This window comes from Podarcis muralis, chromosome 2, assembly GCF_964188315.1.
Source record: "Podarcis muralis chromosome 2, rPodMur119.hap1.1, whole genome shotgun sequence".
Classification (NCBI taxonomy): Eukaryota; Metazoa; Chordata; class Lepidosauria; order Squamata; family Lacertidae; genus Podarcis; species Podarcis muralis.
The window spans coordinates 66,005,418-66,149,596 of NC_135656.1; the positions used below are offsets into that span (position 1 = coordinate 66,005,418).

Below are 144,179 nucleotides of genomic sequence, written 5' to 3' on the forward strand. Positions count from 1 at the left end.
AGGAAAAGAAAAGGCCTTAAACTTTTTTTGCTAGTCCCTCCAAAATTATTCCTGCTGTACTCATTACTACTGTCCGCTAGATGGCAATAGTTTAAAGAGAATTTGTGTTCTGCTCAGCTGGCAAAAATGACATCAGCCTCTTTCACTACAGTCTATACAGAAGGCTGGCAAAGTAGAGGGAAGAGCATTAGGTGCATATGTTTGTTTCAGCCAAGAGCCCAATTTAAAGTAGAAAGAGAATCTTGGAGGAGTTTTGGATGAAAGAGCTGCTTTTCCTGCTTGATTTGACACAGGTAATTTTAAAATAAAGTAATATAGTTTAATTAGCTTTGAACACACACACACCAATGTGTGCCCTTTAGTTTTATATCTTAAGAAGCAAATGTTTCCATCAGAATCTCTTTGAACAGAGCCCAGGCGGGTGCATATCAGCTCTAAGCCATTATGCAAATTGCTAACTAGAATAGCCTTTTGCAAACATTTCAGCCACAACTTTGGATTTTTCAAGTTAAGGGGGCACTTTGGATACCCTATTCTATTCCCACTCATTGCATCAGACTGATTTATTATTATTATTATTATTTATTCGATTTATATACCTTGAGAAGCACACGAGCAGTTCCTTGAAATGTTTCACCAGAATCATGCAGAAACAGCCTTCGTCTTGCTTCTGTGGCGCAATATATTTTATGGCATATATGTATGGCGCACATCTGCCACAAATAGGAATGTCACTCTGATACACCTTGCAGTACTACCTACAGAGCTATCTGTGCCTTGGAATGGTTTGTTGAGGGCAAAACCAGATGCAATGTGAGAGACATGTGATCAGATAACCTGACATATTTTAATTTGCTTAGAAGTCGCTTTGCAGGAACAGAGGCAGCTGGTTTGGATGGGGCTCATGACACTTTGGGGAAAGGGGGTAACACTTTCCTTCCACACACAAAAATATCCCCCTTCCTCAAGCTGCAGAGGGTTAGAAGCTGAGAACAATATAGGATATTTGGATAGGACCTGTATGTGTGATTGCAACACAGAATTGTGTGTATTCCTTTCCCTAATTTTCCTGGGGTTTTCTATCCTCTCCACTGAAGCCCAAATGCAACGTGACATTTCTCTCGCAACATATTTTTATTCAATGTGGCTGCAAAATTGGGGGTATGTTCTCCTGATACCACCACAAACTCCAATCCAATGAGGACCAGTTAGACATCACAGAAACTTCCCCTTGTCAGTAAAATGAAGCACACATAGTTGCCTTGAAACCAGTTGGTGCTACTGCAAGCCCATCTCTTGGAAATGAATTTTCCTTGTTTTGAAAAAGGCAGAGGCTGTGAATACTGTCCATGCAATCCAATAGTGTTATGGAAGTGGCAGTGAGTTCAATGGGACTTACTCCAAGGTAAGTGAATATAGGATTGCTGCCTGAGTTATATGGAAACTGACAGCTTTGAATACTAATTTTGCCTGATATTATGAGCTCTTAGCCAATTCATGTGTGCGGATTTTTGTCTGAACTCCTTGCCCAATGATTTCCTTACGCAATGAAACAGTGGGAATTAATTTGTTTCAAAAACGGCATAGAGCTTGTCAGCCTTCATTGGAGTGAAGATGCTCAGAGTTTGCCTCTTCCATTAGAACGCTATTTAATTAAAATTTCAACTCCTTAAAACAGGTCTTCAAGTGCCTCATTGCATTGAATTGTAGTGGGTAGCAGAGTGTGAATCATTCTCTAGGAACCAGTTTCACTCTCAGCTCTGCCTTTATCACCTACCATCAGCCAACAAACAAAGCTCCAGTTTTTGTTACAAAAGCTAGTGTACGGGTTTTCAGTCAGCAGTTTCTCAAAGAGAGAATTCAACAGGTTGCCGCACTTGGCCTCAATAAAGACTTCAAAAGGACGTGCATCTATTGAGAAAACAAAACAAAACCACCATCCCATAGTGGGTTGATAATATAATTGCATGCAAATGTCAATAAAATATTAAGGCAATCAACTGCTGAGTTGGTGGAAATGGCATCTTTGTTTCGCACAGAGCTCTGCTGGATGATACCGAGATTGGTTCTTCAATCAGTATAATTTATTTTATTTATTATTGAACAAAATGATCATAATAAAACCTCTAAGCAGCTTACAAGAAATATTAAAATCATTGGTGAAAACATTTAAAAACAATTAAAAACATTTTAAAAATAATTAATTTTAACCGTAAAGACTTATCAACATTTATGTGTCTGGATAGGCTTGCCTATCATAAAGGTCATACTGGCTAACAAAAACAACTTTACTGCTAAAGTATAGACAGAGGCGTCTATGCAACTCTGAGACAACCTAGAGGTGCACTGCTTCACTCTGCCATTAACGATAAACATGTGTTAAGCCTCCTCAGATGTTTTGGACAACAGCACCCATCAGCCCTGACCATTGACTATTTTGTTAGCTGACATTAGCTCATTAAGGAAAGGAACAACAACAACAGTATCCCACCCATCTTGCCTCAGCCACTCAGCATCTTCCAACACATATGAAAACATAAAAGATTACACATTAAAAACTTCCCTATATAGGGCTGCCTGTCTTCAGATGTCTTCTAAAAGTTGTATAGTTGTTTATTTCCTTCACATCTGATGGGAGGGCGTTCCACACGGTGGGTGCTACTATTGAGAAGCCCTCTGGCTGGTTCCCTGTAATTTCACTTCTTGCAGTGAGGGAACCGCCACAAGGCCCTTAGAACTAGATCTAATTTCCTAAATGCTTTTAGTAAATAAGTCATGGTTACTGGTGGAGCAGACATGCTAACTTTGCCTAGATTGCTGTTTTCTATTGTTTTCTTTGTGAATCAAAGTTAAGGTTGATACTCCAATTTAAGTGAAAAGCAGGTAGTATAATGTTCTGGAGTATGTTCTGCGAGACCATCTTGTGATGTAGAAGGAGCTGGCAGGAAACAATGGTTGCTGGAAGTCAGCCTCTTAACTCGGGGATTTCATAAGCTGTAATTGCGTTAAGGGCAATAAGAACTCCAGCTAAATAAAGTGGCATGAAAAGAAGTAGTCAGCACACAGCAAATGGCACTGATTGCTCTTCACCCACTGCAAGCTTTAGAGTGTCGTCTCGGGAAATCCAACCACACATCCTAAGTGAAGAAAGTTAAGTCAGGTTTCGACTGGCCCTGCTCAAAGCAGAAATGGAAATCCCCCCCCCCCCGCCCACTCCTCCTTGCTATTAGCTGTGGTGGTGAAGAATATCACTGTCAAGACTGCTCAGAGAACAATAGGCAACCCTGGAGTAGCTGGAGCTGTTTCATTCAGGCACAGAAAAGAAGCTAAAGTTCATTTGCCCCTGAAAAGCTCCCCCCATCTCGGGCTATGTGTTGAAACCAGAAATTAGTATACACCCAGACACATGAGGTTTTTGGTAACCCACCCTGCCATCACCAACATTTTGTAGAAAAGACTAATTGCCAAGTACCATATGCATGTGGGACCATTAGTAATTCCGTAGCTATGCAAATTAAAACAGTGATGTATGATTTATAGCTTTAATAATGTTCTGAAGGCTCTTAAATTTTAATCACTTGCAACATCCTTTTTAATATTCAATTACTTTATTAACTAATTAGGTCACTTGCTGAAAAAGCACATAAGGTTGGTGCTATTTTAATATCAGCTGAGCCTCACAAAATACCTTTGAAATGGCGTCAATGGTTTATTTATTTTAAACAGATCATTAAGATGCTATCATTAATAAACCATTTATAGGGAGGAAAGCCCCCCCCCCCAAAAAAAAACCATAACCCCAAATTGCAACTGCTGTGTCCAGAGGCTTCACCACTGGATAGGAATAGTCACTCAGGTGCGAGACTCAGAGGCTCCTGGATGAAGAGGAAGATTGGCTCAAGTCATAAGAGTAATCTAGGGTTCCTGGTAAATGGAACCATAGGGCTAGTGATCAGTTTGCAAATGTTCTTGGAAAGCACACACAGTGCTAGCAACCAGAAGCACTTTCTAGCTTTCAAAAATGATTTGCCATCTCTGCCTTCCTTCCTCTTGGGAGAACATGGACTTGGGAACTATCATTCATGCCATGGTGACCTCAAGGATTGATTACTGCAATGCGTTGCATGTGGGATTGCTCAAGATGGTTGGGAGGCTATATGATGTGAAATGCCTGGGTGGTAGTCCACCAGGACCATGCATGAATCTGTTCTTTGCCATCACAGGGGTGGGCAGCCTTGTTGGGTTGCTTAGTTTTTTACTAGAACTATTTGAACCACTCTGCTTTTGCTGCTGTTTTATCTTTGACGACTTTGGTGATTCTAGCATTTTACTGGGTTTTACCATTTTGAATATTGTCACTAGTTACTGCTACTTATTCATTTTACCGCTGCTTATTTCTGGTTTTAAAATGTATTGTGTTGTGATGTTAGGGGAAGCTGCCTTGGGAGGATTTTGACCCTAAAAGATGGCTTGTAAATATTTAAAACAGAAAGCCAATGAGAGCCAGGTGCAAAATAGATACGATTAGCATGAAAGAGCAGGGTACCGCTGGGCAGAATCTGAGACTAGGAGTTTGTTTTCCCATACCAGAAGTGCACTGAGCTCACTGTCCCTTCAAGCACAAGTCTTTCTTCATTTCATCAGCCTAATTTTGGCAGGAAAAGTCATTTTGTTGCTACTGTTAGTGAACTATTGAGAGTGAGAAGCCCTTTATAATCTATTGCAGAACAGCCAGAGAGACCAGTAGTTTCTAATATCCCCTCATACCTTATTGGTTCAAATAAAAGTTTTGTCTAGGCAGGCATCCTGCTTCTAACAGCGGCCAGCCAGCAGTCATAGAAGAGCCTATGAGCAGATATGAGGACAAACATAATTTCAGTTGAGAGATACATTTCCTCTCAACATGGAGGTTCCATTTGGCTACTGTTAAGCTGTGGGCGAACATATCAGACGACACAGCGATTCTTCAAAGAGCTCTTGTTTATTCAAAGGTCAGAACTGAACTGAACTGAGGAGCTCAGTCAACCTGCTTATATAGAGCTCCAGAACAACGTAACTGTTGCAACTTTCTAAAACTATCCAATCACTGAACGTCACTTTCAATCCTTCATTTGCATAACTATCTACAGTATCCCCCTGCTGGCCCAGGGTGAGAACTTCAGTACATAACAGCTACCATGGCTAAAAACTGCAGTTTCCCTGTAACCACCTATGTTGCTTGGGGACATCATTTCTTAAAGGGCACCTTTCTCCATAATAATTTCTTTTCATCTATGGAAACGGATTTGCTCAGGGTTCCACCTGTCTATGAAGTACTGAAATCTGCTAGGGTATCTAGAGTGAGGTTGCCTGACACATCAGACACCCCCCCTTTAAAAAACCATCAAATCTTTTTATTCTTCTTCTGAAGGTAACAAGGTCTACGCAGAGAATTTTATTGCAGCAGACTCTACCCTCTGTCCTCAAATGAACTAATTGCTGGTCCTCATCCAGATAATCCTTAATCAGGATTAGAAAAATCACAGTTTATTCATTACTTCTCCAACATGTATGGCTTCCTTTTGCTATAAAGAACTCAAAGTTTTCACCACAAGTGAAGGTAGTTTCAAATGCTGCGTATACCAATAACGTCTTAGAAAAGGGGATTCCTTTTCCTAAGTATTACTTAATCCTCAACATTTCCTGGTAAGCAGCCCTTAGTAAACCAAGGGTAGAACACAATTTTAAACCTATGCAGGACATATTGGGACCATACCTTTTTCCAACACTTGTTTCCTTTTTAGAAAATGTACATATTGTCAAACTAAAGTAAGCACTGTACTATTTTCTGTGCATATGTAATAGGTTTTCTGCTGCATAATTTTGTTTTTCTCTCACTTTTCTTCAACACGTCTGATGCTGGAATCTTAGACATGGCCTTTGAACAAAGCTACTTTGGGGAAATAGGAGACTTTTTAAAAACACAGAAATGAAGTCAGTGTCTTGTTCTGTGTGTTATTCATGTAGCGTTTTGTTAGGGCTGCCATAAGTCCGGATTTTCTGGGATACTACTGGAATTTCAAAGGTGGAATTGATATCTGGGGGGAATTTCCAAAAGGGGACACTTTGTCCTCGATCTTAGGCAAGTCCTGGACCTTAGGCAATTCAGACCTCAGGTCTGAATGCCACCTGTCCCATAATACATTCATTACATGGCCTTGGGGGGTGCATCTTGCACAATTCCCCCCCCCCCCACCAAGAGGAAATACACTTCAGCAGGCCAATATTCAGATGCCATTACATCTGAACCAGCAAACCACGGTTTACAATTCTGATTAGGAGGAGGAAAGCAAACCACAGGTTGCCCATTTGAATGTAACAGCAGATGGTGTGTCGTGAGAGAGGGGGGATGGCAGTGAACAGAAACTCTTTATCTAAGCCTCAACTGCCCTGCTTTCATCTATATTAGGATAATATTGGGTTGTATCTAATGGTGTCACTCAGCTGACTCAGTAAGACTTCCATCAGCAGAACAAGATGGAAGCCATTTTTAGCAATCTTCCCATCACCCTGCAGCCCCCAAATCTGATCTGGAGGGTTCCTCGGCTGAAAGATGCCTGACCACCAGCTGAATGACAGCATTGGACACAGCCCACTGTCACAGCTTTCCTGACAGTTGTAAGGATTGTGACGTTATGTGAAGCACTTTGAGCATTTCAGAGCATTGTATATAAATTATATAACTGTTGTTTTCTATCCTTCTTTAATTGTTTGCTAGAGTGCCATCTAGCTTCAGCTGATTGATTAAATGGGATCTGAACTGATAATCAGAATGTTGCCCTCACCCATTTCTGATGACATTGGGTTGTATCCAACGTTAGTGATACTCATAATACATCTACTGAAATTACTAGCATGACTAACTTAAGCCTCTAAACTCCAATGAGTCTATTTTGACTAGGACTAACATACAAACAACCCATTGTTTTGCCCATTACAGAGACTAAAGGTTGATATGTTTGCTGTGTCCAAAAGTTAATTCAAATAAGATGAGTTCTGTGGCAACTGCAAAATACAGCATATTTCTATTGTGGGGTTTCAAAGATTTTAGTCCATTTGTTTGGAAAAACCGGGCAAATTCTTTTCAAGTTATAATAAGCAATACATGGGGGGGGGGGGGTTAAAGCTTTACAATTTTCAAGAAACACTGCCAAAAGCACAGCTTTTCTTTGATTTAACATAACATATTTACTTATGTATGATAATAGCTTTGTGACACTGTGCGGATTTCAGCAAAAATCAGAAACAAGCAGGAACACATGCAGCCTCAGGGCTTGTACAAGTATTCATAGTGCACTACATAATACCTGCAGTTTTGAAACCAGGGGGCATTGTACCCCCCAGAGTTAGGCTGACTTAGAGGCATCCATACTTTTCACATCACTAGCACATTATTTCAATTCCTAGTCCAATTCTTTCACCTAAGGCTTGGGGCACATTAAAATATCATATTGGTTTACTACTTGTCAAATGGGATTTCTTAACCACATTTCAGGACATAAACCTCCGAAGACAATTCACAAGCATTTTTTCATTAAAAAAAAATAATAATAATAAGGTGCTATTATTTGTATTAAATACAAATTGCTGAAGTTCAATACCATTCCCTAGACATCATACAACAAACCTCATATAATGAGAAATACAATCTGTGGCAGAAAGGGCCAGTGTGTCTGGCTGTTCACCAGAAGGCTGGTGGTTTGAGCCCACTCAGGGATGGCTGTGGGCAGGATTCCTGCATCGCAAACGGTTGGACTAGATGACCCTTGGGGTCCCTTCAAACTCTGTGATTCTATGATTCTAATAATGCAAAAGATTAATAAAAGCAACATAAAATGTCCCCTAAGAGACAGAACATAAGGAAGTACAACTTAGCCTATGCTACAAGAGCATAAGGGTTATTTAGAACCACAGTAAAACAATGAGAGCCTAGGCTTTGTTTTATAGGACAGTTTTAATAGGTGTGGGTGAACAAAATGCTCTTCATCTGCACTGAAAAGACCATTCCCTCTTCCCTCCCTGACCATTTTTCCTTGCGTGCCATATTTCTTTAGATTGTAAGCCTACAGGCAGGGGACTGCCTTAATTAATTGTATGTAAGTCACTCTGGAGCCTTTTGGTCTGGAGAGAGGAGTACAAATGCTCTAAATAAATAAATAAGGTGCCAGGAAACTCTTCTTCAACTACTGGGGTGCTACCACAGAGAAAGCCCTTTTTTTCTAGCAGCCGCCTGCCTCGCCTCGCCTCATTTGGTGGTGGCTCATAGAGCAAAGCCTTTGAAGAGGATCATAAGGTTTGGGTAAGTATATGCAAGGAGGCAATCTTTCAGTAAAATTACAGCAACCTCCTGATTTATAGGCAGCAAGAAGAAAAGTTAAAAGAACAGCACTATGCGATTGAAATAGGAAAGTTTTCGAGGATCTTTTAAAAGCCATTAAAGATGGGCCCATGCATATTTCCTTGGGAACATTACAACAAAGAGGAAAACATCAAATCAATTATCTACTAAAATGCCAGGCTGTTAGCAGCCAAAATTTGGCAACTAAGCTAAACCAAGATTTTTTAAAACGCCACAGCAGCTTTGCATCACTTGGGCCTAATGCAAATTTGTATCTGGCCAAATATATTACAACCTTCTCTGTAATGGAAGCCCAATGAAGCAACAGGAGAGGTTCCCCAGCCAACCATCCCACCTCCATACCCCTCCCCCTACACTGTTTCCCCCTCCAGGCATAGTTCCAAATCTGTATTTCTAATGGAAGGGAATAAAAATGGGCCAAGGAAGGCCCCAGGGATGGGGAGGCATATCATAGAATCATTGAATTTTAGAGTTTGAAGGGACCCTGAGGGTCATCTAGTCCAAGTCTCCATGGCAGACGGCCATCCAACCTTTGTTTAAAAATATCCAAGGCAAAGGACTGTACTATCACCATGGAAAACTATCTGGGGTTGCATTCCAGTCAGTGACACACAATCACCAAACACTTGACACAAACAGAAAGCTATAAAGGTAAAGGTACCCCTGCCCGTAAGGGCCAGTCTTGACAGACTCTAGGGTTGTGCGCCCATCTCACTTAAGAGGCCGGGGGCCAGCGCTGTCCGGAGACACTTCCGGGTCACGTGGCCAGCGTGACGAAGCTGCATCTGGCGAGCCAGCACAGCACACGGAAACGCCGTTTACCTTCCTGCCAGTAAGCGGTCCCTATTTATCTACTTGCACTTTGGCGTGCTTTCGAACTGCTAGGTTGGCAGGCGCTGGGACCGAGCAATGGGAGCGCACTCCGCCGCGGGGATTCGAACCGCCGACCTTTCGATCGGCAAGCCCTAGGCGCTGAGGCTTTTACCCACAGCGCCACCCGCATCCCCTAACACAAAGCTATTTCCCCATTAAAACACATGCAGGCATTTAATTCTTAGTAACTCCAGTCAAGTTTCACCTTCCATTTTCCCAAAACGCTTTGGGTGGAATTAAAGAAAGATCTAAACACTTTATCTGTTCTGTATTTGCAAAAAGTAAAAAAAAAAAAATCTCACTAATTATGGAAGACAGATGCAAATAACATCAGCTCACAGCTGAACTGCAAGCCTTGCCTTACCTAAACACCCTTAGATCATCTTTGGAAGACCTCCTCAAGATCCCCTCTTTGAGGGAGGCTGGTGTCAAGGGTGAGAGCCTTTTCAATTGTGGCTTCCCATCTGTGGAATGCTCTCCCACCTAGCATCTTCTTTAGCATGTTCACACAAAAACCTGATTCTCCACTGCTCATTGTCTTCATTTCAGCATCCAAAGCAAGATTGGGGGGCGGGTGTGTGTGTTGCTGCCGCTAAACAATTTGTTAAACCATTCTAAATATGAAAGCCCGGCCAATCTACCGCTAACCACCAGCAGATCCTAGTTTTATCTTTTGGCCACCCCCCAATGCATAGCACCACTTTTTGAAAACAGTAGCACAGTCTCCCCTAGCCTGGTGGCCTTCCAGATGTTTTTGGGACTACAACTCCCATACTTCCTGACTAGTGGTGATGCTGAATGGCTCTGATGGGAGCTATAGTCCAACAACATCTGCAGGGACACAGATGGAGAAAGTTGCAGTACTGGATAACAGGTTTCATCTGAAATCTTACTAGCTTGGAATCTGGAAAGAAAGCAGAAATATATGTATTGCATCCAGCACACTCTTATCATGGTAGATTAATATGCATTATGCTGGCTTCAGCAATCAGACTTTGCTGTGTAGCTGTTGAATCGCATTGTTTTATACCACAATAGGAATTAAATGCATTTCTTTGCCCCTGTGAACATTTCCAGGAAGGGCTTTAAATGAGAAATCTGTTCTCTTTCACATCAGCATGTTTTATTGCAACCACTACCTGTCTACCAGTTTATTTATTTGTGTGGTGGAATACTAGGCTCTTTTTTTGCTAATTTGCATTGTTAAAATAAGCTGGTTTTGTAGAATGTAGAGAGCACTCTTTTAGTGGTGCAAAGGAACGGGGAGATGCCAACTTAAAAGGATACTGGCGCCCAGCATGCAGCTGGGCACCAGAAAACGAAAAGGGAACAAAACGAAACAAATACTCTTGCCAGCGCTGCCTATGCTTCACAATGGAAGGAAAATGGGAGTTCTGTTTGCAGAGACAAAGGCACGGGTACCAAACAGTTGACTGTTAACCTCACCAGCCCAATTCAATGTGACAGTGACACTTCACAGCACATTGCATCCAATCTCTTTTGAAGCTGACGAAGATTGTTTCTGTTTTATATCTATTGGTTTATTAATGGACCACAGCCTCTTAAACAGATGCATATTCATTAGGTAGCCAGCTGTTCGGAGGTTCCCAGATGTCGAATGTAGCTTTGTCTTAGAATGTGTGTGTGCTTTTCTTTCTTTCTTTTTTTTTTAAAAAAGCCCCTTATCATGAAACAAAGTAATTCAGGCCTATTAAAAGAGCTAGTTAATTACTAAACTGGTACCTTATGGCACCCAGTCATTCTTTTGCCCCTTTTTATGATTTGAGTCATAAAAACCCTGGGGACTTATTTAAGAAAGCCATCCAATACTTTAAAATGAAACACTACAGAATTTTAGACTCCTTTGTGTAATTGTATCTACTAGAAGAACTCACCTAAATTGGCAGCTGAGTTGTACATTATGGGCCGAGGTCAGAGATAGCACAGATTCACAAAACTATTGGGGTGGAAGCCTTACCCGCAATAGCCTAGAGAAACAAAAGTAGGCAATTTGCATTCAATCTCTGCTGTTGCCATTGAATATTGGACTTGAAGATTGGGGGGAAATGCAAAGAGAAATTCTAGCATGCCTATGGGAGGTTATGGTACATGCAGGAGCAATATACATGGTACAGGTCTGTGCTGTAACTGGGTGAGAGGTATTCATGGCTCCTTTGTAATTATTTGTTTCATACAGTGAATTTCCCACACATTTGAGCAGTGCGAAGTCCCTTTTCAACAACAACCAAACCTTCAACTTGAATGGGGAAGTAGAAATCCAAGAACTTTGCAGATACAATAGCTGCCATCAGAGGAATTGCTTCCTGCAGCTACAGCTTTGCCCTTCCCCATTCATGGTTTTTATTTCCCCCACCCAAGCAGGCAACAAATCACTGGTTTGGAGCCAAGATGGCTCTGTTGAAGTGGGGATGTAAAAGCTCTAAAGGATAGAAGGGCCCCAATACCTAGTGACCAGAAAATCATGGGACTGAAATGCATGAACATGGTTACGTAGCTGGATTCTGTTGCATAAGTAAAACCTTATCACACAGATATACAACCAATCATGAGATTCTCTTTTTAAGAATTACTTGTAATCACAATTTCTTACCTTACGTGGTTGTTTTGCTCCAGCTTTACACAAGCACTGGCTAAGGGCAGCTTTAACTGGGAATTTTCATTTTCCAGAGCCATTTTTCTGCATTGGTGTTTCCAGACATAGCACTCCGTTCCATGCATTATTGTCACATAAAGCCTTGTCAGAACTTGTCATAAAGTGACACATAAAATGGCCATGTTTGATACAGACACCAGTGTTTGCTCAGTACAGGTCAGGCTGAACTTCCCTTGTTGGTTTTCTTGCTGGAATAGCAGTTCATGGCTCTTGTTCCTTTGGCCAATGGGTGGGGTCAGAAGGATTACAAAATTGTTTGTGAATGGGAGTAATGAGGGAGGAGTTTCTTCCTGGCAGCTGCCCTCCTCTTCCGTGGAAGGTCCCTCCCACCCACTTGAGAAAAAAAGAATATTCCTGATGCTCATCAGAGTTTAGTTAGTGAAAAAGTAAAGGAAACACATTTGAACGCTTTTGCATTCCCCCTTCCTTTCCTAAGTGTCAAGAGTATCATAGTCTTACGTTTGACAGCTGAAAATTCATTGCCCAGTTGAATGCCAATTGAGCCCTAAGTCAGTCGTCTAAGTGGGTTTAGTGGAACTTATTCCCAGGCAAACAGGCACAAGATTGCAACCATAATAACTATTGGAATACAAATTAAAATGAGAGAAGAAAAATTGCCTTCCAAAGTAATTTGTAACTAAAAAACGCCAATTTGAGCACATTCCAAATCAGAGCTTTTATTACATTTCATATTCTACCTACATACACACACACACCTCAATCTGTGTTCCACTGCGTGCAGAATTTCAACTTGCTACTGTGGATAGAAAGTGGGTTTCACTTTTGGGAAAGTAAGATGCAGCTTTGGAGTGACAACCCAAGAGGCTAGTACACAAGCTATTTCAGGGAAGTGTGACACAACCAGGTGGCTTATATTGGAACGTTGCAGAAAGGTGAAAGGACTATTGCTTTTCCAAATGTTGTTGGGGATCAAATGCAAGTCAAACTTTCTTTAAAACCTCCTCAGATATTTTGTAAATTCCAGAAATAAGCTATAATATTAAGCATAGCCAAGAAGCAGCCTAGTATGGACTTGCAAGTGAACCTGCTACAAAGTAGTGCATTGTGGCAAGGTCCTTTTGACAGTTTTAGCCACCCAGCAACACTATTTTCCAAGATACTTCATTCCATTGCACCTCCCTCTGGTCCCTATTCAAGCATTTTGTGACCAATGAACATGTTAAATCCTCATTAAGCGATTTTTTTTGTTCCCCAACGCCCCTTTTAAAGTTTTTGTTTAACAAACAAAAAAACCTACTCCTGCAAACATTGAGATCCTTCCATGCCTGCTAATGTTTGGATGGTGCTGTTTGGGCTACATAAGGATCTAGACTCAGAGCGTGAGTCCACTATAGCAGTAGTTTTCAATCAGTGTGCCGTGGCCCCCTGGGATGCCTTGAATGATGGTCAGGGGTGCAGTGGGCAACACTGGCCTCTGTCCCTCTTTTCTTCCTTCCCTCCTCTGCTGCCCTCTTGTGTCTCTGCCTCCAAAAGGCTTGCACAGCTGCAGCCCTGGCTATAAGCTCTGCAGGCAAATGGTGCCTCTAGATGGCACCTCTCTTTGGGGTGGGGGCAGCTCAGAAACCAGGGACAGCAGCAGCTACCTGGAGGACTCCCAAGGAGAGAAGAGGCTGAGGGAACACTCCACAAGGGAGGGTGTTCAAAAAAGGGCGAGAGGTCGCAGGCAAGGGGCAACATAACTGGGCTCCTGAGCCCCTCAGCGTGATGCAGGAAGATGGTAGTTGGTCAAAGGAGCGATGGACTCAAAAAGATTGAAAACCTCTGCACTGTAGGATGACGGTTGCTGCACTGAATACCTAGGTAAGATAAAGTGTCCTGGAATACACATCTCTGGAAACCCGAGACCTGGGAGAATATAAATGGTTTTAAGCGCTGGTTACATTTATTGTTGATATCACCTTGAGTGCAGGATGCCTGCTTACATTATGCAAAAACTTCATTGATAAATCCCTCCTGCCCTCCTCCTCTCCACCAGAAGTGTCAAGCTCCTCTTGGCTGATGGATCGAGATGAAACAGATGCTGCCATAAATACTCTTGTTTAGTGGTTTCAGATGCAGTTTCTGTTTTGTAGAACACACTGAGTGCTCAGGTTATCAGCAAGCGTGCACCTGTGCCGTTTATGCCTTTGCTAGGTCCTAGTGTTCTGCGATGGCACGGTAAATGCATTCCGAAGGACAGCCTTACAAAAAGACCCAAGCATAATGCTTAAGTTGCATACAACACGCTCATCTATTTTGGGTGGAAACTTTAAATCTGAAACATACCAAGTACCTGATGAATGTGGGCCCTGTTGCCTTCTTTGTACAATCTTTTCTTATTTTTTACCTGCAAGTCCCATGACATCCCAATGTGAGCCTGTAAGACTGCCAAGCCTCTGCAGGTTGCTTTGCGTCTATCTGCCATTTCTTTTTCCTCTGAGCAATTGTTTACTTTGGGGCAATTTGTGAGATCTGCACACCAAGGTGAATACTCTTGATACTACCATCCATGGTGGTTGATTGAACTTAACACGATTATGTAGAGAAGCAAGCTTCGGGAGTATCCACTTTTATGGCTGTCCCTTTTCTTGAAAGTTTGACAATACATTTTTCACAAGCAAACACAAGCTACCGTATGCCCTAGCACTTTGTGGCCAGGTTTAAGAGGCACAGGTTTTCAATGTTTTTTATGCCTGCTTTGAATGTGTCACTGTTACTGCCTGGACCCCTTTGGAAAGCAATAGGATTCAATCTCAGCGCAGAACTACTACCAAAATACTTGAAGAGTTTCATAACATTTCCTAAAGAAGTAAATCTAGTCCAGTTTCAACACTACTTTATTCCAACTTGCTTTTTGAAGCATTAAAGCCTGAAGAGGCACATCCCAGCCTTTCATTGTATTGTATTGAGAATACATTATTGGACTTTGGTGCCTTGACATCATAACAGTAGAACGAGGTTTTTAAAAACAGGTTTGACAACTTCTCCGTTCCCCCCAAAAACCGGTTTGCTCCCACCTCCTGCAGTTTTGTAGGTTCATTTTTATTTTATTTTTACTTCTTTTTTTTTTTTTTTTTTTTGCTTCTCAACATCTGTCGCAAGACAAACTTATGAAGACAATTCCCACAAAAAGTTCAAGGGTTTCAAAACTGGAGCTGAAGAGAAGGCGATCTGTCCCGCACAGCCAGTAAAGCTTGTCTTGATTACTTTGATGTAACAACACTTGAAAGCTCTATTCTTTGAAACTAATTTAAACACATTGAATTGTTGAAAGATTAAAAACCGCAGTCAGCTAATTACACTCACTCTCATCTCTTATTCAGCAAATGAATCACTTTTCATTACCACTTAGCTGAAGTACATGAATTTCTGCCTAATTAGAAATGTTGTAGATGGAGCATTAGCAAGGCTGGAGTGGGTCAAGATATCTGCGCTGCTTCATTTTTAATTCCTAACAGTAGAGTCAGATAGGGAAGGCGGGAGATAAAAAGTCATTAAACAATTTTAAATTATTTATAAAAATTACTTTGCCCAAATTATAATTATTTCTCCCCCCCAACTGCTCTCATGAAATGTCAAATGGAATGAAAGGAGAAGCAGCCCCAACATTGTTTTTAATGAACACTTTAATGTTATGTATAACAGAACATTATGAATACAATGGAAATAAAGTTTTATCAATTTAATAATAATAAAAAATATCCAACATAAGAAAGGGGAGCCAATAAAGTTTCATACCTAGAATATAATGCTCAGTAGCAGCCCTGGCTCTGTGAATATAAACTGAACCTTTGCATCCCAGACTAAAAATCATGATCTGTGTTTGAACCTAAATGCAGAATCATAGCAGGAAAAGAAAAAGCCTTTAATTTATTCTTTCATTTCCTTTATTTTCATTAATTCATAAAATCTGACTGCTACAGGTTTCCTTTAATAATAATAATAATAATCTATATATTTATTCATTTATATATATTTATTTAATCCCTTTCTATTGGATTCCGCAATTGCTAAGGCCATATTTACATAAAACAAGTGAAGTCACCAAATGTATAAAATTTAGAATCCAATGCTGTTGGATTAACAAAAAGTTTAGAGGTGTTCTTTCTTAATTTAAAGATGCTGTTTCTCTTTTTTTGTGTTGCAAGAAAAAAAAAACTCTTGCATTTTGACTGTCAGTGATGTAAACAGTGACCCCAGAGACCCCAAGGGGGGCTGCCACTTCTCACTGGAGTATGGCTGCAGAAAAACCACCCAAACCAAAACCCAACCATATATATATATATTCTCTAGAGTTCTCTGAAAGGAAACCATACAGCAGTCTGAATGAAGTTTCTACCAGTTCTGCATTGCGTATTAAAGCAGAAAGAGGTAGGAAAACCCCACCCGTCCCACCCTATTCATCAGCAAATTGCTTAAAGAGGTCTATAATAAAAATTTGGATAGTATAGCAGTGTTGCTGGAAGAGTAGCAAAAGTATATATACATTCCAGGTCCCTTTGAATTAGCCATAATCACATATGTAAGTCATTTTTTTTTTTTGGACAAAAATATATATATATTCTTATAAAAAATTGATCAGCATACTTTGACTTCAAATTTGACTCAGTGGTAGGAAAAGGAACGGATCCAATTATGATAAATAGATTCCAGGAGGGGAAAAAAGAAATCAAGTATAAAATTAGATTCACACAGATATACCCAGCCCCCAAATTCCAGAGTTTCCACAAGTTTCAAAGTTAAAACTGGTTCTGCCATCTAAGAAAGGCTTTTAATTCTCTTGTTAAAAAACAAGGCCTAGTGATTGCAATATCAACCATATCACTCGGTGGAGGACGTTTTCTTCACCAAAACTTGAACAAAAGTAGGTTGGGAGTTTACAAAATGACCTTTGGGTTCTTTAGATGGGCTCCTTTAAAGTAAGCAATAAAAGAAAAAGAGAAAGCATTTGATCAGCATTTTCAACCCTTATCCCAGCTTTATTTGTGCAGCTAAAATCCTTCATTCAATCTGATTGGTTTACAATCTTTATTTGCTAAAATTTGCAAAATTTGCAAAGGCATCTTGCTTAGGTTGCACAGTTCCGGGAGTCATGGAGGATGCCACAGCTATATTAGTAATGCCCATGCCCGACAAACCCATTCCAGAAGTTGGCATTGCCATGTTCACATTCATTCCCATCATGCCCTGGTTCATCATAGGTGTGCCTCCCATGGAAGCCATCCCGATTGTGCCAGTCATCACAGTGGGCATTCCCATTCCCACAGGAACAGGCCCGCCCATCAATGGGTTTGCAGGAGGTCGAGCAGGCATCATGCTGGGTGGTGAGTTGAGGCTCATGGTTGCAAAATTCTGAGACATCACATTCATCGGTTGTTGCATATCTGTAGGGCAGAAATGAAGTTTTAAATGTTAAGGTGATTTTTTAATGATATTTCTATCATTCAAAGGAAATGCAAGTATATTCCCACCCCACCCTTATTTAACGTATTGGCTGTATATTAAAAACAAAGCTGATCCTTAAAGGCATCATCCAACATATTTCTATATGCCTGAGAACTGAAGTCCAGCACAAATCCTAGTTGTCATAGTTCCCCTTCCTCCAATTCTCTTCTTTCTCCATGGCCAAACCATGCTTTGTCTAGATATCCACTTATTTATTATGCTCAGGGATCCACAAATATGGTGTATTCCCTCTACATTAATCTTTTTAAGCACAACTTTGCTAGTACCTTGTTCAGAAACTGGGGGAAAGGGAGAAGGAAATGAAAATTCCGTTGAACAGGAATCCCCTTTCACTGCTTGGGGGCTGACAGTTCCAAGAGTTTGGGAGGAGACACCACAAAAAGCTTTTAAAGGATGCACTATATCATTAGATCAGGGTGAGGAACATTCAAAGCACAAGCGGGCCAATATAGTTTGTGATCCATCAAGCTGAAAATGGTTGGGCTCACCAGCCACATGCTCTCTGGGATCGCAAAAACAAAAGGCAGAACTCAATGAATCAAAAGTTGTGCATACTCAATCAAGAGAGTTTTTAAATAGTAGAAGGCTACGAAGTTGCAGATAATATACTCTGGTCACAAAAAAAAAGAGAATTTATAGGTGCTGAGGAAGTCTAGCGTTCTGGGTTTTTTTAAGACCCACCCACCCACACTTTGATCAAGAATATGTTGTGAAGAGTGACCTCATTGAAATACATGCACAGCAAGAATTGTATTACTTACTTTGTTGCTGAATCATTGTGTTGAGTGATGGTTGCTGGGGCTTGGAAGGCTGCATACCAGGAACTAAATTGTCCAAACTGATATTTACACTAGGGTCTGACCAAGTGGATGGCAGGGTTTTGCCTACATTTTTGGGGACCATCTCTGTGCCCATATTATAAAGTGGATTAGGCTTCTGTATCATTGGGTTAACACCGTGCAAAGGCTAGAAGCATTAAAGAAAGAAAAAAAGAGATCTTTAGAGTTATGCTACGAATTGCCAACACAGTATTTTACAGCTATAATTTATCAGAGAGAGGAGTTCATCCAGTCTTCATAAAGAGAAACAGATGGACATTTATGTTCTCCTAAGAGAACTGAAGAAAGTTGAAGTTCATGCTCATAAAATTCTCAAGAGCATCTCTTTAAGTACTTTACCTATCATCTGGTAGTCTTCTGGAACTGTGCCAAGAGTGGTAATTCAGAAGTGCCTTGCCCCCCCCTTACCTAAAAATACTTTCTCTGAACCACCCTTCTATTTTAGATGCTTTGGAAAATTAAAACTAGTTGCTAAGTTTTCCAAGTCCAAAGACTTGTTTTCAATAGTCAACTACACTTAAACTGGGTAAAACTATACGTGAGCCAGTTTGTCAGAAACAGGTGGCACTGCCCACCCTCACCCCCCTTGGTACAATCAAAGTGTCGCAAGTTTGAAGTCTTCCTTATGTTCTACAACTCTTAGATTGCTTTAGACGTTTCCTCTCTCAATTTACTTGAATCTTGAAGAAAAGAGGGGCCAGTGAAGCAAAAAGACAAGAAAACACTTTCAGAGCTACAGAAAAGATGCTTTAAGTTAAGCGTGTGTCAAAACTATCCGTTGAGGAAACAGTAGTCAAGGGACTGCAGAACAGCACCATACCTGTGACCTTGACATAGGTAGATTGATGCTGACAGTGCTGGAACCCATCATAGATAAATTCATGCTTTGGGAAGAGGTCATGGTGGCTTGGGAGGTACCCATCAAATCAAAGAGGTCAGAAGGATTTGAAGCAGCTGGAGGCTGGCCAAGGCTCTGCTGAGCAGAGCCACCAAAGAGCTCAACAGCTGGCTGAGCAGAGCCACCAAAGAGCTCTCCAGCTGAAGCAGCAGGGCTTGGAGAGGTTTGGTTGAAGGCACTCCAGTCGCCAAACTCTCCATTCCCACTTGCAGTTGTACCTGGGGAGGGAAAAGAAAGGTAAGAGTCTTTATGAAAAGCACAGAGCAAATGCCACATTCCATGAAGTGAAACAAATGAGAGCCGATGTATGTCCATCCAGATTAACATCTGCAGGTAGGATCTCCATCTGGACATTACTCTCCCTCATGAATATTCCAACAATTTTAACAGGATAGCAAAGGGGGGGGGGGACATAAGAATGAAACAACCACACCAGTGCTAAAGTATGGCTGGTTATGTGCCACCTGTGGAATCCACATGAGTGGGACATAGATTTCCTAACAGGCAAATCTGCAGGATCCACTTTCAACACATAAGAATGTGGCAGGCATAAGAGACACCTGAAGCATAGCAGAAGTTCAGTATCTAAATTGCCAGTAGCTCAAAATTGGGAGCCTTAAGCAAAGCTGCAAACATTAACTCATTGATGTTTTGAATCAATCACTGTGAACAAGGCTGGTCTCACAGTCGTAAGAAGTCATAAAAACAGCAATTTGTTCAAACTCATCTGATTACATATACATTACTTGCTGTATACAGTTATTAAACCGGTACAGCTAAGTGGGATACCAATAAAATAATGGGCTTTCAAATTCAGTTGCCTCAGGGTGTTTATCTCACCTCTGTTGTGCTTGTTAACAGCATTGTGTAGTATTTATTTAGCGCTCTATGGGAGCTTTGATAAATATGCATTCAAAGCTCACACATGCTCTCAAATCTTTGTACAGCATGTGCATAGAGAGCTGCAAGACATTTAGTTCTTTTAACAGCAGTCTGCCTGTCCTTACCTATTTTAAAAAATACACATTTTACTGGAATAAACTTGTGAGTGAAGCTCCAAGATGTAAAGATCACGAGGAAATAGATGTTTGGCTTTTAAAGCGAATGAGCCTTTCGTATGATTATCAATTGCTAGCCACTGATGAGTATTTCAGTTTTGAAGCACAACAGTTACGTAGATCTTACTATTGTAGCCTGATGCACAGACAAAGGCACATAGGGGCACACATGCTAGCACTGGTTTTCACACAGTTGAACAACTTGCAATTTACATTTAACTGTTAGGCCTCATCAGTGCAGACGGAAAAGAAAGCATTCACAATTTTAAATCAATGTTCACCTGACAGGTCTGAGAGATGAGAGACCCTGCTGATTTCAGAATAATCTGGTCTGTACAGCCAGCTAGGAATTAGTGATCTACAAACCTGCCTATTACTTAGAATCTAACTCACCTAATCTTAAAAAGGTTGCAATAATTTACATTTCATGTCAATAATTCGTAATAGTACCTGTTCGCCTGGGTATAAAACCCTTGTTTTAATTAATTTCTCCTCCACAGGTGGATTAAAATTTAAGTAAGGAAGGGCAGGGAGGGAAAAGTACATCCATCGCTTATCTGTGCACTACAATCCACTTTAACGCAAGTGCTGGGCTAGAATTCATTAGCTTGGGGCCACAATGAAACATTTTGCTTTGATCTCCCTTACAAAAGGGACTTTATTGGGAATATTTCAATTAGTACTGCCTATTAAAAATTTAAGCACACTTAAAAGTATTCCTGATGGATAAGTAAATGCTGATTCTCCAGTTACGGGATGCTCATATCCAAACACAAATAAAGGAAAGGGGGAGAAGACAGAGGCATTTGATGCCACTCTTCGGGGAACTTTACCAAAGATGATTAATCAACAAAAGATTTCTGGGGGGGCTTTATTGCTCAAGAATGATTAATCATTGCTGGCTGCTTGCATAAAGGTGATTGGTGGAGATTAATCATATTAACACTGATAAAGGAGTATTATCAAGCTTAGACTGCATTATTAGCATAATAGGATTTGAGCACCACAAACCTAAATTTTCAATAACCTGTAAAATCAAGGCAGAACATTATTAAAGCTTAAAGTATTTAAGGGCACAGTTCTCAAGTCAAATCCTATCCCTCAATACAATGCATTTTATTACTGATGGCTGCAAAAAACATCACACCTTCTTCTATGCAATATGCTTTGTGGTAGAACAATTGTTTCAGCTACTGCTTGGTTCAAAACTCTTTGAACAATCCCAGCTCTGTTGACCAGCTATCTTAATTCACATTAATTCATTGGGTCTTTTAAAAAGTAATTTGGGTAACAGCAATTATTATAGCAGTGTGGAAGAATACAACAAAAGGCAGTAATTTAGGGCCAATCATAACATTTGTATAAGCTTCCTCACCCCTACAAGGGGCTCTTACTGTGAAGTTTTTTTTCCTCCCCAGTGGACAATTTTTAGTTTGTGTGGAACTTAAATAAATCAGTACACACAAATTAACAGTCCCCTCCCTGGACATGTAGCAATCCTGCCTTATGCACAGCATCTATTGTCGAATTCTAAATGTTTCTTGGGTCAATTCTAGCCTTCTTCCAAGAGAGTACTTTAATATAAAATGCGGAATAGAATTCTTAAGAGGCTTATTGCAGATTACATAAAAGGTTACCATTACAGGCGAAAGGGGATGGAGTACACAACATACTATACTATAGCAATAGCTACTACTCAGTATTAATTGGAATTCATTCTTGGGACCTGTGAAAATCATTCCAGCCCAGTATTTCAGTTAGCTTCAATTAATGTTAAAGGTGTTTGTGAGGGGAGACAAAGTAATGATCATTACTGCTGCATTAATTCATTTAAATTCATTTTGGTGCTTGTAAAAATCATTCCAGAGCAATTATTTCATTTGTGTGTGTGCGCATCCTCTCTACTGGGGGTGTGCATATGTATGCTGCTCATCCCCCTCCTTCACCTGGGTGGATTTTGCAAGTGTGTGTGTCCAAGGGCACATGATCTATGCAATCCTCAAAGCTGTGGCCCTTGAGCTGGAAAAGGTAAGCCACCCCTGGGTGAAGGGTCAAAGGAAAAGCTCATTCCCCAAATAATTAATCCCTCTGCCCCGAATAGAGAATAAGTCATAATAAAATGAAACTATATCACAATACAAAGCGGCAGAATCTAGCACCTTTAAAATGAGAACTTGACATGGAATTTAATCTATTCTGGAAGAGAAGACACTTTCAAGTAGCAAGAGACCAAAATTTGAGAGGTCAGCTTTCTGTTCCACTCCCTTGGCACTGTACCTTGTGATGGGGGGCAGCCTGCTGAGGCAGAGGCGGCGGCAGCAGAGCTAAAGTCCGCAAACCCTCCGAAGGGGTCAGTGGCTCCACCTACAACCAATCAAAGGATTTGTTGTAAATTAGTGAAAACAGCCCCACTCCAGTAGCAGTTCACATCAAATATTAAATTTTATATTTAAATATATTGTACGTGGAGTCAAGATATACAGTTCTGGGAAACGGTTCAATCCATCAAGCGTATTGAAGCTCAAAGTACTTAAGGGCACAGTTCTCAAGTCAAATTCTATCCCTCAATACAAGATATTTTACCACTGATGGCTGTTGGCATGGTACAAAAACTGAAATATGTGGAAATCCTGCAAACCGGGCTGCAGGAACAAAACCTGGTTGTGTATGCAATCGTACTCTTGTGCTTTCCTTTGACTAGTTTGTGGGGAGTTTCCACCCTCAGTTTTTTCACTATTCTGGCATGCACAAGCATGGAAGAGAGCACCACGAACGATCATGTGTTAAATGAAGATTGATTCAGAAGGGTGATAGTCCAATCAAAACAAAATGTCACAAGGCATATACATGGCTGAAGTCTTTCTTTCCTTCTTTTTTGTACACAAACAAACCTGTCAAATCGAATTATGCCTGCTTTTATGGTTCAGTTATATCCCACCACTTGTACATCAATGCAAGTGGTCTATATTCAACTTCGTAATTTCAGTAATAATTTACCAAGGTTGCATGGAACGCAAAACTGGTGAAGAACCAGTGTAGGCTTGGAAGAAATATCACACAGTAAAGATTAATGCAATTCTAACTCAGGTACTAGATATAAGAAACAGAACAAGTCTTTTATTGGGGAAAAGCCTTTGTTTGCTTATTATGCTGCATAGAATGAAAAATTTAAAAAGGCCTCCTTACATGTTAAATCTTGTGAGACTGAAAGCAGGAATGACTTGCACAGGATTTCAGATTCAAGGTTTTAATGCATAAAACCTGCACTGGTATTCATTTTTTAATAAGTTTGCTTTCTTTTCAGAATAAGAACATTGAAAGTCCCAGTTGCAGATACTAATGATTTATTTACTACAAAATATAGTATCCTTACTATTCTTTCCTACACATTTTTTATCAAAATAGTAAAGATTCACAGCCTCTGCACTGGTCATTGTTCTGTACATCTCCTTATGTCAAGTTTGAGGGCCAAACTAAATAGGATGATTGCCACAGGTGGGGATTTCTGAGCAGGAATGGGAATGCTGTACACAAGGAGGGCTTCATTTAATCAGAAATGCTACAGTTCCTCCCAAGCTATTATCCCTAAAAGGAAAGCCCCCATTCAAATTTTTAAAATTGTGGACATTAATTGGCCCTCTGAGAGAAATACAAAAAATAGGCACTTTCTGCAGATATATATTTTTTCTGTGAAGGAAAATGTTTGGGTGAAGCAACTCTCTGCCACCATATCTTTAATAAAGGGCTTTAGGCTTCTAGTTGACAGTTTCCTCCTCTGAAAGTACCGAAAAAGTGATGGCCTTAGCTGTTGCCGTTTGTCCTTAAAAGATTTCACCTCTGAGCAGTCACACCCTTCCAAGGAGTACCAGCAGCTCAATTATTCTGCTTTTAGTGTTTGCGTACATTATATGGGTTACATCACAGCTGCTTAGCCTGCAGTGCTTAGAAACTAGCCAGGTGGGACTGTAACATCTGTGTTGCACTCAAACACCACCAGGGACAGCTTCCAACATCTGGTGCCATTTCTGAATTGTCTTATCGCTGCAAGACATTCTGCTCCATCTGCTGCTCTCAACTCGGTTAATTAAACTAGAACCATCGCCTTTTTAATAAATGGCTGGCAGTAATAAAAGGAACAATTCCCTTTCTAATACATGTGTACTTGTATTTCTTTTTAATGCTATTTTATTTTAGCCAATTATTAGGAAGTCATACTTCATTTTCAGATAGGAGCATCTCCCTTCAGAATGTACACAGATATGTTATCAAATAGGAGATATGTAGTAACAAGACCCTCCTAAAGTCTTATAATAGGTGAATTATGTTGTAGAGCATATCCAAAAGACAGACAGATTGGGCATTTACCAGTATTAAATCATTATGGGAAACTGTGATAGAGTTTTATACAAAGATAAGCATCACTTTTATCTAAGCAGCTTGAGGATGTACAATACATTTGCGCTATCCAGAAGACGGAAACAAGCAGTATTTACATAGCATTGCATGGCATATGCAACCACGTGCACATCTCTTGTACGTAAACACTAGCATACTTAAATGATTATAAATTTCAAGACCATGGTTATTTGAACTAGCAGTGCTAATTTAGACAATACAGGTAAATGATACCAAATAGTCAATTTAAAAGTAACAATAGTATGGCAAATGCTTAAGCCAGTTAAAAATCAGGTGAAATCATTTGGGAATTAATCTGCTTCTGCACATATTTTGGTGGTCCCATGCTCTATCTAGTTGCTTCCTCAGAAAACACAGAACGTTTCTTCAAAGCTAACAGCAAGTCTATGAAGATGGTTACTTAGGATGCAGTGCCAGGACAGCCACCTGGTGTTGATAGTCGTGCAACAGGGTGAGCTAATAACTACCATTTCCATATGAAGCACTGCACAAAGTTGTTTCATTTTCTTTTTCTATCCTCTATTAAATGATGGAGATTTGTATTAGGCATTGCTCAAAGTACCTTATTTAGCCCCCTTCTTGGGGGGGGGGGGAATGCTTCCCACTGTCTTGGTGTGGACTAGTTGCTTGGCAAGCACCTCCACAAAACCATGAGATTTCCATGCCCCTATCTTTACAAAAGAGATCAATGCCTATTGCGGCCTCTTTGCTATTTTGTGCGTGGCACAAGCTAATGGAGCCATGCTCTTTTCAGCATGTAGCACACGGGTTAGGGAAAGTGACCTCCTTAGGAAGGACAGTGCTAATCTTCACAACATCATTAGCTAGCCTCAAAGACTCCCAAATGAGAGCTGTCGTTATAAATTAACTCCTTCCATCTGTCTCCTTAGGGCAGCAGAAGATGCTATTTGTGGTGGCCAGCTGGTAATGTGTCTCATCTCTAGGACATCTTCTAAATGCTGATGTGGAAAGAGCGGGTAAGCTTAACTTCCACTAAAGGAGTGAAAGCAGAATAATTGTCAGTCAAATGGCAAATCCAGAAAAGATTTCTCAAAAGAAAGATGAGCATGTTCTGTTCTCACAACAACAGTCTGTAAGATGAGGGTTTTTCCAGATAGAGATTTAAATTAATAGTTGAGCACTCCTTCAAATTTGGGATACCGGCTGCGGCTGAGATCCAAAGAGCTCCATACACAACGGGAAAACTGCTTGAGGGTGGGGGCATATTCAAGTCACACTGAATCCTACCCCATAAATCCTTTGACTTTCAGGAGATACTTTTTAGGAAGTTGTAAGGGAGTGCAATAAAAACAGGAGCTTGAAAACCCCAACCTATTTGCCTCTTGGGATTCTCAATCTGTTTAAGTTGTTGCATTGGAGAACAAGGGGAATATCAACATTATTTATAATAGATGATCTACCTGTAGATAACTGGAATGAGAGTAGAACATTTTATTATATCCAGACATGTTTCAAGTGTTGTAAGAAATGCTCCTCTCTCTGTATTTATTTGTAAGACCAATATATGTGTACACCTGCTGTTGTCGATATTATGAGGAGGACTGAACAATCTGCCCATTAACACTCCATTTACGTATGAGGCGGTGCGAAAGGCAGGTAATACAGCATCAATGCAAGCAAGATCAAATACAATGCTGAGCTGCATAGGAGCCACTCAGATTAAAGTGTTTCCCACACAGCTGCAGATGTGTCTAGAATCCTAACCCTAACCCATTGTGTGTGGTCTAGAACCCTAACCCTAACCCATGCTTTTCTTTAGCCACAGGGATGGCTCTGTGCCTATAAGGTTAGCAGGACTTCAGTGAGTGCTTCAAATCAGTGGGAGCCCATGGTAGTAGAGAGGTATGGGTCATGTATGCAATGGCTCTTGCTACGAAGCTTAACAGAAACACACAGTTTCAGTGAACCATAAAGGAAAAATATTGTACTCCAAATATTCTATCACTGTAGAATACTCCATATGCCAAAAAAGAAGCAATGTCTGTCTACATTGTGTTATGATCAGGTTTTAAAGGGAACTATGAAACCAGATGGTAGAGAAAAACAGAATTAAAGCTAAAAGTAGAATGTTTCTAAGATTGAGTTCAAGAACTTAAAGAAGTTGACACCATTCCTGCATGAAAACACAACTTTAGGAAAGTGGAGGGATTGAGCACTGTTCATGTATGTTAAAAACCCGGTAAAAAAATTACGGTAGACAAATTGAAGAGATATTTGCTGGGGAAGGAATCTCAATGCCTAGTAACAAAGACCCAGCAAAGAGACTCCTTAAGTTTCTATACAATCACCAGAAACTTTTATTGCCCTAGCCCAAGGCCATGGCCTCATCCAAAAAACAGTACAGATATATGTATTTCTTAATATGGGCAGCTTCCAGTCACATTTGCTGCCATTTAAAATACACCTACTCACAAGAATTCAGAATCCAAAATCATACTAAGTACAAGGATATAATGCTGACTCTCATTCTCCAGTATACTGACAGGAGAATAATTCCTGTGCCTCTGCAAAGTTTTCAATGTGCTGCTTGCATTTTCTAAGGAACCCTTCAAAAGCAGGGACTGGCAGGGGGCAAAAGAATAAAGCTTAAGAGCTGTGGCCTAAAGTCCTGCTTATGAGGAGATAATTTCATTTTATTATCACTATGTAATTAGTATACACAGGACAAAATAATAATAAAATAATAGTAATCCTGGGGGCAAAAAAATGGTTGCAACTGTTTGAAATGTTGCTTGGGTTTAATACATAGTAGAAGTTCCAGATTTAGCCAATCATTAGCCAATCATGTATATACTTGCTGCACCCAGAGAAGCATTCACACTAAGATGTTTGTGCAAGGCTCACGAAAGGTCGCCGAAACGCCAGCTGTATGTGGGTCATGGGACCTGTTTGCACAAGGTGCTTCAATTTTATTTAATTCCCCCCCCCTTATTATCCCACACTGTTCCAGAGCACCCCCTGTCCCCTGGAGAATCTTTTTAGTGGATGCAGGGGGCTACTGTTGGAAGAATATGGCAGGAAAGTCTCCTTGCGGGAGCACTTCTATGGAACCAGCCCCATGTTGAAAATTTGTATAGGAGTAACAAATTCTGGCAGAATCATGACAGTTCACAAAGCCCAAAAGTACAGCCACACCTTTTCAGAAGCTCATGGTATTGTAAATGGGGGATGAAAAGGGGTGGAAAATAATCTTTCCACTAACAACGTTAATGCTGCGTGCTGAATCTGTTGAGGAATTCTTCCTTCAAGAGAAAGCATTGTTTCAGTTACACAGCTCTTAATCCTCTTCTTAATTCGCTCACAGGTAATGTGGATTATAAAACTGCAGCTATCAACATCCAGCCCCCTAATATAAGATTGATGATTCTACAATCATGCCAGCAGCAGTGAAGATATGTAAATAGAACCATCTTAATATTTCATGCCAGCCAGAGACAATCTTCCTTACTTTGTCCTGATATGGCTATTCATTGTTATTGTTTTTTTTAAATATACCAAACATGCACTCCATTATGGAGAGTAACATTTACTTTACTGAAGCCTCAGTTGCACTAGTCGCCTACAATGGAGTGAATGAATTGAACAGTTTTGAAGTGACCAAGAAACATAGTTATTTCTGAGGTCACCCAGGAGTCAATGGACAGGAAACAAAAAAGAAGAAGTAATAAGGTCACTTTTGCTGTACACATTAGATGTGACTTGTAAGTCAGCTACTCTCACCACTGCCTCTCTCTCCATGTGTAACACGAGAAGTGTTGAAATCTGACTGGATTACATGCTTTTAAAATTAATTATGAATAACATTGCATTTCAGCCACCAGAGTTCCTGACAAACTGACTTAGCTGTGAATCTTTCTAAGGTGCTATGGTTATTATTAATCTATACAATATGGTAATTTGCATGTGGTTCTATGAATAAATATGCAGCTCTACATTTAACTGACTGATACAGTTTCCCTTAGCTTCCTAATGCATACGTTTGATTTCAGCAGAATTAAAATGCACTAGACTCACAAGCTACAGCTACTGCTCAAACAGAACACAGAAATACATTTTACCTGTTGGGACTGATTGATCAGTACCATCGAACAAAAGATCGACCAGGTCACCGGATGACTTGCTGCCAGGAACCTAAGGACAAGCACAATTGAACTGTTTTAAGGAATATGGTTATGAATATGCAAAGGTGTGTGTGTGTGTGTGTGTGTGTGTGTGTGTTTTAGGGCAACTGAACGAGGACTGTTTGTGGCAAGAAATTGGAAAACTGGAGTAACACAGAGAAAAATAGATCTGTGTAGCATCAAACATTGGTTGTTACTGGAAATCAACTTATATTAAGAGAATTACAAAACTGAAGAATATAAAGGAAGTTATTATTGTGCAACTTGATAACAAGGATTCTAAGCTGTTACCTCCCATCAGACAATGTAAGGAGAGGTGCAAAAATATTTTTTAGAAAACACACCCATTCCATATAACTATTAAACATAGCAATGGCTGAACCATTTCTTAAAATATTTCCCACCTTTATAGTTTTGCTAACATGCCTTAAAATTTCATTTTGAGATATTCAAAATACTAGAAACATCATTTGGTCAATTGTAAGCTGCCTAGAATTTTAAAGCTTGATATCTTTCTGCTTATAACTAAATTTGTATAGCCTTCTTTGTGCTTTACAATAGTTTTTAATCCTCTGGTTATTACTGCCCTACCTCTGGGATTATTCCAATTAAAATGAAAGGCTGATATTAGGAGTGTGATGTCTAAAGGCACCAAAGAAATTCAGAGTTGACTTTGAGATTTGAACTCAGCATCCCAAACATGAATATATTTAATTGGAAGTAACTTCTTCATTTCCTGAAGTAATTACTTCCAAGCAACTATGGTTAAAAACAGCACCCCACCCCAAGTAGGCCCATCTTCTTTTTGGGGGGAAATTGGAATAAAGTGACTGTTATACCAAAGGTGGAAGGTATATTTTAGGTTCTGCTTCTTTGATAAAATTAGCAAAATGCTAGATACCAGAAAAGCATAATTTAAGAAATTTCTGTCACAAAGTAGAGGTAGTGTGGTTTCTTCTTCTGCTACAAGGAAGGAAATGTATTTACCAACAAAATCCATGCATTAAAAATCACAATATTATCTTGCTGCATGGGTGCACTTTGTCATTTATGACTAAATCCTAGATTTTTGTACACATTCACAAAGGAAGGCAATGGATGAAAAGTTGCTTTTCCTGGAGCACCATGTAAATTTAATAGACTATAAACCTTGGCACAAAGACAAGTACATCTATGGTAAACTCTATGCACCTGGGGGTTTCTAGAAAACTTTCTCATTACAACATTAGCGATTATGTAGACACAGGACTCACTTTAATTTGCTTTTAAGAAGTTCCCTCCAGTACACTTGTTGAAGACTCCCACCCTTGGGCGGATGGGGAAAATAATTGGAAGCAAAAAAAAAAGTCCAGGATAACAAGAGGGGAAGGATGCAATATCAAACTTAAGGTTGCAATCCAATACACACCTGCCTAGGAAATAGCAACCATTGAAAATAGCAAGGCTTCCTTCTCAGCCAACATGTATAGGACTGCACTGTAAATGCACTTGTGGATTTAATGAAGTCTGGGTGCACTGGAGAACAAGATTTGTCCCATCTAAGCAGCAAGCATGTGCAGCAGATTCTGAACTTGGGGCGCAACTGAAACATGACACTTGGAGAAGGTGAACTTACCTATGCCGCAGTGCACCAGCATCTCTTTGATCCTGGGCCCCCAGCCACTACACATGCAATAACTAGAACACAGGCACAATGTCTGCCCAGGCTAAAGACATGAGGCATACAAACAGTGCACAAACAGGCAAAGAGATCCAGTTTAAAGCACAACCTCTAGACATGTGCAACCCTACATAGTTAAGTTCTTCTTCCTTGCCCTATGCCAGGGGTCTGCAACCCGCGGCTCCGGAGCCGCATGTGGCTCTTTTACACCTTTGCTGCGGCTCCGGGGCGGATACTAGCGAGGGGAGGAGGCGCATTGTGCGCCCCGACACTCCCCACTGTGGCAGGCGCTGTACTGGCTGTGACGTCGCATGGGGGCGGTGCGTGCGTTAGTCACGCACCGTCCCGACGTCACCTTCCCGCCCGCTGTCAGATCGCGGCTCCGGAGATATATTTGTTTTAAATGTCGCAATGGTTTTGCGGCTCCCAGTTTTTTTTTCTTCGGAAACGGGTCCAAGTGGCTCTTTTTGTCTTAAAGGTTGCAGACCCCTGCCCTATGCCAAATATAAATTGGTAGCAAAGTACATGGTATGGCCTTAAAGGACAGGGCAGACCCAGAATTCAACATTTCAGAATATAGTAATACAGTGGGCTGGCCACGCATGCAAGGGTTCAGTTTTGGAGGTCCTCCCGCAAAGGCAAAATTGCATAAAGTCAGGAACCCCCAGAGCCCCAACCCCTGCAATCACTCCTACCTCTCCAAAACAGACCTTGCTTACTGGGCTCTGAGAAGGTCATTAAAGGGCCCCGACATGCTCCCAGAGCCCTCATGCCTCCTTTCCAAAGCCCAATAAGCAAGGCAGAGGGCTTAAAAAATTCTGTTTATTTAAAACATTTGTACCCCCACAGTTGCTTCCAACAGAACAAAATACAAATAAAAAAATCAACTACACAAATTAAATAGAACTTTCATTTCTAGATCACATATTTTTCATGCCTTTTTGTTCGAATGTTTAAGCTTTCTCTCTTCTTAAAGTGAAATTCTTATACAAAGATCCTTGCCTTTTCTGAGGGCATCTTCAAAATAAGTTATTGAACAGAGATACTTTGGGCACACTAGATGCATACATTAACTGCACAATTTAGATGTAAAGGATCTGCTTGCTGGTGGATCAGTGTACTGCCATATGGTCTTTAATTTAGGGAATACTTAAAATTTGTACCATCTGATTATAGCTTCACTAAGTTTAACCATCAGAGCTGTCAAACTGCTGTTTTTACAATTGGGCTAATTTAAATAGTTACAGTGGAAAGGGAACACTATAGCTTTTCTTCATTGTTTCCTGACTTCCTTCCTAAGTGGCATCACTTTTAGTACATACTTGGCAGTGCCAGAAAAGTAATATGCATCCTCTTTCCCTCCATCTATGTGGGCAAGAAAAAACCACCACTGCATTACGGCAGAAGTAAAACATGCTTTCACATTATGGTCTTAGTGTACTTACCTATGTAATATAGATACAATCTCTAGTATTCTAGCTTCCCTGAGGCTGACATGGGAGTTTTTAAAACTGCCCATCTGTTCACTTCATGTCTTCAATCTCCCTGCAATTTTGAGCTTGACAGATTCCATCAAACAATGACTTCTGATTCCCCTGGTCTTCAGACATTAAGTGATCCTTCCACTTCCTGAGAATGCTTGCAAAGGTGTGGCAACAGATTTTATCTCATTTCTCTACTTTATAACAAATAAAAACTTCCAACTGAACTGAAGAGGTGGAATGCTCAACCTGGATTACATTCAGTGTACATTATACTTCTATTATATACAGACTTGTGTTGGATTACAACCTGGATTACAATACAAAATGGAAGTAACCCTAACACAGGCGTCCACAATTTTAGCCTGGCTAGGTTCCAGCCCCAGGCAAGCTTGGTGATACTTGGTCCAAGCAGCAGCCAAGGAAGCCTCCACTTCTCTTTCCTGCTATGGAGGAGGAAAGGATGAAAGTAGGAAAGGATGACGAGAGGCTAAGCTACTCTTTCAGAAAGTTGGGAAGAAGGATGCTCACAGTACACAAAGCAAGCGAAAAACGCCAAATCCTGGACTGGTACGTAATCACAGTGCTCCATCGTAGGTGGGTCCTTCCTGTGACAGATGATTCAGTAGTTTCCCTGTCTTCTGAAGTTAGAAACCTAATGGAATGCCTAGGTCCCTCTGCCTTTACTCCTGGTTAAATAGGTGCCAGAAGCAAGGTGATTCTTCTGCTTCTGGAGAGGGGACATCGAGTCATGCTGATCATGCTTTTGCAACTTCCAGGATCACTTACAGACAGCAACTATTTTAGGCACATCTGATATGTGTGCGCGGCCACACGCACATGGCACTGAACCTGGAAGTGAACCAAAAACGTCCCAAAAGGGGGCGGGGCAGATTGCGGCATCTGCAGGCCTTTTCAATGGCATTTCAAATATATGTGATTTCAATTAAACGTGTGGTGCCTTGGAATGTAACCCCCACATAAATTGGGAGTTGCCTGTACAGGTAAACAAGCTCTACATGGAGCTTCCCTTGAGACTGACTAAGAAGTTCCAACTAGTGCTGAATGCTTATTTCTGCGTGTTGGAAGCTGTTAGAAGGCCAAACATACTTAAACCTATTCTACAGCAACCTGCCCTAGTTACCAGATAGTTTCTTACCTTTGAAGCCCTTCACAGCTTGGGATTCAAACACCCTGGAGACTGTCAAAACCAGTATCAACCTAGGTGCTGCGTCATTCTTTGGTCTGAGCTTGTTCTATATGCCTAAATCACATGAGACGAGGAGCAAGTGCTTAACCCAAATGCAGTTCCAGTGCTTTCAGTGAATTACTCCCTATGGCACACTTGGAAGACTCCAGATTTATTACCTTTAATGAAAACAGTACTTGATTAGGAAAAATGCAAATTCAAAGGTACAGTTCTTTCCCCTCCTACCTTTGCTGTAGATTGCTGAGTGTAAGCATTCTGGTCTGGACTTCCTTTGTCCCCTGTGTAATGTGCAGCTGCTCCCAGGTCAATGGTTTTGGAAGGGTTTGCTGTGCGCTTGTGTCTGGTGGTGGTGGTCTCTGTGGCTTGTGTAATATGGATGTGTTTTGTGGTCACTGTCTCCTCCTCATCTTTGAATTCTCCTTTAGGCGATTTAGCTTTTCTAGCTCTCTTTTCCTCATCGCTATCACTATGAAGGGAGGAAACAACAAAAACCATATTACAGACCAAAAGGGGGACAAAAGAACTTGAAAAGGTAGCTAGCAAAGCTATCTTGTCATCAACATCTTTTAGAGGGAATTTCCGTCAAGAAAATATTTAAGCAGAGATTTTCGAAACAAGCAAGGCTGTGGTAGGCAAAAGTGGGTGGAGCAATGGTGGTGGTTCTTATCTTTATACAGAAGACTAGAATCCAGCCTGGCTCAAATAAGATATTTCTACTCATAGCCCATGTATAGGATCCACCCCAATTTCTCCATCCACTATCTAGGAAAGCAAAAGGCATTATTGCTGTTCAATGATACACTCCAGTCAGGCAAAAGTATTTCAGGGGTATATGGGGCAGGGATGGTGAGGGGGGATAACTCAGAGAGGGAGTATGGGCTGGGGAAGAAGGTATGGCTGGGGAGAAACAGGGGTAGTGGTGAAGACTGTATTCAGTCCCTGAGCCAGAAGTTCCCCATTCCAGTTATAAAAGATGTTGTTTCAAGGTTTCCCAAGCCATTTTGTGACTGCTTTGGACTTTGCACCATTACTAGCCAAGCTTGCTTTCTCAATTAGAGAATTATGAGGGGGGGAGTGCTCATTAAGCTTCACCACACAATATTACACTATAAATGCTACTTCTTCACTGAGATGGCAAAGACTTTGTTTGGATCATTGGGCCACACTGCCAATTCCCCACACTCCAACTGGAAAGGCTGATCAACTGATATCAGCTGAAGCATTGCGCAAAAACAGTCTCTACCAATTGTATCTGGTGAGAAGTCTCATTCTCTTTTGGACAATGACACAGTAAATATGTATGTCCTCATAATCATGGGACTCTACAATTACATATCCTTTGTGCAGCTATCCTATACCTGCTGTGTATACTGCACAAAATCTGCTTGGAAGTCATACCCTGCTTTAGAATTTCCTTTCCACAAACTTTTAAAGCCCAACCTTTTCTTTGGAAGCAGCATAAGATCCTAGTAAATTGGGGATCAGGAAGGGGAAATTTCAAAAGTCCGTATTATATTAATATAGACTAAATCTTGCCCTGAATAGGGTGAACAATAAAGAAGCTTGAGGGGCTGTCTTCATCCAGCCCCCACTGTGGCATCTCCCTGCCCACCTCCCAAATCTGTCACCAACAGATCCAGCTTGCCCCATGAGAGTGGGTCCCCCCCCCCCCACAAACAAGTTGTCTTATCCATTCTGTCGTTACATTTTTTAAAAAGCAATGCTTATTGGTGTAACATTCTTATGTTTGTGAGGTCTGCACAGAATTTATAAATATTGTAAATAAATAAATAAATGTGTAGATTTATCTATTTACAATATTCATAAAGTTTGTGCAGACCTCACAAAGTCTGCCTCCATACAGCTGACGCAGATAGCAGCTTCTTGCAAAACCATGGCCTGCAACCTTCCAGTGCAATTCCTTTTCCTTTCTGTCATCAGCCTTCATCATGATTTAGCAATACATTTACACCAACAGCAACTAATTTTAAGGCTAATGCCAGCTTAAGCAGGGTTTGCAAATGCACTTGAAACCATGGTTAGGATAGGAGGGAACCCAGGCTAGTATTGGCAGAGATACTATGGTTGAGGCCAACAAAGAAATGGAATTTGGAAATTCATACCAGAGGCAGTTTTCTGATTTGTATATCATAGTTTTCAAGGAACGAGCCTTAAAACTGCATTCGGCCTACGTATATGCAACTTTATAAATTGTTTGGAAAAGTCATTACTTGACCAGTGTTTTCGGCGAGGGGCAGGTTAAGTCTCCAGCAAAATTAAGTTACCCACAGCTGTACTTTTATTTGGAAGGTAAACAGTTTTTACATTGTATGATGTTTTTCATTATTAAGGCATGCAATTGGTACAGGGCAAGATGCACTGTTGAATAACACATGCAAATGTAACTTGAAATATAACTGTGAAAGGTTTCTCTGTTTCAATAAGCAATAGAGCACTGAGTCACCTAATTTAAGAAAGGCTGTCTTGTTGTCAGCATGGAGGTAACACAAACTGCAGTATGCTCTGTGGGGTAGCCTTTGTTCTCCACTAACAATGGCTCAGGCTTTGCCCATTATTATTATTACTTAGTTATGCCTCCCACTGCATCTCAGCATATTATCTGCTTGCCAGCAAAGGTCATTTAATTCATTAAGATCAGTGAACATAAATACCCAGCATTTCATTTTCTATTCCAACAGAGATTACAGATGCAAAGTAATAAGGGGGCCTAACAGCCCCAACCAAGTGTAGAGGGAATAAATTCGCCAAGCACTGCTGCAGAGCACACTCTCTTCCTTTCAAGAGGGTTTGCGCAGAAACGCAAGCTCCAATGAGGTGAAGAAATAACGGAACAAGTGTTTCTGGGTTTGCTGCCCCCCCACAAAGTAAGACACTGCCAGATTCCATGTAATGGTTTTACTTATTCATTCCTGTCCCATCTGTAAATTCAGAAATCTTTCCCAAGGCAGAGTATGAAGTCATATGAAAGGAAATTAATGACATAATCAAATCATTACCAAATACAACCAATGCAATACTGATATGAAAAGAGAAGCAAATTAAAATCAGATAGCCCCCAAACCCCTAAAATTGGCATTCATTAAAATATCATGCTAATAAAACAGTCTTGACCTGCACCTAGATCAACAGTGAGCAACTGAGGATATTTCAATGCTAGGATGCCATCACTGAAAAGGCCCTGCTCTCGTGTCATCAATAGCCCAACTTCCAAAGCCAGAGCTGGGACCACTGAGAGATGGGTACAGTGGGTACCGATGTACCAGTCCCAGAGCCAGCTCTGAGTTGCCATTACAAAAAAATAAAATCTCTAGAAAGAAAATTGTGAAGGATGCTTCTAAGTTATTTCTGTGAGAAGAGCCAGCCTGGTTGTTCCCACCTTTCAATGTTTTTAGCCAATGAATGAAGTCAGAGCTATGACTGATGAGTTGTTTGAACACCAAGCAGTCATAATCCTAGGAATTTTGAAGAGCTGCTGTTGTTCGCTCCTCTTTAGTGCACTCCCCCACCTTCTGTCTCATTTTCCAGTGCTTAGAATCTCTCTAGTCTGCCCTGTTTTTTCCTAGCAAACTGTGTGGTGGGTTGTTAGCCTGAGATTAGGTACTCCCTAGAAGTTATTCCTACAATACTGCTAAAGAGTAAGTTTATACACTCATATTTTTCTTCATTCTTAAATTCTTTAGAAAAACCAATTGTGTGCTCTTTCAAAACTTGATTTTCTTTTATAATTTGTTCTTTTTTTTAAAACAAAAAGCACAATGCTTACAAAACATAGTTAAAATTTTCTCAGATTATGTTGAATAAATGTTCAACTGAATGAAGTTCAATTTTTCTGTGGGTGGAGAGGGAGGGAAGTGAAGACAAGAGGAGTTATTTCCACTCCCACACTTTGTACTATACCCTGCTATAGTAAATAAAAGCTAAAAACATCCATCATGTGAGAATATATTCCTAAAATTTCCATGTAAAATGAAAATACACTGTCTCTTATATTTTGTTAGAGAAACAAAAATATAGCCATGGAAACAGGAAAAAGGGCCCATATAATAGTGTGTGTTGCCATTTAAAAATCTCCACACATCATATAAAGATTCAGAACAGAGTGGAATATATTGTAGATTTAGTCTGATTTGATACATCTGGTTTAACATTTAATACACTGCTAAATTCCCCTCTCAAGATCAATTCACCTTTCAAAAGAAAAAGGAAAAAAACCACTGGAAAGAAGTACAACTTTAGCACCTTAATGAATTTTTTATTCTTCCAACATGCTGTTGTGAAAAATATTAAATATATGAAAGCTCCTACTGCTTTAATCTCATCCAGATGAGATTTGTGTAAAGGCTTCCACAGCAGTATCAGAAACTATTAAGTATCAGTTTGATCTACTGACGATAAAGTTCAATCCACTTGTTGAACAGATCAACTATTGGAGTTTGCACAGCAGGCAAAACCTCCAAAATGTTTTCCTTTTAATGTAGAGGGCATTAAATGATCTCATAAACAAGTGTCCACTGTACTTTATGAAAAGGTTAGCTGAAAAGTAAGCAGCCATTTCTTTAGGCTAAGAGAAAGTAGCAAAATGTTCTATCTTTCAACTTTTATGACTTGGACACAATCAAAACAAAAAAGGTAGCTATTTTCCTCCGTACACTCTTAATAATCTAAAAAACCCAAGATACTCCTTCACTCCATTTCACTGCTAGCGACAAAATTAGGCCCCTACTACAGTTGAGACAAATGAAAGCATTGGCTCTTTCTGGGTTAGAACATACAGCTTCTCTACGGAGAACTTCACCAGAGTTTTTGCCATTTTTCTAAACGCAACAATCTGAAAGTGATTTTTTTTTAAAATGAAAGCCAAGATGATTGGAATTTTAATAAACTATTCAATAGGGACCTGATTAGCTTTACAATTGTAGGATAGCAAACTCCTTCAACAATTTTTACAGAAGGCAGTTAGAATTGTTGTGGGCTACATAGATTTGGGATGTCTCATGATATGTGTTGTCCACTTCAAATTGTTCTATATTGCCTGCTTTATGTTTAGCTGCCCGCCTGCAAGGAATGGTCACACCCCATATTACTGAAATAATGGTGCCAACTGCAGAGGTATGCACATGTAAAAGAGATAGAAGGACAACAGAATCCAAACTAAAGCCTATTTCTCGTGATTTATAGGGTCTCTTGGACATCTTAAAAACTTGGATTACCAGGGAGGCTGCAGATCTTCTAGCTGACTCAGAGAGCCAGATTTTCATTGCTTTCAGCACAATTTCTTCTTGGTACTTTGGCCACTGAAAGACTAGATTTTCCCAACAAATTACCTACAAGAAGGAAATCTTAAATTCTGTGCTACAACACCTACAAGGCTATGAACAGAAAAATTCACACACAAAATTACAACCATGTGCTTAACTATTATTCTCATTGGCTAAAATAAGTGTTCTAGGACACAAAGGGGTGGGATCTACAAAATTCATGGAATGTACTCATGGAATGCTCACACTGACGGAAGGAGGGAATATTATTTTTTGCTGATTTCCTTCTTACTCCTCCTAATGTATAGTAGATGGTTGGGGGACCCTCTCTAATTACATGGGAGGAGGTGCAGGGACTTGTAGGGATAAACAGGCAAATCTTGTCTTGCTCCATTCCCTTGTAAGTTTCCACTAGGTCAATGGGCAGAAGGAACCTTTCGTTTAGATAACGGTCTACCAATTTCCAAGCTATGAGTGCGCTTAAATTTAATTTATACAACAGCATGGGGCCCTGAAGAAGAGATGGCCCAATGCTATGTGAAGAAATTACAGCCTGATTCACGATGGTACCCATTCCTTTTCTAGATGCTTAAACCACATGGGGAAGCCAGCCCATATGTTTTCAGCTTATTCTTCCATAGCTATAAGGACTGTAATGCTTAAAAGATGAAAACCAACATTTTCAGGATTTCAAACTTATCCCACAATTACAGGAAAGAAACTGGCAAAAGCTAAAAAGAGGTTATGAAAAGGACAATCAATACAGCAACAATGTAAAACAATGTAAAAATAAGTAAGTACCTGCATCTTTCTGGAGAATCCTCTCTGTCTTTCCTCCGGAACTTGCTGATGGTGTCATCAATTGTGCTCCCGATTTTATCACTCAGCTCACCTAACTTATCACTGAATGGAAATCCGCCTTTGTTTTTATCCCATTCTTCATCCCACTTGGACTTCGGCTCAGTATCATATCTTTCATCTAAATAATATAGGTAGACAGTAAAATTTTTAAAAAGGGTGAGGGGAGATTTAACCAAAAATGCCACTAATTCTTGTCAACAGACCTTTAACAGTTTTCAAAGCAAACAGAAACTTTCATGATGCTGCAGCAATATTACTACCAAGAGTAAGCATGTTATGCCAACAGTTAATTGGTCCAAAATGTACTCAAAAGATGTTGACGAATTGTAAGGCAAGGCATCAAACTCCAGAATAAGACCAGACATTGTAAGAGCAGGCTAAAAGGCTTCCCTCATCTAAAGAAATGAACCCTGGCTTTATGAGCAACTTGTGAGAAATGAACCTGATTTGTTTTCTAGCCAGCCTGCCGTAGAAAACTGGAAACCTTTCAGAGACTATATATGTTTCAAAACCTCATGAATACAGAAGGTTGTACCAAACCCTGCAAGACAAGTGTGAAAACAGCTGGCAATATGTCTAGCCTCAATCACCAATTTTAAAGGCTCTTTAAACCTATTAAGGAAAATGAAGCATCTTATCCCCTTATGCGTTACTAGGGACTCTTTAATTTCTCAACATTGTATCGCCACCAAAAAATTACCACCTAAACAAAATTTGCTTCACAATGCCGAGAACCAAGTATCCCCAACTAGCTGCTAACTAAGAGTATGAGACGGCAGCATTGCTCAATTGTCTTTAAACAGTGTCTCAATTGGTGCAGCAATAAAACTGCTAGCACATTTGCAAAGCTTAGCATGATTCCTGCACCACAGAGAGCTGGACTAGATGACCCTAGGGACCCTTTCCAACTCTAAAATTCTATCATTCTATGAATTCCATAACGAATTTTCATCTTCCATTTATCTTCTGTGTGCACATTTTATTAAAAAGTACCATAAGAGCCAATATATTGAAGCTTTAAAACTATCTCATTACAAAGCCTCCAGCATTAATCGAATTCCTAAATAAAACTGAGGCTTAGCCTACCAAATATTCTAAAGGAATATTACAGACATGTACCGTATTTTTCGCTCTATAGGACGCACTTTCCCCCCTTCAAAAATGAAGGGGAAATGTGTGTGCGTCCTATGGAGCGAAGATGCCATAGCCCCGCGACCCTCTCCCGGCTGGAGAGGTGACGCGCGGCTATGGCAGGAGCCTCTCCGCTGCTCCCTGACCTGCTCTTTGGGGCTGGTGGTGGGCTTCCCCCCGCCAGCCCCAAAGAGCAGGTTGAAAGGAACCTGAAGCCTGGAGAGCGAGAGGAGTCGGTGCACACCGCCCCCTCTCGCTCTCCAGGCTTCCAAGGTAGCTGCCTGAACGCACCTTAAACGGCACCTTGTTTTAGAGTGGGAAAACAAGAGGGGGGAAATTCTCCCCCTCTCTGCACAGCGCCTCCTGCCGCTTCGCTGAAGGGGCGCTGGGCAGAGAGGGGGAGAATTTTTTTTTCTTGTTCTCCCCCCTCTAAAACAAGGTGCATCCTATGGTGCGAAAAATACGGTAAATACAGATTGGGCATCTTAGTGAGATAGCTCAGTCAGTAGAGAATGAGACTCTTAACCTTAGGGCTGTGTGTTTGAACCCCACACCGGACAAAAAGATTCCTGCATTGCAGGGGTTGGACGAGATGACTCTTGCGGTCCTTTCCAACTCTATGATTCTCTGTTTCACCTTCTGTGTTAATGCTCCCATTATCTGAGCCAATTTGATTCATGACATCCACCTACCTAACTTCTTAGGAGGACTATCCTGCACAGTGTGACCCACTCAAATCAGGAGTATCGTACTCCTAACCGTGATGGTGCATACAGTGAGTTCACCCTGATAACACATACGCAAACCCCACTCTAGTTTATATACATGAGCAAGCCACAACCCAGCTGCTTCAAAGCACATTAGGAATCCCAGGTGCAAGGCTATGCCATTCATATAAGTGGGAAACCTCTTTATGCATGGTAGAATATAAGAGGTTCCTGGAGCAAGCCAGTGGCCCATCTAGTCTGTCATCCTCTTCTCACAGTGGCCAACCAGATGCCCAAGGAAAGCCCAACAGCAGGACATCCCCAAGCTATGTTCCCTTTATAGAAGAATGATATTATGCATGTACAAAAGAGAGGGATGCTTCTGAGGTGGCACGTCAAGTCTCAGTTCCCCTCTGTATACTTTATAGTTCCAGTTTAAGACGTTTTATTTGCCCAGCTATTTGAAATTATTGTATTTTCAACTAGCTGAACAGCCTTACTCTGCTCAAATTTATCCCAGGTGCAAGGCCTCAGTCCTGTCTACCTGAAGGAGCATCTCCATCCCATCATCCAGCCCAGACACTGAGGTCCAGCGCTGAGGACCTTCTGGCGGTTCCCTCACTGCGATAAGTGAGGTTACAGGGAACTAGGCAGAGGGCCTTCTTGGTAGTGGCGCCTGCCCTGTGGAACGCCCTCCCAGCAGATGTCAAGGCAATAAACAACTATTTTACTTTTAAAAGACAACTGAAGGCAGCTCTGTTTAGGGAAGTTTTTAAAGTCTGACGCTGTATTGTTTTTAATATTCGGTTGGAAGCCGCCCAGAGTGGCTGGGGAAACCTAGCCAGATGGGCGGGGTATAAATAATAATTTATTATTTATTATTATTATCGTTTTGGGTTTCCTGTTGTTTAAACATTCCATTGTAGATTTTAAATTTCTATGCATTTCTAAAATTTCTATGCATTTTCCCCCACTGTACCATGGCATCAGAGTCCTATAGAGAAATGGATTGCAATATGTGTTGCATAACCCAGAATATGCATAAGCAAGCTTCTACAGGTCAGCTACCTTGAAAGGACCGAGTTGTTCTGTAAGAGATGGAGTTCACTGCAGCGAGGAGATCCCCACAACTTCTGGCTAGCAGACAGACAGACACCTGTAACTCAAATACTCTACAACACACTGGACAACCCCCCCCCCCCTTGCTGGCCTATTCAAATATCCTATATTGGGTTTTTACAAGATAAGGAAGGATTCCAATGGGTTCTTCTTCCCACAGCCAAAGGCCAAAGACTTTCAACATAATCTGTCACTCTTGTTTATTGTGGTTGGAGCATGAGCTTTTTGGGGATGGAACTGGCCCACACAGAGGCAGCTCCCATGCTGCAATGGTAAATATAAAAATCAGGCCTCAGGGGAAACTAGTTCAAAAGTGTTGCCTTATAATGTTAGACGAAGATTATCTGCAGTTTCGAGATCAATATTGTTCCACACACAACGCTGAATAATTCTAGACCTTTTTACACTCCCCCCTCACTTTGCCCTGAAAAAAATATTCCCCCTGGTGCAACCCCATGTGCTACAAAGTATTGTGTATGTGCATATGTGTCACAACAACAAATAGGAAAGATCCACATGGCCAGCTTGCCTACGTAATTGTCTTATTCGCAGAGACATCTGAGCCACATAGGAGAGCATAATGGAGAAGTGGTCCCTTGAGTAGAGTGGGGTGGGAGAAGACAGCTTTGTTTGCAGTCCAAAACACTTGACAGCAGTAGCAACTGTTAGGAGAGTCCGGAAGCTAATCACTGTTTGGATACAAACAATCTGCGTTGCCAGAGAATCCAATAAGCTTATCCTTATCTAGCCAACTGTAGGGATTTTGAAAGGAATCTTAATGCAAACCTCTTCCAGTATATACTGTATTTTTCTGTGTATAAGACGATTTTTTTCTTCCATTTTTTGACTCAAAAATGGGGGGGTTGCCTCATACACGGTTTTTGGCAGGGTGATCAACAACCTTGAGTGCTATTGCCCCCCAAAAGCTGAACAACTTTGGCAACCTAAAAATATTGATTGAATTTTGGGTTCAAAAAAATTGGAAGTCGTCTTATACATAGGGGTGTCTTGTACATGGAAAAATTGGTACTTACCGTCTCCTCTATGTTATGAACTAAGGTTACTTCTCTCTGTGTGTAACTTTTTTACTTCCCTCCTCACTGAAAAAGCTTTCAGAGCAATAAAAGCAAGACAGCCCCTGCCCTTGGGCTGATAATCCAAAAAGACACAACACAAAAAGAATCAGATTGGGCGAGAGAAGGAAAAGCATAAACTCAGGCACTGCTTCTTAACGTTACTAAGTTCCAATAAGGACCCATTTTGGTGGAAACAGTTCATAGAGAGGAGCTAGAAGGAGCTAGTTTCTCAGCAAAGCTGATAGGACAGTCCTGCTTCCCCTTTTCTCCATCTTCTACAATCTGAAGGAAAGGCTGTTAATTTAATTTGCTAATCTCCCCTCGCTGTTCAGTCATATGAAGGTCTACTTCCTTCAGATAATGACACCTATGTAGATTGGTGACGGCACTCATATATTTTTTAAAGAACATATATTTATTATAGCATATCCACAAAACCAAGCTAACATTGCAATATGCCAACTACTGATTACAGTGCTGTACTCACTGTATCTGAATCCTCCAACACTGTCTGAAGAAACCCCAATGTATTTATCTTTGTTTTTCTTTGCCTTTTTCCTCTCTTCACGAAGTCTATCATCATCCTGGGCAAATTCTACCATTTCTTTCACCTTCTGACGTATATTTATACCTTGGTCTTTGCCATTCTCATCTGTGTGAGCGTATATAAAAAAGAAGCAATTTAGTAGAAGCAGTTAACCTCAAGCATTAAGTACCCTGAAAAAAAAATAGATATAAAAAGAACACAAAATATTTTAAGTTTATGGTATTCCAAAGCAATTCTCTGTAATGAGTGAACAGTACAGTTTTTTTATAACCAAAATTTCATCTTAATCTAAGGGATAGCATTTGAAAACAATGTCAACTGAGAAAGCTTCTTAAATGCTACTGATCTACTAAAAATATTAGTTAAAAAAGATTCAAAAACAGAAACACATCTTCTGCCAATTTTAACCCATTTAAAGCAACCTCCTCTCTCAACCTTTTTGGGAAGGCGGTTTTTCTTCAAAATACTAATTGCTATATTTCTGTCTTGCTTCAAAACTGTATTTTAAAAAATGCTGTCAGCCCGAGTGCACTACAAACTAAAATTTGCTTCACTTCTCTAAGCCTCTTTCTTATTCAGAACACACACTGGCCTTGCTGCCTTTCCACTGTAAATATTATTTGGTGGGAGGGGAAAAACCCCCAGCTTCAAACAGATGTGTATGTTTTGGAGCTCTAACCTTTTCTTCCCATATGATTAAAGCTATTCCTTTACACACACCACAGGGGACCAGTCTCTAGTGCATATTTTAATATAAACCCGAACACTCATGTTGTGTTGGTTCTGTTGTTATTAGCCAGTCTTTTCTGCAAGTTCTTGTCTTCACTAATTAATACTCTAGGGTCCCACGTCTTGAATTCTGCACTCTTCACACAACCGGCAACAGTCACATTCTAATTAGAGCGGGGAAGCTTCTAAGCTGGTTCAGGTGACTGACAACTCCAACTACTGTTTTAATTTGCTTATAAGATTTTTCTATCGCTCACCTACAAAGTGGTAATTTTCCAGGGATCGCAAATCATAAATGTGTTCTCTGGCACTTGTAACAACACGCTCTGATCCATTCCTTATGAGGTAAGATAGGAGCAGCAGAGACTATAAAAATACAAAGCACCTTATTATTGCATGAACAAAAGCCATCAGTATTTTTAACTGCAATAAAAAGAAAAGCCTAAATGCACAAAAATTAGTAAACAAAAGCAGGATTTGTTCCCATTTAAAGAAGCCACCTTGAAGATTGTTGCTCCTTAAAGCAAGAACCACTCATAATACAGTGTACAAATTTAAAGCTGCATTTACTCACTAAGACAAAAAATGTAGAACATTAAATCATAAGTTATTTGCCTGAAGAATGTTCTCCAGGAGGGGGAAATTATGGTTAAGGCAATTTAAGACGAAGAAGGAGGAAAGAAAAAAAACACCCTGAACTCTACAGAATGAAACAATTTTCTTTTGTGTCTCTCTTTTTTTGCAATTGCCTTATTCCCAAGTGTTTTTCCATTTAAAAGCATTTTTATGGCAATTTATCTATGTAGCTTTCTGCAGGAAATGTGTTGATGTATGAAACTCACTATTTTCAGGTAAATTTAAACAAACTTCAAAATAACAATAAAGTTGAAAAGTATTTTAATTTTGTGAACTTCCTGCAATTTCCAGGCTTTCCCTTGATTTTGAAATCATACATAAATAAGTCATTTGGATGCCAATAGATGCATGTTTATAAATGTCAATGATCTGAAACCAGTATCCATAAGAATGTTAAATCCTATGTATGATAGCATTAAAAATTAATTTATATTATGCTGCAGGGAAAACAATTACTATAAGGTAAAACCTACGGGTGGGGGTAACCTTGCCTGAGAATTAAATACAGTATGTTCAGTGTACAATATTTTAAGTCTTAAGGCCCTTTTCAATGCTATAGGAAACAGAAAAAAATGTATCGTGATGCAGATGCTGAATTTAATTGCAAATGCAGCTGAAAGAACACAAGGGAACAAATACTTTATGGTGAACAAGTAACTGGCTTTCTCTTCAGTTAGTTACAAGATAAAATGTAATTAGCAAAGTTGTGCATTGGGGGGAGTCCAGTACAATGTGTGAAATGTATTGGTGGTAAGTGTATGTGTTCATTTCCAGATTGCTTCAAATGTAAATTGAGTTGCAAAAGAGACATTCAGAACAAATATCAAAATGAGGGTCTCACTAGTAGGCCAGCAAAAGGGTTATTTCCCAGTTTTAAAAGATCAAATTACAGACAATCCTCAATTCAGTATTTAAAACAGTAATAAAAATAAAAATTGCTAGAAGGCATTCATTAAAGAGTCTTTGTAGAGAAAAACCAAGAGAAAATCCTTATTTTTCAACAGAGACTTCTTCTCTAAAAACATACACAGGAAAAATTAACTTGATTAAAATTAAGCTTGTACTAACTGCACACAAAGGATCCGGAAACCTGTGAAATTTAGCATGGATATTATGTTAATGATAGCACAAAACTGAGTTAATTACAATAGGGCACTGTTGTAAAATTAAAACATTTAGTAAGTGCCATATTTAGAACAAAATTAAACCTTGAAGAAGCTCATAAAAAGTAATTTTATATACATACTTTATACACTCTCCGCCAGTTCTTTTTGTTGTCTTTCAGCATTCGTGTCCAAAGCATGTTCATAAGTTCTGGAAACTGTTCATACATAAAGGTAGCCCTAAAAACAAAAGGAAGGCAAAAGGAGGAATTAGCTGTTTTCAGGAAAGGTCTGCTAGGACCTGCATTTGACAGCAGGTGGCAGACTTGCTCTAAATTAGAGCTTCATTCCCAAATACAGAGCTACTGACATTTGTACAGAAGTATTTCATATACAGAATTACTCACTAGATTAGCAATGCTGATAAGTTCTCCCCCCCTCCCCAACAACGGAAATAATGAAGAACTAGAAGTTCCTTGTTATCTTAGCCCATCATGCCATTCATTTGCCCTTCTTGAGAAAGCATTTACGAAGCAGCACCAACTTCCTAATTTTGTATTTCTGAAAAATGCTTTGCTAGACCCCTACCCGAAGGAAATCTTATCTCCTACAAGTTACAATGCTTCGTGGAAATCGGTTTTAATAAACAGTTGCTTGTGGCCATCATTCCAAGTACCATTAATACTGATCTCTCCATCTCATTTATTCTTCAGAAGTGGTGAAGCAGGAACAATTCTTACATGTATTTCTGCATAAAGATGTACCTTCCTTCACTGCTGAGTCAAATTATCACTTACTTGGCAATCTCTCCCATGAGTTGCCCTGAAGGTCCCCACGGATCATCGTTGGTTGCTTCTCGAACCTTAGACTCGATTTCTGAATAATTCATGACCACATTGGTGCTGCAAAAACAGAATTAAACACATGCATAAAGATTAGCATCAAAACTGAGAAACACATGAAAACTTAATAATGACACTAGCGGGTACCTTAATGAGATACCTCTACAGGGTGGGAAAGAAAACATCTTTAGTGGAGAAGCTACCCCGAGGACACCGCAACACATTTAACTATCTTTAAGAAGGTTTTACTATTCCATTAGCCTTCCAGAATATAGCTTAGAGACTAAGGATTGCATTAGACTTGGAACTATTCCAATAAAATATGGCTGATGGACAAATTAAAAGTAAAACCGAACCACTGAAGACTGGCCATTGTTACTTTGCTTGTACACATAAACACATGCACGCTACAGCTATATGCCACACATCTAGAACTGAATCAAATGAAACAACCCTATGGTGAAAACGAAACAATAGGTCTTATTGTAGCAGTTGCCAACAAAATTAAAAGAACTGAAGTAGAGGCACCAAGGATAACAGCCTGAAAAAGGTGGGACAAATGGGCAAAATCCATACAAACTCCAGTCTTTACCTAAAGACAGTCTTAAATACCATCTACAAGGATTAATAAATGAATGCAGGAACCAAAAATGAAAGGTTTAGTACAGGGGTCAGCAAACTTTTTCAGCAGGGGGCCGGTCCACTGTCCCTCAGACCTTGTAGGGGGCCGGACTATATTTTGGAAAAAAATATATGAATGAATTCTTATGCCCCACAAATAACCCAGAGATTCATTTTTTAAAAAAGCACACATACTACTCATGTAAAAACACCAGGCAGGCCCCACAAATAACCCAGAGATGCATTTTAAATAAAAGGACACATTCTACTCATGTAAAAACATGCTGATTCCCGGACCACCCGCGGGCCGGACTGAGAAGGCGATTGGGCCGGATCCAGCCCCCGGGCCTTAGTTTGCCTACCCATGGTTTAGTATCAACTACATTTAGTACCTTATGACCAATACTAAGCCTTTTCTTTTTCTTGTATTTCCACATAAATCCTTGTCAAAAAGACCTGGCTACTTAATATGCCTTTAAAATTTGCAAGCACACATGGGAAGGCAGATTTGGCCCCACAGAATATTACGCTGCACAGAGCAGGCAACTAGGAGAATGAAAGGGAGAGAATTGCCACATGAGAATTTCAAAATCAGGGTCACTTTGGAGCCGCTGAGTCTGAAATAAGAGACATCACCCAACTCGGAAAGGAAGAAAACGAGCACATTTATTCCTCTACACTAAAAACTGGCAAGAAACTGAGATGTACTTTCAGATAGCCTTGCTACTGGGAAAGTGGCAATATTTTTTCCATTTACATTGCACACAGGAATGCATGCAGTGTTGTATATAATACACTTTCCCTAGTCCTCTTTAAGCTTCTTCATATATAATGTGCCCTTTATAGACACGTGTGATGGACAAGGGGAAAGAGACTCTGCAGAGTATACAGCTATTTATACTACGATATGAAAAAATATGCTGAAGAGAGCTTTCATGGATTCTCCCACCCAGAGGCAGAGGCTTCAATGAAGCTTCCACCAGTGTCCAAAGAAATTGCTAAGCTATATTTAAGAACCTTTTGCTACTGATCTTGAAATTTCAGTTGATGCAGGGTATATCTAGAAGACCTTAGCAATTACTGGCCAGTCTCCAAGTTTTCAATCCTGCCAAGTTTTCCATTCTTCAACTTATGATTTAGTAGGAAGTTGTGGCTCACACCTCCAGACCCTCCTCCATCTATTTTAATAAAGCTTCAGGCTAGTTTTGGGCCTGGTGTTGGTATTTCTGGATTTTTCAGCAACTTTTGATACTAATGCTCCATTTTTATTTCGGGATCTGGTAGGCAGGCACCTCGTTGTGGTTTTAAGTGAAGTCTTAAAACTATTTTCAGTGGACAAAATTTAAAATGAAATCCAAAATGGGAAAAGAATGCAGCGTGTGCATTAGAAGTGGTTTGGGCCAGTTTGTAGCAAGGAGTCCTCATGGAACTATCGCTGATCCTGGATGCCTGGTGTTATGGGGATGGTATCAATTGTGTTTGACACACCAGATGCCAACATGGAGAGTGAATCCAAACAGGATGGCAGGACAAATTCAGTGGCTCTGGGAAGAGATTATGAATATGTTAACGTTAGCTATGTTTGCTGGCAGAAAATGCTCCTAAGTTCACTTTTATGATCCTCATGAACCACTTTGATGCCGGCTGTGGGCCAGTAATAAGTTTTATTCAGGAACATCCAGTATCTAGGCAAGTCCCTTTCAGAAGAACAAGGTACTTTTTACAGATATCCATGTCTTTATAGATGGGGGAAACTACTGCACTGTAGTTTACATGGGATTGCCCTTGAATTTTTTTGTCTTCAAATTGTACCAAATGCTGTCCAATTCCTGGCAGTTACAGGAAAATGCAATCATTAAACTGCAGCAGCAGCAGTAGCAGCAGCAGCAGCAGCAGCAGCAGCAGCAGCAGCGAACAGCTATCTATTAAGTTTCTATTCCTGCATCAAAGTACATTTTTTAACCTAGGAAGGGCTTCACAGCTTCTAAGCCCTGCACTGATTAGCGAATGTATGTTGCTCTGCCAGTACTTCACATACCCCATGTTAAAATAAGCTAGGAATGTAATGGATAGAGTCCCTCCTGTGAGAGATTAAAATAGTTGCAGGACAGTGAAGACAATTCACTTTGGTGATAGCGTCAAGTTTACAGAAAACATTCCAAAGTGAAATCCGCCAACACGCCCCACCCCCTGAAACACACAGACACTAGGAAGAAATATGAGATATTTTTACTGCAGTGGTCTCTGTTGTTGTTATTATTCTGTTTTATTAGGATTGGTCTACTGATGTTTTAAGACTTAATTTCCTGACACTATCATTTGGTTTAATTTTATTGATATTTTAATATGCTTTGTAGGACTGGATTGTAATGATAAGCAGCAAAAGAACTTGATTTTTTTAAGAGAACTTAATAATGTTAACAGCCAGAAATCCTTGAAGCCAAAAGCTAAAATTCAATTTTATCTATTCCATGCCTGAAGAACAGGTAACCTGCATGTTTGAATTAAGTCAGTCAACAAATGAAAACCATTATTTGCACCGGAATGTGTGTCAAAACAGATCTGTATGGCTGCAATTAGAACTATTTATTCACTTTACTATCATCCCACCAAAACACACAGTTCATGGCTATGGTTCTGCATTCCCCTTTTAGTAGAGACACATATTAACCTAATGCTATTTTTAATTTCCATTCATATGGAACTGGTTTTCAAGACAGGCATCTGAGGTTTTATAGCTTTCAGCGCACTAGTTTCTTTGTCCAATGTAAGGAATACCTGTGGATCAAATGGGAAAGGTTCTGTTTTTACAACCTTCCCCAAGCTCTTGTTTGAAGGGCTGGAGGAAAAGACTAAGATGAAGTGTTTCCTACATTTTTCTAGGTTAAATGCTCAAGATTGCAAGTCATGCAGGAAAGAAAAGCCACAAACATCCATTAACAGGCACCCATATCAGTTCAGTTAGGAGTGATTAAAAAGTTCAGGAGTAAAGCAATCTGTGAGGAAGTTAAAAGAGCAGATTGGGGGAAGTTAGAACAACACACAACCTAAAACTACTAGTTATAAACAGCACTAAGTAAGGCAGCACACTCCATCTCTGAATCCATCCTGCTATAAAAATATTATTGCCAGCAAAACAGGGAAAAGTACTAATAACCCCTCAAAAGAGATGTAGCATTCCAGAACAAAATCTTCAGCCGCATTTCATTCAGCACCAAACGTAAACCGAGGGGCGGGGGGAAGGTTGTGTAGTTTGGCTATGTTCCAGGTCATTTAAAAATAACTATTTCAAAAAAGGTGGAAATCTAGTTTTATTCTTCCTTTCCCATGTTTTCTATGGCCCTCAATCCATGCCCTACCCATGATGCCTGTGACCTTTAGAGCAGCTTTTTTTTTTTTACTTCCAGATGTGAGGGGGAAAAGTGACTGGTTTGATTGCCAAGACTTCCTGTGATTGATATAAATTTGATATCTGAGGACACTTTTAGACACCAGGGGGGAGGGCCTCTCTGGTTAGTTTATCCTGGGCCTCTTCCAAGGAATCTTGCTGGACTTCATAGACAGAATTCTTTGCAATGGACTACACAATAGCTGGATTGACAAATGGACTGAGCACGTTATGCTTAAAGCCTGCTATAATCCAAGACACTGTCTGGCAGGGACCAGCCTGTTATTTTAAAACCTGAGCAATTAGAATATTTGTCACGAACCATTAAAAAGAAGTCCACATGAATAAAACTAGATGAAACTCATTTCTAACCCCATTACTACTTCGGCAAAATCAATTTGGTATGTAGCTATAAAAGAAAGCAGAAGTTTAAACTAGTTTTAATCCTTATTTTCAGCTTCTTCTTTTGTGAGACCTACATGAAATGGGTTCTGTAAAACCAAGAGCAGCGGGCAAATTAGTTACCCAGAATTTGTATGCTACTCTTGAATCTCCTTTGCCTGCTTCTGTGTAATATATGAAAAAGCTGACAAGACCACAAAGATAATTTGTGCCAAGTTTATGAACAGAACTCTGGTAAACAAGAGTGCCCTCCTATTTAGTTGAAAACTTGCTAAGTAGAGTAGCTAATTTGGAGTAACCAACCTAACTCAAACACCAGTATTTAAAGTAAGAGTATTTTATTTATTTAATGGATTTATATCCCAGTCTTCGTCTCGAAGAAGCCCTAGGCAGCCCAGTATCCCAGAGTCACATATACATTTTCCATCAAAGCCACTTGATTCATTTGCTCCGAATGTCTATTTCTTGCCAGCTTGGGTGGCTATCTAATATTTCATAGAATCAGAGTTGGAAGGGACCTGAGGGTCATCTCTTCCAACTCCCTGCAATGCAGGAATCTCAACTAGATCATACATGACAGGTGGCCATTCAATGTCTGCAGAGAAGCCTCCAAAGGAGGAGAGACCACCACCTCTCATGGGAGTCCGGTATATGGTCAAAGTTCTTTCTGATGTTTTTCACTGTGAGGTGAAAGTTTTGACAATGAAGCCTGCGAGCATACACTGTTCTGGGTAATAGGGCTTCCCCTGAAGACTCATGTATGTACAGTGGTACCTCGCAAGACAAATGCCTTGCAAGACAAAAAAAACTCGCTAGACGAAAGGGTTTTTTTGTTTTTTGAGCTGCTTCGCAAGACGATTTTCCCTATGGGCTTGCTTCGCAAGACGTAAACGTCTTGCAAGTTTGTTTCCTTTTTCTTAACACCGTTAATACAGTTGCGACTTGACTTCGAGGAGCAACTCATAGAACACGGTGTGGTAGCCTTTTTTGAGGTTTTTTAAGACTTTGGTGATTTTTGAAGCTTTTCCAAAACTTTCCCGACACTGTGCTTCGCAAGACGAAAAAAATCGCAAAACGACAAAACTCGCGGAACGAATTAATTTCGTCTTGCGAGGCACTGTAGTTTCTCTTAAAGTGTGTGCATACTCCACATTTAGGATTTGGATAGGGAAGGCTCTTTTAAAGAATGATCTCAACTGCCGAAGTGTACTTGAGGCAAGCCTCTTTCAACACGCATGTGAATACAAATACTGTACAATCCAATCACTTTAAAGGACAATGTCCTTAAGTCGGTTTTTAAAAAATATTCCATATAAGCAAACAAACAAAGCTCACTTATCCAGAGTTGCCCTCCAATTAATAGAAGGGCTCCCTTTATTTGTGTTAGGACTTTGCTCCAGCAGAGGTCAAACCTACCCTACAGTTCCAGAGAATCCCCATTCTCCCTGGGGAATCTTTGGAGAGCACGCAGATTAAGAATGGGTTGGGTAAAAATCCTTTCCTTTCAGCAGTGTATCGGGTAAATTTGTCTGAATCCAATCCACTGTCTATTTAAAAATAACCTCTGAATCAGTCAGGGAAACAAGCAGCGGAAGTGGGAAGCATGGTTACAGTTAAGCTTTTTATTGTCCCTGGTATACAAAAAAGCAATTATGGTATTGTGCATGCTTGGAAAATATAGGCAACAAGTATATGACATCTGCAATGAAAAATTATTGCTTCTGAAGTGTCTCAGATTTGCTCAAATCTTGTTCATCCATGTGCAAAATAAATATATAGTTAACACTCATTGCATCCAAGCAACATCCAAACTTGTACAATGTTCCCCAAATCTTGTTCTGTTAGCTCAGGATGACTGTCAGGAACCTAGTGGAAATCTTGAAACTGAGGCTGTAATCCTAAGCATGTGTCTCTAGTCTAGAAGCAAGTCTCATTGAACACAGTGACTATAGAGTCGTTTTTTTGTTAGTCTTCATTCTTTTTATAAAAAGGCTGCATGAAGAATTAACAGCTTCTGGAATATATTTTGCGTATCTTTTGCTACCTTGGATTGTAGGCAACATTTATAGTTGAAGCGTGTGCTTATATTTCAGTATTTTTCGGTTTGTTGTACTATGAGTTGCAAATGGTGAAGACTAAAAAGAGAAAATAGTAATTGCATTTTTAACAGGTTGAGTACATAAAACATGTTACAGAATTTTTTGTTTTAAATCAAAATCAGGTGTGGGTGTTTTTGTTTTGTGTTTTCTTGCACTTGGTTAGTTTTCATCCGTTCAGTTTGATACTGTAACATAGTAGAAGGTTGGTGTTATACACAGAGATGATAATATAATAACAACTATATTCAAAGCATATCAAACTCTATCACAAAGGCAATTTCTGTGGCAATGTTATTTTAAAAATGCACTTTATGCAGAGGTGGGTAAAAGGCAGATCAAGATCTAGGATCTCCTAAGAAACCTCAGAAGCAGACCAAGGATTTCCATTTCCCAAATATTTTAACAAGGGAAACAAAATGACTCTCACTGCCCCCGTTATACTTCTAACATGAAAAGAGAAAGAGAGTTTGTGTTTGAAAAAGAGAAAGGGAGATTTTGTGTGGAGGACTGAGCTCAGTTCAATTTTGGTACTCAAAATAAAAATTCATAGATTCAGAATTCTTTAATTCTAAGTAATGTTGTCTACTTGGCCCAGTTGGTGGATCTCTCTGTTCTATTAAAAAACAAAGAGGATGCAGCAAGCCTGAAACCACCCTCCCTTGCTCTATGTATACACATACATTTATTTATTTTTGGTTGTGTAATGTATAGCTGCATGGGATGAAAAATGGTATATCCCTACAGTCTTTTAAAAACATTTAATGGCTTAAAGTTTATCCTTCTTACAGGGATAAGAAAACCTGATTTTAGATGGTCTACCCCAGCCATAGACTAGTTTACATGCATGGATGGTGTTGCTATCCTCCCACCCAAGTTCTTCTGAATTAGCTGTGCCTGTCAATAAGTCTTATTATAAGCAGTTTTCCAGAAATATTTTTTCATTTGCTATAAAAATAACTTATGTAATGCTTCTCCAGCTGAGCCTGAAATGTCTTCAACAGAGCATTTAATCAGTAACACGAGAAACTTGGGCTCCAGAACCCCAGCACTGTTCATAAGCCACTAGAGGCCAGCAAACCATGTGAGAAACATTAACATTGACAAAGAAGGAAAGTTGTGTCGTTTAGCTGTATTCCATCTCCTATGAACTGATTGCCATGGCACCACTTCTGCCAGAGAGTAAGAACAAATGACCAGTCACTCAAAAATTTAAGATGTTCACATTGCCCTTTCCCGGGAAGCTCACACCCAAAAGATTATGCACACAAGTTAAGGCTGTAAATCAACAAATAAAATCATTAAAGGTGTCAGAAACCATTTCTAACAAATATATCCACAAAACAGCAGATACACAAACATGTACAGATACATTTCTGCTTCATTTCTTTTAAAATAATGTTAATGGAGTGTGTGTGCATGCATGTTAAGACTAACAGAACCAGAAAAAAACCATGACCCGGAAGCATTTTCACTGGATGGTAACATCTATGTCTTCCATCTGCATTCAGATTTTTTATTTAACTTTGAGACACAATGGCATCATGGGGGCATCATCAATGTGTCTTCTGCATTCACGTATAAAGCATGCACCTGTTTAATCAGAGAGAGGCCTGAGTCCTCTCAAATCTTATCTTTCTGCACCTGGTGCAGGAACGTCTCTCTTTTTCTGGCATCACTAGTGAAGTGAGCTGATCTGATCTGGGGATTGTGACAAGCACTAGAGCAGCAGTCTTCAATGCCATATGCTATGATGACTGTTCAATTGCCCTTTGGAAAGGAAACCCAGCACTACTGAAAGGAAGATCATCACCCTTCTTCAGGTTCAAGCGGCTGTTTCTAAGGGACTTAGTAGTCCAGCTGCAACAAGAAATCCTTACTACCATCCCGGTTCCAAGTATGGAACTGGTCAGCAGGGAAAGGGTTTATCCCCACATACGTAGTGGGGCTGCCAATGTCCTCCAAATAACTCTGAAGCAAAACACAACTATGGGAAAGATCCTCAGGCTTCTCCCCTATTCCAAATTTGACATCTCACGAGGAGGAACACGATTAGAAAAAAGATAAAGGGCAGAGCCTGGCCAAAAAAGGGAGGCAGAGAATGATCTGGTATGCACTTAACGCTTAGCCATGATTTGTTTAGCTTGACTATGGTTTATGGAACTGTGGAATGTGCAAAGCCAGTCCAGCAAAGCCATGTTTTGTTGTTAGCTTACAAATCATGGTTTGCTATTGCTGTGGTTTGGTGTTATGTCTAAAACCAGCAGTCTTGTTTAACTATTGTTCATTTGGCAACTGCATCCCAGATACTTGACGAGCTACAAAGACATGAGGCAAGAGCAGCTAGAAAACCACCCAAACTCTGGAAAAACAAGACACAGTGTGTTTGCATGGTTAAAACAAAGCATGGCTTACTTTTATGTTTACACGGCAGCCACTGAGTTTCTCCTTGTATTTCTGCTGTGTAGGAATTGTACCGAGGAATAAAAACCCAATAAGTGCATATGTGTGAACTCACCCTTCAGCAACACCGAGAAGCCTGCAACTTGGATTTTTAATGTTATTCCTAAATCTCCAAAAAGGCTTCCTAGTAAGCGTGCTGTGAAACATTTCTCCATCTGCTTGCTACCAAGCCAAGAAATACCAGACCATTCTACAAGCACCAAAACACCAACAATGATCTCTTCTGGCCAACAATGCCAATTTCAGCCCAGCACTGTTTTCTATTTCCATCTTTGGAAGTAAAGGTTCAATAATTTATGTGACAGATGTGCAAGACAAACTGAAATGAAAGAGATAAGCCAAGAAAAACATCCTGATGTCTACAACTGAGTTATGGCTTGGGGGAGGAAGGAACTATAAAAGCTATTTCCTGCTCCTCACAACTTTTTGTGATTTAAAAAAAGTACCAAGAAAACAAGATAGCCCATTATTCAGAACCCCTCTTTCTAAGCTTTCAGAACAGCTGAAAACTGAGATCATAGGTTTCATTCTGGTCTCAGCCCACAGCGCTAGAAACTCTTCGCTGTTAATGAAGAGCTTCCCTTTCAAGCTGAGTGTTCAGGTTATGAAACCAGTCTCTCAGAGCTTCCACATTTATCAGAATGGTTTAGAGAAGTTTGAAAGATTAAATATGAAGGTGAGGTCTTTTAGATAGCCCTTTGATTAAAGCTATTTTTTTTTGGCAGAGCTCTTTAAAGGCCACAAAGGGCTCGCTTCCTGTATTGTAAGTGAGGAAGTTGCCTCCTGCTGGTAAGGTTTTAAAAGTTATTTGGCGGAGGGGAAAAATCCCATCAGATTGATCTTTCCTATCCATTGTAGGTCATTTTCACCAATGAATAGAGAATGAACACAGGCCAAGAATGTGAACTTTGTCCTTTTAGCACTTTAGCTCCTTTAATTCTTTGCCTTTCAAGCCTGTATCTTCTCATTCACTGTTTTTGTCATTTTAACCTTAAGTACACCATGAATTATGTTTCAAGGCATATTCTTGTGGAGCATTCTGCATCAGGTGAACTAACATTTTTTTTAAAAAAAGCAAGAGATCCTGTGGCACCTCAGAGACTAAGTGATTCATTGCAGCAGAACCTTTTCATAGCCAAGGGCCCACACCGAGTCTGTAGTAACTTGCAAGAAAGTGGGACACTGGGTTTTAAAGCATACACTTCACATTACTGGCCTAGTGAAGGGGTTCTGATCAGGTAGGCTGTACCCTGTCTATGTGTCCTTTGCAACGTGTACTCAGCAATTAAAGGGAGGGAGGGAGAGGGAGAGGGAGAGGGAGAGGGCCCCAAAGTAAGCCTATGCACTGAGGAAAGATGAACTCTGCAACTGAATTAAATTACAGAAATTCAGCCTTTTAAAACATCTAGCCATCAGAGTGCTCAGGAGCCACAAAGAACACTGACGCTCCACCCGCTGACCTTGTGTTATGTCTTTCCGTGTGGCCCAAAGAGTATAGAAGAGAACAATCATATCTTCTATTTTGGATTTGTACAGACAACATTGATTATCACAGTAACATTTGTTCTTCATTGTGTGAGAAATGCAAGACTAAAGCTAGCAACTTGGTTCTGACAGAATGGGAAACCATGCTTTCCTGCTATGGGAAGAAGCCAGGACGAACCATCCTTCAGAGGAAGATCAAGTGTCTACTCTCAAACTTAACATTAAAGCACAATTCTTCATCATGTCAAAATTCAGGAAAACTGGGGCTTGCTAAAACTATGTTTAGCAAAAACAAGCAAACATAAAACAATAGTATGACCTAGCTGTAACTCTGAACAGTAGTGTGCCTGTTAACGGATGAGGATATAATGCAACTCCGCCCCCCTTGTCTCACTTCTAGTAATGCTAACAAAGCTCTATACATTAAGTGTCTTGAACTCCATACCCTAACTGCATTATATTTACAGAAAGGTAGGAGACACAGAAACACATAAGTGTTTGACAAAAAAGAATCCGGCATGAACACTTTTACAAAGTTTGCTGCTCCACACAAAAACGTACAGTAAGGTGTACCTCATCTTCATACAATGTTGTTCAATGGACAATCTTAAATGATGAGGATATTGGCCTTTTGATGCCTGGTAATGGGCTCCCTTGGTAGTGTTCCATTAGAGTTTACACCAAGCTTTGCTAAGGAGATCAAGACCATGTGATTAAGTCCTACTGCCAGGTTACTAGTAACAAAGCATGCCAAATAAAGTTATGAAAGGAAAAATATTGTGGAGGGATAGTATTAGCTGAATGATTAAAATACAGGAGACATCGCTTCACAACACCAGAAATTCCAGCCTTTGGAGGTAGAGAGAAAGAGAGAGAGAGTAAATAACAATTCCAAAACCTTGAGCATCACAGGACTTGACTTCAATCTTTTAAAGTTAACTCAATCTGTTGAGCTAGTGGATGGGGAATTTAGAGCTGAATTTCATTGTATATTTGCAACACTTCAGTGCTTATGAAATCAACTATACATTAATCCTTCTTACCTAAAGCACTGGTACAGCTCCTAACCAGATTAAATTTTAGTAAGGCATTAGCATCAGACATTTTTCAATACCATTATGTTCCCACTTCTGACCAGAATGGAAATTTCAAAGGGTGGCTTTTATATGTGAATGTTCTTATTCACCAAAGACTGCCCCTTCAGACAGGACTTCATTTTTTTTTAGCACCCATGTTAGTTTCCAGGCAGTGTTCGAAACTCCCATTGTTCTAGGAGCATTTTGCGACAGGGAATTTCATTAATGCGAGAGCAGTTTCTGAGCTCTACGCCCATAACCTAGGTTTAAGGTGCTATTTAGTTCCAAGCTTTCATATCTGTTTCTAACACTGTTTCCAGGGTAATTTTCCTAATATTTGCAAGCTGCATAATCCTCACATAACTTCCTGAACAGTGATGAATTTTTATCAAGTACCATTAAACACTCAAGTGCAGCTAGTTCTCTTCCATGGTCTGCATGTCAGCTCTAGAAATTCTCCAACATCCTGCCATGTGAATATCAATTATTTTCCCACCTCCATATCTAGGGATCACCACTATTCTCAACCCTGTTTTATCACTTCTCTAGCCTTCATTTTTATATATTCAAAGTATATTAAACTGCTTAAGTCTTTGTATGCTGCCTTCCCAAAGCTTGCTTCCCAAAGGTGGCTTACACCATATAAATAATTACATAACTACAAACATAACAAAAGTAGTCAAAAACAATAAACAAAACAACAAAGTACACAACCAAACTGAAGAATTGCCACATAAATCAGAAGAATCAAAATAAAGATACAAAAAAAGAAGAAGAATAAAAGCAACAACTCCCCTAAGTAATACCCCAATCCAAGGAGAGCAGTTCCACCGTTTGGAGGTTTCTATACCCCTCTCCTGGGCCACCAATTCACAGTGGCAGAACTACCAAGAGAGTGTCTTCTTGCTGATCTTAATACCAGAGAAGGTTGGTAGGAATGGAGATGCTCTTCCATTGACAGGAGTTGTAATCCAGTCCCCCTTCTTTTTAAGTCTCCAAGCATACAGAACAGGCATCGAATTGGTTTCAAAATAACTACACAAACTAGCCTTAGAAATTAAAAAAAAGGTGTCACTGAGAATTACTACCCAAGAGCAATCATCTACTAAATATACAGCCCTTCATTTTCCTTTTTTACTTCTAAAAATTGGTAGCACAATTCTAGACAAGGGAAGTACGTTGTAAACTGCATACTAATATCTTGGCATAATACACCAACAACATATTTTTCATGATCAACGTTAAAATTTTATCTACAAGAGCCATCAGATTCTTCTGGCTCTGCCCATTATGGAAACAGCTACATGTATGCCCACTCAGAAGGGGACGACAGAGGACGAGATGGTTGGATAGTGTTTTCGAAGCTACCAGCATAAGTCTGACCAAACTGCGGGAGGCAGTGGAAGACAGGAGTGCCTGGCATGCTCTGGTCCATGGGGTCATGAAGAGTCGGACACAACTAAATGACTAAACAACAACATGCCCACTCACATCTCCAATAAAACAAAGTGCATGAACTATCTAGGGGAAGAGTAACTGCAGCAAACATGGAGGTGGAGCTCATAAAAGGCAGAGGGGTGGAGCTAGAAGAACAGAAGATGACAGTGCCTTCAGATGTGATTTGAATGGAGATTTTTCTGCTTTTAGGTAGTAACTAATCATTCAAACATAGCAGAACTACTGAAATTCTTGCCAAATGACACTTAATAACTAGAGCTTCTTACACTATTATGATGACCGTAATTTAGCTTTTCCACTCTCCAATCTAATTAAGGATAAAGAGACTGTTAACGTAAGAGAGAGACATGGCAAACCGCTTGAAACGCTTGCTTTAAATATGAAAAGCAGAGTTATAATTGGCAAGCGTAAGCTCTTTTTTGTAGGGCCCCAAGGTTAAAACTAAAGTCTTCTAGCTTTTATTAAAGGTAACACGTTATTTGCTTCCCAGAGTAGAATCTATGAAATGGATCCTAAGTTCCTGCAAATGGGATACTACTTCTGGCTGTGAGCTGGGAGAGCGACTAGATTTTCACCTACAGTCATAAATCATGTTGCGTCTGCTTCAGGTTACCTCTTTTCAAGTTGCGTCCCGTGGCAACCCAGAAGTACCGTAACGGTTACTTCTGAGTTTCGCCGCCCGTGCATGCGCAGAAGAGCTAAATCGCACCGTGCACGTGTGCAGATGCAGCGCTTCTGGATGTGGATGCTTTGAGTTGCGGACATGCCTCCGGGATGGATTACGTCCACAACTTGAGGTTCCACTGTACTCCCCTTTTCACCATCAGCTCCCTGTGCCCTCAAAAAATCAGCTTTGGAGGGTTGGGAACCACCCAGAACAACAAAGCAAATGACAGTGGGGGCTGCAAAAGTAGAAGGGGGAAATCACTGAACATTACCTCCCCCCCCCCCTTCTGACAGTGGGGACCTTCACTCGACTGTGTTTCCGAAAAGGGAAACACAAAAAAGGGAAATGCTTCTGCTATCAACTACTACCAGCAACTGCAGGTGATACAGCACATCCTTAATCAGAACTATCCAGGGTGCTGACTGGCCCTAAATTTATTCATTCTTCAGTAGCCATTTTGGCTTTGGTGTGTAAAAGCAACCTATAGTAGCTAGGTAAAGGGACCCCTAGGGACGCGGGTGGCGCTGTGGGTTAAAGCCTCAGCGCCTAGGACTTGCCGATCGAAAGGTCGGCGGTTCGAATCCCCGCGGCGGGGTGCGCTCCTGTCGCTCAGTCCCAGCGCCTGCCAACCTAGCAGTTCGAAAGCACCCCCGGGTGCAAGTAGATAAATAGGGACCGCTTACTAGCGGGAAGGTAAACGGCGTTCCGTGTGCTGCGCTGGCTCACCAGATGCAGCTTGTCACGCTGGCCACGTGACCCGGAAGTGTCTCCGGACAGCGCTGGCCCCCGGCCTATAGAGTGAGATGGGCGCACAACCCTAGAGTCTGTCAAGACTGGCCCGTATGGGCAGGGGTACCTTTACCTTTACCTAAAGGGACCCCTGACCGTTAAGTCCAGTCACGGATGACTCTGGAGCAGCACAAGGAAACACCATTTACCTTCCCGCCGGAGCGGTACCTATTTATCTACTTGCACTTTGAAGTGCTTTTGAACTGCTTGGTTGGCAGGAGCAGGGACCAAACAACAGGAGCTCACCCCGTCACGTGGATTCGACCCGCCAACCTTCTGATTGGCAAGCCCTAGGCTCTGTGGTTTAGACCACAGCGCCACCCACATCCCTATAGTTAAGAACCCATCTTTTAATAGGAAAGGGTAGGATGCAGAGTTTTGGGCAATTCTCCAAGCCAGGGATGGGAACCTCCGGTCCATGTCACTAATAATGTCCACCAGGCCTCCTAATTTGGGCTGCAAGACATTTTTGTGTAAACTGCAGCCACCTTTCAATCACCTGATACAATGTCAAGCACAGAGATCTATTACTGATGTAAGAACTAAGTGCTAAAATCAGAGCTAAGGGATCTCTTATCTCCAATCTTAGTGCTAAGTGCCACAGTGCTAAGGAAGGAGATAAGACTTTGTCTGTTCACAGCATTTCTCTTCTCTCTGACCACAGCACTAAGATCAGAGGTGCTTGGTAAAAGAGAAGAGGTTTATCTCCAGTCAAAGCACTGTCAGGAGTGCAGCACTAAGATAAAAAATGAGCCTGTGCTTGCTCCCATGTTGAAATTTGAATCATCTGACATCAAAGGACATCAGGTGATGGAGAGCGGGCCAGTTTTAGATGCTACCCAATGCCCATTCTCTACCCAACTCCCTGCCTTTATATTCATTGAAGACATGTCCTCAGGCACAGCAAGGGGCAGGCCGGCTATTCTTAGTCAGATTCAGCCCTTCCATCAAACATGGAAACTAGAAGTACAGAAATGCAAAGCTTTGCCCTGGATTCCATTTCTTGGATATGTCTGGAGTATAGAAAACTGGTTTTTAGTTCATTAGTTTTGGAAGTATATACAATATAATCTTCCCTTCCTTCAATTTGTGGCATCTTTTGTATACAGTTGTACCTCGGAGGTTGAACAGAATCCATTCTGGAAGTCTGTTCGACTTCCAAAGCACAGCTTCTGATTGGCTGCTGGAAGCTCCTACAGCCAATCAGAAGCCCTGTTGGATGTTCGGTTTCCAAAAGAATGTTTCACTTCCGGTTTTTGATCGTTCAGGAGGCATTCGGGAGCCGAGGTAAGACTATACTGTATGTTCTGATCTTTGAGATAAACTTTGCCCTTTTTATTGTCCAAAAAAAAGGCACTTACCTTGCTGCTATGGCAATACATAATTTTTATCTTACATCTTATTAATAATGCAATTTTTAATTTGTTAGTAAAAATTCTGTATTATAAAATGCTTACCAAAAAGCAGTGCGATGAGCTGTTCAGGGTAAGATACAGGTTCACATTTGCTCTGCAGTAACTATACCAGTGGCTGCATTTTCAGGAAGTCATGAGTTTCAATCCAAATCCTTTTATTATTTCAACTAGCTACAAATACAACTAAGTCTGCTACACAAGCCTCCATCAACAGGCATTTGCAAAGTTGTTTTCTTTAGGAGGCAACACCCTCCTTATCATCAGAACAATGTAAGTCTCCTCCTCTTTCAGATAGCATTTGTAAAACTGGTTGTACTAGATGCTTAAACAACCACAAGAGTCCTAGAATGACAGCTTGTGACAGTTTCACTTGGCATGTTTTTCATTCAACAGTCAACCAAGCAAACTGATGAAAAAATAACCTACCAGATGGTAGCCTGTTTTTAGTGCAAGCTTGCCTAGTTTCCAAATTCTACATGTATCTAACCTTTTCAGCTAGACCCACTAGCTAGTCAATACACTATCAGCGTGATAAGATAAATTCAGTACACTTCTTATAACAGTAAACTTCTATATTGTGAAATCACTCCAACAGTTCTGTACAACAAATCAGAATCATAATAACCATTACTATATAAAAAGTCCTTGCATTTACAGCAACGTAACAGGCAATACATCCACTAGCAACTAGCCTCATTACATCAACATCCTCCAAAAGGATGAAGAGGCAGGTCCTCTGGAAAGCTCTCAAGAACTATTCCATGTTCAGATGTTTGAGGATGTTTTCAGGAAGTGGGGAAGCAGCAAACTCATGGGTGCATTTGTAGACATTTGCACATGATCACAGCTATCACTTTTTTTGGAAGATACTTGAAGAAGAAATAATTGTCAGCATGATATATAATCAATATATACCAGTAAAAAAATATAACCTGCATAGCATGTCTGGGGAGCATTGCTAGAGTTTCTTCCTTATCCAGCTGTTATTTCAACTTGTGTTGAACTTGAAGGAATGTTTCACTTTTAAATGCTCCCTTTCATTCACCAATGTATTCATTAGTCAAATGAAGAAATACACCGACTAGTCAATCTCTCCCTTGCCTACAATGTGAAACATATTTTATGCTGTAAGATGGAACATAAGAACATAGCCATAATGTTGAAACACCCTCTAGGGTACTATGTGGTTTTAGGGCCGCTCAGTTTTTTGGAAGTCCCAATGTACAGAGGACTCGTGAAGTAACATGAACAAAGAAATGTTAACCATTTACCAGTACTGCACACTAATCTGAAAAAAAGCTGGAGGAAAACTTAAGACTCAAGTGATATATTAATAAGCCAGAGTACCATAGCAAAGGAGGCGGAGGCTCTGAAATTAAAGAAGAGTATTAACTTTCAGTAGAGTGGTTTCATGTGAAAATAAAGTCAAACTGTCTATTTAATTGAAACATGCATTGGTATTTTACCAATTCTGAGTTAGTAAACTCAAAATATAAGATATAAAGAAGACCGGGTTTTAACAGCAAATTTGAAAATGGTTCTGCACGTTAAAGGCGTGTTGCTAAACTCCCTTTACTTCAATGATTACTTCAAGCAGATGGCCTTTAATGTCACCTCACACATACCGCCACAGTGGTTTTATGCTGTCCTGTTAGGCCATTACTATCAGCATCACCACTATTCTTACTCTCACCTGTCAAATTAAATGTGTGAAGTCCAGAGGCCTGGAACAGATGACTGGTTTCTTAAACGGGCCCCAAGCAAAAAGTGGAGGGATTTATTCTCCCCTTGATGTACATAAGAAATGTTAAGGCAGTACAAAGCAATTCAGAGGCGTTCACTGTTGGCCGCATAAAACCATCATCATGTAGTTACCAAAAACTACAGGGAGAAGCAGACCATGAAAAATTCTACTCTCTCACCTCAATAATGAAGCTTATTCTTCAATAAAGGGCCAGGGAGAATTAATGCTACCCCTTTAACATCTTCACTTAAAGTGAACAAAGAGGCTCATGCTGCCACATACCAATTAATCTAAACTTAACAGCTAGTGCTTTTCACTAACTCCACAACCCATGCTGCCCTTTAATTTCAGCTAATGGCCTTCATGAAGAAGTCAAACTATTTAGCTTTAATTTAGACAACTTCAGTGATTGCATGGAAGTTAACTGCTGAAAGGAAAAACAACCTTGATTAGAAATCAGAAAGTATGTTGGAAAGGTATGACTAGTAACGAGTCTGTGGCTAAATGCCTTACTCATGTGCACTGCCTTGCTTACAATACACAGCAGAAGGCCACATGACTTGAAGGAATTAACAGTTTCCTGGTTCAGGAAAGTTTAACCATGGCTCTGACGCAATCTTAATGCCATGTGACCACCCAGTGAGTTCAATCTCTCTTTTTCTTGGTTATTCCCAGAACACTTAACAGTAGGAATACATAACTTCTGAGTGCCAGATCCTTGTCAAATTTGGCAGATCACAAGAAATCGTAGGAGGGCAGCCTTCAGCTTAGTGGGTCACAAAAAGGTCTGACTGATAGAACTAGATGATACGACTTCTTGAATGTATATTGATTAAGTGTTTTGCACAGCATTTTAAAACCAGCCACAAGCATTATGATTCTTCTATCTGATCATCCCATAACAAGATTTTCATAAACTAATGATCTTTCCTCAGACATCACCTGTTCCCAGATGATGATGTCTTTCACCGGAAGGCACCCAAGGGTAGGTTTCCTGAAACTGACTATGCCCAGTCCCACTTTAATAACAATTTTCTGCAGAGTTTGCTGCTTTTCTCCTTGCACGGGAAAACAGCAATTCCATGGCTAGAAAAATCAGCATAGCCGTGTTACTTCTGCTACACAGGAGCCAAGAGACAAGCAGGGATCATGGCACAGTATTCAGACAAGGCTTGTTATCACTTTAAGTGCTCACTTAGCTAGTATTAAAAATATGCAAGTTAACCATAATGGAAATTTAATATGAATGCACAATCCATAGTAGGACTACATGTTGGTTCTTAGCAGTGAGGCAAAACACTATACTCAACTCATTCATCTTCATCATTTAACCTATCTATAGCATACATGCTGTCACTCAAAATGAAGTTTGGTGTTAAGCTACAAAGGAAGTTGGATCAAATTAAGGCCTGCATATAATCAACATTATCCACATTCATCATTTTATTCAAAAGCGACATTTGATAAAAATCACTGAAAGTCCACCCAATCATGTAATGCAGAGGTCACCAATACATCTTTCCGCAGGGCCTGTAAGACGGATTTGTTCCGCCAGGCCTTTGGTCAGGGCTCAGCCTGACTCCCCTTCTCTTTTTGTATAAGAACTGGTATGAAAGAGGCCTCCCAGCATTCTCACAGGCCCATATAAGAACAGCGTAAACAGTTGGGCCTGATGAACATTTACTGTTCCCAACCCTAATCTGCGGAAAGCCATCTAATTAGATTTTAATTTGATCCTGACTTGTTTTTAGGAGGTAATTTAATTATTGTTTGATTTTATACCAATGTTATATATTTGATGTTAGCCACCCTGAGCCCAGTCTCAGCCGGGAAGGGTGGTATACAAATAAAAGTTTCAAGTGTAGTCCTCCTGGGAAGAAGGTGATGGGACAAAATGTGCAGCGACCTTCTAAGCAATTTCTGAGAAATGTGAATGCAGTGTGAAAATGTTGAGTATTTTTCCTGGTACTGAGGAATGTTCTTTGTTGCCAATAGGCCGCAACTGCACCCCTCAGTGTGTAAAATAAATACTCTGTGATCTCCACAATCAGGACCAACAGGACATAGCTGACTAACCATGGCACGCATAAGGTGGTTTTGTGTTATGCCATGCTCCCCACAATAGCTATTTTGTGTTATGCCCCCCCCCGCCCCACCACACAGCAGCTATTTTACTACAGGTGCCCAAAGCACCCTCTCAAAATTTTAGATGTGTCTACTGGTCCAAAAAAATTGGTAACTCCTGATCTAGTGCCACTGGATTAGCTATGATGGAGACTGCAGTTGAAGTTCATCTTTGGACTCTGATTATTGGTTTAGGCTAGGAAACTCTAGAAGAAGCAGGTATCTGAGAGACCACCCTAACCAGTATATGCCCAGAATATTACTGCTTTCTGTAGGATGGTTTTTTCTTAAAGTCCTAAAAAATTCTGAAGCCTCCACCATAGCAGCTCATAGGAATGCTTTCAGTGTGAATGTCCCTGTTTGTGGAACAACATTCCTACTGAGACATGACAGGTGCTCCCCATTTGTACTTTCTTGAAACACAATACATTTTTATTGTGACAGATGGATGGAAAAGTTGTTCAACTTTGATTGCTTTTTGTATTTTTTAAAAAACAGAATTTAGTTGTTTTTATTATACTTATTATATGTTTGCAAATCATATCAAGACATATGGAAATCACATTGAGACACATGTAAAAGGAGACCCAAACATTAATAAATAATAATATTTGAATTTACCAAAAAAAAGGGACAATGATTTACAAATAAAGCCTGCGTATGTGTAGCAGAGAAGTGGCACTAAAGGGAGGAGGACCTGAACAGGAGCTAAAAGGCCACATGGTAAAAGCCACGCACGCAGAAGCCTGGCAGATAGAAGCAAAGAGATGTCTAGGTTGCATTGAGAATATAATTAGAGGGATGATTTAAGAAGCACAAGAAACATTGTTACACACCCACCTTTTAAAGCCTCTTGTCTTAGTGGCAGATTCAAGGTGTACACACTTAATTTTTAGACAGAAGTGTTTCTCCAAAGAAGCACTAACTAAACTGCAGTTTCCAACATGTTATCTAGATCAGTGTTCTCCTTGGTAGTGAATACTTCGCTGAGCTTCCAGATACAAGGACATTGAGAAAAATACTGCCTGTGAAAACTACCTGATAGACATTCTTATTTTATATGCATGCATTGTCTACCATGTTTTAAAAATCTCTTTATAGAGACCTCACTAAGTTCCTTCTCTCACAGGAGAGCTAAGCAGACACAACTAGGCAGGAGAACTATCAACACTTTGCATGTAAATGCACCATTGTTTGTTTGGTGGCTTTTGTTGTTGTTTTTGAAAGCACCAAAATAGGTCATTGTTCCTCAGCATTATCAGCAGCTGGAGAGGTTAGCTCACACAGCGGAGGGTTAAATGCCGCCTAAATACCATGATCAAACTGTCCCCTTGCTTTAAGATTGATGTCTTATGTTGACCCAAATAAATCTTGAATACCAAGTAATGTTAGATGACCCCGTAAAAAGGAAGTTTTCAGGTAGGTTAAATAGCAGGAGATAAATATGAGGCTGTAATTTTATCATCAGCTGAATAATGTAATCTGACAGATCACTCATCATAACCTTTATATATGCTGTTTCTAGGCCAAGAAGTAGAACCTACTCACTGAATAGCTCATAATACCATGCAGACAACTCAAAGACACCCGCTCTCAAAAGAAAATCTGAATGAAGAAAATATTTTGAAATATTGCAAACTTACGTCCTGTCCTCTCTCACTATTGGGGTGACAACCTAACAGTTTGTAATGCAGTGACCCTCTATCGCAGGGTCACTATAACCAAACTGCTATTACCATTGTACTCCCAACTTTACTGTACACTTGTGAAACATAGACTACTTATAAAAGCCATCTCTAACTCCTCGAAAGATTTCATAACAGTGTCTCTGAAAATTTTTACACATCACCTGGGAAGACAGGCAAACCAATGCCAGTGTACTGGAAGAAGCAAAGATCACGAGTGTTGACGCAATGATTATTCAACACCAACTTTGTTGATCTGGCCATGTTGTTCGGATGCCTGATTATCATCTTCCAAAGCAACTACTCTATTCCCAACTTAAGAATGGTAAGTGTAATGCCAGAGGACAACAACAGAGGTTTAAAGACGCTCTCAGGGCAAATCTTTAAAAAATGTAGTATAAATGCGAACAACTGGGAAACACTGGCCTGTGAGCACTCCAGTTGGAGAACAGCCTTCACCAAAGGCATCACGGATTTTGAAGAAGCACGAATTCCGGATGAAAGGGAGAAACAAGCTAAGAGGAAGGCACGTCTGGCAAATCCTCACCATGATCAACTCCCACCCAGAAACCTATGTCCCCAATGTGGAAGGACGTGTGGATCCAGAATTGGCCTCCACAGTCACTTTTGGACAAACTGCTAAGACCATATTCATCGAAGACAATCTTACTCAGCTACAAGTGATCGCCAAAGAAGAGACCATTGAAATAAATTTGATTATGGCCCAGAAGTAAATGGAAATGAGGCTAGAGGGACAAGTAAAACTGGCTTCTCAATGTTCCTGGAAGAAAGCTGGGTATCCTCATAGTTGTAGTCATCAACACGTAATTTATGAGCCGCTATCAATGTGAACCAAACAACAACGGTAGTTAGTAGTAGGTGACTGAAATAAGAGAGACATGATTACAAGAAAAAGTACAAGTATATACAGCCCGTAATATGAGGAAATGTAAAGAAAAAGTGAGACTGTCAAGTAAAACTTAAACCCACTACTAATTTAGTGAATCTCAGTCTTCTCAGTATTCATGAATAGTATGGTGTCAAATATGTATGACTCTTCACTACTTCACGTCCAGAAGTTCTGAATAACCCGTTTCCAGGTTTTGTTTAAAAAAGAGACTCTTCCAGGAGGGCAGGAGGGAGATAATATACAATCATATGTACAATACATGCATGTGTGTGCGTTTGTCTGTATGTGTACAGACAAAACACTAGGTACTTTTTAAGCGCAATATTAACTTTGGCACTCTTACAAAAATAAAAGTCTTTGTTTTATTGAAACTTATTACAAATACACCTGCTGTTCAAGACAGCTCTATCAACTGCTGCATTCTATGAGTTGCATTCAGCTGTGTCACTCAGCTGATGGTAAGGCTTCTGTCAGCAAAACACAGAGGCAAATGTCAACAATTCTACCCCACCTCTGCAGCCCCCATGTCCTCCATAAATCTGCTTTCGAGAGACTTAAAACCTCTGGAGCAGATTTTAAAGTGGGGTGGGCTGCAGTGTGGGGACACTGAAAATGGCTTCCTTCCCCATTCTACTGACCTTACCATCAGCTGAGCAACAACACTGGATACAACTAAACCTGCCACTGTTGAATACAGACTAATGCAAGTCTGTACATGCCTAATCAGAAATTAGCCCCTGCAAATTCAATGAAACTTGCTTCCAGGTAGGTTTTCGCAGAATTGCAATCCAAACACATTTTCATTTTGCCATTTGGAAACCTTCATTTTCTGTGCTGTAAGTTTATTACAATCTGGGTTTGAAAACAGTATGCACAGCCTGAGGTTGTGGACATGAACCTTGGAAATGTGAAAGCCACCACATGAGTGCTAGAGTCCTTCCTGGCTCATTAAAAAGGCCAGTGGGGACAGGTAATGGTCAATGCCTTCTTACAACATGTCAGGGTTCCAGCATGCTTAAAGGAGGCAGTTGGGGTTTTTTTAAGCAAGAAAACATAGAAAATAAAAGAATGTTGCTATAATGTAATTGTGAAGTAGCAATAAATCTGTATAGTCAGTTAAACTTCATTAGATTGTGAGCCAGTAGTACATCATTATCATATACAGCGTGTGTCATGGTAACTGGAGACAAAATTAGCTATCCTCAACTCATATTTATTTATATCCTGACTCATCCAAGTAAATAATATATTCTTGTAAATACTAACATAACTCAAGTTGATTATAATTTATAGAGAAATAAGCATCTGAAAGATCCATGACGTCTTATCTTGAAACTTCAAGCTAAGCTTCATGGACTCAGAAAATGGCAGCTTTGAGTATTCTTTTCACATGCACATCTATCCCTTGTGTGATTTTTATGTTCATGTACGCACATACACATATTTTAAAATGCTCATCAATTTTTTCACTTGATGCAGAAGATGGAGGAAGCAAGTGGCATGTAAGGGTTAGAAGCTGTGCTGCACAAAAGGCTTTACAACCATGGTACAGGAACAATATGCCTGGAAGACTCACAGATTGCCCTTCTGGTTTGGAAGCACTTTGCCAACACCAGGGCTTTGTAATCTAATCAAATGCAGCAGTATAAAATGACTAACAACTGTTTCCAAACATTGCTTAAAAGGGAATTTCATTTAGCACCCTTAAAGAAAAAAAATGTATGAGTTTTCACCTGTTTCCCCAAAATGTCAGGGTTTTCCATTTCAGCCCTCAGAAGACAAAGAGAAAATAACATTCCTCCCTGAAGTTCCTTGGTTTTTCCCAGGCCTTTACAAATCTGCTTCACAACAATGGTCTGGAGATTACACTGTATGTTTGTATTTTGGAAACAAATGATACTGGAGGAAGAACAATCATTTGTTTCCATTGTACCAAGACTCTCCCATTTCAACCATTAAAAACCCTGTTGTGGATAAAGCAATGAACCTTGCTATATCTGAGCATGCCTGTGCACTCTAGCACAAAGGATACAGAGTTCATTTTCTAAGCACTTTACCTTCTCCACCAAGTGACTTTTTCAACGTCCGCAAGTTTTAAAACTATTTTAGTGAAAACCAAGATATGCAAGCTACTTGAACTGGTAGACAGCATCTTGAGAAACTGTAATGCAAAATGCTTTTTAAAAGTCACAATAATACCCCTTGAGAAACTGCAGCCACATGCTACTTCATGAAGTGCTGTTACATCCCTGTATTTAGCAGCAGTGTCAGCAGTGTTAGCAGCAGTGAAACATGAAAAGGTCAAGGGTGGAGGTGGCATGCAGAGATAGCATTTAAGAGTACCTGGGAAAGACTCTTGAGTTCCTCCTATCCAAGATAAACCAGTATTCCATAAGTATCTAGATTCCAGGGGTTGTATCCAACCAAGGTGTTCTATTAGCACAAGGACATATGCCTGCACCATGGGACTTCCTCTCCTCTTCCCACATACCCCCAAATCTGTTCCAGGGGGTTGGGGGGACCCTCAGAACAGATCTGAGACAGGCATATGAAGTCCTTGCACTAATGGGATGACTTTGTTCAATACAAGCCCCAACTTCGATACGTGTTGTAGAATGATGTCTTAATGCAAAGAGGGAGGGCATCAGATCTACCAAGTCCCCACAAATCCATCTACATCTCTGTTGGGATCACACATTCAAAGACAGGCATAGGCAAACGTGGCCCTCCAGATGTTTTGGGACTACAACTCCCATCATCCCTGACCACTGGCCCTGTTAGCTAGGGATGATGGGAGTTGTAGTCCCAAAACATCTGGAGGGCCGAGTTTGCCTATGACTGCTCTCTAAGAAGATGCATCCCCCCAAACTGTTCTTTTGCATTAGACATGATCATACCAGGAAATGAGTGACTGGTTACAGGATCAACCCCCCTCTGCTAATATCCAAAGGCCATTCTACACTTTTCTACAGAATGCTCACAACATTGGTTTTTTTACTTCAGTCTTAGTTGTATGTGGATTTAAAATTATTTCTCCATTTGGAACAAGGACCCTATACCAGCTGAAAATCATTACCTGTCTCATTCCAACAGCTTGGCAAGCAGCTCCAAGTTGTTACCAACAACATAGCAGTGCAATTATGTGCTGCAGTGCTAGAAGCCCCACCACTGCTAGGTACCTATGTATCAAAAAACAGCCTATGCTTTTATAGAAATATGAAGCAATATAATATAGCCACCAGTGCTTATAGTGCATTTCCTCATTTTATCTGACCAGCTGACTCAAGTCAAACTTGGAGTTCCACAATAACTGAAAGTTGAGAAGTTTCTGCTTAGCAACAAACTATATGTTCCCAGTTTACCATCAAACTGTGGTTTTGCCATTACCGTGGTACCTCGGGTTACGAACAGTCCTGCTTACAAACGCTTTGGGTTATGAACTCCACAAACCCAGAAGTAGGTGTCCCGGGTTGTGAACTTTGACCCAGGATACGAACGCAATCTGCTTCCGGGGCCGCAGGAGGCCTATGTAGGGAATGCATGCTTGGATTAAGAACGGACTTCCGGAACGAAATAAGTTTGTAACCCAAGGTACCACTGTATCCATAAGTGGTAGGGAAAGATGTGAGTCTGAAAGCTAGTGTGTGCTCATGTAATGGTTTGCCATTACATCTGAATGCATCCACTTTCTTGCAGGTTTTATACTTCTTCAAAAACCTGCAAATCCTATCCGATCAGAGAAGATATCAGAACTAAATAAAGTACTGTATTATTATTCTTGCCATAAGATACCAGGGCAGGTTACAACATTAAAACACAGTATTAAAAGCAGCTTAAAGCAACTTACAATCACAAAAATAAGGTGTTAAAGCCATCATGATACTTTCATACCACTCAACTCCAAAGAAACAGGCAGGAAAGGGGGATGAGAGGCGATCCAGGTAAAATCTATAAGCTGGGGTGGCAAGCCTGTGGTCCTCCAGATGTTACTGGACTAAAATTCCCTGCATCTGTGATTGCTGGCTATGCTGGTTGTGGCTGATGTGAATAACAACAACAACAATAATAATAATCACAATAATAATTTATACCCCAGCCACTCTGGGCAGCTTCCAACAAAATATTAAAAATACAATAAAACATCAGACATTAAAAACTTCCCAAAACATCAGGAAGGTTACAGGCTAGCCATCCCACCTTAAAGTCTTTTCAGCCAGTGCAGAAGCCAAGGCAGCTACAACTACAGTGTAGTCATATGGACCCGACAATTTGCAGCTCACAGCACTCAGCTGAAACCGACATGAAAAAGTTGAGCTGGACTCATGCACCTTGCATATAATTTAGTTGAACTGCTGATGAACATTACTCTTATAGCCTACTGCCACAATATCGCCCTATCATACCCTTACCCAATCTGGTGCATAGGGAAGCCTTATACGTAACTTGCACTGACTGAGGCTGAGGGAATTTATGGTCAAAAACCTATGTAGGTCACTAGTTTGAGGAAGGCTGTTCTATAACACTAGGTCTCCCTGAGACCCTTAACAAAATTATTTCTCGTTGTGTTTCAAAGTTATTGTTCTCACCATGGCAATGAATAGTTCAGCTTTATAAACAAGCCCACAAAATCTACTAGCCTACAAGAAATTTTATTAGCGTGATGGGGGCTGGCAGAGGAGGCACAGAGAACTCCATCCCTCCAGTAGCAACCCACTGGACTAGGAATTTATGTTCTGGAAGGTTTTGTTGCTTGTTGCTGAGGACAGACGGAATACCTGATCCACCCTCCATCTACATGGAACTCCTGGTTGCCCAGGGCTACCAGGCAAGTGCTTAAATACAAGGTTGGCATAGTTCACCATAGGTCACTCTCTGACAGATAATGCTAGAGTGCATTGTTCTTTGTTAAAGTCACAAATGTAACAGGTTATAGAACTGTGTACAAGTTAGAGAAAGAGATGCCTTATAAAATAATTAGACTCAACATAAGTAACGAGCTTATTTTTCTTGATCTAACTAAACAAGATTGATTTTTTAAAAAAATAACAGTGACAGTTTAGGGTTAATTATCACATTATCATTGCTTAACATATTCTTTGAATTTTGACAAACAGAGTTTATCAAAGATATTACATATGGATGAGTAATCCTGTCAAACTAAATCAACAGGCATTTTTAAATTTTTACTCGTTCTCATCTCTCGTTGTAATTATATATTGAAAACCAATAACAGAACATTAAAAGAACTTTCACAAAGTGAATTTTGAACCACCCCCCACATTCTAATACTCATTAGCTGCATGGACTAAATGCCATCTATTAAATATACAAACTCAGGTAGGTGAAATATATTTGAGGAAGAGTTTATCACAGAAAGTGAAGCATCCCACCCCCACTCTGATTTCTGTGAAATGAACCATGGAATCCCATTTTTAAAGATAAAAAAGCTTTAACAACAGGTGGGCTGTTTTCTTCCCACATCTGTATGCACAATGCTTTACGTTAAGGGAAGACAGCATGATTCAGTATCTTGCTCAACAATTCTAAAAAGGAGGAAATTCTAAACACGCACATTACAAAATACTAACTATAACTGTGCAACCATTGGATAGCACAGAGGTGGGGGAAGAAAGAAACTATCATTCTTCAACACAGTTAACAGCGAAGTCACACCAAAAGTATCTACTATGAAATCAGTCAAATAGTATTCAGTATGGAGCTGTCACATGAATCAACCACTATGCAGTACCCGGATCACTCTTGATCAAGTAGGTTAGAAAGATTTAAGTTATCAACTTGACTAAACTCTGCTTAGCTTAGGATAAATGTTTCTCAGTGTTATTCGTTACTTGCTGCTGTGCAATTTCACCCAGTTAATAAAAGCTGCTTCAGGCTCATAAAAACCAAAGGTTATGTTTGTTCAAATGTTACAAGTTTAAAATTAACTTGAAAGACTGTAATTTAGCCCAGAAAAGACAAGTACACTCAGATGAGAGGGCTGCAAGCAGCAATTACATCTTCAGGCAGACAGTACCTCACTCTAAAAATCGACACACTAGAGGAATTCTTGTATAGCTCTTGTGGTATGTGGCACTATTTCCATGATGAATTATTTCTAAACTCCTCTGTATGTGAGCTACTCCACTGGAAGCAGAAGGGATAAAATGAAAGATACAAAATCCTCTTGACTATATATAGCAACAGAGCTACGTAAGCTGGTTGTTTGGAGCCCCAAACTACTCCTTACCTTCCTGTGGCAAGCATAATCTTTTCTTTCACTGGTTTTTTCCCTCCACACTGAGAAGTTCTACTCAACTCTGTATTATTAAAACCAAGCATCACCTTGAGCAACAAGTTTTACAAACCCTGTGTTTAATGGACATAATCACAGGGAAGTATGAACAGGATTGCAGCCTCAAGGAATTAAGATATATCAACAGTAGCAACTTTTAGTCAGAATTCATACAGGAATTATGCCAAGCAGAGGGGAAATAAGCAACAAGGACACAAACAGAAGTTTTTGCCCCTTTCTTAAATCATCTTTACATGAAACACTGCCAACTCCCATGCAAGCTGGCCCATGAAATGAGAAAATTACATTGAGATCCTTCAGCAGGTATCCCATCTTCAGAGTTTAGGCGAGTAGCAACCAGTGATGGGTTGTTTTTTCTGTGAAGGCAGCCATATTGTAGAACTTTCTTCTCAGCATATTTGCCTGGTGGTCAGTTATCTTTTTAGACAACAGACAGACTGCCCTGTTCTGCCATGTTTTTAGTTATATTTAAGATCCCTTTTTTAGGGGTTTTTTATGTGCTCTGTTTGTTGCCTTTACTGGCATTTAATTTTGATATGGAATTTTATTGTTTTTATGATAATTTGCATAAGCCACTTTAAGATAATTTATGTTGAAAGGAGGGGTATATCCTATAAACAAATATAGGGGCTCTTGGTGGGAGCAACAATTGACAAACACTTAACTAACTGCCATAACCTGCAAGCTAGTTGGGGTAGGAAGTTTTTGTTAGGCATTTGAACAGTGCTGAGCACAAGAGTATGTGAACCAACGTCTTGATAAATAATGCTGATAATGCAAGAGAGCCAAAGGAAATTGGAAACAGCAATCCCAAGTCTCTAATCTATCACACTGGAGAAAGTTTGGCTGAGGTGGGTGTATCTAAAGTGGTCCCTGCTCCGCTCACTGAAAGTCCAAGCGGGCAGTATCCACACCAGCAGTAGCCAGCATAAAGCTCTAAAACAGCTTTCAAGGGTGGGAAGGGGCAGAGCTGGGAAAACCAAGGATCTGTTGGGTCTCAAGACAGACAAGCAAGCTGCAAATTGCAGTGCCAGGGGGCAGGGAAATAATCTGGGTCCATTTGCTGGTGTATGAAAACAACCTACGTTTGGGGGGCTGGTGCACTTGGGGAGGCTGAAAATGACACAGTGACTACACCATCAGTTAAGCCCAGTTGTTGTGAAATATGTAACAGACAGTGTCAATTCAGATATCGAACTTTGCAACAAATATTAAACACATGGGGGGATCATGGGTATAGTGAGATCATTTCTCAATCAATATATTTTCAGCTTCATGGTTTCTGTGAACTTATAGAAGAATCCAGTAATGTACGTCAGATGCTCTATGTGGTTTCAAGGTCAGGGTAGGTCTAAAAATAAGCAAGCCTTTTAAAGCCAAGATTGATGTACATGAAAGCACTGTTGTCTTCACTTAGAACTGACGCTATTCTTTGAACAAATGTTACCTACATTCTGCCCTGAAGTTAGCATAGGGTTCTTTTTATACAACAGCAGAGAGCTACTCTGAGCTGTCTTAAACAGTGTTACAGGCATTACTTTCTGAAAAGTGACCCAAATCCCAATCACATGTCTTCTGAAAACTTATTTTATGAAGCTTTTGGTGTACTGGTACGCATTGTGTCTTGGATTTCAGAGTGTTATTTTTGGAGGGGCAATTCTTTCCCCCATCTGTGATTCAGTAGTCCTATTATAGGTAGGATGAGGAACTTAGCCCTCCAAATGTTGCTGGATTCCATATCCTATAAACTCTGGTTGCTGTCTAGTGGCAGAGGCTGATGGGAGTTGGAGTCCAACTACATCTGGACACCTATAGGTACTGCAACACTGCTATATGCCAACGGCAGACAACAGCATCTTACCTTCATTTACAACATATTTGCAAACCTGTAAATACAAACTAAGACAGGAACAGAAATCAAACCTGTGATATATATTATCCAATATTACCTAAGAGATGTATGTCAAAGTAAATTACTAAATTTGAAAACACTCACAGTATCCCACTATCAATGTAACTGTGTGTATAGAAATGTTAAATGCTCTGTTTCACACATTCCTCTACTCAATTACTATGAAACCAAGGCTTCTTTCTTTTGTGATAGATAACACAGCAACTGTCTTGTAATGTTTTCACTGCAGAGAAGTACCTGTAAATCACAATTATTAAAGCACCAACATATTTTGATGGATTAAAACACTGTATATAGTCTCTTTAAATATCAACATTCACAATGAACACTGTAACCACCAAAAGTTCACAAAGTGCCATTACATATATGGAAGTTTATTTAGCAAATGTTCTCTTCACAGAGGTCTCTAAAAGTAAGCTTTGCTTCTGACTCTACAGAAGTTTCCGCTGGGCGTTTCACAAGATAGTGCAAGGTGCTGACAGCAGGAAGAATTCAAGGCATACTTCTTTTGCCCTTTCTAACATTGATTAAAAGACAGTTCCTGAAAGTTAGCGTTCTTGAGAATTACATTAACCATATCATGTTTTGAGAAGCATTACACAAGAGCTGCACTTTTAGGCGGAGTGAGCATGTGTGTGGCTCTCTGCCCACAAGCAAGGGTGGTGCAAAATATTGTGTGACTGCCCAGCCCACATTTTTTTTTACTGGCAGTTTTGAGACTTACTATGGCTGTTGTGCTTGAAACAAGTTAATTTAAAGGAATGCCATGATCTCAAAATGGTACCTGGTACATGTAGTAACCCCCCCCCCCACGCCCCACCAACCCTAACCTAGCTGAAATACCAAGTTTTTACTTCCTGCATGAAGTTCCGTTTCCTCCACCACTTCACTAAGACTTGGTGAGGGGGTGGGGGGAGTAGAATAGCTTAGGTAGCCTAGCTATTTCTAAAAATGGGAATAGGCACTGCCACTCTTCCAAATGCCGATGGAAGTTCAGAGGTTGCTCCAAATCAGCAAGGGCAGGCTCAGACAGTCATGCGCTTCCACCAAAGGTTGAATATGACTTGTTCAGCAAGTGCTACGGCTTAAGAGGAGTGTGGTGCTGGGAAAGGAAGAAAGAGATCCTCGGAAGGAAAAGCAAAAACTGAAAGCATATGGGCCCTAGTAGAGACGTTAAGTTCGATGGGGAGTCAAAGGGCCAAGATCCACAAGAAGTAGCAAAAATATCTCTCTTGTGAGGTCGAAATCCTACTGGATGGGAAAGACCAGGTCGTGAGCACCGGCAGGTACATGTATCAGTTACAGCCAAGTGAAACGTAAGAAGTTTCGGCGAGAACGACAAACTGCAAAAGAGGGCGAGGAGGAGGGAAGAGCAGGCGCAGGGGGCAGCACGGGAGGGATCCTGAGAAAGACCCGGGACGGGGAGGGTGCGCAGGAGGGCTAGACGGTGAGACCCTAATTCGGGGTGGGAGCAAAGGTGGACGTTACAGAAAACGTGGCTGGGCAGACGGAGGATAATGGGAAGGGAACTGGATCAACGGGACGCGATCGAGGAGTAAGGGCGTAGTAAGAGTTTAGTAAGAGTGGGGGCGCGCGGACTGAGGGGCAGCCAGACAAGACACACAGATGTCCCCCCCCCCGACACCCCATAATACTCACGCCTTGTCCACCAGCTCCCGGACTTTCCACATATTGAGCATCTTGGCCGTCGTCGTCGTCGTCGTCGTGGCGGCGCGGAGAGCTTCCCCTCCCGGCCTAGGCCCCTACTAGCGCGTCCCCGGTCTCCTCCTCCTCCGCCTCCTCCTCCGCCAGGAGTCCGGCTAGCTGCTTCTCCGCCGCGGCAGCGCCAGGCCCGTCTCGCCTCGCAGCACCACCTCAGCTTCGCCAACGGCACAGAGACGGCGAGAGAGAGAGAAGCGATCGGTCCTGCCCCCCGGAAACCGGCAGCGCTGGGCCGCAAGGCCTGCTGGGACAAGAAGTCCGGCCGAAAGGCGGCCGGGAACGCCGGGCCTCGTTGAGAGAGAGGCAGAGGGATTCCGCCGCGCAGCATGCTGGGAGATGTAGTCCGGGGAGAAGCTTCTTAGAGGGCGGTCCCCTCCGCATGGCTTACTGGGAATTGAAGTTGTTTCTTTTTGGGATCTTGCTACTTCCGTTGGGTTTACTGGAAGAGGAGAAGAAACGGTGGAGGAGGCTTCTGCAGAGAAGAAGCTGAGCTTCTTTAGGCCAACGTTTGTCCTGTACAAACCAGTGCGAGAAAAAAGGAGAATAATCTTTAACAATAATAATAAGGAGAATAGTTAATTATGTGAAGTTCTCTGCTGCAGTCATGCTAGCTAGAATCTCAATTCTAAAAACTCATGATTTGTCTCTATTGAGGCATAAAACTGCAGCAACCACACCGATGACAATCTAGGAAAAACCAGGAGTTGTCCAACAAATGTAAGAAGAGCTGGATCAGCCCAGTGGCATACTGAGTCCAGCATTCTGTTTTCAAACAGTGGGCAACCAGATACCTGCAGGGAACTTGCAATAGGATGGGAGCACAAGACCACTCTGTCTTTCACTGCTTTCCAGCGACTGATATTCAGAAGCATTGCTGCCTCCAACTGGAGGCAGAGTATAACCATCGTGGATAGTAGCCATATATAGCCTTATCCTCCATTTTTAATCCTTTTGCAGCCATCCAAGCTGGTGGCCATCACTGGCTCCTCTGGGAATGAGTTCCATAGTTTAGTTATGTGCTGCATGTGTAATAGTTGTGGCGCATGGGGATTATTTCTCTCATCATTACAGGTGCTCACAAACCATCCATAGCTGGGAAATGGTACCATGTATGCCGTCCATATATTGCTGATTTTATATAAGCAGAGGTAACCTGAAGTTATAAATTGGCCAAGCCAGGTAGGGTGTTTTTTGTGAGTGAGGATCTCTACCAAAGATTGAGCTAGAGAAGGTTCAAAACATTATATGAAATGTAATCACTTCACCAACCAGTCACCTCCCATATCTTTGGCAATGGAGATGTGACAGGCACGTTTCTGAAGTTGTATTTAAAGACTGATGGCACTTCAGGGAACATATTTGAAGAGGGTCCCTATTTGTGCCTCTTATAGGAAATTCTCAGCTTTAAAATTTTTTATTTTAGTAAGCAGAGTATCCGCCTAAAACGTTTCATTTATTGTGTTTTCACTATTTCTCTAAGCTATTTCAGTTGGCCTTTCCCTGTTCTTCAACATGTTGTCTGGATTGATGCCAAGAAAAAAGAAGAATGTGAAAATCTACTTGAGGTAGTCATAACGCTATCAAGGAAATGGTGTTCACAGCTGCAATGCATATATTAGAGAGCTGTGTTGGTATTTACAATGGCACTAATACAGCTAGTTTGTAACACTGAAACTATCTTTGTTCCCAAAGGATTCACACTTCTCGTGTTGGATTTCAATAATGCCGGATGAGTCAAGTTCCAGAATGCCCCCAACTAATCAGTGTTAAACTGAGAATACAAATATTTCTGGGATTCAGAGCAACTATTTATTCATTTTCATAGTACATAGGGTTAGCATCTATTATTTCATTTCACACTAGATGTGAACTGGGAGCAATTCAGGGGAAATAGAGGTAGGTAAATAAAACTTGATAGAAAAGTGAGGGGGGGTTATCCTCCTCCATTCCTTATGTAGTCTCTTTCTGTCAACATTTAAATTGCACTTCCATAACTTTGGTGGACTGTGACTTTATTTTGGAAGTTTTTTAAACATTTCCCCTTGCTGTGACTATCAGATGAGAAATGTGATGGTCACAAAGATCACTACAAATCAGAATCCTGGTCCTTAAAGCTAAAGCATAACATTGATTGGTTCAAGCAATGCAAGAAGGAGGAGGAGGAAGAGGGTGAAATTGATGTTGGCACATGTTAGAGATGGGTGGAAGGGAGAAGCAAACTATGGGTGTGCTGAACTTCAAAAGGCACTAGGCTATTCAAGAAACGGTTTCAAGAAAATCTAAATAAGCGAGTTCCAGAAGAAAACCAGAGATTAAAACTTGGGCATTGTCAGGATCATATATGCTGTACATGCACAACCTCCTTTTCTTCTCATGAAATCGCAAACAAATGGAAGGGAAGGCTATGGGGACTCAGGCATTAAAACTATCTCAAGAGAATATTGGCTCATCCTACTTGACAACAACACATTGCATGATTTGTCTTCAGCTATTACACAGCTATTCAGGAGTACTAAGCAGTTTTTATAACTACTCTCTTATGATATAATGAACAGTGCAGAGTTCATACTCATAAATCCTTTCTCTACCTAAGTTTCTCATCCAAACATGACTTCATCTTTTTATACCTCATATTATTCCTCAAACTTTTTCAAAGGAGAACCAGGGAGTCGTCATGAAAACTGGATCTCTTTGTATATTTCCCGGTTTAATGTATGGGATTTCACCTGCTAGAGTTGCATAAGCGTGTGTTCATAGAGTTGATTTTGAGATTTCCCCCTCCCCCTCATGCTCTGTTTCATTCATGATAATTGCTGATCATGATGTGCCTTAACTACTTCATCCCACATAACAGCCCTCCTGACACTCATACTGAGCACACTGAAGGCTAAGGAATATCTTGCAACATCACTGAATGTTCAAGTCTTGGCTTGCGTATCTGGTCTCCGAAGCTCTCACTGTTCTTTAAAATAATTAAGGATGGGTGTGGTGGGAAAGAAGTTTGGGTAGGTTTTACTAGGTACCTCTGAAGGTAACGACTGGGTTAGTAATGATGAAAAACTACATTGTCCCTTATAAAACAGAATAAAAATAAAATCAATTAGAATGCAGCTCAAACTGCACATTTCTGCTCATTTAACCCTAATATTCAAGTCAGCATAAACAGATAGTATCTCAACACTCCCCCCCTACAAATGCTCAGCCCTTGACTGAAAAGGAACCCCATAACTAGATGGGAGCTGTCCAGATGTGGTTTAAGGATAGTGCTTCAAAGAGGGCACCTTTGGTCAATCTTGGAGTTTGCAATGAGGCATGGAGGGAGAGGAGGCATTCTCTAAAAAGTGTGCTGCATGTAGATCCTAACCTCATCATTACAGGTGATTAAGGAAATATAGCAATGCAAACATTTGGAATAAGCTCCTGGATCCCATGCCCTACAATAAGTAACTCAGGCTTGAGTTTATGTAAGTGATACAACTGCATATCACTTCCTTGTTTGCTTCAGCCTTGCCTCCACTTCTGTGTCTGGGTGCTTTAGTGTGTATGTATAGCATAGTTGTATAGAACACATACATCACCACAGCAACAACTATAAAAAAACACACAGAGAGATTAAGAGAGATAGTATTCTGTTACAGACCTACAAACAACCCTGAACTTAAATCAGATGCAACCAGGGCCAGAAGTATTTTTCTTTTTTTTTAGGGGGGGTTTGAAGGTAGGGGGAAGGAAGTGACCTATTTGTTCACTATTACTATTGTTTACGGGGACACGGGTGGCGCTGTGGGTTAAAGCCTCAGCGCCTAGGACTTGCCGATCGAAAGGTCGGCAGTTCGAATCCCCGCGGCGGGGTGCGCTCCCGTCGTTCGGTCCCAGCGCCTGCCAACCTAGCAGTTCGAAAGCACCTTCGGGTGCAAGTAGATAAATAGGGACCGCTTACCAGCGGGAAGGTAAACGGCGTTCCGTGTGCTGCGCTGGCTCGCCAGATGCAGCTTGTCACGCTGGCCACGTGACCCGGAAGTGTCTGCGGACAGCGCTGGCTCCCGGCCTATAGAGTGAGATGAGCGCACAACCCTAGAGTCTGGCAAGACTGGCCCGTACGGGCAGGGGTACCTTTACCTTTACCTTCACCTTTACTATTGTTTACTTCCCTCCCTGCTCCCTTTCCCTTTTGTGTCATTTTGTGTGTGGAAGGCAAGCATATTAGGAGGGGCTGATTTCTTTGGACTGTATAAACCGCTCTGGGAGCCCTTTAGTACAAATGCACTAAATAAAATAATAAAATAAATGAATACCAAAAACAGAAATAAGCAACAATATTTTAAAAAGCCAACTTTTAAAAAACAAGATGCAAGGGACTGGATTTTAGGGGAGAACATTTCTAGAATGCAGCCTTTGGCTCTTGCGTCATGGTAACTAAAGTTGAGAGAGCGTTGCATGAGTAAAGGCCCTAGCAGAGGGGAATTGATCAGTGAAAATTTGCAGAGGAGTGCATGGTAGGGACCCGATTAGAAGACTGGGATCTAGGGGACCATTTTTAAATACAGTGGTACCTCGCGTTAAGTACTTAATTCGGTCCGGAGATCCGTTCCTAACCTGAAACTGTTCTTAACCTGAAGCACTGCTTTAGCTAATGGGGCCTCCTGCTGCCGCCGCGCCGCCGGAGCCCGATTTCTGTTCTCATCCTGAAGCAAAGTTCTTAACCTGAAGCACTATTTCTGGGTTAGCAGAGTCTGTAACCTGAAGCGTATGTAACCTGAAGCGTATATAACCCAAGGTACCACTGTACACTTTTTGCAATGGTATTGAACATGCCTTTGGTAACAAATGCAATTATACCACACTCGGCACTGGTTGTTGACACTGTGGTTGACAACAGGTGATCATTTTGTAAATATAAAAGGGTCATATTCAACATCACACTCTTCCAGTCATTCCATTGGCACAAGCATTTCCGTTTGCCCAACAAAACGACCTGCTGTGTGCTGTTCGGTGATTAAAATAAATATTAACATTAACACTGAAATGGTTACAGAATGGTAGAAATGATCTCTGTCTGTGGGTCAGAGAAATTTTCTAGAAACTGTAAGAAAAAAGAGCTGTAACTGAAAAGCAGCCATACTCACGGTGTAAGTACGGTATGTTTAAGACTAGTTACTGTGCATGGGTGCAGTAATGGGACAAAGGAAGGTGAAGAGTGTGTGTTGTCAGTCATGCAACGCAGCAAAAAAGGGGGAAAGGCAAATTCCTTCATGAGACTTAATGCTATGCGATTGATGATCATCCAGGCAGCGTCCTTCTGTCAAGTCTATGTAGTATGCATGAGTATATGTATAATTTCTGCATGATGTAAGAAGCCTTTCAAAGGCATAAATAGCTTATTTGGAACCAATGGAATAAGACTTGACTGGTGTGAAACTGAATTGACATCTTAACTAATAGCAGTGCAAGTTGTGTTGGAATGAGGTATCATGAAAAGAAATAATACCTTATTCTAAGAAAAGAGTATAGTTATTTTTAAATAAGGAAAAGTGTATAAGTGTGTGGAGGGGGGTGGTTACAGCTTACTATGACAGTTCAATGCACTGGTAAAATATCTGCCTATGGAATATATTAAGTGTTGCACTTAAATTGATTTGACCCTATTAGCACCAACCGCAAACAAGTTCAAGTCAATATTATTATTTAAAAGCAAAGGAGGGACTGATGAGAAGCATAAGAAAGGTCACTAGTAGTTTCATAGCTAAGGTCAAACTGAGGTTTCATTTAAAAGTGTGAATTAAACCACCAGCTTATTTTCAGACTGCACAATTTAACCGAGTCACCAGATTTGCATGCCTGCTTTTTTTGTACAGTGCTACATTAAAATAATGTGGTGTGTGAAGAGCAGTGAAACCATGCTTATGTTTACTAAGAAGGAAGTCCCATTGTGTTAAATGTGCATACCATAGGTTATATGTGGTACCTACAGTAGAATTCAACAGGAGAATCACCATGGTAAGTTGTTTCATGGAGAGTGTGCATCTGTTTTGAGCCCCTGTAACATCTTGCCAAATTATGAAGATAATTTTTGCCATTTCCTTTCTTCTACCACCTTCCCGCTATAGTGCATATGGTATTTTACACATGTGGTACACATGTGGTAAAATTATCTGAGCCGCTTGGCAAGACATTGTGGAGACTAGCTTACCAAGTGGTTACATTACAGTGATACATTACTCGTGAGGTAAATGCTCATCTGTATTCAACCAGACTCACTTTAGGTTTTTCAGCCAGTACTGTACTGACATTTCAAGCAGCATCTTCAAATAGATGGCATTTATTTATTTATAAAATCTATAATTTGGCCTTCACCTGTGCTGATACCAGGACAGGAAACAACATAAAAGAAATGTTAACAAACAAAACTAGTTCTTAAAACACATGTAAACACATGCAAACAAAGGCAATTAAAAGCAATTAAACAGGAGAAGGCTAAAACAGTCCCTTAGAATCATAGAATTACAGTCATACCTCGGCTCCCAAATGCCTTGGGAGTCAAATGTTCAGGCTCCCGAACAATCAAAAACCAGAAGCGAGTGTTCCGGTTTTCAAACATTCTTTTGGAAGCCAAATGTCCAACGGGGCTTCCATAGCTTCCAATTGGCTGCAGGAACTTCCTGCAGCCAATCAGAAGCCACGCTTTGGAAGTTGAATGTTTCTGAAGTCGAACGGACTTCCGGAACGGATTCTGTTCGACTTTCAATGTATGACTGTATAGAGTTCGAAGGGACCACAAGGGTCATCTGCTGTAACCCCCTGTAGTACAGGAAACCTTTGCCCAATGTGGGGCTTGAACTCATGACCTTGAGATTAAGCTGTTGTTGAAAATGTGAAACTGAGCTGTTGTTGAAAATGTGTAAAGCTTGAGTCAATGGGTACATCTGCAGCTGGCAGCAAAATGACAACAGTGTCAGCACCCATCACACATACCTGTAGCAGGAGGGTATTCCACAAACAGTGCTCTGCTACAAAGAAGGCTTTATTCCATGTTAACACGGAATGAGCCTCACCTAAAAGTGGATGCGAAGTGGAATGCTAATCATATAATACAAGCATACTGATACAGTGGTACCTGTACATACGATTCAGGTAACAGACTCTGCTAACCCAGAAATAGTGCTTCAGGTTAAGAACTTTGCTTCAGGATGAGAACAGAAATCGTGCTCCGGCGGCGCGGCGGCAGCAGGAGGCCCCATTAGCTAAAGCGGTGCTTCAGGTTAAGAACAGTTTCAGGTTAAGTACGGACCTCCAGAATGAATTAAGTACTTAACCTGAGGTACCACTGTATAGGGAAAGGAAGATTATCAGATATATTGGTCCCAAGTTGTACCTTTAATTGGACTCAGAAGCAAATAGGTAGCCATTAGTGTTTGGGAGTTGGTGTAATATTGATCTCTTCTGGCTGCTCCTGTCAAAATTCTGGCAGCAGCATTCTGCAGGAGTCGCCTTCAAGGGCAGCTCCCTGTCTAATGCACTAAAATGATCCCAATGGGAGTTTACTAGAGCATGGACCACTGTGACAAGGCTATGCCTATCCGGGTATGGCCATAGCTGGCATACCATCTGAAGCTGGAAAACCTTGTTTCTTTTCATTGATGCTGGATCTAGGAGTAGTCCCAGGCTACATACCCGTTCCTTCAAGTGAATCCTACCCAGAGCAGAATGTACACCTAATTCCTGGACAGAGGAACCACCTATCCCATATGGCCTCCCTCTTGTCAGGATTCAGATTCAGGTTTATTGGCCCTCACCCACCCATTACTAAATCTATACGGATTCAGAATCTGCACAGCCATACCTGACTAGATTTCCATATTGCTAATACATGGAACTAACACCACATTCTTCCAGTGTGAAATGCCCGACAGAAACACTCGTTCCCTTTTTGTCCAAAACATGTATTAAAGGGCAAGCATGGCATGGCAATGTTAAAGTCATTAATACTGCCAATGTTATGGAGTTCTGATTATCTGAATATTATCTGAATACCCAGGGCAAGGTGCTTTGAATATTTAAGGTTCTGGAGTGATGGATAACTACATAATTTGAGTGAATTACTGCCTGAAGAAAACTGGTGAGAGTGTATGTTTTAAAGCAATTGATTTTATGCTGATGGATCTACTTAAAATGCTTTCGTAGTTGGATTCCTGCAGCCCGCTGCCTTCGTTCCAGAGTGTTTTTGTTTTAATGGAGCAAAATGATGCTCAGCCTAGCCTTTTTTGTCTAGCATAATTGCAAGGTTTGCCTTGCCAGAAGACATATACAACAAAAAATCATACCAGCTGAAGAAATGTCACGGCCTTTCTGCTCATAAGCCAGCAGCAGTCCCGACGATTTTGTAATAGGCTTAATTCCCTGGCCCCCTCAAACAGAATGGGTTTTGTTACTTCTCATGCTGGCATGGAGTTAATGCAAGCCTTCCGCCTCCAAGATTCGAGACCTCGAGGGAAAAATGTTAATCTCTTAAACTACTTGGTTTGCCAGAGTTTTCTGATGGGGAACCTATTTGCTGCACATCTCTTTTGGTACACTGGGGCATTGGGAGGGGGCGGGGGAAGTGATGATAAATGGTGCTACCTGGAATGAAAGGTTTTGTTATCGAGAAGAAGGAATAAAATAAGAAGAGGATCAGCAAGGTATGAACTCTAGAGAGGCAGGAGTTGTCAGAAACCTTTCCCCATCAAACAAGCTTCAGAGAGCCACTGCAGACGGGTTTTTAGTAACAGTCAGTCATAAGAGTGTAGGAAGTTGACGTCCTGTCCCTCAGAGAGCTGAGGTATTGACAAAAGACATGCAAACTTGAAAAACGTACATTTGTGGAAAAATCCATCATGACAAGAGACTGCACTTAAGTCGCCAAATGGACCTCACCCCTGGGACAGAACTCACTTATGGTTGTACATCCAGTGAAGCCATCCATGGGATTAAGCACACAGCCAATAAAAAGGGAAGCATTTGGCAATCAGATCTTTCAAAAGCTATTTGGCTTTTAACACTGAGGGCTTGCTGTCATTGACATGTACTTCACCGCAAAACCTCAGCGAATCCATCAGAAGTGCTGAGCCATTTGGAGCTGTGCTGAAGCACAAACATATCATTCAAATGTCATTTAAAGGAATCCCTCAAATCTACCTTGTTGTAATCCTGACTAAGCCTTTCAGCCACCGTTTGCATAAATTGCATAGGAAAACTCAGATTTTTGGTGGTGGTGGTAGTGGTGCATGTTTGTACCAGCTAGTTGATTTTAAGGGATTAATGTTGTGGTCCTTGACATGTCTACTCAGGAGTAAAGCCCATTGTGTTTGATGACTTACTTCCATAGAAGTGGGTATTGGCTTACAGGGGTCAGCAACCTTTTTCAGCCGTGGGCCGGTCCACTGACCCTCAGACCTTGTGGGGGGCCAGACTATATTTTTTTGGGGGGGAATGAACGAATTTCTATGCCCCACAAATAACCCAGAGATGCATTTTAAATAAAAGCACACATTCTACTCATGTAAAAACACGCTGATTCCCGGACCATCCGTGGGCCGGATTTAGAAGGCTATTGGGCCGCATCTGGCCCCTGGGCCTTAAGTTGCCTACCCCTGGCTTACAGCCAAATCTGAAACTTCAGATTACATTGCTTTCCTGTGATCCTTTCCTCTATTTGTTTTCTTTAAAGCATGAATCGTCCTGGGGCAGGCAGCATCTGGGACAGAAGAAGTTGGCAACTCTTTCTTCTGCAGTCATTAAATTACACTCCCCAGGCTGCTTTTTTTTCATATTTTAGAGGAAAGCAATGGGGAAGATATAGAGAACTCATATCTTTCAGTCACAGAAAAAAAAAATGGCTTGGGAAGGATTTTGAGTTGAAGAAGAAAGGTTTTAAGTTGCTTCATTCCACACACCCCTCCTCTGCTTCAGGTTTCAGCTTGCCCAGGCTAATTCAGGTTTTTTTTAAATACACCAGGTGAAAGAATAATGGAATTCTGTATGATATGTTGTTTGAGTTGAGTTAAATAGTTTATTTAGGTGCTTGCCAGAGGAGTTCAGAGTCCATCATACTCCTGGGTTGATAGTGAATTCTGAATGCAAAGTAGAAAAGTATGACTTTGGTAGAATTATACTAAAATAATATTGAATTTTGTCAGAATTGCACTAAAATAATATCAAAACATAATGAGGCACCTGGTGAAGAAGACTTTGGCCTGGAAGAGCTAATGCTATGATATATTAGCAGAAATCCCTCCCTGTTTGTGACAGATTGGCTCAGACAATAAGTGGGATTCTTTCCAGTTCATTGTTGTGAACCAATATAATTTATTTTTATTGTTTTATTTTATTGATTGTGTTTTGGTACTTATTTGTAAACCACTTGGTGATTTTGTTTTTTTGAAAAGTGGTTTACAAATCTATTAAATAATCCTTGGAAGCCTGGAACATTGCCACTCTGTGACATTTTGTTTGGTGTCCTAATAGTAACATGCTGTGGATTGGGGTTGGTGTATGGAGTACGCAAAGGTATTCGAGGCATTATTCACAATTAACAGTACAGGTGGCATCCCAAAATGCACTACATACTGAGAAAATTGAAACTGCTGCACATTTGTAAGTATGCCCATCTTACTTTGAACATATGGATAACTAAAACTGGGAACAATTTGCAGAGAGATGACCATTTTAGTCAGTTGTAGAAGAAACAAGTGTCTTGTGGCACTGTGAATACTTATTTAATTTAGTTATCTCATAAAATTTATACACCGCTTGATTGTTTTTAAGAAAACCTCAAAGCAGTTTATAAAAAAAGTTAAAACAATAAAATTATCACTAAGAAAAACTAACAATAATCTGAGACATATGGAAAGTCAAGGTAACAACAGACTAAAAACAAAACTCACAAATACTGGAAGGGGTGTGGGGAGGTCTAGTTTTTCCTGGGCCAGAATCCATTTGATGAAGTAGATGCTGGTCCACAAAAGCTTATGCCGTAAGTTTTGTTTGTCTTAAGGTGTCAACTAAGTCTCATTGGGTTGGATGCAGACTTAATGGTGCTTACTCTAGACACATTGAAATAAGTATTAATTTCACTAGGTCTTCTTTGAGTATGACTATAATTGGATATCACTCCTTAACTCTGATTTTTTTTTTAAAAAAAGAACCATAAGTTGCATGGTTTGACCTCCAAGTTGGTTGGCTGGTCTTTTTCCACAGGGCTTTGCTGGAAATTTTTACAGCACTATCAGTGATGCCAAGTCCTGGATGTAAGCAGAAAGGTTTGGCACTATTGGGCAGTCCATGAGTTCTGTGGTGCCTTTTGGATTCCATGGACTTGGCAGTCTTCTGGCAGCTTAACAAAGCATTCTCTCCTTCCGTTCCTTTTTTGGGGACTAGAATAATAATAATGATAATAATAAAATATTGGAACAATAGATGTCTTTAAGTATGGGAACACAAATCCTTTATCAGTCTCCTGGCCATGCACAATAAACAAAGCTGGATATTTATTTCATTTATAGCTCAGCCTTCAGAGACTGTGGCTGCTGTGCGTGATATACTCAAAGAGTTGAATTTGTCTATACACTACAGCACCCAACAGCTGTTTTCTGGCTAATAGCAACAAAGGCCGAGGGTAAACAAATGGCTGGAAAGCCCCAATGATGAGTTCTCATGATCTAGTTCCACCCACATGCTCATATGGTAGTGTAGATAGGATTTTTAATTAAATAAATGAAATAGAATATTTGGAAATGGGGTTGTTGAAATGTCACCATAGGTGGCCCACGGTTTTACACCATGCCCTTGGTTCTAAGTAGGTAACAATGTAATTTGTTCAAGGAAAAACAAAGTTTCCTGCAATACAATTGTCCTGGGGGGGAGACACAACCTTGCTGTCATTTTAAGCATGTCCACATCTCTTGACTCGAGAAATCTCCCCCTTGTCTGGGGGAAGTGTGCAGATCAAAAGCTCAGGAACACAGGGCAAGAAAGCTACAGTTGGAATTGTATTCAGCACTATGTGAGCAGAATTCTGCTTGTGCAATAGGACTGCCATTTTCTCTCCTCACCTGCATACCCCAAAATCTGCTTTGGATGGTCCCCCAAGTCTCTGGAGTTGATTTTAAGGGTCTGCAGGGAGGTGGGGCTGGAGGGGAGAGGAAAGGGAGAGGAAGTTTTGTTGCATGCCCATGAGTCTGTTGCGCAAGCAGAGCTTCAGAGTTGGACATAGCCCAAGTATGGTGATGGCCTATCAGGGGGTACAGTTAGCTTCAAGCCCTGCAGGGATTCTGGTTAGAGAGTACCTCAGAGTCGGACCTGATAGGAAGCAGCTTCCTTTGGAAACTATGTAAAAAAACCAGCAAGTATGGAATCTAGCAGGCAATCTGGGCTGGCATTGGTGGTTGTCATAGGAATGGGTCTCAGCAGGACTTCTTTTCCAACCCTGAACCTGCTGCCATCAGAGCTGTGGCAATGCTGCTGGCACTGTTGCCCCTACCTCAAGTCACTCAGTTGCACCCATTTTTACTTGCCAGTGGTATTTATTAGGGTTGTCCAGCAGCTTTAGACGAATCCCAAATCCCGAGCCAAAGCAAGGCGCTTCAGAGGCTTTTTTGAGCTTATCCAAGGCAAAGCACAATCTGTACAAGGTGCCTCAAGTCAAAGCGGAACCTCCCAAAGCACTTGTTTTGCGTTTCTGCAAAACAGAAACGCTGCCAACAGGTGCCTGCAAAAAGTGAAACCAAAGTCTCTAAACTTAACCTCCTGTATATGGAAAACACCAGGGTGGGGACTGAGCAAATGAGTGAGGAGAAGGAGTGGAGACTGCTGTGTTGTGACTAACAGGCCAGGCTGATAATAAGAGGGAATGATTTGTCCAGGCTCTCCAGTCCCAGTGCTTTGTGGGGAGGGATGTTGACAGAAATAAAACATTCTCTTGGTCTTGGTCTTCTTGCTCTGTGAATGTTGTTCTGTTTCTGAGGAGCAGCAGCATTAAAGAGTTGGAGGATTTTGTTTACCACACATGTTTCCAACCCAGCCTCTTATTTATACCCCACTCATTTTGTTCCAAACTGTAACTGCCATGTTTACTTTGTTCCTTTGGATTTAATCTTGCTATGGTATGCATTTCTGTTTGAGTAAGTGTTGCTTGCTTGCTCTTCTAAGAATCAGTGGGTGCCCCTTGCACCTTCCATTTAACATAGTTACGGGAAAGTTCAGGTTGCAGTCTTCTTTAATCTGTCTTGAGTGATTTTATTATTTTATTAATTTCTCTGCCGTAGTTTGCCTTATTAATTATTATCAAATTATTACCTTTGCCTGTTTCACACAAACACACCGGCTTGCTTTGTGCTGGCAGCAGTGTTAGTATATATTCTGCCACAGTGATTTTACCGTTTTATTAATTTCTCAGCCATAGCATCAAAATTTGGGTGTGTGTCTGTTTTGCGCACATTTCAGTCTGTTACTGAACTAAAGTGCTATTGTGTGTGCTCAAGCATTTACTGTTGTGAGAAGCAAAGCGTTACACAATGCACATTTTGTCATTTATCTTCATCATCATCATATCCGTATTGTTCAATCCATTATTTTGTCAGATAATGAGAAATGCACATGGTGTTGGCAGCAACAACAGGGGAGACTAAGTTAACATCTGCCAATTGCCATGGGACTTTTGGGGTTTGGGTTTGGGATGGGTTTTTGGAAGACACCTGTGCGTGAATATGTTTTATGTGTGGAGATCAGTCCACACTGACCAACACGCAGTCTTTGCAGTAAGGCTCTGTTCCGATGGTATGACTATCACGATGGCCAGTAGATTCTTATCTGCTGCAACCTTCATCTGCCTTCACAGCCATTGTAACATACCGCTTGTTATCTTCCACCTGTTCTGCTGTTGAGGACTTCTTGGATCATTCTTTGTGTAGCACTTCCCCCTTGACCTTACCACCTTGGGTGACCCTACTGGGAGTATGAGACTCCCGACAGTTTTGCTCACAATGATCATAGGAACGTGCAAGCCCACTCACCACAATAAGGCAATGATCCAGCGAGTGAATGTGAAGAAGCATACAACTATTCTGTCAGCAGAGACTGTATTGAATCTTATCAGAACTGTGAAAACCAGGTGAGAATTGGCAGGAAAGGAACAGTTTTACAGGATGCTAAATTCATGTGTGCCTGGTGCTGAGCAGTAATGAGTCACCCTTGCCATGGAATGGAGTTGAACTGACCAAAAACTTTAAGGAATATGTACCTTCAGCGATTGAGAAAAGGCACAAAGGCACAACTAGCTGTAGGCACCAGTAGAATACTTGCTTTTTCATACCTAAAGGCTTTTGAGCTTTGCATTCTCCTCAGTAAAAGGGATACCTTGCCAGAGGCAATGGCATTCCACTGCAAGGGGAATATATTATTAGAGAACTGATACAGAAACAGAACAGCTGTCTGACAGAGGTGAGCTTGTGCGTATGTGTGCCTGTGAGTGACTGAGCTACATACTCATGTACGGTTAGCAAGGCACAGTGGAAATGTGCATTACTAGTCCAGGTTTCTCCTTACTCCACTCAGCTCTGTACCAACTTGTCACTGTTATGGCTTCATATATACCTCCCAGGTAATAGTTCTGTTTTAAAATGCTGGTCAAGTGCACTCTGCGTTTCAGAGCTAAGAAGCCCAGGCAGGGCTTGACAAAGAGCTGCAGGCGAGGGGGCAGCAGAGGGGGCAACATCTTGCTGTCCCCTTGTAATACTAGGAGGGGAGCTTGTTGTTCTCTATCACAACAGGCCAGATATCACCCTTTTCTTCCATGTACCAGCAGCCAGGGAGAAAGTGTTGGGAGAGCCCGACTCAGGTTGACTTGGTGGAACTCCACATATCTGATTGTTTCAGCCACACATTGAACAGGAAGCAGTGGAACACTGGTCATTTTTCAGCTCCGTGACGCCTCATGAATTTACAGAGGGGCCAGATACCTTGGGATGCAAGCCCAGTGCTACCTTAGCGGAAAGGGGAATAAAAAGGAAGAAACTGCTTGACATCTTCCACCATTTTGATACACCCAGCCTCAGGTTAGGACAGTGTCGTGAGGTGAAACTTTTCGTAGGGCAACAGTTAGGGCCAGAGGCGCCAGCTTGCGAGGGCAATTGGGGGGGGGGGTGACATCGTGTGTGTGAACCAGGCAGAAGCTTCCTGGGCTTTGGGAAGGAGACGCCAGAGGAACATTTAGAGGGCTAGCCTAGTTCCCCTAGTCCACTGACTGCACACCACTGGGTTAGGATTATTCTCCCCACCTCTTCAAACTACCTTATCTGTGTATCCAGATTTAAAATTTTGAGATGTATAATTGGCATGTTGAATTCTTACAGCTCATTGTTTTAGCTGTTCTCTCCGGCAACACGCCATATACAGTACACCAGCAGGTTCGGAATCTTCAGGAGAATATTTTTCTTCTTCTTCTTCTCACCCTCAAATGGAGTACAATTAACATGGAAAGCAACCGGCAAATATGGAAATGAGTCTGCTGCCGAGAAATCTGCACAAATAGGGTTATTGGAACACCCTTAGAAAGTAGATTATTTTTCAGTCCAGTCACATACTGGTTACCTATGTGATTGTGTGTGAAGAAAAGGATGGAGCAGCATCTCTGAGAGTTCTGTCTGTTCCCAGCTACGCTGTTTGAACTGCACATCACAGTCCAGTGACTGACAACTGCAAAGGCATTAGCTACTAGCCATGGGAAAAAGGACAGGGGGGGAGAAAGAACCCACATTGATTTTGTATGATCAATACCCTAAAAAGTTGTTTACCTGTATCTGTGGAAAATAGTTTGTGCAGCTAGTTTTCTTGGAGAAAACCATGCTGGAGAGAAAATCACAGTTTCATATTTTTCCTTGCTTACACTGAGAGCCTTATATCTTGCCTATGAATAGTATGTTATAGAGGATCCACCATCGAATCACCTGAGCTCCTTGGAAGATAGGAAGCTGCTTGTACTGAGTCAGACCATTTTCTAGCTTAATATTGTCTACACTGATTCAGGCAGGGAATATTTCCAGCCCTTCCTAGAGATGACAGGGACTGACCCATCTGCAAAGCAGATGCTCTAACACAGCCCTTCCATCTCTCTCCCTCCCTTTCTTTCATTTCAATACATCTGTAAGAAAATGAAGGGCCATTTTCTTCCTGCAACTGCAACGGGATGTTTTTCAAGCAGTGGTTTGTTGCCAGGCATCCAGCTCCTAAGACATGTTGCATTAGCAAACTAGCCTTTGTATTTGTATTTAGTGCACAGAGTGACAGGCTCTGTTTTGTTTTTCTCTTTCTTCCCCATAACAGAACTTCAGAATTTTTTTGTTTCAGAAAAGGGCAACCAAAATGATCAAAGGCATGAAGGAGCAACTCTATGAGTGAAGGTTGCAGCATTTGCCACTTTTTAGTTTTGAGGAAAGGTGAGTAAGATGTACATGATGGTGTCTGGAAAATATTGGGGCTCAGTATCCAATACCCTGTGGGTTCAGCCTGGATGGTTAATAAAATCCAGTTACCAATTGTCAGTAAAGCAGAACATTTAGTTAGGCTTTGCAAGGCTGGTGTGACAGAATCTCAACTAGCTACTGAGGTGGGGCGGGCACACCAGATATAAAAACAGCACAAACAATTATACATTTACAAGCAAAGGGACATTTACGTCCATATATGGCGATCCTGGTTTGATCAAGAGGCATAGCGAGTCTCTTATCTTTCTGTCCCTCCTGCTTCCTCAACAGTTACAGCAATAGCTCTGGTGTATCTGTCGTTCCACCCTTCTCTTGCAACACAACCTTCACATTTCAGCCTGCGCTCGTTCACCCTTCTCTCAAATATTTCAATTTTTATTCTGCAATTTCTTCGGCGATACAAGTTTACAAAATTATGAATGGCATGGAGAAAGTGGATGGGGAAGAGTTTTCCTCCCTCTCTCATAACAGCAGAACCAGCGGACATGCAGTCAAGCTGAAGGTTGGAAGATTCAGGATCAGGCATAGGCAAACTCTGGCCCTCCAGACGTTTGGGACTACAATTCCCATCATCCCTAGCTAACAGGACCAGTGGTCAGGGATGATGGGAATTTTAGTCCCAAACATCTGGAGGGCTGGAGTTTGCCTATGCCTGTTCAGGATAGATAGATAAAAGAAATTGCTTCTTCATGCAGCACAAAGTTCCATCTAGAGACAGGAAGGCCTAGAAAACCCCTGGAAAAAATGACCCCCCCTCCCAGTTTTTCTCCATTTCCCCCCAAAGCCATTCCCCCCCGCCCTAGAAAATATTCCACACACTATTCCCCCCCACACACAATTTTCCTGGAAAAAATGGCTTAGGAAAAAAACAGAAAAAAACTTGTGCCCCCCCCCCCATTCTTCTGTTTTTTCCCTCAGGCCTTCCAGCACCCACACTTTAGAGCTCTCAGCCAACTGACACCAGGCAGGTGCTCTCACTGTACTCTTTCCGGCAACTGCTCAAAACATTTTCGTTAGGGCCAGCCCAACTGAACACAGAAGCTGCATGCGATTTACTTCCTTTTAACTACTGCTGACTTTCATCATCTTTTGAGTACTCTTAAATACCTGCTTTTAACTGTGTTTTATCAATCATTTTAATGTACTGTTGTATATTATTGTAAACTGTTTAGAAAGCTCTCTTACCATCATGCGGTTTATAATAACAAATTCAATTTTAAAAACACAAACACACACACATTTTCCTTTCAAACAGAGTTTGAGCCTTAGTGCAACGTACTATTCAGTAACTGGATATTGGTTACTTCTGGGCCTGGCACGCAAAAAAATTGCCTTACACTTTGCTCCAGCTGTCTTCAAGTAGAGATGGGAAGACCTGGAAAACCCCTGGAAAAAACAGGTTTTTCACATTTCCCCCCAAAGCTGTTTTTTCAGAAGTCCATGAGAAAAAATGACAAAGAGGCAGTGGCGTAGCGTAGGTTGTCAGCACCTGGGGCAAGGCAAGTAATTTGCGCCCCCTAACCCGTGGATTTGCGCCCCCTAACCTGTGGATTTGCGCCCCCTAACCTGTGGATTTGCCTTAACCCCAGATGTTGCACCCGGTGCGGCCAGCCCCCCCTGCACCCCCCACGCTACGCCACTGCAAAGAGGAAGAAGAAATGGAGATTGATAGCAGTAGTTCAGAAAATGAGATAGAATAAACTGCATGTATATGTTGCATCTTCTGTTTAAAAAGCACTACTCAAAGGGTAGACCCTCTATGGAGCTTAAATATTGAGGTGGATCTTAACTTTATTTGCTGTTGGTGCTAAGGGGCAAATCTGATTATTTTTTATGTTGATGGTTTCTTGCTTTTTTGTTGCTTTTGGGGGGAAAGGGGGAGGGTTACCTGTTTTACTGCAAGCATAATACTTTTATATACACTGTGTTTCATGCAATTTGTAAAACTACTCCACACTGATTCCCCCCCCCCCAATTTTTCCAGAAAAAAACAGGGGGGAAACGTTTTTTCCTCATGGCTTCAAAATTCCTGGAAATTTTACATCTCTAGTTCCATCTCTCCCACAGAAGGCAGCGATGGCCACCACCTTGGATGTCTTTAAAAGGGGTTTGGACAAATTTGTGGAGGATAAGGCTATGCTCTCCCTTCATGGTAGGAGGCACTAATGCTTCTGAATACCAGTTGCTGTAAACCACAGGGGGGTTGTGTACGTGTCTTGTATGTGGGTTCTGATTTTCGGTTTCTTTTATATATAAATTTAATTTTATTAATTTTTCTGTTTTACAATTTAAGATACTCATTTAAACATCCTTAAAATATCAATGACTTCCCTTCTTCTCTTTCCATGGTTCATTTTGCATCTCATAAATCCCTGCATATTTTACAAAAACTAAACCATTCAGTATTCCATTATTGCATTCATCAAAACTTATTTACATTGTTGTGTTGAATTTATCTTAATGCTGCCAACATTTTCAGGTGTACACAATTCCCCCCTGTTATGTACTGAAGTTCTCACCCTGGGCCAGCAGGGGGATACAGTAGATAGTTATGCAAATGAAGGATCGAAAGTGACGCTCAGTGATTGGATAGTTTTAGAAAGTTGCTACAGTAACGCTGTACTGGAGCTCTATATAAGCCGGCTGACTGAGCCCTTCAGTTCAGTTCAGTTCTGTTCTCTGAATAAACAAGAGCTGTTTGAAGAATCGCTGTGTTGTCTGATATGTTCACCCACAACTTAACACCCCCCATATATTCAATAAATGTTTTCCAATCCTCTCTAAGCGTATTTTCTTCTTATTCTCTTATTCTATATGTTAAGTCTGCAAGCTGCGCATATTCTGTCTTTAGTTCTTTAGTTAGGACGTTGCTCGTTTTCCATTTTTGGGCTAGCAAAACAAGGGCCGCAGTTGTAGCATACATAAATAACCTTTTTTGACACCTGGGAATTTCAGTCTGAATTATCCCCAACCAAAAGGACTCTGGTTTTGGGGGGGAAAGTACTTTTAAACATTTTTTTCAGTTCATTGTGGATTATTTCCCAGTACTCTTTTACCCTTTTACAAGTCCACCACATGTGAAAGAACGTTCCCTCAACCTCTTTGCATCTCCAGCATTTATCTGATTCAGTCTTATACATCTTAGCACTGCTTTTGGGTTTCCTACAGACATCCGGTTGGCTACTGTGAGATCAGGATGCTGGATTAGATAGGCCATTGGCCTAATCCAGCAGGCCATTCCTATGTTCTTAATTTCCTCTCATATGCATCTTAAACTCATTTTTTAAAAAAGTGTTATTCTTTTTAACAGCAAAGTCAATTTAAAATGAAACTTGACTGTGTTCACACAACTTCTCCCACCTGAGGAGAGATGTATATCTGAATTGATTTGCATATTTATTGAATATGTGTTTCCTAGGACGGCCAAACTGAGATGCTGTATCTCATTTGCAGCATGTTCCTGCTGGTTTGGAGGCTTGTTAAAGGAGGGGGGAAATATGTTTTCAAAAAAAAAAGGAGAACACATTACATGTGGACTGCAAACATAAAAGTGACTCAAGTAGGAAGAGAAAGAGATAGATTGGCAGCCTGGAGTCATAATAAACCATTAAACCGTTTACAGGAGCCTTACCACAGCTTGCTGAGTTTGTTGTTCAATTACTGTTACTGATGAAGAATGCCAATAATTATGATTTGGAGCTCTGTATGACATTTGTATTTGTAAAAATAAAAAAAATATTAATAATCTGACTGAAAAATCAATTGAACAACTGTGGAGCGGTAGCTACCTCTACATTTCTGGCACCCAGCTTGGTTTTAGACAAAGAATTATTATTGTACTGTAATAAAGAAAGATGGAACTGGCAGAGAAGTGCAGCTTGCCAGAATCCTGCATTTCATGTCGGAAGGTTCACACTGTAGCCTGTGATCCTACCTGAGCAGAAGCTTCTGGCTGGCTATACAGTGATCATCTCTGATACTTGCTATAGCCCACAAAAGAGCCAGCCAAGACTAGGGTGGCATGTAACAACAGAATTTAAAAACGAAAAACCCACACACTATTTTAGGCTTCACTTCTGTACCCATTTAAGTGGGGTTGCACCATTAATGCCATTGTCTCTTCTCAACCGCCTCCACCCCGCTTATCTCCATTTCCTAGGTAAGGATGGTGATCACTGGACCTTCTCACTTATTTTCCAGGTTCTCTCAGATGCAGTGCCACCCACGGTGTTCATTAAGGCTTACTTCCAAGTAAATGTGCTTTAGGATTGTAGCCTTAATTAGGAAGTTTCTGCTTTCTCTGTGCCTTTGACCTACATTCCACATTAATCCAACCTGCCAACAGGTATTTATATACACGCTTGGCATCAATTCATTTGGACACACTTTTTTATTTTTAATAAAGGATGGTGTTAGCATAAGATTTTGGAAGTCATAAATAATATTGCGTTCTTCTGACTATTGTTCTTCTTTGGCAACACATGAAATAATAAGCTTTTTTGTGTATATATATAAAAAAACCTCAGGTAAAGACAAATGGGGATTAGGAGAAAAAGACAAATTGGAATAATGAAGGAAAAGTCATTATAAGGGGGGGGGGAGATTGGTAGAATCTTCTAAAATTTAACCTCGAAGAGAAAAACTTGAGGTGAATAACTACATCATGTGGAGTGCAGTGCATGTTTACTCAGAAGTAAGTCCCACTGAGCTAAACAGGGTTTCTAAAAAAAATCAGGCCCTATTATTGCTGCCTACAGTGAAAGGGGTTATTTATATATATAAAAAAGGGACCCAAACTTCCTCTTCTGGAACAAAATGTGCATACAGATTTACACTAAGGTTAGTGAAATATATTTTGTGTACCAAAAAAACAAAAAAACAAAACAAAAAGATGTCACAAAGGGTCACACAACCCTCATGTCAATGCAGCAGACCAGTGGAAGTGTCTCTCAGTTCTTGGGGTGAGGAATGGTTAGTGCATAGGTGGCATGAGAAGTAAAATACAGTGTGATTGGAGACAGCGCAGCCTTTTAGGAAACACTTTGATGCTACTATAGCACACTTCACACAAAAACCCTCAAAAAGCCCATGAAAGTGTGAGGGCTGAGCCAAACCATGGCTGCATGTGCACCATACATTTAAGCACATGGACTCTGTTAAGTTGTGGGTGAACATATCAGACAACACAGCGATTCTTCAAACAGCTCTTGTTTATTCACAGGCCAGAACAGAACTGAACTGAAGGGTTCAGTCAGCCTGCTTATATAGAGCTCCAGTACAACGTAACTGTAACAATTTTCTAAAACTATCCAATCACTGAACGTCACTTTCAATTCCTTATTTGCATAACTATCTACAGTATCCCCCTGCTGGCCCAGGGTGAGAACTTCAGTACATAACAGACTCCACCGCAGAATCCTGGGGACAGGTAATGGTAGCTCTGTGAAGGGTGAACTATAGTTCCCAGGGTTCTTTGGGGGAAAGCCATATGCTTTAAATGTCAGTTGCTGATATTGACATGCTGCTGTGGCCATGAGTCTCCTGGCATCACTATATTCCACTGAATGTGCAAATACACATATGATCCAGAAACCTGCGCATTCAGGATTCCTGTGCTTGAAAGCTCTATAAACAGCTGTATGTGCGCTTCAACTGAACTGACATCAGGAGCATGGTTGGCCATTCCCCTGTCATGTGCTCACTGAGCATGTGCCAGACTTTTTTTTTTTTTTTTTGAGTCTGTGCTTATGAGGTTACAGGCAAAGGAAGTACCGTAACCTCAGCTACACTGAAACTGGTAAAATAAGGCTACTGCACAGAAATTTATCTTACAAGAAACTCGCCCCCTCCTTCTCATAGAGTTGATTTGTTTTACATATATTTCAGTTGTTATCAAATTTCCATTTACGCAAGCTGCCCTGGGGATTTCTGTTGAAAGGAATTTCTAAAATAAATAACACAGCATAAGGCCCCTACACAGAGGAAAATTTCCTTTAATTTCTGAACACTTTCTTTCTGGTCTCTTTGACAGGTCCAGATTGGCTGGCACTTCCTGCTTCCTTATTGGTTGATGAGGCCTAAATATAGAAATAGGCCCTCAGCAAACTAGGAATGGCTGAAAAATATGTTAGTTATGAGCCCGTGATCTAGAAATCTTGGCGAGTGAGGTACACTCATCTCACTTAAAAACCATTCAGCTCTGTGAGTGAGGAAGCTGAGCTTGAAATATTTCACAGAATTACATAGGAAACTGACCTAGACCAAGTCATTATAAGAAAAAATGAGGTCATTGGTCTATCTAGCTCAGCACTGTTGACGGTGATTGACAGTGGTCTCCAGAGGTTAAGATGGGAGATTCCTAGCCCTACCTAGAAATGTTGGGGATTAAATTGATGATCTTTTGCATGCAAAGCATGCACTTAATTCATTTATTTCATAAAATTTATACCATCAAATGATAAGTAAGAAGAATTAATAACAATTTAAGACTTTGAAAAAGTTAAAGTCACAACAGACTGAAAACTCAAATCAACTTTTTATACATCTAGGTAAAAGGTAAAGGTAAAGGTACCCCTGAACGTTAGGTCCAGTCACGGACGATTCTGGGGTTGCACACTCATCATGCTCTATAGGCCGAGGGAGCCGGCGTTTGTCTGCAGACAGCTTCTGGGTCATGTGGCCAGCATGACGAAGCCGCTTCTGGCGAACCAGAGCAGCGCACGGAAACGCTGTTTACCTTCCCACCGGAGCGGTACCTATTTATCTACTTGCACTTGACGTGCTTTTGAACTGTTAGGTTGGCAGGAGCTGGGACCAAGCAATGGGATTCGAACTGCTGACCTTCTGATCGGCAAGTCCTAGGCTCTGTGGTTTAGACCACAGCGCCACCCGCGTCCCTTCGCCACCCGCATCCCTTGTACATCTAGGTAGTAGAGGTAAAGGGACCCCTGGCCATTAGGTCCAGTCATGGCCGACTCTGGGGTCACGGAGCTCATCTCGCTTTATTGGCCGAGGGAGCTGGCATACAGCTTCCAAACCAGAGCAGCGTACGGAAACACCATTTACCTTTCCGCCAGAGCGGTACCTATTTATCTACTTGCACTTTGACGTGCTTTTGAACTGCTAGGTTGGCAGGAGCAGGGACCGAGCAACGGGAGCTCACCTCGTCGTGGAGATTCGAACCGCCTACCTTCTGATCAGCAAGTCCTAGGCTCTGTGGTTTAACCCACAGCGCTATCTGCGTCCCCAGGCTTGTCTAAACACAAAATGCTTTTAGCAGGCAATGAAAAGAGTGCAGTGAAGAAACCTACCTGAATGGCCACACATGGGGTAAATCTTGCAAGTAAACTGATACTAACAGCAGCACCTTGAACTTGGTCTGGTAACAAAGCGGCAACCAGTGTGGAACTTAGAGCACAGGTGTTGTATCACAGAGCAATGGCCCTAATGGTCCTAATGACCTAAAACTACAACTCTGTACCTGTATTATTAAGGGCACAGGAGCCAGTCCCATAATGTCCGTAATGACGCTACCGAGTGCTTGTGCTCCAGTCATCTCTTTCCCAACGCATTCAGTAATGCTTCGAATCTGGATGAAAAGCAGCCTGAACAGGGGCTGCTAACCTGAACCTCTTGTGAAATTATGGTGGTTTCCTGAGTCCATGCCATCAAAACATGTGCTCCACCCAAGCATGTTAAAGGAAGCACACTCAAAAAGCAAAAGTCCTTCCTTGCTTTTCAGTCAGGGCACCCAACCCCCTGTACTTATATAAGTTTTACCATTTTGTTGGTTTAAAAGGGGTGGATAGGGTGGGGTGGGGGAGGGAAACCTTAGCAAAACATTCCTTATTTTCCGGAGGAGTCTATTGCTGCCTCCTTGCCTCTGATAGCACATTTCCTCCTGCTAAGAGAGTGATCAGTGGCTCCCTTGGGCTTCTGGGAGGAAGAAAAGGAGAGGAAGCTGGGGACAGATTCACACCTGCTAATAGATGAATTGTCAAAGCAGGTCACTGGGGAAAATGGATTCCCTCACGGAAATGCAAAGAGTTAAATAATTCCGGGTGTTTCCTTGCATGAATTATAGCCTGCTGGAAAGCGGGTAGAGAGGTCTCTTGAAAGGGGAAAGCCCCCTCACATTCCAGAGGAGACTGCTTGGTAGTATTAAGAAATATATCTCTGCTCGCTCGGCTCTCACTCTGCACGCCATACTGACAGTGCCTTTCCCCAAGTACTGAACAAAAGGATATTTGGTGTGGGGGGTGTGTGTGAAATAACAAAACAGGGTTGTGAAGCTTCTTCTTCATTGTACATCACATTTTTGCTGGAAGGGAGGGTCCCCCGAGTGAAAAGTACAGCCTGGCCTTGAGTAAAAAGGGCTAATACACATCAATACACTCCCAGCGTCACTTGCACTGTTTTCAAGTTGACAGCTCACACTAGGACTCTTGCAGTGTCTCTCCTGTGTCTGGAAGAGCTGGGATGTCAGTTACAGGGGAGGAAGGACAGGCTTGGGCACCCAGGCATGAGCAGAAAGAAAGAGGGATGACATGCTCCTAGTAGCTACTCCTGGGTGTCATCCCAGACCTGACCTTTAGAATGCAAAGTGTTTTGTCAGATAGCTGGCAAGAAAGCCAGCTCCCTCGACCCCTGGGAATTCAGAAAAGGAATGGGACTGTTCTTTCTCCCCCTCCCCCCTTTCTCTCTCACAAACGCACACACTTTCCTTCACATTTATCCCCTTACTTCAGATCACAGAACCACAGAATTGTAGAGTTGGGGGGGACCACAAGGGGCATCTAGTCTAACCTCTTGCAATGCAGGAATCTTTTGCCCAACATGGGGCTCAATCTTAATCTCTTAATCTCATGACCCTGAGATTAAGAGTCTCATGCTTGACCTGCTGAGCTATCCCAGATATGCTCTTCCTGAATAGCAGGTGTTTTTTGTGATTTGGTCCATTAATTTATTTGAATCATTAGCCACTTACTACAAAAAAGGTCTCTAAATGGCTTAGATTCAGCGTCTAAGTCTTTCTAAGATTCAGAGCCAAAGGTACAGCATAAAAACGGGAACAATACCTTACAATGAACACTATTATAATGACCCATAAAAAGACCCAGCCGTAGACAGCAGAACATTTACCGTGATCCATCATATACTTGGGGGGAGAGATAAGCTGAAAGGATGTTAATGATGGTGCCAGGTAGACCTCACTGGGGAAAGCATTCAACAAGTGGGGAGCCACAAGAGTAAAGACCCTCTTCCTTGTTGCTGCCCTCCAAACTCCCTCAAATGGGACCTCAAATGGGACCCATAAGAGGGCCTCAGAAGAAGATCAAAGGATAGGTCCTGCCCTCAATGCCAAACTTAACATTTGAGGATGCTGGCCTGAAAGAAGTGCCGAAAGGATAGCTTGTTGGAGAAAAGCAAATAAATTTCCTTCTCTTGAGTTCATAAGTAATGCATGTGTAACTTTAAACCACCAGAGGGCATTGTTTGCTTATCAATCCAGCTAGCACTTGTTTGTAGCTCTCTAAATTAACTCCACCTCTAAAAAACTGAGCCATTTTGTTTATTGGTCTCTTCCAACTTGTTGAGACAAGTTGCCTGCTCTCTCTCATCTCCATCCAACCAATAAAAAAATAGTTCCTGCATGAATACAGCCTTTGAACTCTGTAAGCTGCAAGTGATTATTCCAATCTAATTCACCCAAGCTGCAAGGTCTGCCAACATGGTCACCTCACACCAACAATCATTTTAAAGCAGCTGCTCAACTGTGTGTGTGTGTGTGTGTGTGTGTGTGTGTGTGAAATCCATGTCTGCATGCCCTTAAATGACCCATAAGGTTAGGGTAGGGGATTAGTCACTGTAGACATCTGAGGAGCTTGAAAAATGGAGACTGTGTGTTGAATGAGAGGTGCATTCTGGGGCATTTCCAGAGAGTCATGGCATTAGAAGAATGCAAGGTGATAAAATGGCTGCAAGCATAGCCGAGACCTAAATTATTAATGTTGATTGTGAGCTACTAGCAGTGGTTTATTGACCTGGAGTTCTTCGGTATCCTAGCAGCCAGTGTGTACTGGAGAATTCCGCAGACATTTAACTCCACTCTCCACTGCAGAGTCAATCAGCCATGCAGATCTCTTGTTCTAGGAACCTTGTCAAGAGAGCACCACTGTCATTTCTCCAGTGACACACAGAAGGCACCTGAGTTATAAATTGGGCTTCAACATAGCCGGAGTCAGAAGAGGGTAAAGGAGAACAGCGGTCCTGCATGTGTCAGCAGCCACAAGAAAGTGTGGAGCGAATTAAGAAGCTGTTAATCAAATCCAGGCTGTGGATCTGTGCTCTGTGCTGACATCTAGCGGAGCAACTGGAACATGGCGCCAAATGCAAAACAATGGCTTGTTTCACTGACCGGGTGCTGCTACATACAAAACGGTTTACTCCACCAATCACTAAAACAACCGTAACAGTTTCCATTGTGCTTAAAAGCTGCAGAAGAGATGACTGTACAAAACAGTAATTTGGCTCGAACAAAGCCAGGTCTGTTAAAGCTCCAGCTTCTCCCAGATTGGCTGGCAGGAGCATAATCTTTTAGCTCTGGCTCAGCTAAAAATGTATCAGAGATTTTGAAGGCTACAGATATTGAACAGCCACACACAGTAAACACATGGTAGAACCCAGCCAGACTTTAGCACTTTAAAGTCCAATCGATTTCTGTGTGCCAGTATGTTAAAAGGGTGTGTGCTTCAGTCTCCAATGAAATCAGTGTTATCTCAAGAGTGCCTTACTGGATCATGCCCATGGCTCAACCTGGTGTCTTCAAGTTGTTGTTGTTTATTCGTTTATGAATCACTTCCCACGAGGCATCTTGAAGTGATTTCGCAATGCAGTATAAAACAATTGCACATATAACAACTGTTAAAACAGTTGCATATATAAAAACAATCAAAACAATTAGGTGGGTTTAAAAAAAACCTATTTCAAGTATCATACAGATACCAGCTATATCAACAGGCTTTGGGGAGCCTCAAGGTTTGCAGAAGTATATTCATATTGCTGCTTACTCTTCATCCAATGCATTCCACAAACTAGTTTTTGAAGCTGCATTCATGCATGCACCAGGATCCATAACGACCCTGTAATTTCTTGACAAATACAGCTGTTTGTTGCATCTCTCCCCCCCCCTTCCCCAATCCAGCTTCAATCCAACCAGAAATCTAGATGTGGAGCAAGTAGTAATGTGAACATGTGAGGAGGCAGCTGCCTACGCACAGATTACTGTGCATGCACAAATAACATTGGGTGGGGTGGGGGTGGTCATGCACATCAGGTGAACACATCTCTGCCCCTTCCTCTAATGTGAACAACCCCTTGCAAATGCGGCTTGAGATACAGCAGGGGAAAATGACCTCGTTGCGTCTTCACTGTCTGGCCTTCTGAGCTGAGGGCAGTAGAGTCTTAAAAATGCATTTAGAGCAGGGGTAGGCAACCTAAGGCCCAGGGGCCAGATGCGGTCCAATCACCTTCTCAGTCTGCCCCGCGGACTGTCTGGGAATCAGCATGTTTTTACATGAGTAGAATGTGTCCTTTTATTTAAAATGCATCTCTGGGTTATTTGTGGGGCATAGGAATTCATTCATTTTTATAAAAAAAATTAGTCTGGCCCACCACATGGTCTGAGGGACGGTGGATCGGCCCACGGCTGAAAAAGGTTGCTGACCCCTGATTCAGAGCATGTGCACTTGCACCTGTCCATCTCCAGGTGTGGAACCTGGCTCACTAGCAACCTTTTTGCATTTTTGGTTCACATGCCGCGGCACATGTGCTTTTGGCAGAAAGGGGCACACACATGCAAGCGCTTCGCATCTGATCCAAGGGAGGAATTCTGATCCCAGAGAAACTCCTGAGAAACCAAGCAGGGTTCTACGTGCTGCATATAAAGTAATGAGGCAATTCTCCATCAGCGGGGATGTTCGGAAGCTAATAATATCCTAAACCTCCCTTTTGCCAAATACAGATGAAGGAGGCATTGTATCTGTTTTGACTGCTCCGTTTGGCTCCCTGAACACGGCTAAAATAGATCCTTTCTCAGCAGGAAAGTCAGGCTCCTGCTGCTAACTTAACCTGATCTTGTGTCATATGGTCTTGTTTGCAGCAGATGCAGCACTCCTCTGGATGAGTCACGTAGACAGCAAGGCTGAGACTCCTTACTCATGGTTAAGTTTGCCTGGTGTCCCATTCCCCCCCCCCCCCCAATTACAGCTATTCACTAGAAGGTAATGCCAGCCTTGTGACCCAAGGCACCCACAACATCCATTTAAAGCACATAGCTTCCAACAAAGAATATTGGGAACTATATTTTACTCTTTGCAATTGCCAGCGTCCTACAATTCCCCCCAAACCCACAGTTTGCAGGATTCTTTGCGGGAAGCTATGTACGGTATGGATGCGCCCCTAGTGACTTTTTATTTGTGAATACATACACACAAACTTACTTAAAAAGCCATAGTGTTTGTCCTTCTAGCTGCATACTATCTACTCCAGTGTTTCCCAACCTTGGGCCTCCAGCTGTTTTTGGACTACAACTCCCATCATCCCTAGCTAGCAAGACCAGTGGTTAGGGATGATGGGAATTGTAGTTCAAAAACAGCTGGAGGCCCAAGGCTGGGAAACACTGATCTACTCTGTCCTCCAAGGTCTGGTATATTGTTTTGCCCCTGGTAATTCCTCATGCCCTAGAAGAAGGGGTGGGAAGATCTCCAGTCAGTAGTGGATGATGTGGTAGGGTGAAGATGCTTACAGAACCTCCCAGCAAGTGAGTTGCTGCTAGTTACCCAGAGGGGGAGTGGCAAGGCAACAGAGAGGGTGGTTCAGATTGGCCCTGCTGGTGTGTTAGCCCTGCGCTTCCCTCCTTGCCACCCTAGCCCCCTCTTCAACTCAGTAAGTCACAGCAATGCACCTGCCAGGAGGCAACCACCTCCAGCACACCAGACTGCTGCTTGCTCCAAACATCTTCTGTGCCCAAGAAGTTCCATACAAGCTCATAGGGTCATCTTTGTTAAGTTGTGGGTGAACATATCAGACGGCACAGCGATTCTTCAAACAGCTCTTGTTTATTCAGAGAACAGAACAGAACTGAACTGAAGGGATCAGTCAGCCTGCTTATATAGAGCTCCAGTACAACATAACTGTAACAATTTTCTAAAACTATCCAATCACTGAACATCACTTTCGATCCCTTATTTGTATAACTATCTACAGTATCCCCCTGCTGGCCCAGGGTGAGAACTTCAGTACATAACAATCTTAGTACATCTCCTGCACTGAAACAGATCCCTCCCTATCCCTAACCAATACTAATATATCAGCTGTAAGCAGATCTCACATCTAATGATGCAAGGGATCAAGATCTAAAACAGTAATAATTAATTTTGTTATTGATGCTGTGCAATGGACGGAATTAAGTTGCGGGTAATTTGTAAAAGCCTGGGATCATTTGTTGTAATTTTAGAGCAATTTACCTACCTGGTGTATGTTGGTTGCCAAAACTAAACAATAAATAAAACAGAAACAATTTTTTTTTGAGAAGGATTAACAAAATACTTCCAGGAAAAAGAATAGCATTTTATTTTTGGATGCTAACCCAAATTGCAGTCTTTAGAAGGCTCTTACATGAGCACACAGATGGTATTTAGCTGGAGTTCCTTTGCGCTGGTGTTGCGTTATGTTCTTGGATTTCATTTAGATCTGACCCTGCATAGAATTTGCACCAGAGGGCAAGAAGAAAAGATGGCGCACTGCAGGGAGCTTGTTAGTACTGGAGAAGGTAACAAAGCATAAGGGGAAGTATAGAATTGAGAAAATAAGGCAAGGCTGTTAGAAGTAAATGGACAAGGGGGAATGAGTGCTGTTTCTGCACGTGGAGATCATGAAAAACAACAGGAAGAGGCAGAAGTGGAAGTCACACATGGAAGAGAATGAGGGCTTTCCCACACCTCCGTTTGCCCCATTGCTTTCTGGTTGGGTTTTCTGAAGATAGCCATTTGTTCCAATTTATCATTAAAGTGCAGGTTTTCTGGGGGAAAGTGGCAGGGCAAAGCCAAAACTCCTCAGACCTGTGCTTTCCAAGCATGGGAAAAAGCAGAAGTGTGGACAAGCCCAGAATGAGTAGGTAGAGCAGAGCAACAGAAAGAATGACGTTTTAGCAGGGCTGAAAAGAGGAAAACGGGCTTCAGGATACAGCAATGTGTATTTAAAGATAAAGGGACCCCTGACCATTAGGTCCAGTCATGGCCGACTCTGGGGTTGCGGCGCTCATCTTGCTTTATTGGCCAAGGGAGCCGGCGTACAGGTTCCGGGTTATGTGGCCAGCATGACTAAACAGCTTCTGGCGAACCAGAGCAGTGCACGCAAACGCCGTTTACCTTCCCGCTGGAGCAGTACCTATTTATCTACTTGCACTTTGATGTGCTTTCGAACTGCTAGGTTGGCAGGAGCAGGGACCAAGCAATGGGAGCTCACCCCATCACGGGGATTCGAACCGCCGACCTTCTGATCAGTAAGTCATAGGCTCTGTGGTTTAACCCACAGCGCCACCCGTGTCAATGTGTATTTACATGCATGCAATATATGACTGCAACAAAAGGGTTGACAAATGCTTGCATTACATATGGGGAGCTGGGGTGGTTCACTTGAGAGTACCAGCACATAATATGTGAAGAGGCCCTGTGATATGCATGTGTAAGAGCATAAGAAGACACCTACAAGATCAGATCTAATGTCCATGTACTCCGTTGTTCCATTTCCAACTTGCTTCTCGAATCTATGACTTTTGTTATTGATCTCAGAACATTCCAGTCTTTAACCAGAAGCTGGCTACATCTCAATGTCTACTTCTGATTCCCCTTTCCTTCTTACAGGGAACCGCAATCTATTTGGCCGCAACAATCAAGCAACCATCTTATATGAGAGCAGATTAGTTTTAGGCATATCTGTTTCCCTTACAATGGCTTAAATCACCCCTGACCAATGACTGTGCTTCGTTCACCAATGAGAGAGGACCAATGAACCATCAATCAATCAATGAATCAATCAGTCATTATTATGGTCAAAGACCAGACAACAGAAATAACAGTAACAGCATGTATAACTCTGCATCAGCACTAGTTAACAAGAAGTATGTACATACTTCTTAATCTGGAATTTTCAGGAGATATGGTGTAAAACAGAGCCTATATTCCACACTTTTTTCATGATTCCTATGCAAATTCCTAGTTCTTCTCCACTGCTATGTAATTGCCCCTGTTGTCACCTGCCCATGTCTGGTAGATGGTAGGTTCGTGTTGCAAACACGCAGTTGTCACTTCTGCAGATAAGTTTATTTAAAATTTGGTCACACTACAGATATCTTAATTTAATTGAGTTTTTAAAAAAATAAAAAATAAGACTGCCACTGCATGCTAATTAGGAACAGATTTGATTGTTTTAAAAATATTGTGAAGTTTGTGTAATTGGCTGCAACGGTACTGAATTAGCATATACTATCTGTTGCTGCTCTTCTAGGATATAATTGGGCTTTTACTGTGCTTAAAATTGAGATTGATGACTTTAAAAAAGAAACCTTCTCTCCTCCTCCATAAGCCACAGCAGTTCTGTTTAACAGGAGCAGGTGTGTTTCCACCATGTACTGAACAAATAATGACCACGCTAGTCTTAATTAGACACTTTCCCCTCTCAGCAACGTCTGGGGCCTTTTAGTTTAAAAATGTGAGGGGGGCAGGATATGATAGAGGTGCTTAAAATTATGCATGGCGAGAAAGAGGACAGGGATCATATTTTTCTCCCTCATAACACTAGAACAAGGAAATACTACATACGGTGTAAACCTAAATTATGGAATTCAGTATCCCAAAAATGTAGTGATGACAACTGACTACTAGTCATGACTGCCATCAGCTACCTCCATGATCAGAGGCAATGTGCCTCTGAATACTAATTGCTGGGGGGGGGGCAAGAGGTGAAGGCTATTGCCCTCCCATCACCAGTTGCCAAAATTACTTGTCTTGTCTGGCCTTAGGTACTGTGCACCTTGGCTTGTGGGGGTAGTGGCTCCATTTGCTGTTCTGCCTCAGGCAACAAAATACATTTGGCCAGCCCTGTTCTCACCGTGTGTGTGTGTGTGTGTGTGTGTGTGTGTGAAAGGTGAACTTACAGGACTCTCTAGCTGGTCCTTGGACCACATCCCAGGCCAGACCTTCCCTCATCAGGCCACACCTCTCACTGGCTCTGCTTTGCACCCCATCCTCCTGGCTAGAATATGTCCTTGAACTCTGATAACGTCACTTCTTTGCCTAGATCAGTGGTTTTTGGGCCATGCCCCACCTAAGCATCTCTAAAATCCTGATCCCCTCCTGTGACATAGAATTCTTGTTATTCAAAACGTGGAGGAAGCCTAAAAGGTCATTAACTGTTAATAACTCATTCTCAAATTGCCCCCCTTAAAAATCAAATTGCCCCAAGTGGGGCGGGTGCCCCATGTTGGGAACCATGGACCTAGACAGAAGATGGAGAGGGATGTGTACAAAGGTAAAAGTCCTATCCATTGCTTTGTTTAGGGAAGTTTTTAATGTTTGATGTTTGGTCATGTTTTTAATATTCTGTTGGGAGCTGCCCAAAGTGGCTGGGGAAACCCAGTCAGATAGGCTGGGTATAAATAATAAATTTGTTGTTGTTGTTGTTGTTTGCTTACTTCTGCCTCTCACTGAGAGCCAGTGTGGTGTAGTGGTTAGGAGCAGTGGACTCATAATCTGGTGAACCGGGTTTGCGTCCCCGCTCCTCCACATGCAGCTGCTGGGTGACCTTGGGCTAGTCACACTTCCTTGAAGTCTCTCAGCCTCACTCACCTCACAGAGTGTTTGTTGTCGGGGAGGAAGGGAAAGGAGATTGTTAGCCACTTTGAGACTCCTTAGGGTAGTGATAAAGCGGGATATCAATTCCAAACTCTTCTTCATCTCATCTACCACTGCCACATGGCCCTCAAAAGGTTGACCAGATGAGATTGTGGCCCTCAGCCTGGAAAAAGTTCCTCACCCTGTGGCACCTGAGTTTGAATCTGAATTGTTCAGTCTTGGAGCATAACTCAGGTAGGTGCTACGTACATTTTGGTTTAGATTCATGCTTTTAAAACAAATTAAATTCCTGTTAAGCAAATCTTCTACGTTATTCCTGCCTCTGAGTTCCCTGCCTATTTAAAATTCTGTTCCATGAGCTTACCTGGATTGAAGCACAAAGGTACAGTATCTTCACAGGGATAGCATTTAGTGACTCTAAAGTACAAAATGACACATTCAACCTTCTTTGTATTTATGCTCAGGTACGTTTTGGAACCTTCTGTCACATGTTTTATAAAATTCTTTTTTCTTATACAGAGCTAGATTTCAAGGTACAGGTAAATGTGTTCAAAAGCTGCCCTTGCACTACTGTCACCATGACCAACCACCTAAGCAGCATGACATTTGTCTGTGCATCCTCACACGTGTTCTGCAGCTAAGGAACTTCAGAACTGGCTCGGGTTTTTGTGGGTTCCAAAGCAAAAGCTATCAGTGAGTTTCTGAACGCTGTCATCCCAAAGGAAAAAACCCACCTAAAATTTCTGTTTGTGTGCGGTCAGAGATATATGTCCTAAGCAGGGGCTTTTGCACCTCTGGAGTTTCGTTAGAATCTCAGTTAAACTAATAAAAGTTTCTAAACTTTTATAATAAAAGTTAGAGTAGATACAGTTATTGTAACTTCTGCTTTGCAAGGAGAACATGCCAAGTAGTCCTTGGAATACAAAACTTTGCCTTATCATTGTGCCTCTTTCTATAGCTCCTTTCTTTCGCTTTCTCCTCATACAGAAACTCTTAAAGAAGGGGTGGCTGACCTTTAGCCTTCCAGATGTCAATAGATACAACTCCCATAATCCCTAACTATCTGGCATGCTGGCTAGGGTTGATGGGAGTTGGAGTTTAACAATATCCGAAGGAACACAGTCTAGCCACCCCTTGTCAGGAGCGAGCCAGCAGTTCAGAGCAGTTGAGCAGACAAAACACCTCAGCTCTGCTGCCCTTTTATACTCTGCATGCTGATTGCAGCATCTGGGCTTGATGAGGCTTGTGATCCTCACCTGTTCAGAGCTGAGGAATCGCACCCCTCCTCCCAGACAGCTGAGATGCTATGTCTGCTCAACTGCCCATATTGAATTGGATGTGCCTGGACTGTGCTTTGGGTTTGACTCTGGACTGTATCCTGGACTTCAGACTTGGCTACTTAGATTGACCCTGAACCTTGCTTCCTGATGTTTGCATTTTGGGCTTTGGACTCCACTTGTATGGTTCAACCCTCGGACTTTGAATTTGGACTCTGCATACTGACTTGTTGCCAGGTAGGCCAGGGGTTCAGGACAGGTGTGTGTGCTCATGTTGCGAGTTTGGTAACCCACTAATAAAAATGTAATTAGATCAGATACTGCCAGGGTTAAGCTATCTTCTAACCTCCAGCATTTGGGAAAGAATAATGGTGTACTTTGCTGCTTCACTGTGATGTTACACACTTCCTCAATAAAGTGGGTCTGTGTACTGTCAGGTATAGGATATGTGCTGTTGCTCTGACTCAGTATAAGGGGCTATTCTGTAAGCACAATACTGGCAGGAACGAAAGTTATCTTGGCTGTGCAGTTTTGTTGTTTGTGTAGTTTAGCTCTGGGGGTCCATTTTCCTATTTTGTGTCAAATGACAGTAACTGCAGATCCCACCATGACAGTGTGCATGAACAGATAATCTTTATCATTGTTGCTTTGTCTAGGCATGTTACTTTTGAGAGCACTAACTTGTAATGATGTTTCAGGAGTTTTATCGCCATATTATTGGGTAGCGGTCAGAAAGCAGCTTAATGCCATTTGAGGGTTTATAGGCTGAATACCTTTCCGCTTAGTTAAATTTCATGATCTAAATTATGGCTGAGATCCAAAGAAGAGCCTGGTGGACTGCCTCAATTTTCTTCTTCTTCTTCTTCTTCTTCTTCTTCTTCTTCTTCTTCTTCTTCTTCTTCTTCTTCTTCTTCTTCCCATGCCCTATCACAAACCACATTGGAAACTTCCATCAATTCCAAAAGCAGCTTGAAATGGTGTGTGCCTGTGTGTGCAATGCTATTTGAGAAAAACATTAAAGTTTCCTGGGGCTCACAGAACTAGTTTCATGTTGTTTTGGAGCCATATGTGTACCAATGAATGAGTTTTTGGTTTCATATAGCTTCTTGTCTTTGTTTTTAAAGCAAGGTAAGAAGATCCCTGATGCATCAGACCAGTGGCCCATCTATTCCAGCATTCTACTCTCACAGTGGCCAGCTAGATCCCATGGGGAAGCCCTCTCCTAGCTTCTCTGCATGTCTCCTTTTGGAACCTGCCAGCTTTTGAACTACACTGCTGGGTTTCCTGTCAGAAAAGACTAAGTAGTTTGCACAGTAGAGCTGGCTTAACACATTCCCATGAAAATATTCTGTAAAACTTCCATGGCACAGAACGATGACCTAAGAGTTGGAAACTGCCATGGAGCCGTGCCTGGTTTTGAGCTGGGGATCTGGTGGATTATACAGTCAATGAAAGTGAAGGGAATAATTTCCCATCCTGTTTTTTTTAAAAGTATGTGGTATGCCTTTGTTGACCAGACTGATTTCTACCTTTTCCATCTTCCTTTTCTCCCACATAATCATGAATGGGTGCATTAAAGGGTTACAAAAGCCTGACTTGGGGCTTGAGGTTACGATTCTGGCTCTGAGGGCAAACTGCCAGCAAACTGGATGAATCTTAGGCATCAGTGTGAGGGATTTTATTCAATGTCCCTGCTGGGGATTGTGCTAAGCCCGAGCCATAACCTCCATGTCAAGGGTCTGGTCTCAGTCTGACCTCACCTTCTCTGCCATATACAGTGGTACCTCGGGTTACATACACTTCAGGTTACATACGCTTCAGGTTACAGACTCTGCTAACCCAGAAATAGTGCTTCAGGTTAAGAACTTTGCTTCAGGAGGAGAACAGAAATCATGCTCCGGCGGCATGGCAGCAGCAGGAGGCCCCATTAGCTAAAGTGGTGCTTCAGGTTAAGAACAGTTTCAGGTTAAGTACGGACCTCCGGAACGAATTAAGTACTTAACCCGAGGTACCACTGTATTACAAACATTTCTTTGTAGTGTGGCATTCATCTTCCTATCACATGTAAATGTTTCTTGGAACAGTATCCCAGAGTTTGAATTATAAGTAGTTGAGAAAGGAAACTGCACAGGAAATCATAGAACCATAGAGTTGGAGGGACCCAAGGATCAGTCTAACCTTAATACAGAACCTTAACCCCATGATTATCTATATGATCCTGCAAAGCTAAATGTTCTACATTTTGTCGAGTAGCATGGCTTTACATTGATGTTTAAGGCTGACATCAATGCTTGGTATCCTTGGGCTCAAGGCCCCTAGTAGGGCCCACTGCTGTTACCTCCCCTGCCCCCCTAATTTCCCCCTTCCTGTCCCAACTCCAAGCAATGCTAGTGAACTGGATTGGCTGGTTTTTTTTTAAAATGGTTAAAAAAAATTCTAAGGGAAAGCTGGATTTTCATGTTTTAAAATAAAAGCAATAGAATCTGACTGAATTCCTTACTTGCGTAAGAGCTCTCAAATCAGAGCTGACGTGAAGTAGGTTACAAGTGGGAAAGAGCTTTAACAAATTTCCTTTAGCGGAACTTGATGCGATCTCTTGACCTGAATTTTTACCCTATTAATTTGCTTTGAAGAACACGTGCGAGCCTAACGTAGCAGCGAAATCCTCAAAAGAGCTGAACTATAAATGTTAAAAACAAAAGAAACAGCTAAACAGAGCAAGGGAAACCTCATGTATCATTAAAAAAATATTTTTTTTTTACCTAAATCAGTAAAGATCAAGCAAGGTAGAGGTTTTTTTATATAAAAGAGAGAGAGAGAGAGAGAAGAAGAAGGAGAAGAAGTGTTGCTATTCAGTGTTAAAAGAAGCAAACCTGGGAGTAAGCCCAATGCTTCTGAAAGGGGCTTTTCATGATACATCCTCATGAAAAACGACAACCCTCCCATAATCCATCAGATATGGTTCTGCAAAGGCATTTAAATGTGGGGTCCTGTCAAGTAAGGCAAAAGCCTAATGATGGATGATCCAAAGGAGTTTATCTTGCTCTGGGAAAAAAAGACTTTGGAACTGACACTTTATGTATTTCCAAGCCAATAACAACATCTTAAAATAACGCCCTCTCCCTCCCTCCAAGAGGATCTGACAGCACGGGAGAGGAGGGGGCTGAGAGAGCAGCGATCACAAATGATTCAGTTTCAGGGTCTGAGAACTTTGTTGTGGGCAGCACAGCTCTGAAATGATTTATAATTAACTACAAGATGAAGACTCAAATGCCATGCTTTCATAACAGGGCTATAAAAATAACCGCATTCATGGTGTTTGCAAAATTGGAAACAAATGTCCCAAGGAAAACAAGAGCTCTTTTGCTTTTTTTACCCATGCTTTGGTGAAAGGAAAATACTGGGAGTCCGAACATTAGCACAAAAGATGAGCCAGTATCATCTGTCATGGGAAATTCATCTGGGCAAAAGCAGGATTGCTCCATTACTCCTTTATGACTCTGACAGATGTATAACTACACTGAAATGCCTTACATTAAAAGCCATTATATGCCCTCCTTCTTTTTTCAAGTTTGGTTCGTTTGCATGTAAAAGGTCTCAGAAAGGAATACAATGCCCTACAGTAAAGGCATATGAAGTATTACCTCACATTTTCTGGAAGGCATTGGAAAGTTAAGATAATTTGAAGATCCAAGTTAAAATTCATGGCCAGCCCCAATATATGATGACAGCCCTGGGCAATTATTTCCATTGGTAAAACAGTAATTTTACTTCAGAACAATGTGCATTTGGGTCACAAAAAGTACCTAATTATTGTGGTAAAGTATATTTTATCACCTTCACCATCACCACATTTTTATGAATATGAATGAAGAGCTGTTTGACAGTGGGATGGCCAGCCCTGGAAGGTGGAGGACTCCCCTTCCTTGGAGGTTTTTAAGGCAGTGGATGGATGGCCATCTGTCATGGATGCTTTAGTTGAGATTCCTGCATTGCAGGGGGTTGGGCTAGATGACCCTCAGGGTCCCTTTCAATTCTACCATTTTGTGATTCTATGATTATAAAAAGAGAAGTGCCTCCCTGCTTTTTCCTTTCTGACTTAAGGTCTGAGGAAGTGTGGCATTGATCAGGCCTCACAAACCAATATCCATCAGTTTTCTTTCTTTCTTTCTCCCTCTCTCTCTCTCTCTCTCTCTCTCTCTCTAAATTTATTTATATAGCACCATCTCATGTAAAATATCAAGGTGGTGTACAACAATATATACAAATACAATAAAACATAAAGTACCACAAAAGCAATACAAGGCAATTATTGAAATGACTGGTTAATCCTAAGAAAAAAAATAAGTGAACAGGCCTTTCAGATTAAAACAATATTTAAGAAATATCTGAGAGTCAGCAGTGTGGGCACCAGCTGAATCTCCGTTGGAATAGTTTCCCATAGCATACTGAATGCCCAACTTTTAATTGTGGCCAGTAGGGTCTCTGTAACATGGGGAACAATTAAATGGTAGATTACACCATGCTGCCTCTTTCAAACAGAATCAATAGTACAATGGGACATTTCCCATTTAGATGTGAGAAAGACCCACATTCAAATTCATTTCCCCCCAAACCAGCTTTAATCTGAACTGAGGAAAAAAAATGACACAGCTGCATTTTAAGCCTTCTTGCTTTGCCAGTCCTTTCTTAGGCATTACAAGTATAGGCCATCATATATAAAAATTTAAAATATATACAAATAAACAGCCATGTAAAATATATAATGACAAGGATTAGCAGTTTAAGCTAGTAATGTGTACACAGCCTTTGAGGGGTCAGATGCCTTCATCAGTCAAACCCATACCTTCAAGAAATTAGCAGGTTTTTATGAATACACAAATCAGGAATGCAGAGCTTACTTCAGCAGAGTAAATGACTTTCAGCAGCATTTGTGCTGATTATTTCTGGAGTGGTTGTTCCATATTCTATCATTCCTCTATAAAAATGTTTCTCTTCTGATCTGGACCCCTACTATGCTCACACTGAGATGGGAAGGAGGAGTTTGGCAGGAACAGGACATCACAAACACGTCAAGTCAAAGCAACTTTTGTTTTCTGTGCCAAAAACCTCAGTGGCATTTACAGACTCTACAATATTTTTTTTTTTAAAAAAGAAAACTCCTGAAAGTTAGCACATAGCATCCCTTAATGATAAACAGAAGTAAAATTCCAGTATGTATTTATTTAATTTGATATATATTCCTCTATTCAAAAACTGAAGGCAACGTGCAGCATTTTTGAATATTAAAAACACCAGATGCTTGCTCAAATAAAGAACAAATTACCTTTCCTCTGAAATATATTACCATCCTATTTCAGCAGTGTCAGGTCCCTAAAGAGAACATGCTTTGCTACCATCTTGGCGTCCACACATCCAATATGAAATGCCTCCATGTTGCTGGTCAAGATAAACTTGCTGTTTTGCAGCTCAGTAAAGCATCTATCAAAGTTAGCAATTGCAGATCAATATTGTTTTCTGCATCATAAGAATCTTCAGAATCCATCTGCAATTAGAATGTTCTTTCCTGATGGGACATGGGTATTCATGGAAGTGGAGACGTCTGAAATATTCACAAGCCATCACACACACGATTTTGGTGCATTGCGTGCATGCATGAATGGCTTGTGTGTGTAGACACGTTTCCTGCAACAGACTTCTCTGAATTACGACTTAAGTTCTGGAATTAACTTGAATGAGTTTCTCCGGCAAGAAAAGTAAGCTGGCCCACTGACCAAATAAGAGCACCAGAGAGTGTAGATCTAGGCTCTAAAAAAGAAATTCAGGGGAGAGAAAAGAAGAAAGTTGCTAACCGGAACTTGACTCTTCATTTGATCATCTCAAATAGTGGATGCAATCCATTAAATCCAAGTAAATACACTGAGTTTTGGGCCAGTTGTCACGTGGGATTGATCTCTCATCTCTGACTTTCACAAAAACCTGGGCACTCCAGAGAGGCAAAGGAAGAATGAGCAACCAACTGTTTTCTTTCATAAAGTTATTTATTGAAAAAGTCTCCAGACACAGTAAAAAACAAGCTCAGAGTCAACCATGTCTATAGCAGCCAATAGGGCAAAGTCTAACAGGCTTTAGGATCTGGCAGTGTAACATTTAAACCATTACCAATTTATTATAGGCAAAACTTATTTCTAATGCTGTATGCAAAGCTTGCTATCCTTTTTTGCCCATTGCCACTGACAGGCCATTGTTTCTTCTTCTTCTCCTCCGTCCCCAGCTAGAACATTTTCAAGGGTAGATTTTTTTTGTTGTTGTTTCATTCTCACATCAAGGTCCTTCTGATCCCAAGCTTGCTATTATCCATAAATTAATTTCTGGCACTACAATAAATTCTAGCAAACCCAATAAAACTGCAAGCTTACAGTTAATTCTTTGCCATTTTTCTTTTTAAAACAAGCGCACCATGAGAAGGGAGGAATAAAAAGCAGTAAACGTTTGCTGGAGTGCCAGCCGGATCAACAGAATGAATTTATGTTTCCAATTGTCTTCCTTCCTCGTCAAAGCTCTTTAATTGCAGTCGACACCCTTTATTAGCTTTGTTGGATGGGGCCAGTTTTAGAGCACCTCGTGTGATCATTCTCAGGGGCCTGCCTACAAACACAGTTTCCCGTCTCACCCAAATGTGAGCAGATGCTTCAGCTTCAGTTCAGGCAGAGTTTCTGCTGTTTTCAGTTTAAGCATCAACTTGATTATGGGTAAAAATCGTAGATATGGTGCCTGCGGTCATACGCAGCCTCTGAGATCAAAGTTTCCAGGGTTAAAAAGGAGAGTGGAATTTGCATAGTCAGGCACTGCCTTTAAGATTGGGGCCAACTAAGTACTCCAATACTTTGGCCACCTCATGAGAAGAGAAGACTCCCTGGAAAAGACCCTGATGTTGGGAAAGATGGAGGGCACAAGGAGAAGGGGACGACAGAGGACGAGATGGTTGGACAGTGTTCTCGAAGCTACCAGCATGAGTTTGACCAAACTGTGGGAAGCAGTGGAAGACAGGAGTGCCTGGCGTGCTCTGGTCCATGGGGTCATGAAGAGTCGGACACGACTAAATGACTAAACAACAACAAGTACATGCAATACCCCACAACAAATATTTAACTTCAAGTAAAGTTAAATAAATCAGGTTTCAAAAGCCAAATGATAGCAAGAAGGGGCAGGGACAAAGGAGCATGGATACCAAACCAAACCAAACCAAACCAAACCAAACCAAACCAAACCAAACCACACAGCATCAGAATGACAACACCAAACTGGAAGGCTAAGGGCTAATTTAGCATGACAGACCCTGCTGGTTCTAGAAGGTGAGCTATACAAAACCTCTGAGCCAGCCATCTCAAATCATCCCAGGTGTTTAGGGTGGTTACCTGTCCCTCCCTCCTCCTTCTGAAAAGAACGTAGAGCTGAAGAAGGAAGTTGGAAGAGTGACTCTCTTTCCTGTTTCCTCTTTCAGCTCTACATGCCTTTCAAGGCTCAGATTGATTCTACAGGATTCAATGTTTACACAGATGGATCCCATGGAAAACCGGAGTGTGCACAAATGTGCTTTCTCTCTTTCTGTTGGTGTGGCACTTGGCTGTGACAAGAAGTGACAAGTGGTCATGGCATCCATGTGGGAAAGGGGCCCACTGTGAATCATGCTGGGTGGGCATGGAGACATCAAAGGATGGCACCCACAATTTCCTCCTGCTGAGAGGAGACCAGCAGTGGCTGCTATTCAACGAGAAATTGCTTCAGAGGCAGCCTGGTGGGGGTGCTGCTGAGATGGCAGATCAGGCTTCCAAGGAGTTTGTTGCAGCTAGGGCTGCCACTGTGACAGTAGGTGATGCACTCCTGTAGGTTGGTTCTGCTGCTCCTGTGGATCCTGCCCCTGAGGTGGTCATCTCACCTTGCCTCATGGGCTGCCCGGCCCTGCTTATGCCTGTAGATCTCCTGGCCTGCAGCTATTACTGAATCATTGCTCAGAGTGTGACAGTTCTGCAGAAAGCCTTTGCCATATTTGTTTGCTATTATTATTTTTAGGTGATCCAGGTTTTATGTAACTCTGGTTTTCTTACGAGTCGTGTTATTACATTGTACCGCTGCTTTGGGATTATTACAATAAACAGGGGGCTAGATATTTCTTAAATAAATAAATAAACAACAAATAAGCCCTCATGCAGGCCTCACCATAGACTGCCATGAATTAGCCAATAGGATTTAACACCATTAACAACCAAGGCAAAGCCTGTCGCTTGCAGCTCATTCCTCAAGACAAAGGAAAATGTGTATCTAGTCCATTAGGTAACTGAAATGTGAAAATAGCTTCATTTTTCTTGGCATGATAATACAGATTTAGAGCCTCATTTCCATTAAAATTACTGGGTTGAAATGTCCACTTGGAATTCTTATTATGATTGATATGTATTTACAGGCAAAATATACATTTTGAAATCTCTGGTTAAACAGTCTGTCTCTTTTGGAGTCATCCCAGTTTGGAGATTTGTGTTAGGAGATGCAAGGTCAGGGGGAAGTAAGAGCAACTACCTCAGGACACCAGATGACCTTCGAAATAGTGTGTAACTGAGACTGAGATTCCATTTGTTGGCTGATGTTAATTCATGCCAAAACTTTTGGTTATATCAGAATATCAGGAGCATGATAGTAATAAGCTGTAATAGGCTGAGCAAAATCTACCAAGGGCCAGTTTAAGGCTTAAGCCCAACTCTTTCTGTATGGCTTTAGATTTCAGTAAATATCTTCCACCATGCTTGTTGTTGTTTTTTTTGTGTGTTTTTTTTTGCTGTTACCTCATGGGGAAAATTACAATATCCCTTTGTTAATTATATATAAAAAAACTAAACCGTATGTCCATAACAACCAAAATTCTTCAAAACAGGAAACAACCCACATCAAATCAGCTAGAAAAGTGCACACAGTCTAACACTATCCTTAAATTTGGCAGTCCAGAATAACATAAACAATGTTCATTTCTGTATGAATTTGTTTTTCAGCGTGACTCTTTCATGATTTCTTATATAATACATCAGCTGTGGAACTACAAGGAACTTTTAACACAGTTCATCAAGAGTTATGCATGGCTGGTCTTTTTACAAATCCAGAGTCCATGTGGAACCCATTATGGGGTTACTGCAGATCACCATGTGGTGATCATGTAAACTTAATTTTCTCATGCCCTGACATTTTCTTAGAATGCAATCCTAAACAGATCTCCTAGGGACAAAACCCTACTGAATAAAGTGGAACTTGCTTCTAAGTAAAAATGCAAAAATGTTCTCTGAGGTAGCAATCCTACTTTTGAGGGAACAAGCCTTCTTGCACTCAGTAGACCTTTCATCTGAACAGACCCATACATAATGACACATGGTGAATTCTTTTTGTATATATACAGTACAGGAATGTGTATGGGACAGGAGAGCTGGCCTGCCTCACAACCTAATTGGAACAGTAAATTCTTTAAGGGTTATTGAGTGCTAGAACATTACCCTTGCATAGTTAGATCTAGCAATAAATATTGTTTCCTCCAAACCTAAACTGGCAGTCCAGTATAAAGGCCAGAATGAGTCTGATTAATGGCACAATCCTATTCATCATTACTCAGAAGTAAAGTCCCACGGTGTTCAATAGGGCTTTCCCCCAGGTACATCAGATCATAGCCTAAGCGAATCAAAATGAGCTAGTCACAGTTGTTCAGCAATGAAGACCCAGGAAAGAAATACATTTAAATAAATGTTATTTTGGAACAGATATTCACATAAGGAAAATATCTGGGTGGCAGTCAATAGGTTCTTTGCCCCTCCCATGCCTACTGATTCTCCACAGCAAATCCTCACAGGTCTGTTCCATACACATTCCAGTTCACCTTCAATTTTGAATCCCAGTTAGAAGTGACCTGGTGGTGGTGGTGGTGGAGGAACCAATTAGAAAGGTTTTAGTAAAGAAGGGTGGGGAAGAATTAAGAAGGAAGGAAAAGATAAGTACTCCTCTCCCACCCACTGATTATTCCATGCAAGTCATTGTCTTCCCTGCAGCTCAACAGTCACATAAGCACTGCAAGGGAACCATGTGGTTGGTACTAATCTACTGCTTCCCTCTTAATTGTAGCTTTGCTCTTGGGTGAAAAGAACTAGGAGGAGAGCAAAAGCAGAATGCCAGAATAGAATAAGTACCGATGATGGTCACAACAGCAGCAGGTAGTGTTTCAGTTGCCAGAGCACCTTTCCTTGGAACACACCTGCCCACAATTCATCTCACCTTCTCCTTTTTTGATTGGTGGATCTATGGATTTCTGCCTTGTAGTTATAGAGACAGGGATATAAAGGATGTATCAGGCCAAGGAGGAAGGACCTGGAAATCACTGTTGTAGCTTAAGTTGTTTCATCCCAGTAACTTGAAAGGCAGCAACAGCATCCCTGGTGATGGGATCCATGCCAGCTAATGTTTCTGAGGAATCTGGACTTCAGGCAGACTTTCCTTAGTGACATGCAGTGCTCTCTCTCTCACACTTGAAAGAAGAGCAGTGCTGGCTGAATACCTTGTAATGTTAGCAGGTACTGCAGATGGATGATTTTAGATACTGCCTACCCACTTAGATTTTGGAGATGTAGAATATCAAGAGCTGGTGCCTGAAGCATCTCAGAAAAAAGGGGTTGAGGGTCCACTTGCCTTTGCTTCAGTTGGGCTGGCTTTGTGTCCATGGAGACCGATCCTCACTTGGGAAGGTTCAGGTATAATATGAGACCATAGAACAGGCAAGGCTCCACACAGAATGAGGAAAAGCCACTGAGGATCAAGACCGGGTCAGTCCAGTGGGCTAGAAAACAGTAGAATGCACCTAGAAACAACCTCCTAGTTTATAGAATACTACAACAGGAAACATTTGTTTCCCTCCCTGTCAGCAGTTCATTGGTCTCATTTGCTCCCTCACTGGCCTTCCTTCACATTATGTTGAGTTCAGGCTAAGGCCATAGATTTCTTTTCACTTCTTTATGTCATAAACAATCAGCTGCTGACATAATGGACATCTATCTCATAGCCATTGACTTTTGCCCTGCACTTGTAGGAACCATTACTGTATCACAACAAGGTTTTATGGATCTGGTGGTCTGGAGAACAGATGGTGGGATTTAATTAGTTTTCAGATTGGGTTCCTTCATTTAATTCAGGGGTAGCAAACATGCGAGCTGCAGGCCAGGATTTTCCAGTTCTGAGCTTTTTTTTTTTTGCTTTTTTTTTTTGGTTCTGGCTTGAAGGGTTGGTATAAAAAAAAGAACTGAGTTATTTGCAGCAAATATCTTATATACGTAAAAGTAGTCATGTAAGCAATCATCCTTGATTCAAATATTTCTTCTTTTCTCTCTGTGTTAAATATGGCAGTGATTTCCAAAATACATCAATCTGCCAAGTGAGGAAAGACTAAATGTTGTAAAGTCTACATTTTTTTGTTGATGTTCTTTCTGTATACTCTTCCTGATGGACTTTTCATGAGACATGATGATGGATTCTTCGCAAGAGGCCCCTGAGAACACTCAAAATACCGACACGCCATGTTGTGATGCTAATCTGGAGAAATAGCCTCTTGTAACCTGTACTTTTCTTGGAATGGTTCCTATTTACACTCAAACAAAAATGGCCATGATGAAATCTAATCCGTGATTCCAATGCAAACAATTTGAATGGAGTTTGAATTTCCTCTATGACAACAACAACAATAATTTACAACATTGTGGAAAAAAGTATATAGGAATTGGCCAATGGTCTCATGGCCATTTGTCAAAGTCTACTACCAGGAAAACTGTAACAGGAAAACTGAAAGATGAAGTCTTAATGCAAACTGGAAGCCTTATATGAAACTGGTCAGTTTTAGAAGTTTGACAAGTGTCATAAGCTGCTGCATAGTTTTAATCATGTCTTTGAATATATCTGAATATTACTATTTATTAATAAAAATATTTATATACTGCCTGTTGTGTGGGCATATTGAGATGGTGTGTAACAATACCACAAAATGTAAATGCAATCAAAATAGTAAAAATTCATTATAATGAGCAAGCACACACACACACATACAGGCTTGGGAGCCTCAATAGCACCCCTCTAGTCTAGAGGCTTCACCCAGGGCAAAAAAAAAAAAAAAACTGGCTAGACCCCCTGTAGCTAAGGCACTACCCTTCCAACAAATACTGAGGGGGCCAAAGAAACCTTGGCCCCCTAAAGTTGGTGCGCCTGATAGTTAACTATGGACCAAATTGTCTCAATCAATTTGGATATAGTAGAGGATATGCTTACTACTGGTTTTCTGTTCTATCCCCCACTTGCCCCCATCAAGTAATGAACTAGGCAAGGAAGCAGATATGTGGCAGTACAGCAAACTGGTTCATCTTTGTAGTTCTGTAAAAAAATATATATTCTAGGCCTGTAATGATTGCTTTTAGTTATGGAGGAGAACATCTGAAATGGATAATTTGAACAAAGGCAAAAGGACCATCGCTTTGTTGTATGTGATATCTTATGGAATGAAAGCCTCTGGTGGGTGGAGCTTACTTTGTGAGTGAAGGTTTTTAAAAACAGACTAACTCCAATATGCTGCATTTCCTCTTCTGTTCAGTTTCCCCCTGTGCTTCTTGGTTTACCAGTTTAAACGATCCAAGACGTGGCATTTTACTCTAGGATCCACTGTGTATGGTGGAAAATCAGCTGTGAAGCAGCGGGAAGTCATTAATTTTTCCAGCTTACTGCACCTGCTTTTTAACCAACCCCCCCATAATAATGTTGTTGTAAATCAATGAACATGGTTTATAATAGCAACGATGCCCTTGAAATCTGTTCACACTGCCATCAGCGAGTGGTTTGCCAGAGCATTTGCTGCCCTTGGCTTCACCTTGGGCTATTAGCTGACAAATCGGTCATTAGCCAATGGTAATGACCAATTTTGTAGGGATGATTGCTTAAATATCGCCCACCTTGAAAAGAGAATTATTGCTCAACTGAGAAACGAACCCTTATTTTCAACTCAGTGGACCTAATGATCTTATCTTATTTCCCATCCTACGGTGCTGTGGGATCATAGACGTGAAGGGCTGCATTCAACGACTTGTCTTCAGAGGGTGGGGGAGGGGAACGTCCTCCATCTTTGTATTAATTCTTGAAGCATCAGTGGATGAAGACAGATGGTAATGAAACCAATGTAGCTGAAAGTGACTGAAATGATAATAGATTCTTTACGATGTCCAGAAATTCTGGACTCTTAGTCTCATCACACACGCACTTCAGTGCCAAAGTCTGCCATCTTAAGCTTAGTATTCCTGTCGCCGCCTTTGGGCTCACTAGAGCAGCAAAACCTAGCAGAGGTTTGCCCAGATGGCTCTTCCTCTCTTGCCAGGTTGGATGCAACAGTAGCCACTTGCTGGCATTGCGACTAATATCATGGATCAAGAAGCACAAGGTGGCCAGTGACTTCCCACTAGTCTTAATTTGGTTTCATATGCTCTTTTAATTTTGGCATCTGTGTGGACTGTAAGCTCTCTTGAAGGTCAAAGTTTTGGGGGGAAACAGTGGGACAGAAATACATAATAATAAGTGAAAATTAAAAATGGGATTCCAGAGCTTGACATAAATGTTGGGATGTATGAGGTGCTAGAGTAGGGGTAGTACCTCTGGTAGGGGACACATCACATTCCTCCTGGGGTAGTTTGTTCACCTTTGGTTCCCACCCTGCACTCAGCTCTCACCTGCGGCTCCTATAAGCTGTCAGCATGTGACAGTGGCCCAGGATCGGCTTCGACTGACTGGCTAAACCAGGTGAGGGTAGCCAATGGGTCTCAAACCCTCAGTGAGTTAGGGACTTGACCTGCATGTGAAGACACGCTCTAGCAGATTGAGTGGACAAGACGAGTCGTGGGTCCAATAGTCAAGAAGGTGATTTCTGCACATGCTGTAGAGGGAAGTGAGGGGCCTATGGGGTTCATCAACCTGGGAAGGTAGCCCAACTAGGAGAAGGAACCCTGATCCTAAACCTCTGCTGCCTTGCGGAATATCTTTGGGAGAAGAAAAGGCTAAGGAGTAAACCCTATGCCTCTTGTATACCTCCTTTTGGCAATTCCTGCTGCTAGGCTGGTGCCCAATGTATTGCTCTGCTTTCTTTTGGACCACATTAGTGAGGCTGAGAGAGGGGTCTTGTCATCTAGGCAGCCCAGGATCTCCACACATGCCGCCCAGACTTGCACCCTGGGGAAGTCACTTCAATGCTGCTAGGGCAGTGGGTTGACTTCATTCTTGGAGGTGCACTCCATTATATCCTGAGACAGATGGATGCCAACAACATAAATGTCCTAGTAGACACAGGTTGTATCTGTGTGTAAATAAACCATATATAATAAAGACACCACAGTCTCCGCCATGCCTCTTTGTTGTAAAAGGAAACCCAGACCCTTGTAAGCACGCCTGGAACCCCTGGAATCTCACACCACTCAGAGGCTGGGGTAGCATGTAACAATATGTTCTAAACTGAGACTGGAGTATTTCTCAAAAAGCTGCATGAGACCTATGGATTGTGGCTAATGTTATGTGTATTCAGCTTCAGAAGTCAGTGGTGGGAGCAGAAATTTGTACATAGCTTACCCACCCCCTCTCTCTCTCTCGCGCGCACACACACACACACACACACACACAGAGAGAGAGAGAGAGACAGAGACAGAGACAGCGCCAGTGTCCCCTTGGGAGATTCATATGGAGAGGTTTAAACAAACAAACAAACAAACAAATGAAAAACAGTGTTATGTCTCTTTATATATCTTCATTTTTGCCACTGCTGCCCAAATTGGTGGGGTCTGCAGGGGGATGAGGATAGAAAAAATTGTTTGGTGGCTGGATCTATAGAAAAAAAAATCCCAAATAAATTATATTCTTTCCACACAAGACTGACATACAGCCAGGTTTGTCAGTCCCTGGTCACCACTAGCAATGAGAAATTGCTCCCTGGGTGAGCAGGTGGTGACTCAGAGTTTGTGACTTACAGCACAGTCTGTAGGGTAAGGCATTTTTAAAAATCCACGAGATGGACTCAATTGAGTGCAGATTGAATTCTAGTCAATTACTGAGCCAGTACTTTCACTAGATCTCTTGTCCTTTGTGCTGTAGAGAAACTCTGCTGTTTGCATCCCTTTAGGCTGCTGAAGACATGTTAATATTGGCTTTAATTATTGCTGGACATTTTCTTAATTCTGTTGGTGTTTGGGCTATAAACCACACTGGGATAATACTTGATGAAGGACAGTTTAGAAATTAATGAAATACGTCTATAGATTAAACAAACAGAAGATTGTCATCTATTGCTCTGTGAATGCAGTCCTAGGCTTTGGAAAGAACTCTTTTATGTTCTTTCATTTGCCTTTTCCTTGCCCCGAGGCCGAGTCACAGAAAAGGTGTGAGGTAAACTCTAATTAGCTGTTGCATTTGTTGCAGAAGCTGCAGCTGCCCTCATAAGAGAAAATAGCCTGGAAACTGCTTGCGTGCAGAGTTGAGGGCTAGGTTAAGACTGCTTACCCAGTAAATAAAAATGGGTAGTAGACTGTATTATTTTTCCATGTCCTTGGGCAGAACTCCACATTGTGTATCTTGATGTGAAATCTGTACACTACGACTCTTGTATTCATGGAAGATAAGGTCATCAGTGCTACTAGCCACAATGGCTATGCTGTGCCCAAATGGTTGGAGGCAGCGATGCTTCTAAATACAGTGGTACCTCGAGTTACAAACACCTTGGCTTACAAACACTTCGGGTTACCGACTCTGCTGACCCGGAAGTAGTACCTCAGGTTAAGAACTTTACCTCAGGATGAGAACAGAAATCGCACGCCAGCGGTGTGGCAGCAGTGGGAGGCCCCATTAGCTAAAGTGGTACCTCAGGTTAAGAACAGTTTCAGGTTAAGAACAAATTAAGTTCGTAACCAGAGGTACCACTGTACAAGCTGCTGGAAATCACACAAAGTGATCTGATTTTGTGGTCAGATCCCGCTTGAAGGTTTCCCATGGGTGTCTGGGTGGCCACAGTGAGAAAAGGATGCTAGACTAGATGGGCCATGTTCTTACATTCTTATGATGTGCAGTGATTGCCTGAGGGGTTAGTTGGAAGTCTATTCTCCATTGAGTGGACAGGGAGGAGATGGGGATGAGTTTCATCAGGAGGGATGCCTTCACTTGTTCCACCTCTTGGGGGAGTATAACATAACGTTACCAGACATCACCCTTTCCCGGGGACAGTCCCTGGATTTACAAATCAGCCCCCATACAAAATCCATTGAAGTTGAAAAGTGTCCCCGGATTCATTGAAAAAAAATCGGGTAACTTTAGTATAACATTACACCTCTATTGAGGTGGGATTAAGCCCTGACCAAGTTTAGGATTCCAGCAAAGGCCTACTTCTTCCCCACCTCATCCCAGTTCCACCCACTTCCATCCTGCACTGGCAGCAGCCTGCTGCTGGCACAAGGCTATCTCCGCAGCAGCAAAATTTATTATCTGGTGTAGCTTTGCTCTAATGCCAACACCAGGAGAGTTTGGGAAGAACTCTGTCATGCTCAAGCAGGGAAAATCCAAGTACACCATGGCTCTTTATAATATTTCTTATCTCTGCAGCCAACTAGAAAGCTCTGTACTCAAGTGTGTGATCATAGACTGAATGTGTGAGGCAGCCTAACAAGCTGCCCAGTGCCTTTCATGATTATATCACAAGTGGTTTCCATCAGCCGACACATCAAACACACACAAAGCATGCCACCAGAACTGAAACAATGTTGTTGGCAACCACCAGATGGTTTAATTAGAATTTTTTTTTTTAAAGGAAAAGTTTTGAAAAAATATGGACCATTCTTTTAGGCTCCCTTGGCTAATCAACAAAGGAAAGCATGGCCTTGTTTTGTTTCTAGAATCAAACAACCACCGCCTTGTCTAATTTCCCCCTCCTTAGTGAGAAGAAAGATAAATGTAAAACTAAGCAGCCTCTGTGTGAAAATTAGAAATGGACTTGGAGTTGTCACATCCTCACAATGTTGTTACATTGGAGCAGCTTGTTGTTAAGCCATTTAAACTCAACATATTCCATAGTGCTGTAGTATAATACATATCAAAAAGGATGCAGTCATATCTGTTTTGATACTGCCATGTCTTGGCGCTACTTGGATAGTCTTACATTACATGGAATTAGTTCCACATTTCTTATTTTGCCATTAGCATATTAATGCACAAAGCTGATAACACTAAAAGCCAAGATACTCAAGCAATTCTAGTTTCTTCACCACAGAGCCATGCTTCTTAGCTTTATAAAGCTGCATGAATGGATCAGCACATATTATTTTTATTATGTCCCCTGAACTATAGCTGATATACTTCCTCTGTTTCCTTGTTGATGGTGGAGGTGGTCTTAAATTGGTTGAAGTGGGTTTAACGATGAAGCATGGTATGTTATGGTTTTGATTTCAATCACATCTTGTACCTAATAGTACATCATTAGGGCATAGGTGTGATTCATTTAATTCAGGGGTGCCCAAACTTTTTTCAAAGAGGACCAGATTTGATGAAGTGAACATGCATGAGGGCTGACCTTTTTTTTTTTTTTTTTACAATTTTCTTGTTGAGCTTTTTAAAGAATTTGACCGACCCCAGTAAATAAACTGCCACGAGGGCTGGATAAAACTGGCTGGGGGGCTGAATTAGGCCCCCAAAACAGACTTTGGGCATGCCTGATTTAATTGAAGCTGGAGGAACGAATTATCTCACTGAATTTCTCCAGGGGAAGGAAAAATTCTCCCAACAGATTCTGGGTGGATAGGGTCACCATCAGCAGTGACAGTAGCATACATTCCTCCTTTTCCTTGAAGTCTTCATATTTTTGCTGCTGCTGCAGCTTGCAGGGGCATCATCTGTGTTGCTAGACTGACCACCATTTTGCATCCTCCACCTAGCATCGTTCCAGAGCATGGCGAGTGGGGAAGATGACAGCTAGCACTAAAATTGGCGGAGAACACAATTCACAGCAACTGAATAATAGTTGCTGGAGGAGAGAGGGCTCCTGAGCTTGGGTCCTGCTTCCAGGATTCCCATCAGTATCTGGTTTGCCATTGGCCAACAGGATGCTGGCCTAGATGGGCCACTGGCTTCATCCAGCAGGGCTGTTCTTCTGTTCTTCTGACTGTGTGGCATTCTGATGCATGCTTCTTAGAAATTAATTTCATTGTGTTCAATGGTGCTTGCTCTCAGGACTGCAGTTTTAAATCATTTGAGCTCCCCTAGTAATGCAGGGTTCCTAGTCTGATGTCTGCACTGTATTATAATATGACAGACTTCAGATTATTTTCATAAGAACTCCTACTCTTCAAAGCTATGCTGGCTAGAGCTGATTGGAGCTGTGCTCCAAAATGTCTGGAGGGCACCAGATTGATAAAGGATGAACTAATATATTCAGAGAATAATAATAATAATAATAATAATAATAATAATAATAATAATTTATACCCCACCCTTCCCGGTTTAAAAACCGGGCTTAGGGTGGCTAACAGCAAATATAAAACATTGATTAAAATGTGACTTAACAACAGCATAAAACAGCATCAATATCAATAAAATCCAAAAATTCAGGGATCATTTTGGGGAGAGAAAAACAACAACCCAGTCAGTAGACATCAAATGATCACCAGGGTTAACTGGTCAAGTTGGTCCTACTAGGGCCAGCAAGGAGACCAGGGAAGAATTTAAATGTGGAGTCCCAGAAAGGGTTTTTTCATAGAAGAGGAAAGAGAAAAGAGAAAAGGGAGGGGTGGAGCCTCCACACCCAGCCCAGAGACTCCCTTCCACAGTCCCACAACAATTACAGCCAATTCTCCACTTGTGCATGTTTGTAACACTTGCAGCCACACACATACACCATTTTTGGCACTGAAAGTGGGTGGGGTGGGGGTGGAATGGGGCAATCCCCACCTGCGCATGTCCCAATGATGCATGTGGCAGCTGGGAACAGAACCCTCTGCGTAAGTGGCGATTCCCCGGTATTCTTGAAACCATTAGGCTGTTTTTGAGCCTAAATGCTGGAAGTGGGCAGGTATTTTGATATGTGAGTCTTTTTTGCAGCAAGGGAGGGTGGAGTTAACCCTATGCAGCACAACACACACACACACACACACACACACACACACACACCCTTCCTCCCAAAATCACCCACCCATACAGCAATTACACTAGAAAACAGCTTTCTATTAGCACCAGTTTAAGGCTGCATTCAAGAGTCCAATTGCTGCATCACAAGAGTGTCAATCTTTGTGGAGGTTGTATCTGGGGAAGGAAGGGCTAACCAGGGACAGCCCACCCAGGACACACAGGGAGCAGATTGGAGGAGAATTGGGAGGGATGGCAGATCCAGGCCCCCAAGGAGTGTGCCACATCACTCGTGTTGCTGCTCCGCTGCTACCTGCCCCTTTCTGGCCTCCTTTTTCTCCCCACCAAAGGTAGCAGGAGGGAGAGCAGCTTCAGTGGGCGGGGCGGGGAGTGGGGCTTCAGTGACAGGTAGCATTTTCTGTTTTGTTTGGCTCAAGCAGCAAAATATCCTGGCCCGGCCCTGGAGCTAACCATTCTCTCTTAGCCGCCGTCTTTGTGAAGGTTTTCCTTCTCAGCAGCAATTAAGGCTGGTAAAAAGCTACCGCACATGCTTCTTTTTCAAGGGAAGTTGGTGCTGGAGTGGAAAGGAAGGCATAAGAGATGTCATGCACCCAGACATGTGAATTTTGATTCCATCTATGGGCTGCTGCCATTGGAAGGTAGTATCTCTTGATCACTGTGGACAGACAAAACTCATTCATGCTAAATTCCCATTGTACAGTTGTTGCTACTTATCATCCCTCACACGAATAAGCTACCAACCCTACAACTATAGGCTCTGAATGAATTGCATCTTCCCTGTGCACCACAATGGAAATTCTAAAGGATGACCTGGATGTTTAGATGGAAACCAGATTACTGCCTGACATAGCTGACATGTATGTGAGCACTTTTTGTGGTGCATACTAATATGCAGGTGTGTTTGCAGTACCTGCAGCATTGTAATGGTCACATTCTGCGTGACTGCTGAAACTCTTAATCAGTCCCTCCTGATGAAACATTAATGAACTTTGTAAATGCAGGAAGCAGTGGGAAATAAATGAATTTCAGCTGCGGTTTGAAGAGCTGTCAGTTCCTCTTGCTGCAATGTTTCAGAGGAATGTCCTTTCTGATAAAGCCTCTGAGAAACGTGGAGGAGTTTGGAAGAGGGGTTGGAAAAACAGGATGCCGAATGGCAGGCTTTACTAATGTTTAGCATCTGCAAAGAATTCAGCAACAGCACACGGTGCAAGTGAGGGGAGTGCTAGCAAACAAGGGAAAGTTGTTAATCTGAGAGTGATGGGTGAAAGGGGAGAAATTAGTTGTCCGTCCCCCTTTTTCACTCTGCAGCTGGAGGCCTGCTAGCATTTTACAGTAGTGCTACAGTGAACAGACTTGATTACAGCAATAATGAACAATGCTACTTTGTGTGCCTGTAGATTCTTTCATCCCAGAACCATAAAGGACTTCACAAACACCATGTAAGTTCTGGATGTTAAGTCGGTAGGGATCTTTCACAATGGGACATTGATACTCTTAGTAGCTGATATTAGTATACAGATTAGTAAACAGAGGTATGGGGGGAAATCATAGAAGTATTTAACTGTCTTGATTTTTAAAACAATTCGTAAAAAATAAAATAGTAGCACTACATTTGATGGAATCTTGAAAAATTATAACTGATTGGTGTCAGTGGCAAAGCTGGCATCTAGCTCACTTAACCTATTCAATGCGTCCATGTTCTTCTCTCATTGTGTATCACCAAGTAATGCCTTGTTTAATTTTACCAATCAAACTGCTGCATCCACTGAGATTTTCTGAGAAGTCCAGCTATCTCAAAGGTGTGCTTAGTTATACACCTTTGCTGGTCTTTTTTGGTTCAAAGACTCTGGAATTCCCACAGTAATAGGCTTGCCATACGTCTCTAGCAGTGTCCGGCAAAATGTATGGGAAATATCCGGACGTATGGCAGCCCATGGCAGCAGTGCCGTTTTTGCCAGTTTCCCACAAAAATAGCTCAAAAATGGCTTCCCCTTTTTCTTTTGCAATCTTGCCAAAAAAATGCAAGATCTTTGGGCAAAATGAAAAACACACACACAATTAATCAACTTTGCCCCCCCCCCCGGGCAATGTTCACAAGTATCACAGGTACAATGTTCATATTACCTGACTCAGACATAATTATTTTAATATAGTTCATACGTTCACTTTGAGTATCTCAGTGTTGAGGCATCCAGCAATAAAAGACCGAGTGAAATATGCACATGTGTGAAGCAGGCTAAGTCTCCTTGACCGTGGCTGCATATCACATATCACACCAAATCGTAGTTTAGTCCAATGTGCATGACCTACAACATGTGCATGACCTACAACATACCTCCAAATTGTGTGCTTCTGCTCCCCACATCCCCGCGTGGCTAGGAAGAGGTTTGGCTAACTAAAAATGCTAGTCAAAGCTTCTAAAGTCCTCTTTCTGGCTATGCAGGGAAAGGAAACAGGAAGGGGGAAATGTCTGATTCCTAGACCCTCTTTGGCTTATGTACTCATGCTAAACTGTGGTTTACTGTGATGAACCCAGCCTGTAGCTCACTTTTAGGCTGCAGTCCTATGTGTCCTGGAGTAAGGCCATTTACAAACAGTGGTGCTTAATTCTGAGCAAATATGCATAGGCTTGTACTGCACCTCCTAGTGATAAATCTTGCACTTGTGGCTGGATTAGAGGGATCTATTTGTCTATCAAGAATTGCAGTAGTGATATAATTGGCCTTTTCGTCACTGGTCCCCGAAACTCACTTCTGGCAGCCTGTTGCCCTACCCACAATCCCTGCCAATAGTGGGTTGTGCAATGTGATTCCAAGATCATAGCTATTTATTTAGGCCAGATTTCTACTCTTCTCTGCGGTGATCGGAATCTTTGGAATTCCACAAAACTCTTCCTTAGGAAATTAAAGCCATTCAGTAATCTGCTCAAACCTTTATTTCCAGGACATAAAACATGCACCCAAGAAGTTAAACATATTCTCAAAATCTTTGCTGAACTGAGATATAAAACATTGTTGGCTGCAATGGTAGGAATGTGAGAGTAATTTTGGAGTTTACTTATTTTATTTATCTCTCCTTGGATCATTATGGCCGAATCATTGCAACAGAAAGGCATTCAAAACATCCTGATCTCTATCAAACGATATAACCCGAGCCTATAAAATCCAAGGACTAGACAATTAAAGTACGTAAGCCGGCATGAAAAATACAGAATTTTTCAAAGCTAAAAACAAACATGGTCCTGATCCAATGAACAGCTGTACTGATGTAGTATCTTGAAGGAACAGGCAGGAAGTCTTTTATTTGCTCTGTCCGAAGGATTCAAAGTTTCCTGATTTCTTGGGTGGGCACAGCCTTATAACATTAGCCAAACTAGACTAGATAATGTAGCGTACAGCTGTGGGTCTTGTTTTTTTCTACCTAAGCAACGATACTCCTCAGAACGAACACAGTGGGTGGGCAGGAGAGGGTTATCTCTTCCTTCCGCAGTACATAGGAAGCTGGCTTATCCCAATCAAACATTGCTCCATCCAGCTTAGTATTAACTACTGGCAACAGCTGCTGTCCAAGGTTGCAGGCAACAGTCTCCCCCAGCCCTACCTGGAGATGTTGGGGATTGAACTTGAGACCTTCTGACTTCAAAACAGATGCTCTACTGCTGAGCTACAGCTGTTCCCCAAAGCATGGCTGGAAAAACGCACACCCTAAACATGGCTAGGAGACTTTTCTCCTAAGGCTTCCTAGCTGTACAGGGAAGGGGTGTTGTTCCAATCGTGCTGGGTAAGGACAACCTCCCCTCTTCACTTCCTGCGCTCCCCATCAGGATTTGTCCTTCTCTACATGCTTGCAATTTAGGAAGAAAAGACAAGGTATATAGATGCATGTACCTCTAGCCCTCAGCTGCCTCAGTAACAAATGGGATTGATATTCTCCTCTGTGTACCACTGGCCTGTCCTAGGAATATGCTTTAGCTATGTCAGTGGGTGGCACTGTGAGTTAAACCACAGAGCCTAGGACTTGCTGATCAGAAGGTCGGTGGTTCGAATCCCCACAAGGGGGTGAGCTCCCGTTGCTCGGTCCCAGCTCCTGCCAACCTAGCAGTTCAAAAGCACATTAAAGTGCAAGTAGATAAATAGGTACCACTCTGGAGGGAAGGTAAACGGCGTTTCCGTGTGCTGCTCTGGTTCACCAGAAGCGGCTTAGTCATGCAGGCCACATGACCCGGAAGCTGTACACTGGCTCCCTTGGCCAATAAAGCGAGATGAGCGCCACAACCCCAGAGTCAGCCACGACTGGACCTAATGGTCGGGGTCCCTTTACCTTCACCTTATGTCAGTGGGAAAGAAAAGCTGCCTTTTTGGAAGGGACTTCCAGTGACACCTTGAGCTGAAGTAGACAAGGAAGACAAGTCCCATTGATTTCAATAGAAAATTCCAAGGAAATGTGCTTAGGATGACTGCCTAAAGCTACGTCGAATGACTTTTAAATTGGTCACCTTCAGTTAAATGCATTATAAGTTGTTACACAGCGCTTCATTGGTGATTGGAGAGGGAAGTGAATTTACACATCTCTGTTTTGCTAACTGGAGGGAATTGTGAAAAAGGCTGGAAGGACCGTTCCCCCACTGCCTATGAGCTTTCAGAATTCGACTCACGGGGTAGAGAGGAAAAATTCAGGAAGAGAACTTGGGTCCCCTTTTGCAGCTTCCATTGGGTATCCATTGGGTATTATGCTCTTCAGTTATTTCAGAAGCTTCCTTAATATTATCTCTTTTCGGATTCAGTAACTGTTAGGTCCTCAGCAGGTATTCGTGGAATAAATGAATCTTCTTCTTATTCCTATTATTATTTATTACATTTATTTATCACCCTTCATCCGTGGATCACAATACCTGAGGTTTACAATATAAAACCACAAAAAGACACACCGTAGCAAGTAGGTTTAGGAATGCAGTGTAATTTATTTCATTTTATTTAATCGTTAAATTTATATTCCTCCCTCCTAAAGGTGCCCAAGCATTTATGTGAATAAAATTGCAGTTAGAAACGAACATACTTAGAACTGTTAAAAACCTATAAAAACAATAAAACACAATAACACATCTGATGCAAGTTTAAGAACAGGAAACGTAAGTCAGGGAAGTGTGAAAAAATACACCCACTTTTTTATATGGCAGTATAACTGTATAACATACCATGCTAGTATGACTGCATGGAGAATCATGCTGTACAGAATAAAGAAGAAGAAGAAGAAGAAGAAGAAGAAGAAGAAGAAGAAGAAGAAGAAGAAGAAGAAGATTAGGATTTCTCACCCCAAAGGCTTGGAGAGCACAACAAATAAAAAAAGGTTACTAAGAATAGATGAGTCTCTTCTCGTTTAAGGAGTCACATGACTTGATGTGAGGAATCTGTCTGGGATTGATTGATTGATTGATTGATTGACTGATTGTTCCTCCCACCCCTCACCCCCCTGCCTGCCTCTGGCTTTAATCTTGCTCACAATTAGGCAAGTTATGTCTCATGAATCAGATGCATATTTAACAGCGCACAGGACTCTAAGCATAGCAAATGCAATTTTGGTTACATTACACTTTTGACAAATGGAAGTGTGTTTGTCTTTGCAACTACACAGAACTCACTTTTTCCTCCAGGGTTCCGTTTCTGGTGGAACCAGTATTACCAGAACTGGGAAGGTTTCCATCCACATTTTGAGCTCTTCCAGAACGGAGGTCTTTCAATCTGGCATTTTAAAAAATAAAATAAAAATACTTATCACTTTTTCTGAAGCCATACTCTGAAATGGAATATTTGGACCCAGCACCTAAATACGATAAATGCATGTGCAAATTATGAATGCAGGGTGTCAGTAAGGATATGGTTGGGGATGAAGTGACTTGAGACATCTCCAGCTCTGTGAAGGGAAACAGCTTTATTATAGATTCCCACACTTTAAGTCAGCTCATCAAATGAATGACAGACCTTTTTGTAATAAGCCGAATAATCACATCTGTTTCTCTAGCATGAGAAAACTTAGAAAGCGATTCAAATTCCTTAAATTGGCACTGCATACTTACGTTTTTATCAGCCTCCATGCAAGAAAGATGTTTGCATGTAATGGACCCCACATCTGTAAATATATATGCAATTGCAAATACTATCTGTATTTGTTTAAATGCATCTATGTGAGGAGGTACGGTATATAAAGATAATACGTGACTCATAGAAGCCCTTTCCTGGTATTCAGTATCTACAAGAGTGGGGGCATCCTGTCACCCCCTCCCTCCTGCAGCAACATGTCCCGATCTTCTTTTTTCAGCCCTTCATGAGTTGGAGGCTTCCCATAGCCATCTGGCTGGCTGCTCTGAAGAGGATGTTCAACTACACGGGCCTTTGGCCTGATCCAGCAGGCTCTTACAGGGTGAACTCCTGTAATTGCGAAAATTCCCTGGGCAGATTAGAACAGGGATTGTGCAATATTCTAAATCGCACGTCCCAATGAGCACAGAAGGCTCCCTGCTTCAGAAGATCACGCTCTAGCTGCATTGAACACCTGAATAGGTCTGTTTTACCAGCCAAATTCTAATCACATTTATCAGGAAGTAAAGCCCTAATTTTTTTTTTTTTTTTACTTCCATGTAAAATTGCTTAGGATTGTAAAACTGCCACTACATTTAGAATGCATATCTGCCTTCACCCTGGGATTGCAAACAGAGGATTCAGGTGAGGGCGCAGCAAAATTCTTTAATTAATGTTGCTGGTACAGTACTAGGGGGAATTAACCAGATTATGGGAAAGTGCATTATCTGTTGAAGTGTTTACAGTTCCAAATAGTTCCGTTGCTCTTTCTTTCTTTCTTTCTCTTTCTTTCTTTCTTTCTTTCTTTCTTTCTTTCTTTCTTTCTTTCTTTCTTTCTTTCTTTCTTTCTTTCTTTCTTTCTTTCTTGTGATAAATAGATTAGGCACCAGAGGGCAGGCTTTCCCATGCCTGAATCGCATAGCCTGGATCCACAGCTATTGTTATGTTTATGCAAATAGCCTTTGACATAATAGCTTTGAAACAGTTGAAAATTGGATTGTGCCTTGAGGCCAAACATTCAGACCACCACCTTGGCTATATTCATCTGCCAGAGTAAATTGGGTTCAGTGTAGGCTCCACGTGCTGTATTTCAGAGCGAGATTACAGGGTGGCAATAACTTTTGTCCAGGAAAGACAAACGCAGGTTTCTGGCAGGAACAGTGGAAACACTTAGCCTCCCACTATCTGATGAGATATAGATTGCACAGAGAATTTCTTTAGACTTCCAAGGACAAATTTTCAAAGTGGGATCTCCATTTCTAGCTTTTGCCTGCATCTCAATCAAATTAAGGTTGAAACTCCTGAAATAAATACCTAGTAACGAATTGAAGCTATTCAAAGAGTGAATTTACTACCCAGCACAAATCCATATCTCTTTACCTCATAGTGCCAGAAGGATTGAAGGTGCTATTGAAGGGTTAACTGTTTGCCTTTCTAAAGTCTTGCCTTTTTTAAGGCTACAGATCTGTCTGCCACAAGACAAATTATGCAGAATGTAAGTGGTAAGAGTAAGCCAATCATTAAATCTCACAGTCCATTCTGCCTGTCATCATGAAAAACTGAATGAAAGGAAAAGGAAGAGAAACAGCATCATCTAGGGCTGGAGTGGCCTGATGTGACTGCAAGGCCTCAAGAGAGATGTTTAATTTTGTTTTCATTCCAACCAGAGCTTTATGGCTCTTTTTGTTTTAGTACTCAGGAATGGTCAATGACGTGGTGCCCTCCAAATGTTGCTGGTCTATTACTCCAATCGTCCCTTGCCATTGGTCATGCTGGCTGGGACTGATGGGAGCTGGAATCCAACAATTGTTGTTGTTGTTGGCATCTGTTTGTCTCAGGGGACAATGGAGGAGTGTGCCTTTGAGCGTGAAGTCAAACTGTTGGAAGGTTGCAACGCCTGCTATGGCTGTAGAAACCGATAGAGGAGAGGCATGTTTTGTTGCAGCTGGGGCAGATGTAGGCGTCTGGTTGTGCTGCTGCAGATGCACCATGGCGTTTCTTCTCTCTGCGCTCCTTCCAGTGGTCATTTCTCCTCCGGTCCCTGCTATGGATATGCAATCTGACTGCCTGTCTCCAGGCACTGCAGCAAGGGATTCCCAAACGGCAGGGTTTATGTTGCCAGCCTTCATGCCGCATTTGCAGACCTCTTTGTAATGCAGAGTTGGTCTGTCAACAGACCTGGTGCCTGAAGCCAACACGCAAGCCTGGTAGACCTCCATCTTGGTATTGGATGTTAGCGTCACATTCTCCCATACCCTTTTGGAGAGGCGAGCCACTGCTGTAGCTGCCTTGCCAATACGCTTGTCCAGGTCGGCTTTGATGGAGTGGCTGCTGGTTATGGTGGAACCCAGGTAGACAAAATTGTCTACCACCTCAAGCATGTGTTCACCAGTGCTGATGTGTGAGGTGCTGGCAATGTCCTGACCCAGGAGGTTGGCTACACCTGGGTAAGTTATTTAACTGTCTGAAAGGCTGAATGTTATGAAGGTGGGCCACAAAAACATTTTGCTTGACAGCGGGAGTTTCATACAGAAACGCTCCAAAGATTGCAACATACAAAATTTAGGGACCTCTTAAACATGATGCCATGTCTATTTTAGTAAAGGTAAAGGGACCCCTGACCATTAGGTCCAGTTGTGGCCGACTCTGGGGTTGCGACGCTCATCTTGCTTTATTGGCCGAGGGAGCTGGCGTACGGCTTCCAGGTCATGTGACCAGCATGACTAAGCCGCTTCTGGCGAACCAGAGCAGCGCACGGAAACGCCGTTTACCTTCCTGCCGGAGCGGTACCTATTTATCTACTTGCACTTTGACGTGCTTCCGAACTGTTAGGTTGGTAGGAGCAGGGACCGAGCAACGGGAGCTCACCCCGTCGTGGGGATTTGAACCACCGACCTTCTGATCGGCAAGTCCTAGGCTCTGTGGTTTAACCCACAGCGCCACCCGCGTCAGCCGTTAATTTGTAATAGAAGCAAGCCTGATCCAGAAGCCCTTAGCCATCACATACGTGGGTGTGGGAGACAGGTTGGTTAATTGTGGTGTGGATAGTTAGCACTGAGGGAGAAGCACTTGGCTTACACTCAGATATACTATCTATCGTTTTATGCACACCAGGGCTGCTCCTTAAAAAACAAATAAATGAAAATGGATTCCAGGACTAAGCCCTGTGGAAACCTGGTTTGTTTTTGATAGTCCTTTCCTCAGGCATATACTAGAATTTGATTCTGATTTCACATGCAGTAATGTATTTCATTGATTACTCTTACCACTCCAGGTGAGCTGCATTGTCCCTGGGTCAGGAAGACAAAATATGGTTGTTCCATCGGGTTACATAGGATGTTTTCTCCAGACACTTAAAAACAACCTAAATCACAGTGGGCTGAAATAGGTCTCCTGAATATTTATCGCATATCACAGCTCCTTTGTATGTTACGCAGCAGCAAATATATATTTCATCCCATGTATATAATCCAATCTCCTATATCACATTATCTATCCTTATATGTTGTATCCACACTGCCTACAACTTCCTAAATATGTCACATGAACTCTCACAGTCAGTTCCAATTCCCTACATCAGTATGCATATCTATTCATCTGTCTGCCTGTCTGTATAATGATTCCCCAGCAGCTAACACAAAACAACAATAATACAATAATAACACATAAAAACAACATAAAATAAGAGTAGCAGAAAAGCCAATAGCCAGATTATACATAGAATATTTAAGGCCTAATTCAGGAGTAGCTGATATAGTGCCCTCCAGAAACTGCTGCACTTCAGTTCCTATCAACCTTAGCCAACAGAGCCAATGGTTAAGGATGTTGGGAGTTGTAGTCCACCAACACCATCAGGAGGGCACTATGTTGGCTGAGCTGATCTGGTCTCCGAGAGGTATCGGAGTTGGAGCCAGGAGAGTCTCCCTGGGGTGGCACAATCGAAGAGGCTCTATATCAAGTGATCCCTGCCTCAGTGCCTTACGTCTGAAAGTGCAGGTGGAATGGGACCTGCAGGCTAGCTTCTGAGGCCAACCTAAGTAGTCAAGTACGATGCTGGCAGGACTTAACATATATAAAAATGTACGTTATCTATAACATGGTCCTTATTTTTTCCCTCAGCTCCAGATTCAAAATGGAAGCCTTTGATTTGGGCTTCTTGGGTTTTGGGGGTTGTCCCCCCCCGGAAGGCTTTGTAAATGAGAACTCTTTTTGCTCTCCCTACCACTTTCCCTTTCTTCTCCGTTTCTTTTACAATTAATTAGCTAATAATTTTGTTACTGATCTATTCCTCATTTAAAAAAAATAAAAGCCGAATCCCTGCCTTAGATCTGGTCAGAACAAAGGTGGGAGAATTTATGTCTTAATTTTAGTTCATTACGGCACAGAGAGCATCTCCTCCCATCACTCTCGCGCTCCCCCCTCCTTCCTCCCTGCCATCCTTTGGAGTATCAGTTATCACCATGCCCCTAAACTCCTCACACTCCGCAGCGGCACTGGAAGAGCCATCACTGCCCTTTATCTTCCGCTGCCTCATTAAGAGAAATGAACCTGAGTCTGAGAGAAATGACACAAGGGAAATAAAAATGTAATCCCTCGGTGCCACCTATAATGAATTGTTATGAAAACCATGAAAATATCTGTCTGCGGATATTGTTCTTTGATTTGAAGTCGGTGTTGTAAGCAGTAATTTTTGTCATTAAAGCTGTTAATCTGTTCGGTGCTCCTCATAAGTTTTTATGAAGAAAAACAGCCCTGCTGCCTACAT

General features: G+C 41.5%; 1 protein-coding gene across 2 annotated transcripts; it reads right to left on the reverse strand.

The window, feature by feature from the left end:
- Nucleotides 1-15,553: 15,553 nt before the first annotated feature.
- Nucleotides 15,554-79,641, reverse strand: CLINT1 (clathrin interactor 1). Of its 2 annotated transcripts, XM_028718375.2 has the most exons (12): nt 79,353-79,641; nt 47,101-47,205; nt 46,447-46,543; nt 44,822-44,930; nt 43,776-43,940; nt 39,196-39,373; nt 33,341-33,581; nt 28,702-28,774; nt 22,484-22,570; nt 19,071-19,366; nt 18,173-18,377; nt 15,554-17,329 (listed from the first exon to the last, which is right to left on the reverse strand). In XM_028718375.2, the coding sequence occupies exons 1-12, from the start codon at nt 79,391-79,393 to the stop codon at nt 16,974-16,976; spliced, it is 1,953 nt and encodes a 650-aa protein (XP_028574208.1). In that variant the 5' UTR covers nt 79,394-79,641; the 3' UTR covers nt 15,554-16,973. The 2 variants fall into 2 exon arrangements, with proteins under 2 accessions (XP_028574208.1, XP_028574209.1); XM_028718376.2 differs by lacking the exon at nt 22,484-22,570.
- Nucleotides 79,642-144,179: the final 64,538 nt, after the last annotated feature.

Bases quoted from the DNA above. Each gene is read 5' to 3' on its own strand.
- CLINT1 (XM_028718375.2), bottom strand. From the start codon at position 79,393: ATGCTCAATATGTGGAAAGTCCGGGAGCTGGTGGACAAGGC. The intron at 47,206-79,352 runs GTGAGTATTATG...CTGTTTTTGCAG, and splicing joins CGGGAGCTGGTGGACAAGGC to CACCAATGTGGTCATGAATT. The intron at 19,367-22,483 runs GTACAGTGCCAA...TTCCCTCCCCAG, and splicing joins AGGCTGCCCCCCATCACAAG to GTACAACTGCAAGTGGGAAT.